Consider the following 120,481-nt stretch of genomic DNA (forward strand, 5'->3'; position numbering starts at 1 on the left):
TCAATATGCAACTCATCTCTAAAACATATTTATACAAAGTGTTTCCACAAAAATATTTTTTTTATAAAAAAAATCAAAAACAAGCCTCAATTATTTCTAAAAAATAATAAAAAATTTGTACAAACACCCTGTATATCTATATCATTGTTTGTGTCAATATGCGTGGGGTAAATAGTAAATACACGACATGTTTTGAATTGCGTGCAGGTTGCGAGGAATATTGGGGGTGGTTTTCGCCGCCGCCGCCGCCGCCGCCGCCGGGGGTGGGAATACGAGATAAATCGTATCGCCGTGAATTGCCATACGCTCGTCGCTCGGGGATTGTGCGGCCGCAAATTGGAATCATAAACGCGCGCGCACAATGGCTGGTCACCGCACCACGAAACCGCCGCCCCCGCCTCCTGCGTGTATATGTATGTGTGGGTGGGTGTGTGCAGGTGACTGCGGCCGAAGCGCTGATTTCCGACGCCATTGATTATTCCGCTGCAGCGGATCGAAATTTATCGCGAATTGTTTGCGTCGCTGAGATTGCGCGTGGATTGTTTGATGTTGAATGGGGAATTATTTCGTTTCGGGGGGTGGTGGAATTATTTGGTTTTGCGGGGATCATAGGGTGGGGATTATAGTTGTATTGTGAGGAAATTGTTTCTGTTTTGGGTAATTAGGTATGGAATTATGTTAATTTTAGTGAGGGGATGAGTTTTTTTCAAAGTGGAAAATTGTTTAAAATCATGAATAATTGGTGTAATAATAATGTTAGAGGGAAAATTTAAAGTGTATTTAAAGAGAATTTAATTATCTATTATAATCTGAATAGATATTTGTTTTATTTTTAATAGTTTTTGTGTAAATTAATAAAAAGTAACAAAATTCATTTTTCAAAATTATTGCCAAATGATTTATTTTTTGCAAAAATTTTTCTTTTTTAAATTATGAGAAAACTAATTAAGATAGAAATGTCTAGTTTTCACTAAACGATACATAATTAAAGATATTTAAAGATTTTATACAGGGTACACCCTAAATTTATACAAGGTGTACATAAAAATCAATTTTTGTTAAAAAAATCGAAAAAAACTAAAACAAACTTTAAAACAAAATAAAAAAATCACCCAAACATCCTATAAACCCAAAATAAACTCTATTCCACCCCCAAACTAATACTCTATCAAACCCCGGAAACAAAACATAATTATCTCTTCTACTTCCCGAGATAATTACAAAATACTGACACTGGTGAATAAATTAAGCAAACACTCAACATGAAAGTTATCCAAACAAGTTTTATATTAAAGCGAGCGTGCTTGCCGGAATATCACATAAATCGCATAAATCCCAAACCGCCGGCGGGCATGCGGCGAAAATTCGACAATTTCGCATTACTCCGCCGAGGAAAACCACGCGAGCGCAGAAAGCGCCGCCGGCTATTGCGCACGACTCCGAAAACGATTGAAACTTTCAAATTGTTGCCCACAAACAAATTCAACGAACGTACCGAACGAACGGAAAGTGTATTGGTATGTGGCATTGCGCAGCAATGTAGAACACGAAATCGTCGCGATGTGCCAAAGTCGCCGAGGGGAGACGAGCAAACGCAAATGTGTTTTGTCTCCAGACAGACGGAAAAAGAAAAAAATGATAAAAATCATTGCAAAATAAAAAAAAAATAGAAAATTTGTGATTTTTATGTTGGAAAATTATATAAATGTTTATTTTTAGTGATTTTTTGATGATTTTATGAAGTTTTTCGGGGTTATTTTTGTATTTTTGTTGACTTCCGGTTTGAAAAATATTTTCTTTTGTGAATTGTGGGAAAACTAATGAACATAAAAATGTCTAGTTTTAACTATTTGATAGATTATTAAATAAACTTTCAAATGATGTATAAAACTTCCTAATTTTATAGTCGGGAGCGGCTAGAAACAGCCTCTCAAAATATTCTTGTAAAAAATACGGAAAATGCTGATAAACTTAAAAAATATGATAATTTTGTGTAAAAATAATCTCAAAATATCATAAATATAAATAAAACATAAGAAAAATGCAAGAAAACTCTGTTTTTCTAAAGAAAAAAATTATTTCCGGTTTCGCGAAGAATTTCTTTTTCAAATTATGTGAAAACTTATGATGATAAAAATGTCTAGTTTTCACTATTCGATAGATTATTAAATTATCTTTCAAATGATATATAAAACTTCCTATTATAACAGTCGGGGGTGGCTAAAAACCGCCTCTCAAAATATTTTTGTAATATATACGAAAAACAAGTTACTTTTGCGTAAAATATGTCTCAAAATTTTAAAAATAAAAGTAAAAAACCTAAAAACTCAATAAATGTTAAAAAAACTTCCTCACAGATAAAAAAATAAAAGTAAAGATAATTAAACGCAGAAAAGTCTTAATAACTCTGCGGTTTAAAAGAAAAAGCGTCCGCTTACATAATTAGTCGACGATCTCGACCATCCGCAAGTTGCCCCCGGGCGGCGCGCGTAATTATACACCTGTAAAACGCCCGCCGCCGCCGTTCGCTCATTTCGCGCCGGCAAAAAGCGCATTCTTAAGCGTTGGCATTAATTTGCGAGCGGCGCCGCGCCACCGAATGTTAATTTTAATAGCGCAGGCCGGTCTTGCGGAGGTTGTGGTGTAGCTGCGGTGCCGGGGGCGGTCGGTGTTGCTTTGATTTGCGCACCGCTTGCCGCCGCCGGCGTAAAAACGCGGATGGAAATTGCGAAATTACGCAAATCGCGCTAATTACCGCCGCGCGGCAATTACTCTAGCGGCGGCTCTGGGGGCGGTGGCGGCGGACAAAGGCCGCTCTAATTAGTAGAACCACCACCGGTGCGTTGGCATAGCGACGGAGTCAATCGGTCAGGTGTAGAAACGAGTTTACAAAAGATCAATTCAAATAAATTTTGTTTTGATCAAAAATGAAATGGTTTGGTTTTTTGAGGATAACTCGAGAAGTATTTGAGATAATTAAATTTTGTTTTTAGAAATGAATAAACAATTAAATTATCTATCCAAAAACAGTTTTGTTGAGATTGTTTTCATATTTAGTTAATAAGTTATTTATGTTTAAAGTGCATATACGTTTTTTTTAAGAAAATTAAGTGCGCCATTTTAGTTTTTATCAATTTATGCAAGAACTAATAACAATAGAACACAAATCTTTTTAGATTATTAGAGATAATTAAATTCTTTATCAAATGAAAGTTAAACCAGATATTTATCACAACTAGTTCAGGTTTTATAAGAGTTTAAAGCTGCATATTATATTTTACAATAAAATTTTCGAAAAACTTTAGATTTTTGTTTATATCTCGAGAATTATTTATGATAAATTAATTTTCTCTTCAGATATAAATAACCAATTAAATTGTCCAGCAAAACTAGTTTAGTTGATATTGTTAACACGTTTAGTTAATATATTATTGATGTCCAAAGACGCGACTACGTTTTTTAACAACAAAATTGCATCTTTTTAGTTTTTACTAATTTACGAATAAACTAATAACAATAAAACAATTATTATTTAATAACATGATAGATAATTAAATTCTTTATCAAAAAAAAGTTAAACATAACTTTTTCCACAATTACTTCCTGTTTAATAAGACTTTAAAGTTGAGTATAACATTTCACCAAACAATGTAAGAACTTTCCAAACTTCACCAACTTCAAAGTCTTATAAATAATAAACCAAAAACTTTAAAACTGCACTCTAAACTCCAAATAACCCACAATTTAATCATCTATCCATATTTTCAAACAAAATTATTCTATCATTAAAACTCCGCGAGTTATATGATAAAAACTGAGATAAAACAAGTAAACACCAATTATCAACAAAAAACATGATTTTCCATGAAAAAGAAACATGTTTAGCAATAATTAACAACTTCCTCTATATATACCAATAGAATATTAAAAAATTATTCAGTTATATCATAAACAGTCAAATGTTGCAAGTAACAGCAACAATATTAACATTAATAATCATAAAATGTGTTTTTTCAACGCATTCCTATAAAACATGTCCAGCAGACTTCATAGACTCCTTCACCAAACACATATTATCAGCCCAAAACGTCCAAGACCTCCTAAAATCATCAGAAAACGCGCAAAACAACATGACAACACTCCTAACAACATGGAATCAAGACGCAAGTGAAGAATTCCAACCAATCTATAAAAACCTCACGAATTTGTACAAAACATTCACAGAAAAGTACACAAATGAGAATAGTTCATCAATGTGTAAATTAATACATCAAAGAAGAAAGGATTACATCAATGAAGTCATGGATAACATACAGAATCTAATGACACAAGATTATTCGATAGAAATTGGTGAAATGTTCAAGAAAATGAACGAAGAAAACATAGACACAATCAAAAAGAGTATAAAAGCATGCAAAGCAAGAGATAACTGCTCGAATGAAGAAGTTATCACACAAGCAAGAGAACCACTGTTGAATACACGAGTTATGTACTGCTCAGAGTTAAGAAACAAACTTTATGAACAATCTAACATCGCAACAGATGCAAATTATATTCAATCAACACTCGAGATAATTATCAGAGAATATAATGAAGGTCTATGTGAAAAGTAACAGAAAATACCTTGTTATCATCATGAATATTGTTGTATTTTGTTTTCTATGTATCTATGCTTGTCTTCTTTTGTCAGAGGTGAGAATTCATTCCATATAACCTAAAAATACATGATTTAAAGTAAAATTCAACAAGAAAATATGATTTTTTTGGATAAATTAATAAAACTTACAAAGAAAGGTTTGTAGCCTAGTATTTTAAGATGGCGTAGCTTCATGTGTGCTAAACCAACCGGATGTGACGACCCACGAACTGTTGCGTTCCATCCAAGGATAACTATAGCGAAATAATCCTTGTTTTCATCCTTTGGTGCAGGTATAAGCTCACCAAACTCATAATTATCAAAACCCTGAGGTTTTATAAATTTTTTACTAAGTTTATCACGAGAAATAACCACATCTTAAACAAATTTTAATTAAAAAATAACCTATAAATTAAAAAAAATCATTTTTAGGTTAATTTTTACCTGCCCTGAGATATTGTGGTAGTAAATGTTCAATAAACATATTCTCCTGTCCTCCTACAATGTTTTCCAGTACTCCATGCACGTCCAGAATCAATTTATCCATCGCTGTCACCCTTTTAGTCTGTTCTTTGACCGGTGTGAACGTCGTCAGCCATTTTGCGCACTTAATTTGTTTGATTTTACTTAATCTAGGTCCATTATATTCAGGAACTTCAAGGTATGTGTTCATATTGAGCACGAATAACTCCCTGGGGAACATTTTTGCTGATTTACCATAAACTTCTTCGATTAATTCAGGATCTAACACTTGTTTCAATAAGTCAATGGAATACATGTTCTTTATGCTGAGGAAACTCAGCGCTGCACCCAGGCATTTCCTGTATCTGATTATTTCTGTATTGCGGCGTTCTTCGTGCAGTTCAGCCATGCATGCCTTGAATATACAGGGTGTTGTTTGTGGGTCGTAGTCGAGCATTGTTAGTGATAATAGAAGGCGTTCGATGTCTTTGAGTCGGACCATTTCAACGTTGGAGATGTTTGAGGCTATTCTTTGTGCTGCAATGCTTAAAGATGGTTTGTGGAGGATTTGGAGGGTTGTGCCTAGGAGGGCGGCGTGCAGGACGCAGAGGGTTGAGAGGTTGGGGAGTTTAGGGGTGATATGTTCCATGAAGTCCAGCATTTGGTCGGCTAAAGATGGATGGGAAGTGTATCTCACTGTCTGAAATTTTAAAATAAAGAATTTTATTATTTTTATGTTTTTGTTAATAATTAATGAATTAAAATAGGTTGAGATGTGAAATAAGTTGTAGATTATACTGTGGTTAATGTAGTTTAATAATTTGTTTGAAATTTGTTGATATCTTGATTGGTTTTAGAGATATTTATGTTTTTCTGAGAGAAAATAATTTGTTTTTTAACCTCAAAGTAGAATAATTTTTACGTGAACTTTAAACTCTTGCAAAAACTAAATTAATGGAGATATTTTAATGAACTAAACGTATTTCGGTCAATAATTAACTAAAGTATGAGATGCAAGCATCATATTGTTCCTTTTAAATGTTTGTCATTCTTAATTTTCGATATTTTTACAAAAATGCACAAAAACGTTACTTTTGAGATTTTCTGCAATAATTACTAAATGGTCAAAGTTAATATGATAAATTATATTGAAAACTCTGCGGAATTAATTATACTTTAATAATCTGCAAAGAAATTGTTAATATTTCTATTAGTTCACGAGATATTTAACTTTTTGTAACATGAAAACATGTGTCATGGCCGATACATAAAAATAAACGTAATGTAAACTTAAAACTCTTGTAAAAACTAAAATAATAGAGATATTTTAATAAACTAATCGTATTTTGATCAATAATTAACTAAACTATACCATACATCAATGATATTTATGACTTTAAACGATTATCAATCTTAAATTGCAAATTATTAACAAAAACGCACAAAAAACGTAATTTTGTACATTTTTCTCAATATCTTTTAAACTATTATACCTAGCATAACAAAATAAAAAGCAGATTATGCGTTAATTAATACTCTTCCATAATCAATTTAAAAATTTCAAATATTTCAAATAATTCGGGAGATATGGCAAATTTTATAAAACTTTCCATAAAACTCAACCAAAACTAACCTTCAAAATCCCACACAAAGTCATCTCGTGTATATCCTCGGCGTTTTTCGCCTTCCGCAGCATCTCAGCTAGAATCTGCGGAATTTTCACCTTAGTCTGAGTCTTAAAATACCCCAGAGCAACAATAGCCAACTCATCAACAGTCATCTCCTCCACTTTCAAATATAAAGCATGTTCATACTCAAAATGCATCAATCTCCTCCTGGAAACATTCATCAGAAAGAACACCTGCACCAGTTGATCTTTAGTCAACCTATGCTCAGGTTTCTTGGACATTTTATCAATGGCATTGAAGGTGAAGTCACCAACTCTGCCCAAACCCAACTTGTACCACTTTTCAGCCACTGTTATTAACATGTCAGGCTTCCAAATTCCTATTCTTCTACCGGATATATCATCCAGACAACTCCAAACATCATGATAATTGTGAGCATTTATAGAATCAACTGTTGGATAGTCATTTAATACATCTAGAAGAGTTAGGAGTTCATTATCTGTAAGTTTCTCAGCATGATCCATTAAACCATCAACTAATGCATCGAATCTTGTATCTGATATAGTTATATTGTGTTGTATGCAGAATGGAAGCACTTTTTTGAATGTTGAGACTATTTCAGAGGCTGTAGACTTTCGAAAGTGATGATTTAATGTGTTATTAAACCATTCAGTGGTCATGTCTTCATTTTGTTCATTTTTTTCAGGAAACACCTAAAGCACCACAAAATTAATAAGAGTATAACTTAAAGTATATGTGTTTTATGTTATTAAATATGTTTTATTGTTGTTAATGATGTATTTTAATAGTTATTTAGGTTTATTCTTACTTTTTGTGTGTCGAATAATGGTGCAATGATTCCATAGCAGTAAGTATTCTCCCTGTCCACGAATAATTTCGCATTTTGTGTTGGGGATGTTAATAGGGTTCTCTGGAGTGTAATCACACATTTTGAATATGTAAAATTGCAGAGTTTGTTGAGTTTTCTTAAATTTAGCGCTCGCAACATTTCTAACCTCTAAGCATGTGATTGTAGAATGGGGAGATACAAAAACTTTAATTAAAGTTTATTAAATTAATGAAAATTGTAGGTGGATATGTTATTTTCATAGAAGTCTTTAATATTTATTGAGATAATTAATATTTTGTGTAGATAGGACATAGAATTATTGTAGAAAACTATAAAAATCGTTGAAAATGGTAATTATGCATCATATTTTAACTTTTAAACAATATGAACTTAAAACGCGTGTAAAATGCAAAATAATTGCAATAAATGAATGTAATAAACTGTATTAGATAGGAAAATCAACAGAGTATAAGATTGTATACGATTAACAGCTACAATTGGCTTAATTTTTGTTTAATCTTAGAAATAAACCAAAAAAACATAATTTTTGTTTGTTTTACTGAATATTTATAAAAAGAATCAAGTTTCATACTTAAAGTAAACACGTTCCTGCACAAATTTTAGTGTACTTTCATTATCTGAAAAGAAAAACTTAATATTCATATTAGTTTAGTAGATATTTACAATTTTAAGTCAGAAAATGTATAATTCACATTAATATAAAATATAACCTAAAAAAAGTTAAAATTTATCAAAATATCGAAATAAAACATAAACAAATGCTAATATTGTATTGAAATTAATTAAAATGAACTAAGAAGTTAATTCTTCACTGAAATCAACAAACAAAATGGCTCTATTATTAATATTTACAACGTTATTTAGTAAAAATTAAAAACAAATAGCTATTGTCGTTTTGTTGGTGTTTTATTGAATATTTACTAAAATAATTAAGCTGGAAACTTAAACTAAACTCTATTCTATACTATAATTAACGTATTTTCATAATCTGGAAAGAAAAATGAAATATTTCAATTAATTTACGAGATATTAACAATTTTATACCAAAAAATGAGTAATTTTCTATCAATACAAGATATAACTTAAAAACAGTTAAAACTAATCAAAAATCTAAATAAAAACTAAACTAATAAAGATAAACTAATCAAATAAATAACTACAAGTAAAATAATCAAATCTCTAACCAAATCTAACCCCAAAATACCCACAACTCAAACCTATACATCGCAATTAAATAAAACCTCAATTTTAGTTAGAAATAAGTTATGTATTTTAAACTTGGAAATATAAATATGTATACTAATACATGAACAAACGCATTACAAGTCAAACCAATAATAATTAAATGTAAAAGGAATCAATTAAGTCTTTAGTAGAAAATTTGGACACTGTCTGTCAATATCACAAGAGAACCCAAGGTTTTAGCCATTTAGCAGTTTGCTGGTGGTCTACAACATTAAACAACCATCATAATCAAACAACCCAATAACTCTCCCTACAAAACCAATCAAAACTCACGTGGTAGTAGTAATATTCTCAAACAAAACATCCTTCTTCCTATTGATACACAGAGTAATCGCCATCGACGCCAGAAACACAACTAAACCAACGACCAGAGTCATGATTTCATGCGCACGGGCTGGTTTCAGGAATAATCTCACATTGAACTCCCTCCAGACACTTTCAGTCCATGAGGAATATTCACCAGAAGTCCAATCATATCCTAAACAATAAAAACATCAAAAATTAAACAAAAATTTAATAAAAACAAATAAATTACCATCGATTAAAAACGCCGGACTCTCCGCATCAGTCAAATTCATCGAAATCCTATAACACTGTGTCTCATTCCTCTGTAAAACACTCTGCGACATGTTGAAATGATAATAAACATGTGAAGACATGTTCGCAGGACAAGCACCTTTTCCAATCGTATCACCCATGAAGAATGCAAATGTCAATGCTAATAAATTCGTCATAATGTTGGAACTGACAGTGACACCAACATATAAACTCAAAGGTACTGGTTGGAAGCTGCCTTTTCGCAGAGCTCTGTGTATACTGCAGTTTGCCGACTCAAGATAACAATGCAACAATTCATTGATGTAATATTTGTTATAACGTTCCGTCCCCTTATATTCTCTCTTAGTGACTGCTTCGTAGAGTGTTTTAGCTATGCCATCAACCACTCCACCGATAAATACCTGTATACTGTCTTTTGGGAGTGTATCTACATCGTCTCCATTGGTTATGTTTTGATAAACAAATTTTATATTGTTTGAGTTGTCGTAGATGCTGTTGTAGTATGCATTTGTGAAGTTGGTTGCATAGTCTGTAAGCACAAGACTCTTGGGTGCGTTTTTTTCTCTTATGAATGATTGGATGGATGTGGGTGGGATGGTGTCTGTGTGTATTTCAATGTTTAGTAGGTTCTTTTTTAATATGTTGAGGAATTCACTTTGTTCGGGTTCGTTTAGAAGGTGTAGGTGGAGTTTTGGTGTGTTGGTGATTTGGGAGATTTCGAAGACGGTGTCGATGTCTTCGAAGCGGATGGGGTTGGAGTGTTCGGTGGTTGATGTGTATTCAGAACGGGGGAATTCGCCTTTCTTCATGTCGTAGACTATGCGTTGGGAGCCTATGTAGTCGAAGCTTTCGCCGTTGAAGAGGATGAAGACAACGTTTCGATCTAAAATTAAGAAAATTTAAGTTTTTATAAAATGGTTGATATGAGGTGGTTGTAATTGAGATAGAATGTTGATATTTGGTGGGTTTGTGTGTGGATTAATGTAATTTTATATTGTGAAAAGAGTTTGGGTTTATGTTGAATATTTTAGGAGATATTTGAGTTTAAGTGATGAGTTGCGCGGTAAAATGACGAAAATTAGAGAAAAAAAGTTTAAAAGTGTTGTAAAATCTAAAATAATTGAGATATTGATATGAAATAAACGTCATTTTATAGATAATTAACCAAAGTATTGAATGAGTATGAGTCCAAGTCTTGTTTTTGCTCGTATTATTGTTAATTTTAAGTTTTTAACAAAAATCAATTTTTTCAAAAATAACTAAATTTTTGATATTTATGTTAATAAATATTAAACTAAATCAATCAACAATATAAAACAAAGTGTTAATAATGTGTTAACTAATGTGCTTTCATATTTCGAAAACAAATTGTCATTATCTTAATTATTTCCTGAGTTATTCAAATTTTTGTAAAGACATGTCATACTTTTACACATAACCAACAAAACCGAACTTTAAACTCTTGTAAAAACTAAACTAATCACTCAAATTCAATAAAATAAAGTGCAAAACATAAATAATTTCATAATCTACCAAAATATCCAAACAAAACAATTCTATCTAATTTTTTCCGTGAATTATCCTCAAAAAACCAACAAAAATCATAAAAACCGCAATAAAACAAATTCTATCAAATATTTTCAACTTACCATAATCTTCATAGGTGGGTAACATCCTCTTGAGCAGTTCAGCAACTCCTAGTAACGTTACCATCCCCGTGACAGCGCTCTGCGCACCAGGTTCCAAATTATAAAACAACGAAGTGGCGTCAATGCGACTAACGACCAAAATCTGCTTGATATTACTCTTCAAAACAACAGCAGGCGATAGAGTTGAATTCCCAATTGGAAACAACGATGCCCACACGTTCTGATCACCCAAAGCATCACAAAACTTCATCGGATTCATGTTTACAACGGATTGCGATCGTCTAAACACAAAAAAAACAAAATTTTACAAAAAAATCAATAAAATTATATTTTTACTCGCCTTAAACATGTAGGTGTGTCATAGGCAGCAAACATGAAGCTCTGAAGTTCAATACTGCATAGAGAACGACTTGTATGCTCATCAAAACTGAAATTATTAAACTTTCCGAAGCAATCGCGGACTTTTTTCACTTCTTTCTCTTTATCCAAGTAAAAAACCGGGAATTTGAAGTCTTCAGCCAGGAGACTGTTACCAAAGAAGTTCCATTTGGTGTCACAAGTGCCTTGGATGTTACTACCTTCATTCGGACACTTTAAATCAGGACTGTAGTGATTTACAGGCAATTTTTGTTCATTTTCAATGTTATACACTAGTAAACCACTGATATGGTCCAGCAGCTGTAGTTTACTATTGAGTTCTCTAGTGAATAACTCAATTGGGATGACTGGGATGTAGTCTAAACCATTTTTGACATCCAAAACAAAGTTTAAATCACTTGGCGAGTCAACAAAGTGGATCACACCAGTTGAACCATCTCGTTTGGCTGAAAAATTCAAATATTTATATTAAATATTGTTTATGGTGATAAATAAATATATTTTCTAGATTTTTGCTGTGGAAATTATCAATTTATGTCTTTTGTTGCTCTGTTATCAGTGATTTAACTTACATGAGCAGCCAATTTGGTGTGTGCCATTCAATCGACGAAAACAAGCGGATATTCCGTCGACTTCATCGTACATCTTGTCTTTGGTACGTTGGGAGTGTACTATCAGTAAAAAATCGTAGATAATATTAGTGAAACATTGTTTTATATCGTTTTTTAGGTGTTTTATCAACTTAACCAACAAATTGTCTAGAAAATTACTCACCAGACGCGCACAAAGCAAAAATCAGGATATATTTAAACATTGGCGACATCGTGAAATGTTTAGGTATTGATTTATGTAGAAACAAAGTTGTTAATTAACGCGGAAACATTGTTTATGGCGAAATTATTTATTATCTGACAACTTCAACAATGCAAGATGAAAGATGACAGATGTGTACGTATGGTTGCCATACATTCACAACTAAAAATTAAAATTAAATTAAAAACAAATTCAAACGTAAAGTAATAAAAATAATTCATAAAAGTGTTTAGAATATTAATTTATATTGTTAGTATTTAGAATTATTTGTTATTTATTATGTAAAACAAAAATAATGTATAAAACAGGTAAATAGTAAATATGCATTCCACTAGAGGGCGCTAGCAGTACTATTTTGATTATTATTTACAAATGTGCCGTACTTTTTCAAAAAATAATTAAACTAAAATATAAACAAATTAAAGCATTAAACAATAAAAATTTAACTTACAAATGTTTAAATTAATAACTAATATTGTTTGTACATTAAATTTCTAATTATTTATTGCAAAAAACAAAAATAAAATTTGAATATTTCATTATTTAAAGCGCATTCCGCTAGGGGGCGCCACAAGTACCACTTTGACATTAATTCGTACCAAGATGATTGACAGTTTTAACAATTCAATTTTTCAACCTTGTTCAACGTTTAATCAACAAAAAACGCAAAATAAGGTAAATATAACCTTATTAACCATAACATAAACAATATATCTAACATATCCAACCAATTTAACCACTTGAAAAGACGTATATACTTCATAATCACGAAATAAACGCAAAAATGCCGGAAAACGAAGGCGTGTGCTCGCATACATCTAAATGGTGTGGGGGGCAAGGTTCGACGCACGGCGCCGGCTCGCGCGCGTCGCGACGTTACGTAATCGCAAAGTAGAAGTCACCGGGGCCGAATGTGTCTCTCGGTCTCAGGCGTCCGTCGAACGCGCAGCGCACACACTTAACCGGTGCATCCACCCGCCGACGCACACGCTACAAGAACATTTCCTCTTCTAAACTCAAAAACAATTGATAACACGCAGTGCGCAGCAAATGAGTTAATCCAGTGAATAAAAAAACATGCGGAAAATGTGCGTGGCTAAAATCAATCGGCGGTGAACACGAATGCTAATTGCTCCGATGTTAAATTTAAATGAATGTGCAAAAGTAATGATTGCGTAATGCGCGCATGAGTAAAATTTGATTTTTGTGGATTTTTTTGGTGGAAATCTGCGGGAGAACTGTAATTTTCGGCCGGTGTGGTGGCAAGTATTGGAAAATCAATTCCGGGCCCTGAAGGCGGGTGGAGGCGGCGCGCCGGCGGTGTGCACGTGTGAGTGGCGAGTGTGTGCGGAAGCTGAGCCGGCGAAAACGCGCAAAACGTCGATAAAATTTAATTTGCGGTGAATTTTTTTGGAGGATTTGGAGTTGATTGTTGTTAGATACATTGATGGTTAAAGGTCGTGTGGTGGTCGTTGCGGGGTGATTTGAGGGTTTTGAGGGTTTTTCCGAAGAGAGGCGTGCGCAGCGGACCGGAAGATGGGCAAGAAGGCCCGCAAGACGAGATGGCGTGCACTGGCTATTGATACCGGTGAGTTTTTTGACGTTTTTATTAATTGTGGAGGATTGGTGAGGTGTAGGATATTTTTTTAAAAGGGAGTTTGAAGATGATGAAATTGTCTATGTTTTGGTGTAAGGATGGTTGGTTTAAGTGTGATGGTTTAGGAGTTATGAAGGATTTTATATGAAGGTTGATAAATTTGTCATTTTTTACTAATTTGTTGATAATTAGTAGGGTAATTAGTTTATGGTGTTGAAATTTTGTGGAAATATTCTTGATTAGTTGGTTTATTGATATCAGTTTAGAAAATTTAATTATTGTTAATAGTTTTTGAGTTATTAATGATTAAAGTTAACATTTAAAAAAAATCGATATAAAAATATAGAAAACTGCAAAAGTGTGACTAAATTTGTTGTAACTTTTAATTGGTTACAGTTTTTAAACTTTTATAAAAACAATTTAATAGTTGCTAATATTATCTATCTTTTCAAGCAAGATTGTTGTTTTATCACTGATAGTTTTTGAGTTATCAGTGATTAAAATTTAAGTTTTAAGAAATTGATATTTTTTACAAATTTGTTGATAAAAACTAAACTAAATTATTTATAACCTCAAAAACTTAAAAATATATTGAGGATTAGTGGTGTTAGAGATATCTGTTTAAAAAATTGAATAATACCTAGTAGTTTTTAAGTTATCAATGTTTAAAGTTGACTTTAAATTAATTTGAATACAAAAAAATAAAAAATGCAAATATTCAATTTTTTTTGCAATAACTTTTGAAACACTCAGTATAATTTAATCAAATTTTCGTAGAACATAACCAAATAGTACTGCTATAATATACCAAAGAAACAATTACAATATATTAATTAGTTTTCTATTTATTTAACCTCAAAATAAATTTTTAAAAACTAAAAATAATTAATTTTTTACAAAAACAATCATAATTAATAAACTTTAAAACATACAATATTTTACTAAATACAATATAAAAGTATAATAAATTCTCTTTCCAATGATGTTTTATTCTATTTTCTACGACTTTCATAACTCAAGTTATACGACTTGATAACAGACACATTTTATCTATTCCCATATTTCTAAAAATATCAAAAATTCATTTGTTTTATACATTTATCCTCTAAACATTGATCCTCTGTTTCGCTGCTCGGCTGTTCGACTGTGGTGCGTTATGTCGTTTACATTACTCGTACGCTTACGTCGTTTACGAATACTGCAATTATGTAATCAAGCAAACCATGCGATCCATGCTCGAACCTCTCGACGAGCGCAAAAAGCACGTGCTTGAACAACTCACGAGTTATTATTAAATATTCTATATAAATTTCGCACTTTACGCTCCGTTCTTCTCACCGTATTATTTTACTAGACTTTTATCTCTAAAGATTTAAAAATAAAAAATTCGTTTGGATAAAAGTAACTTTTTGCATTGAAATGCAATTTTGCATTGAGTTTTATTGTGTTTTATTGTGCAACGAGGATAATTACTTGACGTGTGTCAGGTTAACGAGCGTAGTAAAGGTGGTATTTGTGTGGTTATGCACGTGGTTTGTTGGCTAGCTGAAGTTGAGGTTGTAATTGTAGTTTTAGTGCTTACTACGAGCGAAATAAACTAAAGTGAGGTAAAGTGAAGTGGATTTTGTGACTGTGCATAAATTCGCTAATGTTGGTTTTTAGTATTTTGTTGATAACTTTTGTATAGAAGGAGTTGGGACTTTGAAATTTTGAATATAGGTAGATGGGTATATTGTTTATAGTACTTGAGAATAACAATATTTTATTTTTGTTAGTTTAATAGATATTTGGTATTAAAGATATAAATTTTTGTTTTTTAAAACAGTTTTATTTTTTATATTTTTGTTTATAACTTTTAAATTAACAATAGTTGAATATTAAAAATTAGTACAGGGATAAATAATTAGTTAATAAATAAATTTTGAAAATTGCAATATTTTTGCTTAATTGGTTTAAAAGATATTTGATTTTTAAATTGTTAAAATGAAACAAAAAATAATACATTTTTTGCTATTTTTGTTTATAACTTTGGAAATAAATTATTTAGAATATTAAAATTTAGTACGCAAGTAAACAGATAGTTTATAAACAAATCTCTAAAGTTTCAACTTAATTGTTTAATTAGTTTAAAAGTTATTTGATCTCAAAGTTGTCAAAAAAGTATAAAACCAAAAATATACAATTCTAATCATTTTTGTTAATAACTTTTAAATTAAATATTCTAGAACATTCAAATTTCATACAGTTATAAACAAATAACCTCCCAACATACCCCAAAAATTACAAAACCGAAATCTATTTAGTATAAAAGTTATAGGCTCGTAAAATGACATCGACATGAATAATTACTATCAACACATTTTTATACCTCTATACAATAAAAAAAATGATAAATTTCGATAAAAAAAACTTAAATAACGCAATAAATTTCAATAACATCACATTTGACATTATTTGACGTAATTAATTTCCAAATACTTTTATGCCATCTGACACTCCTGACATGACTCCTGACACTTAACATCATGCACATCGCGTGATTTTAATTTTGTTTCATATTTTGTTTTTTATTATTCGTGTTTTTCATCGATAAAACAAAATAAAACTAATAAAAAATTTACTACTGTACATAAACATTATCATCATGAACACTCGTATAGTACGAGTAACTTTTGACGTTGATAAACTTGGCTTAAGTTAAGACACTTAACATTAAAGTGCTTTAAAAGTGTGACTTCCGTTACGTCTCTACTTTTCGTCTTACGTTATATTTAAATTCATATTCTGACTTCTCTTGACACTTGAAAAATGTTCCGCATCATTTTTTTCTATTCCTGTTTTCCTGTTTGATTTTTTTCTTTCTTATTTCTTGTTTTAAGTCGGGTTAAGTGTAGATGAAGAGTTGTGTAAGCTATGAATAGCAGCGGCTGAGATTTTCAGCAATGCGTGGCTGAAAATAGTCGCGGTGGTAAATTGTTCGTGGATGAGATGTGCTGGCCTGCGGCTCGACGCCTCAACGAGCCGATTATGCCAATTGATTGCGTTTTATGTTTATGCGCGGAGATGAAACGCGGTGATTATGAAACGATGCACAACGCGAGCACCAAACAACTCAATCAGTGCGTACAAGTAGTAAAATATCTTGGAGAAATATTTGGTTTTCATTAGGAAATGGTATAAATTGAAAGATTTATTTCTGGTTTTGGTAAAATTTGAATTATTAGTGATTTTTATAAGAGTTGGAGTAGTGTTAAATGATATAAATTTAGTTTAATATTTTTTGGTCATTTTGATCGTTTATAACTTTTTAATTAAACAAGTTATTGTTTTAAAAATTTAAGGATTTGTTTATAATGTATTTATTTATAAGGGTTCAAAATTTGAAGGTTCTGGAGTGTTTTATTTAAAAGTTATTAACAAAAATCGAACAAATTGCATTTTTTACTTTTTAAATCTATTATTAATTTCAAGACTAATTTCTTTTAAAATAATAGTGGCACAGATTTGTAATTTATAGAAAGTGTTTTTCATGTATTTAGTTATTTTCATTCCAAATTTCAATAATTTAAATGTATTTGTCTAAAAGTTATAAACAAAATTGCTAAACATTTCATTTCCACAACTTTTCAAAAATTTCTCAACTTTAATTGTTTATAACTTTTAATATAAACAAATTATACTATTACAAATTTGCACAAATATTTATAACATATTCATCTATATCTGTACCTATCTGTACCTATCTGTTGAACATTCTAGGTCTATCCATTCAAAAGTTATAAACAAAAAACCACAAACTTCCCAAAAAAACAACTTAAACAGCAATCAATTTCAAAACTCAATAATTTCTAATTTCATCACAAATATACATCCTAAAAACTACCTAGAAACAAACCAGTACAACATAAAAGTGTAAAACTAATAGATAAATAAGCTTAATTCAATTAGCTCGTATTTAACACACGTATAATATAAACCTGTTCTACTCTACTCTATTCTTACTCTACTAAAATACTCGTAAGTTACCTTAACACAACTCAACACAAATAAAATCTAAAATCAGTTCTTGGCATTTCTACTCATACTCTACGCCCGACATAATTCACAATCAAGTGTCAACTCGTCGCCGGTAGTAAACTTGCCTCTACCCACACAGCATATATTTATTTACGTATTTATCACTGTTTAATATTTAATTATCACTCATACACCCTGCAATACCGAATACTGAAAGTTCAGTATAGTTTGACGACTAATAAAACCCAATGATAATTGACACCTTTATACATTTAAATATAACAAACAGGTATAAGTAGTATAAGTAGACTTATTTTACGTGTAAATTTATATTTGAAATTTAAATTTCGAATTTTATTATTTCCGGTTTTGTTTATTTAGTTTTAATTTCTACCTGTCTCGAACCTGTGTGCAGGTAGCTAACTTTTTTTAATGCGTGTAGTAAAGTTGTTTTTCTAGAAATGTTTAGAGGGTTTTTAAAATGCTCGTAACAGGTGTAATTAAATGCGAGTTGAGTGCGCGGAGTAAAAATTTATTTCGCCAGGATTATTGCATAATGTTATAGGACTAGTTTTTTTAGTAGATAGTGCAAGTGGTACAAGTACAAGTACAAGTAGTCGTTATGATGATATACTTGTACCAGTATGTTTATATTTATTGTGAATTTTACAAATGTCTGCAGTAGAAAATGTTGAAGGTCTGAGGAGTGCCAAAAATATGTTATTAGTAAATTGCTTGTAACTTTTGAACAAAACAAGAGGTAGTAATAAATTTCAGTAGTTTTATAAATAATTAAATTGTTTATTAGGTGGTGAAAGATTTATGTTGGTGGAGATGATGGTTTAAAAGTTATTTATGTTTAAAGAGTAAAGTTTAGAATAAAAGTTTTTTTGAGAAAATTTTTTATTTTTTTAAATTTATTGGGTCATTTGATAAGAGAAGTTATTCAAATTTGGTGGGTTTATAGCTAGATAAATTGTTTATAAGTTGAAGAAAGATTGATGTTTGTATCTTTGTTAGTTTAAAAGTTATTAACTTTTGAAAAAGTTAAAATTTTAACTTGTGTTGTAAATGTATTGTGAAGACAATATTTGCAAAAATGTTGATAACAGATAAACTAAAAATGATAACACGTAAAAATATTGAATTATAATAAATGAATAAATAATTCATAAAATACAATTTGTTTCAAGTCCATATCTTTGTTAGTTTGAAAGTTATTAACATTCAAAGCATAAATTTAAAAATTAAAATGTATTTTTGAAAAATATAACTAAATTGTTTATAACTAGTAAAATAGATAAGATATCGCTTGGAAAATTTGTGAACAAATAATATATTAAATTATCTATAGGATGCAGAAAGATTAAAGTATTATTAGTAATAGTTTAAAAGTTATTAACTTTTTAGTTTCAATTTTCATTTCAACTTTTAATTTTCTTAAATTTTCGACTAAAATTCTTAAATTTCCTCTTTAAACCACACTTTATTCCCTTTTCTCTTATTTGAATTCTCATCTAAACTCTAAACTAAACTAAAACATCTTAATGTCTTGAAATTTCCAAAAATATCCCAGCTGCTATCCTCTTCACTTCAATTCTTCACTTCTATTTTAGTCTATATGAAGTTTAATGGACGCGTTCAAACTTTACTTACTTACAGTTTAGTTAGTTAGTTTAGTATTTAGTCGTGAGTTTATTCAATGAAACCTGAATTTGAACCTGACTGTGTAGGTGTTGGTGTTTTATTGCGCGTTTTCATTCATGAAATTCATCTGCGGGAACAATGGAGTTATTTTGGTTTCATTTAGTGGGAGGCGTCTCAGGACCCGCTTGATTTATTATTGTGTGGATTTTTATCGTAGCTTGAGTAAACTTAAATAAGAGTATAGTGTGGTTATTTTTAGGTTAAATGTTGAATTTAAGAATGAAATTGAAATAAGAGTAATCAAGCACGAGTATTTCATTCATTTTTTAAAAATGTTTTTGTTGATAAATTAGCGAATATCGTGTTAATTATTACGAATAAAAGGTTTAAACTTTGTTTTTTTGAGAGTGGATTACATTATCTATGATTTACTGAAAGATAAGTTTTATTTTCTTTGATGGTTTAAAAGTTATGGAAGATTTAAATAAAAAATATTTTTTTTTAAATAAAAAAGAAAAAAAAATTACTTTTTAAAACTTTGATAACTTTTAAACTATTATTAATAATAACTTCAATCTTTTTGCATCTTATAGATAATTTAATATATTATTTGTTCACAAATTTTCAAAATGATATCTTATCAATTTTACTAGTTATAAACAATTTATTAATTCCGTTAAGAAATTTTCTGAAAACTAGTAAAATCGTTGAAAGCTGTGTTTAAATTATGTGACTTAAGTCATTTGTGGCTTATTATTAATGATTTTAGTAGTGATTTTAAATTATTTTATGATTTTAAAGATTTTTAGATAATAAAAGTTGGTTTTCTATGAGTTAATACAAATTAAACTTGATTCTACTTAAAATATGATTGATTTATGCGTTTAAATTATGACATAAGTCATTTCTGGTCTTCTAAATCATAAAACCATAAAATTTAATGATTTTTGTAATTGTGAGAAGCAATAATTTAATTTTCTAACAAATTTTCACTAAAATTATCTAAATTTGTTGAAATTTTACTTAAAATCAGTGTGTAAATTGTGTGACTTAAGTCATTTGTGGCTTATTTGTGACTTACTCGCTCCTATGGTGTGTTTATTTGCGGAGTCAGAAGCACGCTCGAAATGCCCGACAGGACGACAGATGACATCGACAAGACCAGACGATAGACATTAGACGATAGACGAGTTCTGAGCACTCGTAGACGACTCTGAAGCATCTCTCAAGCATCCCGCGAGCATCTCGAAATGATCTCGATTCTCTAATTTAAACTACCGCCGTGTGTAATTAACGATCGCCGAAATAGTCAATACCAGAGAACGCAAACCACACATACCCGCATTCCGAGACACAGCGCATTCACAGCGCGAGACACAATCATTAGGATCATATACATCCCTACTAATATTATAAATGCGAAAGTCCTGATGTTTGTTACACTTTCACGCAAAAACTACTTAACCGATCATCATGAAAATTTGTACACATATTCTCAGTGGTCCCCGAATGGTTATAGGCTACTTTTTATTTAATAAAAAAAATTATTATTTAAATAAAATAATGAAATAGTTTAGCCAATAATACCTCTGCATCTGGCTATTTGACTACCTTGACGCCATCTAGCATTCCAGCAATGAAGCTCAAACCTAAGTACTATAGTACCATCACACTGTATTACCGACAGCTACGTCAACATCAAATCCAATTGACTACACTATGGAGACTGTACACTATACTTCCATAGACTATACTTTCAGCCATTCTACTTCATTGTTACTTCTTCTGTGACTACAGACGCGTACGGAAGCAACTTCATTATTTTAGATATTCGCGAGCGAAGCCAAGGATTAAAGCTAGTTAGTAATAATATCCTATAGTATAATATAACATATGCAACCAAATATACACCAAACATACCTACCAATAGAATATCGGTGTTTATTCAAGTAATTCTAGTGATTTGTTTAATAACTGTTACTAGTAGCTACAACTGAAACTAAGTTAAGTTAAGTGGGTTTACGTTTTAAGGTACTCGTAATAAATAAGTGTCTAGAAATGCTAGGTGCATGTATGCTAATTGATAATGACGAGAAGAGTCAATATTTATGTGGTGGTTAACATCAGCGTGTTTCGTATGCGGAGAATCTAGAAAAGTCGCATGACTTGCAACAACATTACGGGTTTATCTACGTCTAGTTTACTACGAGATACTCATTTTCATAATTCTAATATAAATTAAAATTAATTTTAGTTTAGTTTAATTTTATGAGATTAATTTAATTGAACAAAGAGAGCAAGAGAAGAATAGATGGAGGAAAATTACTTGGGAAATTAAAGTTTAGTTAAGATTACGTTAGTAAGTGTATAATGAAGTTAAAACTAATTTCACACTTGCAAAACTTTGTATTATGCTAAATCAGCACTGAAATTGGATTAAATTGTCATGGAAGAGAGAATTAGTCGCAAAATGTAATATTTTACTTCTTTAGGCATAAATATGTTACTTTACTGCCTAGGATTTAAAGAAAAACATAAATAATATCTATTTGAGTCTTGATATTTCAGTTTTTAAAGATATTTTTGATATTTATGTCTTTTTGTGTTTATTTATGTTTACTTACTCGGTATAAACACTTTACTGCCTTATCATTCAAGAAAAATAATTTAATATCGTAAATATTAAAGATAACTACATTTTCTTTAATTTACTTTTTAAATTTATGTTTGCTTTGCTTGTTTTTGAAGATTTTATGATGATAACTCAACAGCTTCTCCTTGAATTATACATTTTAGTCATTTACGCCAAAGACTCTTGACGATTTTTCTCAATTCACACTCTCCCTTCGTGTGTCAATGTCAAATATCTCTTACTCTCTTCTCTTCCCTTCCTTATATGTTTCTATTTCATTTCTATTCCTATTCCCTCTTTTATGACGATCGTAGATCGTAAGTCGAAAACCTAAAACGCAAACACTCAAATTGTTCCCTCTGGTCCCCTCTTGCTACTATGTAGTAGTATAACACTCGCACCCTCACTCTCACCCTCACCCTCACCATCTACAGTTTACCACTACCAATCTTGACAAGTTTGTAAAGAAGGGGAAGGGATCGCGAGCATCGCGAGCTCAGTCAGCATTCAGTGGATTCACATAAAGATAGAAAGAGATAGATATAAAGATGGAAAGTGGAAAATTCCATTCTAGAATGCCACACTGCCTCAGCTACAGCTATTGCAAGATAAAAGTTTATCTACCCTAGTTGGATCGATTTCCCCAATTCATTCAATGCTCACACTCCGACTCACAATTGTAGGGAATACGTAAAGTGTCACTTTTAGACACTCAAAGAAATGAGAAAAATAACGTTTTACATTTTAAAAATAACTTATTAAGTGTTAAAAAGTATATTATTTGAAAATATAGTGTGTAAAGAAGATATTTTATGCACTTGTACTAAAAACAAACTTTTTGCTTATTTTTAAGCTTTCAAAATGTTTAAAACTTGGATTTTGAGCCCTCAGAACACAAAATTAATATTCTGAAACACAAAAAGTTGATTTTAAACGATAATGTTTGAAATTTTAACTTTCAAGTGTGTAAAATTGTTTTAACACTAGTGCGCAAAAATACCATTTTATGAACCTATTACCAACTAAAACTTTCCTTCTTATAACAATAGCATCAAAATGAACTTGCACTTTACTTCTAAACACTCTAAATGGTCAAAACTCTAATTTTACACACTTAAATACACAATTTCAACTACATTTCTTTCTAATACCTTGCATTTCCTACAAAACATCAATTACTTTGAAACACTTCACACCATTTTAATTTTCCGTGTGTAAAATTACATTTTAAACACTAGTGCACAAAAATACCACTTTATAAACTTATAAACACCAAAAACTTTCCTTTTAATAACAAAAACATCAAAATTATCTTGTACTTTACTTCTAAACACTCTAAATGCTCAAAACATTACTTTTACACACTTAATACACAATTTCCACATTATTTCCTTATTATACCATACATATCCAACAAAACATTAAATACTTTGAAACACTTGACAACATAAACCTTTTAGACAACATTCCTGCTAACTTTACACCCCTTAAGGGTTAAAATACTAAAATACTCCTGAGGGTGAGCATAAGGAGGGTGAAAATTAAGTAATGATTTTATGTCACTATGCAAATGCAAATTATGTAAAGCTTCTGTGACATACTGTATACACGTTACTTACAATATAATATGATAAATATAAAATATAATAATGTAACAGTATCACTATTCTGTTTATATATATATATTAAAGTGTGAAGACTTGAAGAGATAAATATAGAGCGACACTAAACGACGTTATCAGTAGTTATCAGATACATTCGTTTGCTTGCCTAAACTAAACAGTTTTTATTCGTAATCGTAACCGTAAACGGTGAGAAGTTGAAGTTAAGTTGCTAGAGAACTTGATATTGATAGTAATACCTACGCTGTGATTGCTGCCAAGTTGACTTAAGTCTTATCAAGGCAGATAAAATGAAAATAAAATAAAATGAAATGAAATATATCACGTAGATATACTACTTTTGCTTCTCAATTCTCACTTTGTCTTTAGTTTAAGTTATGTTACTTAAGTCACTTTAATATGACTTAAGTAAAATTAAATCACTTTAAATTATTTAAAAATCATTATTTATTATATTTAAAATTATTATTTATTGTTACTTAAGTCATTTTACTTAAGTCACATGACTTAAATTATATTAAAGTGACTTAAGTACAAAAATTAGAATATTTTTAATTTTTACGCACCCAAAATATAAATTAACATTAAGAACCATTAAAATTATATTTTAAACAGTAATATTTCAAAATTTTAACTTTTAAGTGTGTAAAACTATACTTTTAAACACTAATACATAAAATTATTATTTTATAAACTTGTATCCTACTAAAACTTATTTTTTCTTCTAAAAATAACTTAAAATAAACTTTTACTTAAGTAACTTTAATATGACTTAAATCATGATGCAATAGATGAATGTTTCGTTTACGATGAGATTAATACCATACTAATAAGTTAAAAATAGTAAGTAATAAATTTGTTTAGAGCTTTTCAAAAGCTGCGAATGTATGATGCTCAACGTAGCAACGCAAGTGTGGAAACAGACAAATGTGATGAGTTAATTTTAATTCCGTAACATGTGGCGAACAAAGCTCGTCGGCAACAAAAGCTAAAATGACCTAGACACTCACAGTCATAAGGCCATAAGGCATAATCAAGTGCACATTGTCTAAGGTTACACCACATTACACCACATTACACCACAACGACCTACGTGAAGCTATTTCTATTTTTATTGCAAAGTATTTAAATTGTAATTAGAACTAAAAATTAGTGAAATTATTAAAAATAAACACAAAATGACTTAAGTAACATGAGATATATCATTATTTATATTAGGTTTCTTTTTGCTCCATTAAACTGTGATTTATTCATAAAAACATAAAAATGAATCATACATATGTGGACAATGTTGGAAGCCGTATATGTATCGAACATTGCATTTTTATGCACCATTTTTATTTTAAATTGTTCAATATCATAAAACAGTCTTTTGCTTCTTAAAAATGTGATTAAAATTAATTATTTTATTAGAAACAAAGAAAATTGTTACTTAAAGTAAGTCATAAGGTAAACAATGATGGAGTAGGCGTATAAGTACCGTACATTGTTTAAAACCAGCGTTATTATTGTGTTAATTTACTAAATATCATAAAACTCATTTTTGCTTCCTGAAATTCTGTTTAAAATTACTAAACACAATCAAAATTGCAAAACAAACTTAAGTCTTAAATACTTAAGTAGGTACATGGCTAATGTTGGACTTCACGTACTAGCACCGAACATTATTTCAAAATTTACCTCATTTTCTTTTTAAATTTATGATCATTAAAGCAATTAACTCAAAATCAACTCATAAACTTTTTTTCTTCAAAAAGCGAAAAAGATCATTTTACTTTACTAGTATTAAATGATAAATTACAAATGCATAATGACTAATGATTAATGACTAATGAGTAATGACTAAATGACAATATGACAAACGAACGCAGCATGGGTAGATTTATTCTATGCTTTACTCTAAACCTTACTCTGTGAGATTTTAAAAATAAAATAAAATGTGTATGCCACATTTCCGAGCACCATTTGTTACGTTTCACTGCTGACACTGCTGACTGCTAACTTCTTTCGACATTCCAAAGTATACAAAATTCAGGGGATATCCAAGGTTCAAAAACTCAAAAGCTCTATAGTCTAAAGCTCACACGTGATTTTCGAAACGTGATATTTTCAATGTTTCTGCCCCTTTTTTCGTAAATTTCAATTTGCACATTGAAACTTAATATTTTGAAAGTATTTTAATAAATTTTGATAAATGTGATAAATGTATGGGAAAAATTTAGTTTAACCGAATTTCGGAACATGTAAGTTTTTATTTGTATGTTTTACGGGTACTCTGTATTTATGTGTCAAAAATACAAAATTTTTATCAGTTGTTTACTTTTAGATTTGGATTTAATATTTACTGAGATGATTCTAGCTTTTTGGCTTATCACTTAGTTTAACGCCGTTTAACTGTATCAGTATTAGTATATACGTTATGTAGTTTATTGTGTGGTATAGCAATAAATCACAATATTGAACCGTTGAATTGAATTGCGAGATTTTTCAGGAGTTGAAATTGATAAAAATGGTAAAAACGATAAAAATTAGAGTAAATAAACGGTGATTACTTACTTAAATTACATTATTACATAAATTGTTATCAATATGTGTCAAAGTGTCAAAATGTTTCATTATCGGTGAATGTATTTTGGCAATTTGTACTTTGTGTACTTTGAGTTCAAATTTTAATCTTATAATCTTGTTATTTATAGAATAAACTTAATATTTTTCCATTTTTGCTTAATAAAAGTCGATTTACTCAAAAACTATAACAGATACAAAATATATAAAAATACCATTAGAAAGTTTAACTAATTGTCTTTTATGTAGTATTAAAAGATATTTCTTAAATTATTTATATCTACTCTAAAAAAATTATTTAAAAAAATAACGAATAGTTTTTCTTAAAATTTTAACAATGAATTTATTTGATTTTTTGCTTATAAAACAAAAACTATTCACAATACAAAAACAAAAACACCCTCATTAGAAAGCTAATTAAACTCACTTTAATCAAAATTATAATTTACTCAAGGGTTGTTTCCGGTTTCGGCTCAATTTAACCTTGAACACTTAACCACGAATTTTCCTAATTTCACCTAATTATCTACACAAACAAACCACGCTCAATACCTACCCTAAAACGGTCAAAAATGTAAATAAAACATGTGTTTCCTGTACCAAGGGGTGCGTACTGGATGCGTGTGGTATTATTTTACCCTTTCTGTAATTAGGCACGAGTATATCGGTTGGTAACATGCGACGCTTGTTTGTTCCGCCACTTATACTAATATTAAGTACATACGAGTATTACAATTATTAACTGATTATATAATAAAATAATATAAAAATATAAAAAATGTAAATATATCGTGTATAAATCTCTAAACTGTTGTTTTTCCACACTGGGAGTATTAATATTATTGAATTACACATGGAGAAAGTATAAATATGGTATTATTGAGACATTTCAACCGTACAAAGTCCAAAAACAAATAGACCAAGAGCCAGTGACGGCCAGACTTTCGTCATTTTAGGAAAGATGAAATTTTGTCCATGTGTTTCTCCAGCACAGGTAAGAACGATCCCCAATTATGAAACCTGGATCGTGGTTCCTTTGGCAGTTAACAGCCAACAAAGATGTACACATGATGACCTATGTTTCGTTATTTTAGCAAACCCCATTTTTGCATATTTTGTTCGTCACATTATTATAACATGCGCTGCTCATTGCCAGTCACCTGGTATGGTTCCAACCCTAGCCAGACACCCCTAAAGTATATTTTTTTTTAACTTTTTTACTTTCGTTATATTAGGAAAGCTGAATTTGATACACATTATACAGAGAGCTATAAAACTGTGTTTTCCAGCACGTCAGACAGTTTGGTCGGTTCTATCATCCTGCCAGACGCATTGAAAGTGTTAAAAGTTGCAAAAGTTAAATTTATTGTATGAAGTTTATTGTAATAAATTTATGTTTTTGACTGAAATATTACATTTCTATGGAGAATGTAAAGTTTTGTTGGTTTTATAATGAGTGAAGTATGCGTGCGAATGCAATTGGCGTGTGTGGTGATACCTATTACGTCAATTACTTCCGGTGTTTGTGAAATAAACACGAAAATGTACAAATTGTGATAGGAGTACATCATACGTGTTTCACATAGGTTGTCGTATGTTTAGCATGCATGACGATAATTGTTTTGAGACTTTTTTGTTATTTACGGACATACTGTATAGAAAAATGAGGATAATTTGATTAATATTGAAAGATAATATAATAGGCTGTAAAATGAGATCATTAGGGTTTAATTAGGTTGAGTGGTTATTGAATTATTAATTAAAAAGTAAACAAAATTAGTTTTTATGTAAAAATTTTGAAAAATGAAGTAAAATCATTTTTGAAGTTGATTTTAAGACATTTATATACACCCTGTATATAAAAATTTGATGGAACTGGATAGAGAATTTAATAGGCTACAAGACTACTACTACGAGACTACTTTTGTTTAATTTACATCAGTGGTTATTGAGTTATTATTAAAAATATAAACAAATTGAAATTTTTATAAAAATTCTTAAAAATTTAAAAAAATCATTTTTTAGATTAATTTAGGCATTTAGGTACACCCTGTATAATTAAGCTTAAGGAATATTGAAAGACAATTTAATAGGCTACAAAATGACACTATTTTTATTTAATTAACATGAATGGTTGTTGAGTTATTAATAAAAATATAAACAAATTGCAATTTTTTTTGGGAAAATAGTTAAAAATTATTTAAAACCAACTTTGAGGTCAATTTTAAGCCATTTGAATACACCCTGTATACTAAAGCTTTATGGATATTAAAGGATAATTTAATAAACTACAAAATGAGCTTATTTAACTTCAATTAGCCTAAGTGGTTATTGAGTAATTAATAAAAGTATCATAAAAATGAATTTTTTCTACAAAATCGCACAAAAACATTTTCAAACTTAATATTCTCCTAAAATTTTTAATACTATACTACAACTTTATACATTATTTGAAAGACAATTTAATATACTATCCAAAAATTCAAATCTTCCCTAGCTTAATTAGTTTTCACGTAATTAACAAAAAATCAACACAAAAATTCAATAAGTTGTGTAAAACCTCATAAAAATCAAAACAATTCACACTTCTATATTAATTCTATATATATTTATTTCAAAAATATATTTAAACTCTAAAAAAGTTAACGTCTTTTTGGTTTTTGGGGTCAACCTTGGTTCGCCTTGAGCGTTGATTACGCCCGTTCGTCCGCGCCTCAATTACATAAAGTTCGCGCAAATAAAAATAGCGAATCGTTTATTTCAGTGTTCAGTGTCGGCGCCAAAAATTTCACTACACCTTGTACTTTATACGCAAAGTATTTTTATGCCGCACGCACTATTCGCAGTTTGTTTTATTCTCTTCGCGCATTTGACGTCACGCGAAATCTCAAGCAAAATTATGCAAGCGCGCGGCCGCGAAACTCCCAAAAAGCGCGCCCCGCATGATCAATGATCACATGCTAGGCGCACACGAGACGAGACTCATGTGTCTCCCGGAGTGTGGAGAGAATAAATAGAAAATACGTATTGGACGCAAATGACGGCGGCTATTTTTGTGATCAAGTCATGTGCGGAAAATCCACGAGTGAGGGATTGTGAAAAATGGACTTGAAATGTGTTTATTGACGTGATAACGTCTTTAAAATCGTTTTACGGGTGACCGGTTCAGAAACTGTGTCGCGAGGCCTCACGAGGCCGATCGCAGGTATACCCCCCTCTCGTTATAACCTTAGGCTCCCCGCACACTACAAACTTTTTATCGGCCGATATTTTGATCGGGTTGGGCTGTGAGCGCGCACACAACGCCAACTAAACAGTTGGGTTTGTGGTGAGTGCGCACACTAGACAACAGTCGGCCGACTGCACCAATACTCTGAGCGAACTAAATTGATCAAGTCGGCCGACTAAACAATCGGTAGTTGTGCGCGCTTGCGACGAGCTCCATACTGATATCGCAGTCGGCCGATAGTTGTTCTGGTTGGCCGATAGTTTAGTTTGAAAGCAGTTGGGTAGCCCATCAAACTTGTTTATCGGCCGATACAAAATCGTTGTAGAATGCTGACTTGCATACATCTTCATACTGATTATAAGCCCGACCAAACTATCGGCCGATAAAAAGTTTGTAGCGTGCGGGGAGCCTTAGTTTTCGTTGAATGTTTAACAGTAAAACAAAATGTGAAGTGCAAGTGAAGTGTTACAACAATTGCAACAAACAAAACTTATATCACCAATAAGACGTTATCACGTAAACATCTCGATCGTAAACCTACTTTACAAACAACCATTTTTTTTAATTATTGTTATTAATATTATTGTTGTTGTTGAATCAGGGGATGTATTTTCGTGGTATTGAGCTTTGAGTATAAATTTTAGTATTTTTTTTATTGTTATTTATAGAATAAACTTAGTTGAAATAAAATTTGTGCTAATTTGTGCTCGTTATTGTTTAGTAAAAGTCGAATAACTTTTACTATACAACTATAGAAACTATAAAAGATACAAAATATATAAAAATATCATTAGAAAGATGAATTAATTGTCTTTGATGTGAGATTAATAAATATTTAATAAATTATTTATATTTGGTTCAAAAAAAATGTTTAAATAAAAATTGCAAAAAATCCGCAATGAAATTTTTTCCTTGAAATTTTTTTATTTTTAGTTTATAAAACAAAAACTATTCACAATACAAAAATAAAAATACAATCAATAGAAAGCTAATTAAACATACTTTAATTCCTATTATAATTTACTCCAATATTATTTTTAGTTTCGTCTCAATTTAACTTTGAAAACGAATATTAATCATGAATAGTTGAAAATGTACTTTGGCAGACACTTTTCATTTTATTATTATTATTATTACTATTTCATGTGTCCTATTTGATTATTTGGGATTTTCGCAGTATCATGTATGTATGCATTATATTTTATGAAAGTGTCAAGGTTGCGTTTGTTTTATTTTAAGTGTAAACGCGCACCTTGTTGCAATATTTGATTTAAATGTGCACAAGTTACTTCGGACACTATTGCGGGTTTTGCCAAGTTTTACAAATTGTCAGATTAAACACAAAGTAATAATGGTAGAGAAAATATGGAGGTGTTGTTGGATAGACAATTAAATTATCTTTTGATTTACGTATGAAATAATTATCAAATGTTGTTAATTTTCCCGATAATTAGGTTTAAAAATGTTTAAAGAATTTTTTTTAGGGAAAATGATTTTTTTTATACTTTTATTAATTACTCATTAACTACTAATGATAATTAAACAAACATGGTCTTATTTTGTAGCCTATTAAATTATCTTTCAATATTTATCAATATTTATTATATAGGGTGTATATAAATGTCTTAAAATCACCCTAAAAATAGATTTTTAATGATTTTTGAACATTTTTTACAAAAATCTGTTTTTGTTTTCATTTTTGTTAATAACTCAAGAACTACTTAAGCTAATTAAACAAAAATAGGGTCAATTTATTATCATTTTCCATAGATTCCAAATCTTCAATCCGATCTAATCTATCACTTTTATTTCCCGAGATATTCGCTATCAAAGTATATAAAAATAATCAATGCAATGATTTTTATGATTTTTACTTTACTCTCTCATAAAACAAATTTTCCACAAACCCTATCACTACTACTACTACTACTTTTACAACTACTACTAATGTACTCCTACTTGTTGAGTTGTTTATTGCATTCGTATTTTTACGACAACATTGACCGCATTTCACAATTTGTAACTGCAGGCCTGCAACGAATCCTAAGGGTCAAACTTACACCACCACGCGAGCGTTATCACAATCTTATCTGCTCGAAAATAAACTCGAAATACCCGGCTACTTGAATTAATAAAACTCGTGCTCCATCATTACATAAATTGGAAAAAGCGCAGCATGCATGCATTCAGAGATTGTTGTTATTTTAGTTTGGTTTGGTTTAATGAATGATCTTTGGATCTTTGGATCTCTTGTGGCTGAGGTCTAGCCGATTGAACTTTTGTATTATGCACTGTTGAACCCGCTCGCTGGGCTTTGATCTCGTTATCACGTTCCGCGTATTATTAATAAATTGTTTTCAAGTGAAAATGTTGAATGTGCAAAATTATATAATGGATTTTATGCTTTTGTAGGCGAATTTCATGTTATTTTTGGATTCATTATTTGTTTATTAATTATTTATATTGAAATAAACTGGAATTGGGCAAAATTTAAATTTTAAATTAATATAAAATTAATTACTTTTAATTATTGTTTATATAATGTTTTTTTATTATTTTTTTTATTCACAATTAAGAGTTTCAACTTTGAGGTTAATTTTAAGCCATTTATAAACACCCTGTATATTTTTACCTGATGAATATTTGTAAACAATTTAATAGGCTACAAAATGAGACTATTTTTGTTTAATTAGCTTCAGTGGTTATTGAGTTATTAATAAAAATGTAAACAAAAGTAGGTTTTCCAATAAATAGTTTAAAATCAATTTTTAGGTTGTTTTTAAGTTATTTTAATTAATAACTCAATAACTACTTAAGCTAATTAAACAAAAATAACGCCATTTTGTAGCCTATTAAATTATCTATCCGTATTCATAAAGTTTTTATATACAGGGTGTATCTAAATGACTTAAAATTACCTTCAAACTGATTTTAAATGATTTTTTACCATTTTTCCAAAAAATGCACTTTGTTTATATTTTTACTAATAATTCAATAACCACTCACGCGAATTTAACAAAATTAGTCTCATTTTGTAGCCTATTAAATTATCATTCAACCTACATTAAGTTTATCTATACAGGGTGTTTAGAAATGGCTTTAAATTAACTTCAAAATTCAAATTTTGCTTTAAAATACTGAAAACTAATACATTTTCCCATTTATTTTTAGGTAACCAAAGTGATAGTGAAGAATCACACACTGCCACCCCCGGCGGCGGTAAAAACTACCACTACCAGAGTTCCTACGCGTCGACAACCGCGTATAATAATCATAGCCACGGCCACAACCACCACTACAACGGCTATCAACCCGCATCGCACTATGGCGGCGTCTACCGCTCATACCGAGGCGCAAATGGCGCCGGCACAGCTACCACCATCAGTGGCGGCGGACCTAATACAAAATACGCCTACAGTAGTCAAGGTGGCGCACCGCGTGGACGATTCGGACATCATCCGCATCACTACCACCACAACCATCACTCGCAGGCGGCGGAGTGCAGGAAGGACGACGATACGAAAACGACGCCCCAGTCGACCGGAAGTAATGGGATTGGAAGTGCAACTGGGGGCACGAACTCGGATGGGAAAATTACTTTTAACGAAGGTAATTATGATTATATTTAAAAGTATAGTATACGAGTATACTTCTTGGGTTTTATAAATACAATGAGTGTGGTTTGATGTTGATGGTGATGCTGATGTATGTTATTGTTTGAATGGGTGTTGAGTGAGGAGACGGGTCGTTTGACTCATTTGTTTGCTTGTTTAAGTTTCACGCGGTTTTGAACACGGTTATCTAACTTTAGTTATAGTTGTGGGTATTTTTAGGTTTTTCTTGATTGCTTGCGTATGACACGTGGTAGAAATGTGGGGAAAGGTTTTTATTGTAGGGGAATAAATTGTTTATTTTATGGTTTTTAAATAATTAGTGAGTTGGGATTTGTTTAAAAGTTATTGAGTTTTAAAGTTTGGTTTTGGATTAATTTTTGTTTAAAAATGAAATGTGATTTTTTTTACTTTTTTGATTATAACTTTTTAACTAGTAATTATTAATTAATTATTTAAAGTGGAGATTGTTCATAATTAAATTATCTTTAATATAGTTTTTGTTTGGTTGAATTATAAAATGTGGTTTGTTAGTTATTTGGCTTCCAAGTTGAGTTTTCAATTTATTTTAGTCACAAAAGTAAAATTATTATTTTTTTACTTTTTTGAGTGTATCTTTTAAACTAATAATTATAAAAATTTTGTTTAAAAACATTAATATAACTGATTAAATTCTCTATAAGATGCTTTTTATTTCATGTAATTACAAATTGCAGTTTTTGACTTACGAAGCATTAAAATTCCATTTTAATTTTATTATATTTCTACCAACACGATTTACTTGCTAATTTTTGTTATAACTTAATAACTAGCATTGATAACAACAAAATTCAAACTCTACTATATAAACAATTAAATTCCCAACACATCTACTTTTATGTAGCATAAATATAATTATTAGTTTAAAAGTTATTCGTCTATAAAGTTAAATAAAGTTTCATCTTTGATAAAACTTAGATTTTTTTATTTTTATCAATTTCCAGATGAATATACGCGAATTACTACTCCTCGACAAGACGTACTATTCAAGAAGGGTTACCTGAGCAAGCCGAAAGCCTACCAAACGCAAACATCGACCGGCGCCTCCACCATTTCCACAGGCAACTCCACCGGCAACGGCACGCCGGATCACCAGTCAGCAGGTACGCCAATAACAACCATAACATAACCTAACTTATAAGTCTAAGTTACACCCAATTAAATTCTCTACATTTTCATCTTTAAATCATCACTCTAACATTAAAACTAAAAAGTTATCGCATAAAATGTAACGGATTTAATTTTTATTATTTTTAAATTTTCAGATGGAACGGAAGGCACCGACTTGGAATACGAGTCGCAGTTTGTCTTCCCCAATGGCTTCGTCGATCAAAACGGAATCTACTATGTCAACAGTAAGTCATAACCTCAAATATTATTCTCCCAATACTAAATACTGACAATATATTGACAGGTTTTGAACCTTATCCTCTGGTTGTCTACAATCCACCAATGTGTTATCCGGAATACGTGTCATCAACACGATCCAAACGCCTAAGCACAGGATCACTCGTAAGTAACCTTAACATAACCTCAAAAAAACAAAACAAAAAAAATCAAACGAGAGAAGTGAAACCTTCAGAATACTACACTACGAGAGAATAAGACGAAATAGTATCAGGAGTGATATAATCATAGGGTTTATTTATTATAATATTGGAATCAAGTGTAAAATTATTTAATACTAGCTTTAACCCTTGGCTTCGTTCGCGAATATCTAAAATAATGAAGTTGCTTCCGTACGCGTCTGTAGTCACAGAAGAAGTAACAATGAAGTAGAATGGCGGGAAGTTTAAAATGGCTGAAAGTATAGTCTATGGAAGTATAGTGTACAGTCTCCATAGTGTAGTCAATTGGATTTGATGTTGACGTAGCTGTTGGTAATACAGTGTGATAATACAGTGTGATGGTACTATAGTACTTAGGTTTGAGCTTCATTGCTGGAATGCTAGATGGCGTTAAAGTAGTCAAAGAGCCAGATGCAGAGGTATTATTGGCTAAACTATTTCTTTATTTTATTTTAAAAATAATTTTTTTTATTAAATAAAAAGTAGCCTATAACCATTCGGGGACCACTAAGAATATGTGTACAAATTTTCATGATGATCGATTAAGTAGTTTTTGCGTGAAAGTGTAACAAACATCAGGACTCTCGCATTTATAATATTAGTAGGGATTCAGAAAATATTCCGAATCAAGTGGCTTGTGGCAAGCTACGAAGCATCGCACAAAGAGGAAACGAAGAAAATAGGAAACACTCTGTATATTTGTGTTCTCTTATTCTCTCGTAGGCTTAACCATATAAATGTATACGTTTGTCTCTTTTTAGTGTCGTTTTATTCATTTTTTTAAAGAAGTTTTCACTAAAAAATTTCAAAAAATAAAATTTTATGAAAATATTTGCAGACTGAATCAACTTCTCCTCACAATGAGGAAACCAGCCAGGAGCTAAGCCACTCTGGCGGTGAGACTGTCAACTATCCAGAGTTTGGGCCTGGAAACGTGTATAATTTGGTCTTTCCTGGATATTACGGCTATGGCGTCCCACCAGGTATGAGTTATTCAGTTATTGAGTTATGAGGAAGAGTTATATGGGTGTGCAGTGTGTGAGAGTGTTGTTTGCTTTGGCGATACACGGCGTATTTGTTGGCGGTAAATATAGCATGGCGCGCAAAATCAAACGCAAAGAGTAATGACATTTTGCGCGCACCGCTGGCACGCTGACAAGGCGAGCGCGAACTACGGCTTGCGGCAATTAAAAACAGAAATCTTTGATTTCAAGATGTCAGCGGATATTTTTAGATATTTGCCTGTGTCTAGCTATAAGCCAGTGTATTAATGTATCACGTGATTGGGAATTTAATTATGGATTATTTGGTGGTTAAATTAGTGATTTGTTGTTGATAGTTTAAAAGTTATTAATAATTTAAGTTGGGGTTTTGTGAAATTTTTAGGATTTTTATGTTTTTTTGAACGATTTTTTGCGTTTTTTGTTATTTTAGATGGTTTTTAACTAAGTGTTGTTATTTAAGGTGATAGTTGGTTAATTTAGGAACAATTTGGCGTTTGTTTCATTTGTTTATCACTTTTAGATGCTAGTTATTGTTGTTTAAAGTTGGTACAACAAAAGTGCGTAAAATACCAAACCTAACCTTTATTTGAGTTTAGGCGTTGCAGGAAAACTAATTGTAGGATATTATAGTATAAATTGATAGGAAATTTCATTGTGGTTAATTTGATATTATTATCAATAATATAGCATTAATGGTTTAAAAGTTATTAACAATTTAAGTTCAAATTTTATCAAAATTTTATTGGTTTTCTAGTTTTTCTTCACAATTTTTTAGATTTTTAATGATTATTGATAATTTAAAACAAAATGTTATTATTTTGGATGATAGTTGATTAGTTTAGCAACATTTTGGCGCTTGTTTCATTTGTTTATCATTTATAGTTTACGAGTTACGGCAATTTGAAGTTGGCACAAAAAAAGTGTATAAAATACATAACCCTATTTCTGTTTACGATTACCAACATATAAATTATTGTATATTATCAAATATGGTATCAGTTGATAGAGAATTTAATTACGCTTAATTTGATACTAATATCAACAATATACCACCACTACTTCAAAAGTTATAAACAAATTAGTCAAAAAATTCACCCAAAATTTCCAAATTTTAAACTTTTTTCAAACAATTTTCTCATTTTTAATAATAATAGAAGGCTTAAAACAAAACTCCAATATCCACGGTAACACTCACTTAATTTAACAACAATTTGACTTTTGTTCCACTTGTTTATCACTAATACTTTCCAAGTAATTATTAATTTAAGTTCCAAAAACATAAAAACATACCTAACCTATATCTCTATTTCCTGTGTTACAGAAATGGAAATATCTCATGGTGAACCCCGCAAGATCAAGAAGCGCCGCCGCCGAAAACTATCCAAACCAGTCGAGGACAACTGGACCACCTCCTCCTCAGACGATTACGACGAGTCCGAGGAGATGGTCAGCGAGATTGAGAATCGGATTATTCAGGGTACCCACAGGCACAGACCAGTTACAGCTGACTCACCAGCAAGCAACACCACCAACAGTGAAGAAACACATAATACACAAACAACAACAGAATTAGAACCAAAAGAAGAAAAAGAAGCAAAAGAAAAAGAAGAAAAAGAAGAAAGCAAAGGAGAAGTTAAAGAAATTGAGGTTATGTTGGATGTAGAGGCAATTGAGGTTAAGAATAACGGAGGTATACCAGAAGTAGTTGAAGGTACACCTGAAGAACCAGAATCAACCAATGGTACACCTGTTACCAATGTGAATGTTAATGTGAAGAAAGTACTTAAAGCAGACGCCAAAGAATTCATCCCACGGTTCTTCCATCAACCTCATCAACCACACCATCAGGCACACCATCAACATCGCCATCCACAGCCACAGTTTATAACCAATTTGATACCACTGCCGCCTTCATTCCTACCAGCACCTCATATGCATATTCTACCCCCACCACCTCCACAACAACCACCATTATCATCATCAACTACAACCAAAGTGGTACCATCAAGTCAAGATATAGATATACCAGAAGAAACAAACAAAGAAGTAACTACTTCTGTGATACCTTCAACATCACAACCACAAAAACCACAAAAAACCGGAAATGATAATAATAATGCAATTGTGGTACCTTCCCCCACTCCCGAAGTGGTATTACCTTCAACATCACTGGTCAACGAAGTCAAGGTACTTAACAAACCCATTGACATAGCCAAAATTGTTTCCAAGTTAGAAGAAGCAGCCAAGGAGCAAAGACGCAGTGGTACCACCACCAATGGTACCTCCCGAATGGGCACACCTAGATCCCGACGTAATTACCAACGTACCAATACCTCTAAACCCACACAACCCACACAACCCACACAAAGTGAGGTTAAATCAACGAAAGATAATTTTACATCAACTCCTGCATCAAATGTATCTTCTGGTAAGAATTACGCACAGATGTTATCGAAGAAATCAGCTGGTACCAGCCCAATGAAGAAATATGCTTCTCCTGCTAAAGATAACAATAATATAAGCACTGTGGCGACATCTAGTCAGACTCCTTGCATAACTACATCTTCTCACAAACACACCTCTAAAGTGATGGTACCTGCAACAAATCAAAGTCAAAGTCAATGGATTTCAGTTCAATCACGTAAAAAACGGAAGAATAACAAACAATGTGATTGGGACGATGAAGAAGACTTAAATATTAATAATACTAATAATAAAACTGATTTTGAGGTTAAGGGAGTGTCAAATATTGATGGTGATGGTTTTGAAGCTTATGACGTGTCGAAACTGGAAGATGTCGTTGTGGTACGTCCCGAAACGGACAATAATACATCCGTACCTGATGTTGTTGAAGATATTGTTGAAACTATTGCAGTTATTGAAGAAACACCTAAACAAATTGATCAATTAGATCACAAAGCCGCTGAGGAGGAAGAGTTTGATAAACTCATACGTACCTTAGAAGAATTGGAAGCGAAAACTCCACAGAAGAAGAAACCGGTTGTTAATAAGCGTGTGATGATCACAGATGTCGGTGTAGAGGAAGTCTTGCCTTTAACTATCACCGAAATCAAAGATGATGAGGATACAAAGCCTAATATTAAGAAAACAAAGAAATCTAAATCTAAAACAACACAAAAGGTTGACATATCAAAAGAAAATGAAGTTGTAGAAGTTATTTCAGAGGTTAAACATGAAAAAATGCATGAAACGTTGAATGACTGTATGCAACCAGTTATACAGCTGAATGTCACACAGGATGAGTCGCCGGATAAGAATAAAAAGAAGAAAAAGAAGAAAACACCAAAGAAACCAACTCTAACCTTAGATTCAACATTAACACCACCAATTTCAATGCCGAATACACCTTCAACCTCTGCTTCTGTTGTAGATGAATCATCTTATAACTTTTTACTCACCGATTCCCTATTGGAAGAAGAACGAACTAATCTTGAAGTATCTGAAGAGCTGGATAAAATCATCCAACGTGGTATGTTCACATCCCTCGAAGAAAAGATCAAATCATTGAATATCACAGCGATGAATGATGGCTTCTTTAAATCCATGACGTCATTTGTTGATAATACAACCAAAACAGGCAAGGAAGATGATTTGACTACGATTTTGACTAAGACGACGAATATTTTCAAGGCTAAACGACCGGGGAATGGCGCTGAGGTACCCGCAACCACCGGTTCTTTTTTAGACCTTGCCAGCCTCCACGAGGACCCTGGGATTAGCACCCACGGAGGCCGGAAGGACGAGTATCCCATCACCAAGGCGGTGAAGGACTGGATGGTGCGCACCAGGGAGACTACGCCCGAGATTGAACTGCTCAAGAGTCCACGGACCATATTGAAAGAAATAAGTGAGGTTATAACCACTTCCAATGCGAATATAAAAGAATCATGGAGTTTAACGCCGGAATCTAGCTTTGAGGATGAAGATTTGCTTGAGTGCTGGGATGATTTAGAGGTTACAACTGATATAACCTCAAATAATCATATTGAGGTTATGGGGGACGCCACAACAGAGAAACAGAAACAAATTGAGGCATCACTGGAGGTTTACGAGAGTATGTATGGAAAGAATGAAGATTTTAAGCTTATAAAAGCGGAAATTGAGGAGAGGAAGCGTAATGGTACACTACCCAAACATGGCGGACTTCCCTACCGCGCTGTATGTTGCAGTGTGATGTAATGTTGGTTTTTTACGTTGAGAAAAACCAAAAATAACCTACAAAGTTCAAACGTACATATTGTTAGTTGTTGACAACACGACACACTCATATACACTTACATGAATTGTTGGTTATGTTACTTAAGAAGCATATTTTTAGTGTGAAAAGACATGAAAACACGACGAAGATGATGATGGACTGAACTAGCGCATAAGTTGTTGGAGTTGTTGAGGTTATGCACAGGCACAGCTTATTGTTGATGATGATTGACGTTTAAAATAAAGCGAAAACAAGCAAAGTTAGGTTAGGTTAGGTTTTAGTTTTTAGTTGTGTTTATTGTTTTGATAGCGGTTAAGTTTTAGATTCAACGATGCCATCCGTGGAATGATTTGTGAGGTTATGCACGTTGAAGCCTAATTCATTAGATTAATTACACGTAAAGCAATTTTAGATGATGCATCATGACGCAATAATGTTAATTAATTAATTAGGAAATTATTTTGTAGTTGTTCAAAACCGTGATAGTGAATTGAATTGAAAAATTTAAGAAAATGAAATGAAATGACGCGCTTGTGTTGTTGCGTGTTAGGTGGGTAGCCTACGGTTGTTCGTTCCTTTTCGTTGCGTTTGTTTGTTAGATTTGATGATATTACTTAGTGCGCATGCGCAGTTGACGCCGTTTGATTTTTTGTTTTCTGTTTTACACTCAACTCGATTATAATATTATGTAATATGTAGTTGTAGAGTGCTCATTTCGTCATCGAGGACGCCATTACGAAACGCGACGCCATCTTGTCGTCGATGTCATCTTTCACTCACACTGACTCACATTAAACACATCGTTGATAAAACTATAAAAGTAAGAACTTTTTGAAATTAAACCAATGTTGATGTATAAATATCGTTGTGAAATGGCAAGTTTATGATTATTGGTATGATTTGACTGCGTTTTCGGTTGTTTTGATGAGAAACAATGTAATTATGTAATAACAATATCCGCGTTTGTTCATTTTGAGATTTGTGCCTTTGCAATTTGTAAAAAATAAATACATTTCAACAATGTTTTTGTTTTCGGCGTTGCGTGGCGGCCATTTTGTTATGTGAGGGAATTTGAACTGTCAGTCAGTCCGAACTAAATTCTTCGTACATTTCATGTGCATTCATCATTTTTGGAAGCGAAATTTAACAAAATGTCGCCGATTATGTCGTGGATTAACTTGATTTTCTTCTCCAGCGCCATTACGTTGGTGGTTTTAGGTTTTTATCAATTACTAAACTGCAAAATTGGTTTCAGTAGTATTCTGTGTATGATTAAAGCCAAAATAAGAGTAAGTAACCTGTACATAACCTAATTTAACCTATTTTTATCAAAAAAACGTTTTTTATGAGTTTTTATGATAAAATTTTGTGTTTTTAGCAATACAGATTAAGGAAATGCAAGTATGAGATACCCTCCTACCCGGAAAACGATGATTACATTGAAGGAAGCGACGGAAGTGACTGTGAAGCGCCACCTTACGATAAAAACAGAATTGTTAAATATTACGAACATGCTCTCAAGCAATACAATCATCTAAATGATTGTGATAGACTTAGAAGACGATAAACACTCTAATGATGTTAATATTACTAAAATTAATTTACATATTGTCACATTATCAACCAATGTGTATATTGAAGTAATTTTAACCTCAAATAAATTTCTATTCACATGATGATCATTAACGTTTAAAAGTGTTAAAATCATGTTTAAAGCTTTAAAGTAAGTAAAAAAAGCATGATATCTATTAAATTTTATACTTTTAATGTTTATTTTATACTGAAACTATGTTTTACACTAATAACAACTGATTTCGACAGAGTTTTCATTGTGGTCGATAATGTCGAAGTGTTTTATCCATTAAAACATCAACAAAATGATCTATCGGATGGATTATGAGTGGAATCACAGCTAGGCCTATACCTGCAACTATCATGTTACGTGGTGCTTTGTTTATTTTACTCATTGCTTTGTTTTTTTTCATGAACCACATCGAACCAGCACAGATGCGATTGATGGTGTAGCCTGGTATTGCCACAGATGCCAACATTTGCCAGATGAGTGTATCTGCTGCTGTGAATGATGTCTGGATGGTGCGATTAGGTGCGTTGGATTTTTCCTGTAATTTATTTTATATTAATTTATTATTTGTTTGTTTTATTCTGTGGACAGTGTGTATATTTTGAATGTGTGGTGTGTGTTGGGTTGCATATAGTGAATGCATGAGTGAGCATAAAATTGACGCGTGAGGAGCAGAGTAGTAACCTTGGTGTTGGAGTGCGCGTCGTTTGAATTTCATCTTTATTTCAATCCAGTTTGATGGGTGTTATCTGCTTACCTGGTGAGTTTTTATTGTTTTATCTGTTGTATCAGCGCATACGTATAAAACTGCGACGCCGTATGAGGCTAGGACTAATTTACTGCCGATTATCGCACGAAATGCTTCGCCGACTTCGTTCGCATAACCTAAAAATGTGATAATCGTTTGTTTTATTTCATATTTGGTATTAATAGTAACAATAGTAGTGTTACACGTTGTTTGTTTGTTATGTAATCATAACAAGCAAAGGTTATGCGTTTGTTATCGGGTATGTGCTGATTACTCACCGAGATATCGCACTGGCGTATCGCGGTATAAATCTTTGGGCACAATGTCTTTGGAATCCATCGCGTGATGAGAGTTAGTGGAATGAATACGTTAGAAATGTATCACAGCATTTATTTGTAGTGTATTTGGTGTTTTGGCTGAATTTCAAGATGACATTTGGGCTTTTATCATGAACTTGAACACATTGAAAGTGTTAGTTGCGGTGTGGTGTGCTAGAAGTTGCATAACACACGCAACGTAATCAATATTTTAGGTAAATCGTTATATTTTCGTGTTTTAACTGTTTTTTTATGCAGAAAATAGTAGATAATTAAATTTTTATTAATTATAATGTTGATAAAAGTTTAGGGTGAGTGATTAAATAGGAATTATTTAAATTTAAAGTTAAGTTGGAAATAATTGGTCGTGAAAAACACGGTTTACTAAACTCTCTGTAGTTTTTTAAGTAATTATTCGATTTTAATTGTTTTTTCGTTATCTAAAGTACATTAAATTTACTAGAAGTCTCTGGTATTATAATTTTTGTATTTAAAGTGGAAGTGCTTCAAATCTTAGGTTAAACTTTGGGATCAAAAATGAAAAACAAATTTAACAAAACTCTCTGTATCTTTTAACAAATTAAGTTATTACAAATATTCTTCCTGATAATGACAGATTATTAGTTACTTTATCGTGTTATCATTGTTAGATAATAATATTCTTCTTCGAAATGTCTCAAAATTGAGGTTAAACATTAACAAAAATTTACAAATATCAAAAAACAAATTTTTTAAAACGCCCTGTAACTTTTAGACTAATTAAGTTATTTCAAATATTTTTACTGATAATGATAGATTATTAGTTACTTTATCATATTATTTTTGTTTGATAATAATATTCTGCTTAGAAACGCCTCAAAATTGAGGTTAAACTTTACCAAAAATTTAAAAATATCAAAAACATATTTTACAAAACGCTTTGTATCTTTTAAACAAATTAAGTTATTCCAAATATTTTTACTGATAATGATAGACTCTTAGTTACTTTATCGTGTTATCATTGTTAGATAATAATATTCTTCTTAGAAATGCCTCAAAATTAGGGTTAAACTTTACCAAAAATTTAGAAATTTCAAAAACAAGTTTTACTAAACTCTCTGTATCTTTTAAACAAATTTCGTTTTTCCAAATATTTTTACTGATAATGATAGATTATTAGTTACTTTATCATATTATCATTGTTTGCTAATTATATTCTTTTTAGAAATGCCTCAAAATTGAGGTTAAACTTTACCAAAAATTTCAAACTTTAAAAAACAAGTTTTACTAAACTCTCTGTATCTTTTAAACAAATTAAGCAATCATCAATATTCTTTCATCAATTAAAAGATTATTAATTATACTATCTCACAGTTTTTATTTCATAACCCCTACTAACCTGGAAGTCACTTAAAATTAACCTCAAACTCAACCAAAAAATCAAAATTTTTATAATCATATTCATTTATTCATCAATTCATATATGTATAAAATATGCAAGCATAAGTACGTATGATAGTAAAAATAACCACGTCGCCTGGGCTTACGCGCCGTGTGATAATATGTGATGGATATGTGGATGTGTGTTGCGTGTAGACGAATGAATGTGTGTTCAATACATACTTGCTAACTTCTTAAATACAACATTAATAAAATTCTATCCGTACGTCTTACATCGTATTTTGTATAAAGCTCTTGTATAAGATTTACTTAATTATATCACCGTTTTTTTCTTTGTTCGTATTAACATTAAGTACGTTTACATATGTTACTTATTTAGGGGCTATATGTGTTCGTTCGAAGAGGCGGAACAAATGAATTATAGCTTATAGTAAAACACGAGTGTTTAGGTTATAATTAGAACAGAGATTAAACGTAAACAATAATATATAAAATGTGACTGTACAAGTGTCGCCGCCTGTGTGAGAGGGGGCGAGCGTCGAATGGTTGTTGATGTGTGGGCGTGGGCGTGTGATCTGGCGGGGGTGTTTAGTAGCCGCCGCTTGATGGGGCGCCGTATTCGCTGCTTGGGGGCGCTGCTGGCGCGCCGTATTGGCTTTCGGGGACGCCGGATGCTTGGTAACCACCTTCTTGTTTCTGGGGAAGAAAATTGGAAATATTTTAAGGTTAGGTTATGTTTTTTTAGAAATATCCAAAATGGTTGAATAGATAATTTAATTGGGTTTAATTTGAGGGGTTGGTTGGGGTTCTAACCTTAAAATTATAAGAGTTATGGGTGAAAATGTAAAGAAAAACAAAAATAATTGAAAATTGGTGAAAATAGTTAAAATTTTTCTTTGGTAGAAGATTTTGATAGTTTTATAAAATATTTAAAAAAAATGTAGGTTAGGGTTTGATAGATAATTTAATTAGGTTTAATTTGAGGTGTTGGTTAGGGTTCTAACCTTAAAATTATAAGAGTTATAGGTTAAAATGTCAAGAACAACGTGGTTGAATAATTGGGTTGAAAATAGTGCAGATTTTACTTTGATTTAAAATTTCTCTAATTTGTCAAACTATTTCTTAAAATTTTCTTTAGGATATTGATAGATAATTTAATTGGCTGTCAAATGAAGGGTTGTTTATCAGTTTATCTTGAAAATTGCAGAAAATAGAGGTAAAAAAATGATGAATTTCAAATTTTAGCAAAATTTAGGAAAAAAATTAAATTTGACTTTTATGGATGATATTGATTGTTTTTTAAACAATTTTGTTAACTATTTATATGGATACACAGAGGAGTAAAACAAGGATGTGTCATATCCCCATTACTATTTAACATCGCCTTAGACTACATACTAGCAAAGGTAGACCAGAACAGGGATGGGTTGCGCTGGACACTAACCTCGCACCTCAGCGACCTGGATTACGCCGACGACATCTGCCTGATGTCACATACGTTCGAAGGCGTGAGCCGACAGCTAACAACATTAGCAAGGGAGGCAAGTAAAATTGGCCTAAGAATAAATATTGCCAAAACAAAAGAAATGCGTATAAATACAAACAACACCTTAAAACTCCAAATAGATAATACGGAAATAGAAGAGGTCAAGGAATTCCTATATCTAGGAAGTATAATTGACATAAAAGGGGGGACCGACGCAGATATAAACAACAGAATAAAGAAAGCCCAGCAATCCTTCAGAATGCTGAGCACAGTATGGAAGTCAAGCGTCTATACACTAAGAACAAAACTGCGCATATTCCGCACAAATGTAAAATCCACCCTTTATATGGATGCGAAACATGGAGGTCAACGAGCTCAAGCACACACAAACTCCAAACCTTCATAAACAAGTGCTTGAGAATGATCTTGCGCATATTCTGGCCAATGACAATCTCCAACGATGAGTTGCACCGTCGATGTGATGAAACTCCCATTATAAATCAAATACGCAAGAGAAAATGGGGGTGGATTGGGCACATCTTGAGAAGAGACGCCGGAGATATCGCCAGAAATGCGCTAGAATGGAACCCACAGGGGAAGAGAAGGGTTGGTAGACCGGCCAATACCTGGCGAAGATCCACAATAGAGGAGCTCCGAAACCAAAATATGGGCTGGAACGAAGCAAAGGCGGTTGCCCGAAACAGAGTCCGTTGGAGGGCGCTTAGTGAGGCTCTATGCTCCACATAGGAGCCAAGAACATTATATATATATATATATATATTTATATGGATATTGATAGATAATTTAAGTAGTTATCAGAAAATGTGCTTATCAATATTCTACCCCTAAAATTATAACTATTATGTCCCAAAAACTAACAAAAATCATAGTATTTTCTTATCTCTTTTTAAATTTTTTTAAATTTTGACTTTGAATCAATTTTAAGGGATGTTTCAAACAAAAACATAAAATTTTTATTATTTAAGAATTAAGATAATTTAGTTAGCTTTGATTTAAGTCTTTGATCAATTTTCTACCCTTAATAGTTTGGATTTTATTACTAAAAAAGCAAAATATTGTTTCTGTGACTTACCTGAGTCTTGTAACGAATGAAGTAAACTTCCGGTTTGCTCGGCTGCGTTGGCGCTGGTGTAGGAATGTTAATCTCTGGCGCTTCCTCCGGTTTCTTCACCAAAACGTAGACCAAAGTCTTCTCTTCGTTCTGTGGCTGCAGAGGGATGACTGGCGCGGTTGGCGCTGGTGGTGCTGGGGCCTAAATAAACAAATAAATTAAATAATCGTAAATTTTTGTTTTAAAAAGAAAACGGGAATAATTTCGGTGTTTACCTTGATGAAGATAATTTTATAGTGTTTCTGAGGGGCGGCTACTTGAATTGGTTTGCGTGGTGCGTGGTACTCTTGCTCTGGGGGCGGCACGTGAACGTAGACGTGTTTGTGCACGGTGGGTTGTTGTGGTGGCGCGCCGTATTGCGGCTGCGGGCCGCCGTAACTACCGCTGGGTGGGGCGTAACTGTTGCTTGGTGCACTCGGTGCATTGTAGCTGTAACCACTGCCGCCGCCGCCACCGCTGATTGGGGGTTCGGGCCTTCCGCAGGCCACTGCCAATAATGCGGACATAACCTGGGAATAAAAATAGGGTAAAATTTTAGTTTGAGTTTGAATTTTTTGAGGTTATTGATAATATTTTGGTAGTTTTGATAGTAGATGAGATGGACAATTTTAACAGCTATTCAATGGAGTTTTAACAGCTTTTCTATCTGTAAAATTGTAGTCGTTACAGATCAAAAACTAAAGAGAAATTGTGGCAGAATTGGCGAAAAAGTGAAATTTTGACTTTGACCGCGATTTTTTTGGTAATATCTGTTATTTTATGATAATATATTGATATCTAGTGATAGATAATTTAATCAGCTATTCAATAAGTGGTAAAAAACAATATTATTATCTTTAGTAATGTTTTTATTACAATTTTTAGAAGAAATTGTATGCCGAAAAATAAAAAATTTCAAAAAAATGTAAAACTTTAACTTTGAACGAAATTTATTCACTTTTCTCCAATATTTTTTTGGAATATTAACATTGCTACGGATAAACAAGTTAAACAGCTATTAGATAATATGTTGTTCTCATTTCTACCTCTAAAATTACACTTACAAAATCCGAAAAACTGAAAAAAGAATTTTTACAAATTTTTGATTTATTTTCCAAAAATTGCTTTATCAGGGGTAATTTTAGGGGTAGAAATGTTATAAGTATGTTTTCTGATAGCTGTTTAAATTACTTATCAGTACCAATGTTAATATCTCCAAAAAATATTTGATAAAAGTGCATAAATTTTACTTAAAGTTAAAATTATTACGTTTTTTATAAAAAATTTCACTTAGAAAGCAATTTTTATCCGTTAATAAAATGATTTTCGAAAATATTAATAATAATTTTATACATTAACTATCTAATAATATAATAATCCTCTTATAAAACCAAATCTTCCAACTTTTACAGCCTACAACCATAAATAAAAAAAATAATAAAAAAAAAACTTATAAATAATAAATCACAAAGCATTAAAACCATCAGTTGATTATTATTACTATTAAAACGTAAATGAATGATGAATGAGTCATGAAAGTAATTGAAAGCCTCGCGCACCGCGATGAAAACAAAAGGAAGCGCTAACTTAATGCTTCTGTCGCGCGCGCGCACCAACATGGCAACCGGAAGTCACTTTACTTTACTACACTTTACTTCTACACCACTAACAAAGCGCTCGGCGCGCAGAACTAAAATTCATTAATCGAAATACCGCGCACGCGAAGGAGTATTTTATATTCTTCTATTTTCTCTTTTGCGCATAGAAAATCCGCGCGCCATGCGATTGCGTCAAGCACAGCCGACTTCCGCTTCGCCTTTGTTCGCAACCGCGCATATTATGTCAGAAATTGAAGTTAAAAAATAACAGAAGAAAGGAAGATGGCTAGAAGGAAGATAAACGCACGACTGCCCGACATTTAAATTATAAATTCAAAAAAACAAAAATTATTTCTATTATTACGTAAGCATAATGATTAAATGGATATTTTGCATAATTTCCGGCCGGGATCGAGCCGCGAATCAAGTCATCAAAAAGGTATAATTAAGTTATGATTGCAAATGTCAAATTGTGTAAGTCAGATTCGCATGCGAGGAAGTTGAGTAACTTAACTCAACTTAAGACAACTCACATCGATTTATTTGATTGATTACTTTTTTCGTCTCATTTCTAGGTTAAGTAACATGACTTAAGTTGTTTTTGGTGTTTACGCTGGGCCGTGACCTATTAAATTACATTTGGAGTGTAAGAAAAGTGAAATTGCAATAACGAGTCGATTAAATAATCGAAAGCAGGTGGAGAGAAAAAAATATGAGTGGAATTGAGTTTGGGCCCCGAATTTCGTCTGTACTTGTCTGTACAGGCAGTGTGTAATTAGTTGCGTAACTAATTGTAGAACTGTAGCGGAGAGATGCGAGTTTATTTCAGTTTATGACGGTGGGTTGATTTGAGTTGAGTAAGTTGAGATGTGAGATAATAACGATGGAAAGATGGAATCGTTGAAAAAAGTGAAAGACAAATGGAGTAATGAGCGTGTATGTGAATTGTTCCACTTTTCACTTTTCATAGCGTGTTATTTGTCGGGGTTTTTTGATGGGATTTGCTTGGAAATAATGTTTTTTTCGAAAAATTCCTTTTTTTGCGTTTTTTGGGAGATAATTTGTTGTTGTGGTTGTAATTTTGGTGTTAGATTATTTATAAAAGGTGTTTTAGATAGTTGATTAAATTATCTATCGGCTGATGTAGTGATTTTGTTGTTAATTGTTGTTAAAACGGTAGTAATTTGGTTATAATGTTAGAAATTTTAAGTTTTTGAGAAAAAAAAAACTTATTTTTTTTTTGTTAGTAAAACGGCCATTGAGGGTGTAATTTTGAATTATTTGGTAGATAATTATTGTATCTAACAATATCTTTAAGATTATAGCCGAAAAATTTATCGTAACGCGTTTAAAATTGATTTTGAAGAAAAAAAGTAGAATTTTTGCAAATTTTTGAATTATTTTACAAAAATAGCTTTATCAGGGGTAATTTTAGGGGTAGAAATGGTAAAAGTATATATTCCGATAGCTGTTTAACTTATTTATCGGTAGCAATGTTAATATTTACAAAAAATATTTGATAAAAATGCGTAATTTTCATTGAAAGTTAAAATTTTACGTTTCTTGTGCAAAATTTTTATTTTTCTGTAAACAATTTCTTCTAAAAGTTGTAATAAAGTCATTACTAAAGCTAATATTATTGTTATCAACTACTTTTTACATAGCTATTTAAATTATCTATCTTTAGATGTATTATTATTATCAAATAAATATTAAGGACACGTCGAAATTCTCAATTGAAACCAAAAATTAAAAAAAAATTTTTATTAAAATTTGTTTTCTTTCACTTAAATTATTATGACAGCTATACTTTTAGTACTAAAAATATTTTTAATATGTCTATAGATACCTAATCAAATTATTTATCTGTTACCATACAAATATAATAAAAAATTTCTTGATAACAGGATTTATAGTTCTTCCAAAATTACAAAATTTTAAAAAATAACTAAAAAGAATTCAATTTTTCTTTTATTAAATTCATATTGCAATTATTGCAATTATTTCTAAACAATTACACGCATATAAACATTTAACCATTCAAAACTTAATTATTTATTTATCCAATTACGAATTATTAACCATGATTACAGTTTTCATAATAACCACGTTGATGAAACCGAACCGAAACGAAACACACCGAGTGTATATGTTCATCTTGAGTAATCCGAATGCATCTTATTTAATTGCATGTTGTCTACGCGTACAATAATTATATTACTCAACCGGCCGAAGAGAATATTCGCAAAATAGCGAATGAATGTGTGCAATATTGCACATAATGCAATTTTATTCGCAGGAAAACAATTCGAAACGCTTTCGAATGTTTTAACAAACTACATTAATCAAACACCAACACAATAATTATAAATAATTAATATTTATATTTACTCACCACGAAAGCTCTCATTGTGAGAATATCTGTGTCCTTGCGCGTTGGGATGAGTTTTGTCCTGTCGAACACAAAATTTTATTTTATTTAATTAAACACTTTTTATTTTATTTTTTATGATTTAATTTTTTTTTCTTTGGTCTTTGGTTGAAGACGTTGCGCTGAGCTTACTTAAGTTTCACTTGTTCGAGTGTGCGAGCTCGTCGTCGAGTGCGCGTAATTCGGCGCGGCGCGCACTACTTATACCCCCAGTACACCCGAAATCCCAGACTTACTTTTGGTTTCACTACTACTCTTCTTCGGCGTCTTCTTTTACTTCTTTGCGGTGGTTACCGTCACCAAACGCGTCTTCGGGCATCTTCCAAACTCTACATTCCTTTTTGACTTCAATTCAATTCACTAGTTGAGTCAAAATATACTAAGTAGACTTAGGAGTAAGTGTAGTATGAGCAAAGTGTTGAAAAATGTATTTTATATGTTTTTTTTATGTTTATATACGTGGTATTAAGTTTGGTTTATTGGAAATATTTTATTCTACGTGTTTAAAATTAGTATTTTACGCATTTTTAAAATTATTTTGGGAATTTATGCGAAAATTTGGAAAAATAACAATTTTTGAGGTTATTTTAAGCTGTTGTGTTAGTATGTGTTGGGGTATATTTTATACACTAGTGTGTTTAGTAGTATTTTGTATATTAAGGGTATAAAAAGGACACTGGAATATTTTTAGCGATAATTATGTATATTTTGTTCTTTTTTAAACATTTTTGAGAGTTTATTGTACTAAATTTAAGTATTTATGCAGAAATTTGCAAAAATACTACTTTTTGCGATTATTTTCAGTGTTTAAAGTGATTATTCAATATACTAGTACGCAAAATCATTGCTTGAAGGTGTTGGTAACGAGAAGAATTGAATATTAATTATTCTTGGTAATTTTTGTTTGTATTTGCTAAACAAGCTCCGCGTTTAAGCTTAACTAATTACAAAATGTACTTAGAACTAAAATCAACTACTTAAACGTTCTTAAGTCAATAAAAAGTGCCTAAATTTAAATGATTTTTAAAATTTTATGTTTTACACACTAGTGTGAAAGGTAGTATGATGTATAATACGTATAAAGAGTAGAGGATTTAATGTAGAATTAAGTAATGTTGAAATTATAACTTTATCTCTGACAGTTTTCGCATAAACTATGAAAACAATACAAATTTAATTATTAAACGTGTCTTGACGACGTAATTTAAGCATAAATTTGATTAATATATTATAGAAATGTTTATAAGCGACATTTATTATAATTGACAATTATTGAATGTACTTAAAACATCATTGAATTGACTTAAAGTTGATTTAAGTCATTAAAGGACTTTATTTTTTTTTAAATTTTTCTCAATTTTTCATTTTACGCACTAGTGTGCAAAGTAATATAATTTATGATACGTTTAATAAATAGAGGATTCAATGCAGAAGAATTAATGAAAAAAATATATCTTTATCTCTGATAGTTTTTGTATAATTAATGAAAACAATACAAATTCATTTATTTCGCGCATTTTTTACGTAGGTAATACAAACATACCTTAAAATGTAAATATCATGAGCAACAACTACTTAAGTGACGTTTATCTGGTGATTTATGTCTTTTTTATAACTTATTTCTTTCTCACTTGAAAAATTAAAAAAAAAAAAACTCGAAAGTTACTCGTGCAATCCATGATGATCCACGCCAGAGAAAAGTGAAAATCATACAATCAGAGGATGTTAGATGTATCCAAGCAATTAATTTTTTAATCACATCGCCGAAAACATCATATTTACATCTGTTAGTTGTGGATCTTTATGAATACCTATGTGTTGAATGCGTACAAGTAATATTTACGTAAGCAGTAATTAAATACCGAAAATCGTTTGCGTTCGCCTTTGCGGATGAATGTGTAACGCAATCGTTGCAATAATCAGTCATCTATCAATAGTAATTCGTATAGAAAAAAAGTGTAAATGTATATTGGATAATTTATACCTACTTATATAGAAATATTATTTATGACTTAACTTAAGTAATGACACGTGAGGTTCTTTTGGTATTTGGGTATTGAGGTAATTAGTATCTATTTGCTTTTTTTTTTTAATATTTCGATAGAAAAAGTTAAGTTTAAGTGTAAATTAAATGTGACTTAAGATAAGTCACAATTACTTAAGTAGGTATTTTGTTTTAATTATTACTTTTTGGCTTAATACGAGAAAATTAAATTAAATTATCTTTTAAATTTATTGAGATATGACTCAAAAAGGAAGAAAATTGCGAGGTTTTGTCACTTTCTTTACTGTCATAGTTAATTAACAATTACTCATTAAGTTATAAACGTATCATAATGATTTCTTCATAAGAATATTCAAAATTAAATTCTCTGTATATCCTGTAAGAATTATATTGTTATCAATTTGTTATCAATAGTTATTTTTTAATTTAAGTCAAAATTCTACTAAATTATCATCAAAATATGAGAATTTTAATTACTTTGCACAACAATTTGCTTGAAGTATGTTAATGTCCGTTAAATTGTCTTTTTAATGAATATTTACTCAATATTCTGCGGTTAATAATCATTAACATATGATGCAAAAAGAAAAAAAAATGAATATTTGTCACTTTTTTAAATTTCATAGTAAATTAACAATTACTTGGAAGGTAATCAATATATTTTAATTATTTCTTCATAAATATTTTCACAATTAAATTCTGTATCTATTTTGTAAATATTATATTGTTATCACGTAATTATCACTAGTTACAAGTCAATTTAAATCAAGTTTTTATCAAATTTTAACTCTAATTTACAGTTTTTGAAATTTTATTATTGAGATATTTTGTATTTATTTTCTAAATTTCAATAAAAAAAGTTAAGTGTAAATGAAATGTGACTTCAACTACTACTGTTGTAGCTATTAGTTTGTTATTACCATTACGAATGGTAATAGTGAAAAGATTACAACGTATTACAAGACGGATGAATACATGTTTTTCTGGCGAACCAATAAAACTTAAATTATTACGCAAGTAACACGTAGATTCAGTTTACGGGGTTTTTAGATGAAAGTTTAATCATAAACACGTTATCAATTATTTTTTTCATTGAAATTTAAATTATATATTGCATCATATTCAAGAAAAAAAGGTAGCAAACATTAAATGCACAATGTTTTGTTTTATTATTGCTTCGAATTATAGTAGAAATGTAATAAACAATTGTTTAAATTATATATTTTTGGAGATATTAATTTATATTATGAAAAATAATTTGATAACGCTGTTAAAAGCTCAGATAAAGTTAAAATTTAAAAGAAACTTGTTCTTTATTTGAAATATTTTTGGTATACAAGCAAAATAATGCAGAAATTTAGTTTTCGCGGTTTTAGGATGAAAGTTTTGTCATAAACACGTATATATTGATAATATTTTTTATAAAAATCTAAAAGAATTCAAAAGAATCGCAAAAATTACTTTTTAATAGAATTTTTTTTTGAATTTTTGTAATTTTTGAGTAAATTAGTTTCAAAAAATATATTACTAGTATGATAAACAATTCTTTAGATACTTTTCAAAATTATCTATCTTTTATTGTTTTTATAGTATCAAAATTACTTTGATAACACAGCCAAAATTGCAGTTAAAGTTTATGAAAAACCTGATTTCATGGATACAAGTGACAATATTACGTAAATAACCAAAAATTCAGTTTTATGCGGTTTTAAAACGAAAGTTTAATCATAACCACATTGCAACCACTTAAAGGGTATTTAATTACCTCAATAAATTCTCATTTTAATCAAGTTCTTGTCTCGTGTGATTTTCATATTACGAAATATCCAACAAATAAATTTTTTGCAGCAAAAAACTTAAAATTTTACTGGAATAATCCTCATTTTCACATCTTTTTAAATTATGTTATTCTACGTTAAATTCTTTTTTAAATAAGTATTTATTCCATTTTCTGAGATTATTATTACTTGATTTATAATGCAAAAAGTAAAAATATTGCTTGTTTTCATCACTTCTTCGATTTTTATCATTAATTAGCAATTACTCGAAAAGTAATCAATATATTTTAATGATTTCTTTGCAAATGCATTGAGAAATAAATTCTGAATCTATTTTGTATATAAATTAATTATTATCAGTTTCTTAACAGCAGTTATATTAAAATTTATGCTTAAATCTATTTTTCTCAAGAAAAATCTTAAAATCTCACCGGAAAAATCCTCACTTTCCGCATCTTTTGTACTTTATATATTCTATATTCTATATTGGCTCAATAATTACAATTTGGTTGCGATTTTCGTTCCTGTGTGCGTTTATGCTTGTGTTTGTGTGAACGCTTTCGATTTCATCCGATTCGTTCAATCGTTAAAATCGCTAACGACCTGTACGCGAATCGCATTCATATTTCAATCGATGCAGCGATTGTCGATTGCGCAGCATCGTGATTTACATCGCAGCATTTGCAAAACGCCGAACATCGAACGCCGTGCAGACTTTTATTACACACCACATTCTAAACTCGATAATACAATGCAACACAATGAGTTTTTGATATTTTATGTTTTATAATGTGTTTTAATCATAGACAAGGAGATTGACTTAGACATAGGCAAGGCAGACATTTATTGAAAATACGTATTGTGATGATGTGATGATAGATCATAGATTGGTTGGAATAATCAATCATTAAGTTATGATTGATATACGAGTATTCGTATTACTTTTTGAAAGAATTGCTTAAAAGGATTTGAATTGACATATTTTTATGGTTATGGTTTTTTGTTTGTTTAATGATTAATTAGATATATTATTTTGTTGGTGTATGGATCATTTATTTTGTTGCTTTTGGGAGGATTTATTTGTTTATGCAAAAATATTCGCAATAACTTCATTAGATTTTGAGATATTGACGATTTTTGACTTGAGTTGTGTTGGTTTTTCAGTTGAAAATTTTTACTCTTTGTTTTATTACGGAAAAATTATAATGCTCATAAACTACTTCTTGGTTAATTGTTAATCTGCGTTAAATTCTCTTTTAAATAAGTATTTATTTAGTTTTCGGTGATTATTATTAGTTGAGTTATAGTGCAAAAAGTAAAAATATTGTTTATTTTCATCACTTTGTAGATTTTTATAGTTAATTATCAATAACTCGAAAATTAATCAATATTTTTCAATGATTTCTTCGGGAATATATTAAGAATTAAATTCTGTGTATATTCTAGTAATAAATATATTGTTATCAGTCCTGTATCAATAGATATAAGTCAATTTATATCTAAAATTCTACTAAATTATCAAAAACATTGAAATTCTCAAGTACCTTTTGTCTTATTACGTAATAATTATAATTTGTGCAAACTATTCCTTAAAGTATCTTAATCTAGGTTAAATTCTCTTTAAAATGTGTGTTTATTTAGTTTTCTCTGGTTATTAATAGGTGCGTTATAGAGCAAAAAGTAAAAATATTGCTTATTTTTATATTTTTTCGATTTCTATAGTTAATTAGCGATTACTCGAAAACTAATCAATATATTTCAATGATTTTTTCATAAATATGTTCACAATAAAATTCTGAATCTATCCTGTAAATATTATATTGTTATCATTTTGTTATCACTAGTTACAACTCAATTTATATCAAAACTATACTAAAATATCACAAAACCCGAACTTTAATTGCTCATATCTTTTTATTTATTAATTTTACCAATAATATTTATACATAATTAAATCCACAATTTAATTATGAATCTATTTCTGAAAGAAACAATACTCTATCTCAATTCCAACCACCAAAAATTCGCATTTTTCCTACTGCAACACAAATTTTTCTACTTTTTTCTAAAAAATCCACATCTTTTCCGATTGAACTCCGATTGAAGTGCAAGTGCAGCAAGGTTTTCGTCCACAAATGCGTTTCGGACCTCGCAACGCGCGGAAAAAGAAAGTGCCCGAGTACGTTGCACTCTCACAACGCTTCTTCTCCGCTCATAGCTTACGAGTAGTTCATATACCGTACACTCTGGTATTACTTGCGTTGTTACTTGTTACCTGTTACCATTCCTCACGAAGACTCGACTCTTCATCAGGTCACCGGCACGGCCGATGCCGATGGAAACGCAGATAAAAGGAAACCGATAAAAAGCACGTTTTGTTATCGGCCCGCTCAATCGTATCTCACATTCACATTCAATGTTAATGACACCTATTTTCTCGATTCGCTTCATTGCCTAGCAATTCTTTTCGATAAAATAAAATTCAGGGATGAGTAATACTCGATTGAATAAATGATTGTGGAATTTGAAGGACGTTGATGGACGCCGAAGAAAGTAGAGAGAATGTGTGCTCGTAAGCGACGACCTTGAAAAGGTCACATTACTCTCCTAGAAGAGTGTTTTTGGATTTTTGGCAGCCATGTTTAATTTTTCTTCGTGTGGAAATTGTGGACGTGAGCGAGAAGCCCGCGGGCGGTTTTCGTAACACTTTCATAACACTTCTTGCGGCTTGGTTGTGTGTTGCTGGTAGCTTCCCATCGCTTCGATTTACTTGCGTGTGCACACGCTCGCCGTTCACATATTTAAATATTACACACTCATCTCATACATTACTTTACATTACTTTACATTACTTAAATTACGCATTTACATTTGCGCCGCGTGTTTCATTACACTACATTGGAGGATTACTACACTGCGCTTTTTATTATGTGGATTATATGATTTTCAATTAGTTAAAAGTGAAAGATGGAGGATTTTTTATAATAATATTTTTGTTTGGTGTTGAAAAATGGGTTTTTAGCAGTTGGGGTTTAAGGAAAATTAAATTTTTCTCTAAAAATTACATTTTGTGAAAATTTGAACTAATTTCTTTGATCTTTTGGTTTTGTTATTGATTTGCTAGTGCGAAAAGTGTTTTTGCTTCTTTTTAATAGCAAAAGCTTTACATTTTTCAATATTGCGTGAATAAAAATGTGTTTTTAGCACTTGGTGTTTAAGAAAATTTTACTTTTGTGCTAAAAATTTGATTGAGAAGTAATATTTTCTATTTTTTGGGTTTAAGTATTTTTTTATGAGTTATTTAATAGAATTATATTTGTTAAGTATGTAAAATTGTGTTTTTCACACTTGGGTTTCAATATTTTATGAAAATTAAAGTTGATTTGAGTAGAAAATGATGATTAAAGTACGTGATATTAAATAAAACTACGTTTTCTTTTCAAATTTTACTAGAAATTTATTTTTAGAGACATTTACGTAGGTGTAAGCTCCACCCCGTGACTAAAGCTCGTCAGAAAACTACTTTAGTCACAGCCTTGGCCATCCATCTTTATAATACCACTTTTTGTGTCTCTAAACCGTGGAAAAAACATATTTAAATAATAATTTACGATAATTTTTTTATTTTCAACTATTTTTTACCTTTAAATGATTAATTATTAATATATTTCTTTAAATATTCTACAAAACATCGAAAAAAAAAGGTGAAATTAATCACAAAATCTACCAAACTTAATTATTTACTTATTCACATAACATGTTTACCCAATTTATCTCCACTTTAAACCTTAACGATCTTAATTCAATTGTTTTTCCTAATTTGCGATTGCGTGCGGTGTTATGCTATGCTCTTGCTCTCTGCGCGCGCGCACCATTTGTGTTACTAAAACACAAATTTGTTAACAAATCGTTTCCACACCGGGCGTTAATTGTAATGTGTTAACACTATAACGACTATATTTCTCCTCCAACAACAACAACTACAACACTACAATCATTCTTTGCCTATACAAACGAGTACAAAACGTTTGTGTCTCATTCGTTGTTTTTTTTTTTTGACAAATTGCTGCAACTCATTCTCATCACATCGACATAACCTGTAATTAATGAGCGGTTACAATGCGCGGCGACAACCGTTTGTTTCTTTCTTCTTTTTTGCGTTGTTTGTTTGTTTGTTTTTGTTGCGTGAATAATCGTGACTTGATATTAATAAAGATTTTTAATTGCAGATGCAAACCGCAGGCATAACATGCACATCAAAACTGGGTAAGTTCTATGCAAATTTTTATTCTATTTGTTTAAATATAAATACATTAATTGTTTCTGCGCGTACCGGAAATATAATTGTTTATTATCATTTCGAATCTTTAAATCAAGATTGAGATAAATTTTCACTTTTTTTCTTCTTCTTGTTTTCTTTGATTGTATGTTGTGATGTGCATTATAATCAAAACAATTGAATTTTTATTACGATGAAAGTTTATTTATTTTTATTTATTTAAAAAATATAAGAATTTTGTTTTTAATAGTTGCTGCTTGTCATATTGAGCAATATTTACGCGTATTGCGGATTTTACGCTCGGCAGACGTAATAAATATAATGAGTCTCTGCTCCTTTTACTTTTTCATCTTTTTCAACATCATCTTCATACAGATTGTTCGAAAAAAACTAATTATAATAATGTTGTGATAAATTTGAGCGATGAGAGAAATGTCAACCGTGGCAAAATGGCCGTCGGATATAACCTACTTTTGTTTGCCAATGCAAATATATTTTTTAATATTTTATTTGAGTATTGAGCGTGTTGCGCATGCGCAAGAGATGAGATTGCAGATGGTAAATCACTATTGGATTTTATTTCTCTCTGTGTGTGTTTGTGTGTGTGGATTGGCAATTGGCAATTTGTTTGCTGGGCTGGATGCTGATGTGAACAAAGTCGTTGCAAACATTTTGCAATCGCGACGAGCTCGCAAACAGATTTATTAGGCGGACGATGCGCCGAGTAATGCTTAATTATCTTGAGTAACGTGACGCACTTCCACTTCAAAATCTCGAGAATAGATTTCGTGTTTGTTCAGCGATGCATTGAGTGTGTTTAATTAATTCATTAAATAATTATCTTAAGATGGATTTAATTATAAGAAAGTAGAAAATTTAGGTTTAGAAAAATTCTTGAAATTTGGAGTTTTATTGCAATTTTCAGTAAAATTACTGCATTTTTCTTTGTTTTAATGTTTTAGAACTTTGATAATTAATACCTAAATTGAAAAGGAGTATTTTTTGTCTAAATGAATCATTTTACTAGTCTAACTAATGTTATAAATACAAAATTTGTGTTTTTGTATGTTTGTGACGCTTTTATGTAAAATCCATCTAACAAATTTTAATAAATTTTGGTATAGAGATAGTTTAGATACAGGAAAAGAATATAGGCTACTTTTTTTTTGCGAAAATATAACCTAAAAGGTGTAAAATCAGTCATTAAAGTTTTACTTACATAATCGAAATCTAGATGTCGTTAAACCGATTTATTAGCATTTCTCATTTATTTAAAATAAAATCCGAACATTATAGGTCATAGAAACAAGAAAATAATTACTTGAGACTATTATTTATTCAAACAGTATAAAATTACATTACTTACTTGCATTATCCATAGAATAACATAAAAAAGTCATCAACTCGTATTATGCGATGGTCATAAAATCGAAAAGGAAACTAATTTTGCATTCTTGAGTGGTCGTCGTGGTCTCCGCTTGTTTTGAAAATCGCACACGTGCGACAAATGCGAAAGCGTGTTTTCACCGATTGATAAACCAACAATCACTCCACTATCATCAATCCAATACCTATCTGTGTGTGTGTATATATATGTGTTTGGGGAATTTTCTCGTCTTCTTTTTACTTGATTTCTGAACCAACTCGAATCGAATTCAATCGAAGTGCATTATTTAATCAGGCAATGAATGTGAATGCTTTCTCGAAACATTGAATAACAATTAATCGACATTGCGTCGCGATGCGTACCTACGCTCTCCATGAATGTCGAGTTTAATTGCTCCGCAGCGCCAAACTTGTCCGAAGAAAGTTTTGTTAGAAATTTTATTTATTAAACCGCACGCGTTATTTTTTATTAATTTTTTTTCTTCTTTTGAGGGGAATGTTATTTGAACACTCTGTATATTATGGTGAAAGTTTATTTATTTATTTGGTGATTGATTGATGTGTGCTATATTATGACCGGAAGTGGATGGTTAAAAATTACAAATCAAAAATGAAGAAGAATTTTAATTACTTAAATTTATTTAAATAAATTAAATGTACATAGGTTAATTTTAAATTTTTTTGCCGAAATTTGACGTGTCGAAAGCTTGCAATATGGCTGCTTGATCGCTATCCCCTTCGGTTACTCCGAAAATATTGGTTAATTCATGTTTTACTTGACTTTTTACTTGATTTTCTAACTTTTTTGTTTTTTCGGTTTTAATTTGATCTATATTATTACTATTGATTAAATTATTATTATTTAATTCTGAGTCTTTGATAATTTTACGGTCATTCGCTATCATTTCGATGATTTGTTCTGATTTTTGTTTTTGTAAGGCTTGTTCTGCTTTTATCCTTTCTATAATAATATTTCTACGTTTTCTTCTTCTTTATCTTCTTCTGATGATTCCTCTGAAGAATCATCAATTTCTTCAATGGATTCTATGACATCTCCACGTCTTGGTCCTTGTGAATGTTTATCCTCTATCTTCTTAACGTCTATAATCGGGAATGTTGGAGTGTTTACTATTGGTTTGTCTTCTCCTCGAAGAATCCTTTTGGATGTGCTTCCTTTGGGAGTTGTTTGTAGATGTAGTTGACGACGATGTTGTTCTTGGGTTTGAATGCTTTGAATTGTTTGAATTTTTCGGTTACCATTGATGTGGAGGTTACGATTGTTGTTTTTATTGATGTTGTTGGAGGTGATAATGTTGTTGTAGTTGTTGTGGTTGTAGATGTAGTTGGAGATGTTGAATTTGCGTCGTTTGAATCTCCGAATCTGGAAAATATTAACACGTCGTCTTCGTCATCGTTGCTGAATGTATGAATTGGTTGTTGTGGTTTGATTGCTGCGTTGTTTTGTGATATGTGGATTAGTGGTGGGAATTCGGTGACTTTTGCTCGGCGGGTTTGTATTTCGCCATCGAAGGCAAAACGACTTGTTAAGGGAACAATGGTTTCATCTGTTGTTGAATCTGAAGTTGTTTTTGTATTTGTCTGGATGTTTTGACTGTTTTCTGAGTTGATAAGTTTTATGTGTTCTTGTCCTGATATAGAATTAGTTATTCCTCCAACAAGTTGTTTTATAGAATCTTCGAAATTTTGTGCAATCTGCGAATTTGGTACAAGTTCAAATTTTTGTTTTGGAGGTGAGTTTGTTGTTGTCGTTGTTGGTGGTATTATTGGTACTGCTGGTGATGGTGGTCCTGGTGGCATGTATACTGTTGATAAATATAAGCCGTCTTTGTTTTTTGTTGATATCTGAGGTTGTGTTTGCATTTTTGCAGCTTGAGGGTTGTATACAGCTGAGACGAATGGTGTCTTGTCGTAAATGTCTGTTTTTATTACAATTGGTGTTGTTTTCTGTGATTGAACTCTGTTAAGTGGTACTGGATGGAATTCGGTGTTTGCTTTTAATTTCTGGAGTTGATCCTGTAGATTATTTTCTACCACTTTGGTAATTTCTTGGTGGGCTAAGTTTGGGCCGAAATTAGAATTGAATTCTGATTGGATTTTCAAATTCTGAAGTTGATTCTGGAGGTTATCTGCTACGGCATTGGTGATTTCTTGGTAGGTCTTCATTTTCTCAGAATCGAAATTAACCAGTGATGATTTTTGTGACTGTTGTACATTAGAATGGAATTCTGTATTGCATTTTATCTTCTGGAGTTGATCCTGAAGATTATTTTCTACAACCCTAGTTATTTCTTGATGTGCTAAGTTCGGACCAAAATTAGAGTTGAATTCGGATTGGATTTTTAAATTCTGAAGTTGATTCTGCAAGTTATTTGCTACGGCATTGTTGATTTCTTGGTAGGTCTTCATTTTTCCGGAGTCAAAATTAACCAGTGCTGGTATTTGGTATTGTTGGGCATTGGAATGAAATTCTCTGTTGGCTTTTAACTTCTGGAGTTGATCTTGAAGATTATTTTCTACCACTTTAGTAATTTCTTGATGATTTAAATTTGGACCAAAGTTAGAATTGAATTCAGATTGGATATTCAGATTCTGAAGTTGATTTTGAAGATTATTTTCAACTGCATTTGTAATTTCTTGATACGTCTTCATTTTCTGGGCATCAAAATTAACCAATGAAGATTTCTGTGATTGTTGGGCATTGGAATGAAATTCTGTATTAGTTTTCAATTTCTGAAGTTCATTCTGGAAATTATTCTCAACAACTCTAGTAATTTCCTGATGAGATAAATTGGGACCGAAATTTGAATTAAATTCTGATTGGATTTTCAGATTTTGAAGTTGGTTCTGCAGGTTATTCGCCACGGCGTTATTAATTTCTTGATACGTTTTCATTTTTTCTGCATCAAAGTTTACCAGTGAAGATTGTTGAGATTGTTGTTGTGTATTGGAATGAAATTCTGTGTTAGTTTTCAATTTCTGCCACTGATCTTGAAGATTATTCTCAACAACTTTAGTAATTTCCTGATGAGCCACATTAGGACCAAAGTTAGAATTAAACTCGATTGTGTCTTCAAATTCTGCAGTTGATTCTGTAGATTATTCTGAATCACATTTGTAATCTCCTGATACGTCTTCATTTTTCCGAATCAAAATTCACCAATGAATTTGTCTGCGCTGTTGAAAATTTGAACTAAACTCAGAATTACCTTTTAATTTCAGTAGTTGATCCTGTAGATTATTCTCAACCACCCTAGTAATTTCCTGATGAGCCACATTAGGACCAAAGTTGGAATTGAATTCTGAATGTACCTTCAAATTATGCAGATTTTCTGAAGATTATTCTCTACCACCTTAGTAATCTCTTCATGAGCTGCATTTTTCTGAATTTGATTCTGATTCACTGCCAGAGAGTCAAAGGGAACTACTTTTACCATATCAGGAAACACCTCAAATGGTTTATACATGAATGTTGAAGTAAGTGGCGAAAATTCATCATTGCTCTTCAGTTTATCAAGTTGCCCTCGAAGATTGAATTCTACAACGTTTGTAATTTCTTGATGAGACTTCAAATCATTCTGATTTTGAATATTTTTTAATGTTTGACTATTCTCAGTCTTAGAATTTGTGAATCTTCATTTTGACTGCGATCTATTTCATCTCGAATCAAAATTCTCACATCTTCATCTTCCAAATCTTGTACATTATTATTATTAGCTGTTTTAACAGCATGATTATTATTTGATTGTTTTTGGAAGTTGTTAAATTCTGTAGTTGGTAATAAATACGAACTGGAAACAGTTAAACCTTGATCATCATTCTTGTAACTAAAAATTTTAACTTCTTTAAAATTTTGTACAGAATTCTGTGTATTCTCAACTTTTTCGGCATTTTGATGGTTGAAATTTTGTAAATTTTCTTTCACAATAATTTGTTGAAAATTTGTAGGTGATTTAAGTTGCCACAGATTTTGTCCGATTGAATTCTCAACAACTTTTGTTATTTCTGCATGTGCATTATTAGAACTTGCTTTATTCTGAGCTTGTGTCTTAACTTCCGCAAACTGTTCTCTGAAGTCTTGCGATTTTACGAAAAGTGGCAACCATTTAAAATCTCCTTTCTGTAGAGAAGATTCTGTAACTGCTTTCAAATCATTCAAATGTTTATCTTCATGAAAAACAACGTTAAAAGTGTTCTTATTAGAAGTTGGAAGACTGAAAGTATCAGGACCATCACCTTTGAATTTTCTAAGATCAATATTTGCTTCTGGGATTAATTCTGTTGTTGGTTTCTGTGTAGTAGTAGTAGTTGTTGTTGTTGTAGTTGTAGAAGTTGTTATTCTAGGAACAAATTCGGTAATTCCACCAAATTTCGGCAAAGATCCAAAACCACCATTGTAATTATTCTGTGAGTGACCAGAGTATACATTTTTCACATCTTGGAAATTCTGGAACTGTATCCATGGTTGTTCGTTATGATAATCACATGGAGCTTCATTATTCTCAGTCCTGGCAGGATAAGGCGCTGAATATCTACCAGGATACACAGAATATTCAACATTTTGGTCTTGATTTCCATTCGTTTCATGAATCTCTTCTTGATGTGGATATATATTATATTCATGCCAGTCGGAATCAAACGCATTCTGAAAGTGTTGATTATTTGTTATTCTTCTGAAGTTGTCCAAAGAATTTCTAAATCTGTCAGAGAAATGTCTCTTATTACGTTTAGTATTCTTCATTTTGGACATGGAAGATTTGGAGTGTTTTTCTTCTTTGTCTTCTTCATCAGAATCATCTCCAATGAAATAATCTAGAATTTGATCAAAATCATAATCATAGTCATCATCATCTTCTTCTTCTTGGTGTTTATTTTTGTGGTTTTTCTTCGTTTGATGCATCTTCATGTGGAAGATGTGTTTTGGGTGGTAAAATATGTGGCGCCATTTTGTGTGGAGACACATGTACCTTCATATCATGGGTTTGTATTTTCGGCGTTGTGGAATAAGTTGGTTTTGGTGGTAAAACATTTGGAGCCATTTTATGCGGCAACATATGAACTTCCATTTTGTGTGTTTGTGTTTTTCAGTTGTAGAATATCTCCTTCTAGGTGGTAAAACATTCGGGACCTTTTCATGACTTGACACATGAACTTCCATTTGAGTTGTAGTCGTAACTTTCTGTAGTTGAAGTTGTAGTAGTTGTTGGAGTTGTAGACATTTCCGGAATATGATGTGTTGTAGATTCTGTAATTGGCTGAGATTCACTCATTGGAGTTGAGGACATTTCTCTGTAATAATTTGATGTCTCATCTTATTCCTCATCCTCATTCTCATTCTGAATCTATGCATATTCTCAATCATAGTTGATGGTGTGGACATGGCCATCGTAGACATTTTCTCATCATTATTTATCATCATTGTTTTATCTGAAGACTTCTGGACTTGCATTTGTATATCTTCAATCTTTTTCATTTCCATATTAATCATTCTCATCGTGGTTGATTTGGGTCTAAATGGAGAAGTTGTCGTACCCATAGGATCACTTACAAACAACCTTTTCCTTTCAGCTCTTACCCCCTCCTGTTTTTCTTGTTCTTTTAATAATGTTATAGGTAATGGAAGTAAATCATCTTTTTCACTAACACTTTCTAAAGTTTCATCCATTTCATCATTCATTGTTTGTCTGGTTAATCTTCCTTCTTTATTATTATTATCATTGTCATGTTCTGCTTTTACTTCCAGAAACAACCTTTCTATCTCATCCTGTATGTATTCATCGTCTTCTTCGGGTTTCAAATACCTTTGATCATCCATCTTTTTCTTTCTCACTAACACCATTAACTTTTTATCGTGATTTTCTAACCTTTGTTCGATATTATCCATGATTTCGGTTAGATCATTGATGTTTACATCTTTCGCCAGTCTTAGAATTAAGTGATCCAAATGCTTGCCTTCCGCCAGGTGTTTTAAATGACGATGGTGTAGTAAATTCTTAGTCAATTCTTCAATTTCTTCTGGGGAATAACCTTCGGGAAAAACAAGACTTACAGGTATTTCAGATGTTGTTGTTGGAGTAGTAGTAGTAGTAGTAGTAGTCGATTGATTGAAGATCCGATTCAGATTGAGATTCTGAAGTTAATTCTACATTATTATGTACTGGTTCTAATGTAGTTGGATTTTCGGAAGATAAAGTCGTTGAATCATCATTATTTTCAGTTGTGGTTAACAATATTTCTTCTGAAGTTGAAGTTGTAGTTGTAGTTATTTCACTTTCTTTGGAGAGAGTAGTAGTCTCAAATTTTTTTTCATGTTCTTCTTTTTTCTCCTTTAGAAGTTGTGGTGTTACTATTTCAAACACAATTCTCTCTGGTCTTTCTTTATGCATCCTTGGAGTCACTTGAGATGTCATTTCAGATTCAGATTCTGTAGTTGTTGGAACATTTACTTCCATTTTCTGTGCTTCTATCATACCAGACATTATTCCTACCAATTGTTCTAAATTTTGTAACCTTTCCATTAATACTGTAAATTCTACATCTTCATTTTCCTTGTTATTAACGTTATTTATTTCTGTAGTTGTCATATCATCAACTTCAGTTGTATCAGTTGTATGAGTAGTAGACTCTGTAATGAATTTTCTTCAGTTGAAGTTTTAATCTTTGACATTTCATTAATAACCTCTGTTAAAATATGATTATCTACTATGATCTCTTGCGGAGTTTCTCCCGAGTCATTCTGATTATCAACCAGATACAGAAGTTGGTGCGCCGGATCTTCTTCTTTATCTTCATCGCTTTCTTCACGTTCTTGCAGGGGATTGGGTTTGGTTGTGTGAGTTAGAATTATTTCCGCCGGGAAATATTCTTTACCCATTTGTACGAAAACTTTTTCAGGATTTTTTTCTGCGTTTATTGGTTTCTGTGCGAATTCTGTAGTTATTTCTTCAATGGCAATCATATCCTCTGATGTAGATACATCAGGTTCCAAAGTAGTAGTTTCTAAGACTGGTTCTGTGGTAGTTTCAGAAACATCGGAATTTTCTACAGTTTGTCTTCGTTTTCTTAGAAATACATCATCATCGATATAATCACTCTCATGGTAATCCCCAGTATGATGTCTGTGTTGTTTTCTAACATTGGCATTAACTCCCCAGTTTATTCCAAGATGGACGTTTTTCTCAATCTCAATTGGTGCGCTTGTTGTAGTTGTGGTGGTTCTACGATTTTCATAGAATCTACTCTGCCAGTTTACATTCAGGTGAAGACTTCGTTTCCTCCTTTGCAAATTCTGAAGTTTATTTTCGTCACCTTCTTCTATACTTAACAGAATTTCAGATTCCAACAACGCATTTTCTATTACATCCGAAACCAATTTATTTACATCTGTATTTCTTCTTTTTCTGAGAGTATTTGTTTCTTCTGCATTTCCATTACCTTTGACATTTAGATAAATAATATTACTATCTAAACTTTTCTGTGTCACAACATCAGGTCTTCCATTATCATTAAATTCTATATTAGTAATATCAGAATCTAACTCATTGTTGTCATCCCCTGGTTGATTTTTCTGTGTCTGATAGGAAAGCCGATAATCTTTCGAAAACCAGGAATGTTGCTGTGGTGGTTCCTCTGGGAGATAAGTCAGAATAAAATTACACGTCCGCATGATTAAATTCAAAATTTTCCGTTTGAATAATAAGTGACTCTGAGAAAATGCAGAGTTGTAGAGTTTCTGCAACTGGAACATTCCTGAAGTGTTCATTCCGAAGATTCCCATCACGTTTGTCATCTTTGAGATCATGTGGTCCAAAGAAAATGATGTTCCAATGAAACGTTTGTTTCTTACAAGCGACGAATCGGGTTGGAGAATATTAGTTTCCGAATTTTCTTCTTGTTGAACTGGTGGTGCAGTTGCAGCTGCTATTCCAAGAATGAGGAATAGCATTATGCAACGCAGCCATACTTTCCATTTCTAAAATGATTTAAGAATAGTTAGAGTTGTCGTAAATTATTCAGTTAAGTATTTAATTAATTTTATATATGTTAACACACTATCTTACTTACTATAAATAATTATTTTTATTGTTGTTTACGTTATTAAGGAGTTTGTACATAAAAGCAGTGATTTTATGAAGAAAAAGTAAAAAGAGTTGAATCAAAAATAAAAATTAAATATAAAATATTTATCAAATTGTTTATAGAAATATTATGGAATGAATTAAAAGATATTTTAATTGTCTTTAACACTGCGTCATTGTTTTCAAATTATTTAAATAAATACAAGTTTTGTAGCCAATTTTATGAGCAAAATCAAGTGACAGAACACATTTTCTGTAAAATTTTGATTTCAAAATTAAAAATAAAATATTTATAAAATTGTTTAAATAACTATTTGGTATCAATTCATAGATAATTTAATTGTCTTTAATACTATGGTTTTATTTTCAAATTATTTAAATAATTGTGACTGTGGTGATAATTTTTATTAAGAAATCAAGTTTTGTACTGAATTATTGTAAATTTTCAATTTCAAAATGAAAAATAAAATATTTCTAGAAATGTTTAAATAAGTCTTTTGGTATCAGTTTATAGATTTAATTCTCTATAATACTGCATTATTGCTTTTATTTATTTAAATAATTACGAGTGTAGTAAACAATTTTTTAAACAAAATCATATTTAACCGAATATTTTTGGTAAATTTTAACTTTAAAAATAAAAATAAAATACTTTTTAATATTATCTTAGTATAAATTTAATAATAATATATAAACAATTTAATTGTCTATAATTTGACACCACATAAAAACAAAAAACTTACCAATTTCATCTTGATTCACTTATTCTCAAACTTTGCGCACATAGGTCTTGATAATTTAAAGGTTCACGTCAAACTGACGAAATTACCAATTTGCGGAATGTGAGCGGGTGCAGTTAGAAAGTTGCCCTTGCAGGTAATTAAAGGGAAAATTTGGTTCCACCTTCCGTTAATCACCTGCCTAATAGCAGACGATTAGAAATTTCTCGAAATTCAAATGACATCACAAAAGCATTGCATTCAAAGTGTTTAAATGTTTTAAAATTTACTTATACATACAATAAAATCAACAATAATAATTCATACACATGTCGAAGAATAAAACGTTTAAATATGCCAACATTTAAAACTTTACATGTATTGATAAGAAATGTACAATTTCATCATTTATTGTGGCGCGATTTTAATTGAATTGTTTTCAATGTTTAGCATTTATTTATTTATTTATGTACAATTCGTCACACGCAAACATTAAAGGGGAGAGTCGGAGGTGGAGGTGTGGAGAATGGCCAAGGATCATTGCAAATGTCGTCAACAATTATTTGATAAAATTTTGATTTGAAAAAAAAATTAATTTGAAATTAGTGTCGTTGGTTCATTCTCAGGCGTTGGCATTTCCTGCTGCACTTCTCGCTTGTAAAACAATTTGCTTTCCGGATGCCATCGCGGTGGTGCATCCGCTTGATATTCTTCTTTCTCAATTTCTGTCTCTAACAACTGCAAATTTATAAAATATATTACAAAATTAATTTCTAAATATAAAGATTATACTTTCTAGTACTAGTAGTAGTACTAGTGTAGTATAAATGTATTTGTGATTGAATAAAAATAACCGCTCTGGAAATCAAATTACGACGAAGCTTTGAAGATGCGCGTGGTTGCGGTGAAAGTTACGTAACGCGACGAAGTTGTTTTTCTTGTTCGAGGATGGGCGTTGTTTTAACTCGTCGATGCATTAACGAAGCTCTCGTTTTATGTGTGTGAGTGTAATACGATAATGATTATACGATATGAAAAAAAAAATGAACGCGTTTTGAATTCCGGGAGGCCGACCCGTCACACTTTCACTCGTTAAATTAGTTATCCCGAAATGTAGCATTCTTTATTTTTTAATCAATTTATTAGAAGTAAGAAAAAATAATGAATAAAATGACCAGTACCTTAAATACTCTACTCACTTCTTTCAGCAATTCGCGCAGTTTGTCCAGGCGGTCCATTTTGCCACCTCGTGTTGGGAGATATCTTGCTTCCGCTTGAAGATTACACACCAAGAGGACCAACCCTACGACGAGCAGGATTTTGGTAACGCAGGTAACTTTCATTTTAATTATTTTTTAATTTTTTTAAATTTTTCTAATGTGTTTTAAAATAAATTAAGTTATAATAAACTAATCGCGTGTTTTCGCTGTGTTTTGTTTAGTTTGCGGGATGTTTTCTCGTCGGTATGTTGTCGTGGACTGTCGGGGTGGTATTTATATCGTCGAGGGTTTTATAATCCTAGAAATGTGGAAATGGCAGTGAAAAAGATGAGCGCGCAAGATTCGGGGATGGTTTTCCCTCTTCCATGGGGATGAAATCAGCGTGGGCGTGCGGAATGCCGAGTGGGGATGTTTTCTGTTTCTACTTGCATTTGGTAAGTAAATCTTTGCAATATGACTATGAGTGGAATATTAATCTGCGTGAATGCGAGTGGATATGTTGTGTAATTGAGGAACTCGTTATTTAGCGTTTTGTGCGCAATCTGTAATAATTTGTAAATTACACCCGGTAGTACAATTATTCTGATTGCATCGCATCGCATCTTCGCTGTGCGTTGTGATGTGGATTGGATGGCTTCATTGAAATCGATTTGCGGGCTTCTTCTGGTGCAGTTTGATGATGTGGTGGCAATAGTTGTCGTTGGATTAATGCGTTATTAAACAAATTAATGATTGTGCTGACCCACATTCGATGAATTACTAGATTAATTGGATTTTCGAAAGTAACACTTTGTATATTGTTAGGTGTTGAGCGGAATCATGCTGCAATTGAGATTGTTTATGAATGAATAGTATTTTTTGGTTTATTAGATTAGTTTTTAAACTGAAAGTTACTTTTTGGTTCATATAATATTAGATGCAAAACTTTGTGTAACTCGCGGTTTTCTGGGCCGATTTTGTTGTTCTTTTCGATGGTTTATAGAAGATGAGTTGCTTTATTATTTTTTGTCGGGTGTCGTTTTTCAAGTGCCTGAAATGTTTTAAAAACGTCTCTAAATGTTTGATTTCTTGAAATTTTTGTAACATTTTTAAACAAAACGCCCAGGATCTTGTAGTTTTTGCGATCAATTTCTTTTGTTTTTTCGGTATTTTATAAAAGAAGAGTTATTTTGTCATTTGAGGTCTTTTGAATACATAGAAATGCCCTATAGCGCCCTTAAAACTTAATTGTTTCAAATTTTCAAACCCTGTGGGGAATAACACATAGAGGGTGTTATTCCTTGATATTCTCTACTGATGTCACTGTTTCTTTTGTTATTTTAGTATGAAAGAGTTTCTTATGTATTTTTGATTCATTATAGTCTCCAAAGCGTCTGAAAAATGTCCTAAAACCTTCTTCAAAACCCATTACCCTTTTTGTTTTGTTTTTAAATTGATTTAACATGCAGTAGAAAGTACCTGCATCTTATCTGTTTACCTGCTTGACAAGGTGTGCGTGTTTTGGGATCTGTGTTCACAGGTGTCGTCTCAAATAATTCTTTGCATATTTTGATAATTGGGGACTATAAAAGGTTGGTTTGAAGTCAGTTTAAACCAGTGGTTCTCTGCACTGGCAGGGTCAAAACCATATAGTATTATGCAATCCGGTGCTATTTGTGTCGGTTCCCAGCTTGTCCCCGGGGTAGAAGTGTAAGTCTGGGTTTTTTTTGCCGGTAAGCAGTTGGTGGTAAGTTTGGCGCGGCGTCCTTTCCTTCCTGTCCTGATGGGTATGCGTTGCATAGTCGGCGCATGCTTATCATCCTTCAACGGGTCCCTTCCTGGTGCGCATGCGGGGGTGCCTCAGGTGCAGGAGCAGTACTTGTACTGAGGCACTTTCTGGGCGTGGTGTGAGTGTGTGTTTGTGAGGGTCCTGTGTGTGTTTGTGTGGGCTTTGTGGGGCCCTGTGTGTTTGTGTGGGTCCTATGTGTGTGTTTGTGTGGGTCCTGTGTGTGTTTGTGTGGGCTTTGTGGGGCCCTGTGTGTTTGTGTGGGTCCTATGTGTGTGTGTGTTTGTGTGGGTCATGTGTGTGTTTGTGTGGGTCATGTGTGTGTTTGTGTGGGTCCTGTGTGTTTAGCCTTTTGATCGTTTTGGATGTTTGCATTTTAAAGAAAATGTCCCCAACAACAAATTTATTGTACGAGGGTCAAAACAGCTATTTTTTAAAAGTGAAATCCAATTACGTCTCAAAATGACACATACTGGGTATAAATTGTTGCCAAATGTATACCATTCCTCATTTCTTTTTATTCTCAACATTTTATTTGTTATTTCAAGCCATATAAAAACTAAGGTCAAGTGTACTCGTATGTTCCACATAAATCCCAAAACCCACAAAGAAAGACGAGTAGATAAAAGAACGGAAACAGGCAAAATCTACGAAAATTCCCTTAATAAATGCAACAGGAACTCCAGGATTGATCGCGCGCAGGAAGTTGCGTATGATTCTTCAAACTTTCCAAGATTGATTATGATTAAGCGTTGACAAACGAAAAAAACCAAAAATTAAAGTCAAAGAAAAACTTTGTTTTGTAACAAAATATTTATTCGTTGTTGAGTTTTTATCTTTATTCTGCTGGGGCGTTTTAAGTGTTCTGCGTTGGCGTTAGTAATACGATTCTCGACGTTCTTGCGGGGACCTCAAGAACTCTTTGGAGATATACTGGTATCTGATCTACACACATCCGACGACATGTCGACATTAAAAACATTAAGTCGTTAAAAGTCGCGCTGCGCCCGTGCAGAGTCTCTTTGTGTGCCCGCGAAAGGGTTGGGGGGCGGCTGGCGCCGTCGCGGGCAGCCAGACCGACGCCAAACTTTCATCGCGCGCTCTCGCTTCTTCGCCTGCGAAGGGAATCGCGTTTCCGATTGATAAATAGAACATAAAGGCCCACACAGCCAGCCATAACCAAAATAAACGAAGTGCACACATACAGGCCGAGGGTGACGCCATTGATGACGTTATTCCAGTTGTGAATCATCATAACGTAGGGATGCGTTGCTTTGCCAAGAGTTACATATGCTCGGGTACTTTGTGTGGTTGCAAGATGGCGGACCATCGGAAGGATGACGTCAAGCGAGGTGTCCTTGCTTTTTTGTTCGCTGCCATCGCGTCGAGACTAATCGTCCTTACAAATTGTCCTTCAACACTTTTCTTGTGTTGCTTTTTTTTGTTACAGCTTGTCATAAGATGACATTTATTCATTCTTATTAAATAAATTGGGATATTATACGGTTTTGTTTGCTTTTTGTATGTTTTATTGTATTTTTTTAGTTTTTGAACAGTTGAATGTATTTAATATTTGATTTTCTTGTTTATTTGTAGAGCCAAAATGAATGTCAACAAACGTGCCAAGATTTTACGATTGCGATGCCGTTGAGATGAACTCAAACATGATGAGGATTATCGACTGATGGCGATATTATTGCCAATGATTTGCAATAATATACGCGTAGTTATTGGTAAGTTAATTAAATTTATTGGATTAATTTTAAAATACTTATTTTATTGCTTTTCTTTTTAGGTTGCAAATGGCGCTAAACAACGAATACTAGAGAAGACGGGATTAGAAGGGATACTTTTGAATTCATGGAACCCACGGACATTATTATTGTGCAGGTAATTAAATGACTCTTGAGTCTTGTTGCTTTTTAAGTATTTATTATATTTTCTTGTAGGGCACAGTTTGCATAATGGATTACGTTTTGGATCTCTCATTGGAAGGGCTGCGGTATTTCCAAGGAAAGCCTGGGACAAACTTCAACTTCAATCACCGCCAACTTGCGCTTTTTGATCGATTTGGTCTTTAATTTTGGTTATTGTATGAACGAATAGTTGCGGATACTTTGCGGTTTTTATTTGACTTTTCAAGGGGCCAGAAATGTTTTGAAAACTCCCTTAAACTTAATATTTATGTTTTGAGTAATTTTTACTAGGTGGAAATCACCCTGTATTGTGTATTATTATGTTCAGATTTTGTTAATACTTTTAAGCTATGTTGCGGAAGCACTCCATCACAGAATGCATACCCTATCCACTCCCTAAGCCCTTTGGACGTGCCCTAGAAGTCCCTTCAAAGGTTGCTATTCTTTGAAATTTTCTAAAAGTTGTCGTGGAAAACACCCCGTATATCCTGAAAAAATAATGCAATTTGGGGTTTTCATGCGTCAACTTATAGATGAAGAGTGCCTCTACAAAATGAGTACCAAATTCAGCCTCTAAACCCATAGGAAGTGCCCTAAAAATCCCTTCAAAAGTTGTCATTTCTTGAAATGTTCTAAAAGTTGTCGTGGAAAACACCCCGTATCTCCTGTAAAAATAATATAATTTGGGGTTTTCCCGCGTCAACTTATAGAGGAAGAGTGCCTCTACAAAATGAGTTCCAAATTCACCCTCTAAACCCATGGGAAGGGCCCTAAAAATCCCTTCAAATGTTGCCATTTCTTGAAATTTTCTAAAAGTTGTCGTGGAAAACACCCCGTATCTCCTGTAAAAATAATGCAATTTGGGGTTTTCCCGCGTCAACTTATAGATGAAGAGTGCCTCTACAAAATGAGTACCAAATTCACCCTCTAAACCCATGGGAAGTGCCCTAAAAATCCCTTCAAAAGTTGTCATTTTTTGAAAATTTCTAAAAGTTGTGGTGGAAAACACCCCGTATCTCCTGTAAAAATAATGCAATTTGGGGTTTTCCTCCGTCAACTTATAGATGAAGAGTGCCGCTACAAAATGAGTACTCAAACTTCCCTCTAAACCCTTGCGAAGTGCCCTAAAATGACCACGGAAAATGACTGATTTTTTACTATATTTTTCAGATTTTTGTTAAAAGGCTGACTCCATTTTGTATTATAATTATCTTTAGTCGAATTACAAAGCCAAATATGTAATTTTTAATTGTTATAATAATATTTTTGTTAGAAAGCAATAAAAAAATTCTTGGATTTTATTTCGTTTGAAATTATTTTCGCCTGAACAATTTTTCCGATAAAATATTTTCGGCCGAAGAACAGGGTGGAACTTTTTTCGTTAAAATATTTTCGATCGAAGAACAGGATCGAATTTTTCGATTAAAATATTTTCCTGCGAAGTCAAAATAAAACTTTAAATGCCCATAACTCCTGAACTAAAAAGGCTAGAAGGAAAAGGACTTCTGATCCTGAATGCTTAAAAAATTCTCTATTACATAAGCTATTAAAAACATCAAATTCTCAATTTATTATTTCGTGTATGTGTGAATGCATGTGTGTGTGTGTCCAATTTCAAGCCGAAACCAGTGGTAAAATCGAGTTGTGTTATCCGGATCACAGAAAGTTGAGGAGGCTGAAACTTTTCGCGGGATTTTTGACTATATCTTTCTCTCTCTGACTTTGTATCACCCTCTCTCTCTGTAAACTTTCGCGGGATTTTCGACTGAATTTGAAATCTATTTTCTGCCTCTCTCTTTCTCTCTCCGTCTCTCTCTTTCATTTCGTTCAATTTTGCCTCGAAACTAAGGGAAAAATTGATTTAAATATTAGGAACCCAGAAATGCGAGGAGGCTGAAAATTTTTGCGCGATCTTCGCACGAATTTTAAATAATTCCGAATTATTTTTAAAAACTTCGCCGGAAATTTTCAGATTTCATGGAAAAAATGGGCCAAAAATGCCAACTTTTAAGGGTTTTTAAGGCATTTCTAGGCCCTTTAGGGCACCGGAAATGATATCAAACGATGAATCAACTCTTTTTCTACCAAATAAAGCAAAGAACAATCAAATTGAACCAGAAACAGCCGAGATACAGGGCGTTTTCGAGGGCGTGTTTCAAAGAATTGCAAAAAAGGGCGACTTTCAAAGTAGGTTTTAAGGCATTTGTAGGGCCTTTAGGGGGTTGAAAAGTATATCAAACGATGGAGCAACTATTCTTCTACAAAATGACGTAAAGAACGCTCAAATTGAACCAGAAACAGCCGAGATACAGGGCGTTTTCGAGGGTGTGTTTTACAGATTTGCAAAAAAAAGCCGACTTTCAAAGTAGATTTTAGGGCATTTGTAGGGCTTTTAGGGGGTTGAAAAGTATATCACGAGATGGAGCAACTATTCTTCTACAAGATAAAACAAAGAATGCTCAGATTGAACCAGAAACAGCCGAGATACAGGGCGTTTTAGAAGGCGTGTTTTAGAGAATTGTGAAAAAGGCCGACTTTCAAAGTAGATTTTAGGGAATTTGTAGGGCTTTCAGAGGGTTAAAATGCATATCAAACGATGGAGCAACTATTCTTCTATAAAATAAAATAAAGAACGCTCAAATTGATCCAGAAACAGCCGAGATACAGGGTGTTTTCGAGGGCATGTTTTAAAGAATTGCAAAAAGGTCAACTTTCAAAGTAGATTTTAGGGCATTTGTAGGGCTTTTAGGGGGTTGAAAAGTATATCAAAGGATGGAGGAATTATTCTTCTACAAAATAAAACAAAGAACGCTCAAATTAAACCAGAAACAGCCGAGATACAGGGTGTGTTAGAGGGCGTGTTTCAAAGAATGGCAAAAAAGGACTACTTTCAAAGTTGATTTTAGGGCATTTTTAGGGCTTTTAGGGAGTCAAAAGGTATATCAAAAGAAGCAGCAACTCTTCCTCTTTGAAATGACATAAAGGATGAAAAAAATAAGAAATAACCGAGATACATAGTGTTTTTGACTGCGTGTTTCACAAATCTTCAAAATAGACGACATTAGACATAAGAATGACATAAGGACTTGTTTAGGGTTATTCTGGACCCTTCAGGAAGTAGAAAAAGCAGTAGATGATAAAGAAACCCTTCCTCTAAAACATAACATAAGAATCGTCCAAATCGAACAAGAATAAGCCGAGATACAAGGCGTTTTCCAGCGCATATTTTGTAAATTTGTAAATTTGTAAATTATATCATAATAGTTATAAGCAAGTTATAAACAATTCTTCTGCAAGCTGTTAAAATATTTATTTGTTGCTTAGCTTCATCTTGTATAATAATTTATTTCTGGACATAATAAATATAAACTATCCAAATATACACAATTCTTCGTTTTGTAAAGCATCAAAAACCTTGATTATTCAAAAATAAGCATTTCATATGATATAAATAAGTTATCTCCATTAAAACAATCTAATATATACTTATAAATTCAAAAATATATCATATTATATACTATTCTTTTGATATATAACATTGTGGTCATCATGATTGGTCATTACTTCAACTTTAATACATTGTAACTAAACATACCTTACTCTGTTTGATTTTCAGTTAGATTATGCCATAATTCATGCCTGTGGTCAGGATAATGTATCATATCCAGCCAGTGTTTGAGTCGTTGTCCTTTTGATCCTGCTCCACCAATAACCAACCCTCCTAGGTAGTCATTAGGTTTACCAAAATCTTTATCCCACACAGCTATGTGCAACGCCTGCGTTGCCAATTCATTAGGACGACTCTCAAATGCGAATTCTTCGTTGTAAACAGGATTTAAACATTTCCTCTTCGTGGTGGTTTTGTGTTTTCGATGATATGGATCAGGCCGGAGGTGTAGCTTGACAAACGGATCTGAATATCCGTTGTTATCCATCGGTAGTAAATTTGCACAGCGCATTATTGTTACAAGCAGTGCCCTTTTCTTTGTGTTATAACATAAAGAAATTAATATTTGTCCTCGGGATGTACCGTAGTCATCAAACCATTCTGTTAGTTCAAGTCCAGGAACTTTGTTTTCTGGTGTGAGACGTTCCAATGGAAGAGTTAACTAAAAATCAAAAAGTAAAATTAGTATAATTCAAAAAGTATTGGATGGATTTATATAATTTAAAGCTCAGATTAATAAGAAATGCATAAACAATCGCCAGTGATAATTTTGTAATGATTGTTTAAATAATACGTGAGTTATTAACAAAAACTGGACTGGAAACTAAAATTTGTCACTTTTAACACAAAAATCTAACAAAATTTACAATAATTTAATAACTATCTAACCGATTGTAATAATTTAAGCTTTAAATTATAAACAATTAATTTATTTATCAGATCTGAAAGTTTCAATTCTATAGGTTAATTGTAAACATGCAAAAATTCAAATTTACTTAAAATTTTCTTCAAAAATTAAAATTTCTAAAATTATACTTACATAAACAGTGTTTTGAACTTTTAATTTCGCAAGTGGCACCCTTATCTCTCCCATATAATCATCCCCATATTTATCATCATCCACAACAATCACATGCAGCGCTTTCCTCGCCAGATCACTCTCGGTAATCTCATAAAAAGTAAGATACTCATTAAACTCCGGATTCCTCGTCTTGTGGACGGTTTTAGTCTTGAGCCTTGTGGACTTGTTGACGCTGGGAAGCACATTGATCTTGCAGTACGGATCGCTGAGGCCGTTTATGTCCATCGGGATCAGATTCTTGCAGCGATAAATCGTGCAGTGGAGGGTGGACGTGATGGGGTCGTACGTTAGCGCCAATTCCATGATCCCCAGGGACGCGTCCAGCTGCTTACGTTCATCGGCCGGGTTTTTGAAGATGGACGCCAGGCTGGAGGCGCCCGGTGAGATGCGGTCGTCGCTCCAGTAGAGTTCGGAGACCGAGCGGGATAAAAGTGACTCTCGTCGGGACATCGTATCGAAATCGTAGCCTTCGTCTTTGGAGATTTGCGACTCGGAACTGCTTGCTTGACGGGAATACTCCAGAGAGTCTAAAAGTGTAGGTATTAGTGATTAATATATTATAGTTATATTACAATTTAAAAGATTTTTTTGTTAAAAATGTATTTTGAAGCTAAATTACTTTAAAACTAATTGACCAATTTGTATGTTTTAAGTTTTTTTTTATGGATAAAATTATAAACAATTAATTTACAAATTTTGAATGAGTTTGAAGCATTTATTTAAAAGTTATAGCAAAAAAAGTAACATTTTACCTCTTTTTATATTTTTTTGAAATTTAAAATCTAAATAACTTCTAAACTAATTAATATATTTGAAAAATTCAAAACTTGTTTAATAAAGCAATAAAATGTTCATCACCACTCCAAATTTCATCCATGTACATACTTTCATTTTGAAATTATATCAAAAATACTTAAACTAACCAAAAACGCTTTAATATCAACTTTAAACCTTAATAATTACCAAATTAATACTCCAATATTCAAAAACTTGACATAATCTGATAAACAAATATTTCCTCTACCCTGTTCTAAACTTTCAACCTAATCCCTGTAATATTATAAGAATAAAAGACAAAATAATACCTTGAAGTTGAGTACTCTCAGTACTTGAGTTCCTCCTCTCGACTTTCCACATCCGTGGCTTCGGTTCATCGTCGCTGCTATTGTCTTCCTCGTCGATTTTAGATTTCCTTGCCATTGACGAATTGATAGGTGGTGGCAGTACAAATTTTGGGAAAGATTTGAAGAACCAGGCGCCTGATTTCTTCCAAACTTCTCTCGTTTCCGAACAAATCAGACACAAACAACTAAAACACAAAGTTAATCTGAGTTTAAACATGAATTACTCAAAAAGTAATTAATATAATTTAATCATTCAAAGTTTATGTAATTGACAATTTAAATGAGTTTAACATAAATAAATTTAGCTTTTGTAATGTTATAATTGATTGAATTATATTGATTTTTGTAAAAACGTACAAAATATTGAAATTATTAATTTAAAATTTTAATTACTCACAAACTATTCATGCCATTTTAAAAATTAAAAAACTAAGTTATAAAGCAATTAATGTTTAATATATGTTGGTAATTTGAGTAAATTTGAACCATGCACTAAAAAGTTACAACAAATTTTCGAAATGGAAAAGTTTCACAACTAAAATTTGCATTCTTTTACATTTTTTAGGTTAATTCTTACCTAATTGATCCATCAATCGAACATTTATGGCAAACACTCTGTTTGCAGTCGTTGCAAGTTAATTTCTGCGTTCCAAGGAAACCAAAATGCTCTCCACAAAGTAAACACTGCTTCTGTGTCTTCCCAAGTGCATTTCTTCTCAGTTTCTCCAATCGTTCCATCAATTTTCCAACTCGTTCCTGCTCCATGCACTCCAACTGCTCATTCCGTTTAATTACCTCGATAATAGTCTCTTGTTCTTCGATATTTATCGGCTCCAACTGCTGCCTCTGCCCGTACGATGATGTTTTCACGCTCCATCCTGTTTTTAACCTGCAAACAACAACAACAAACCAACATAAAAGATTAAAGTCAAAATATAAGTCATATTGATTGGCACGCATGCGCAGCATGTGTCTAAGTGTTTTTCAAGCTGCTGGTAATAAACAATTACGTGTCAATTTTCATGCTGTGCGGAAAATGAGAAAAAAATCGAGTTACAATTGGAATTAGGGTCAGCGCGCGCCACGTTTATCGGTCGGCAGGAAGTCTGCGCGTCGGTTTTCTTCATCAGCCGCCCCCAACCGCCCCCGCATTCTGCTATCGGCGAACATCGAACCTTTTTAGCGCACGCCGTGTTACTTGCGAGGCGTTAATGTGGTTGCAATTTAATATCGAACATGCTCGAAGACTAAGTAACATTTAATGTTTCTTAGCGTTTTATTGTTCGCGCAATAAAAGCGGAATAACTCGCGAAGTTATGGACCGATTTATATTATTTAAAGTGCTTTTTATTAAGCGGTAAAGTGGCAATGTAACTACGCAATTTCAAATGTGTGTATTTAATAATAAAAGATTTATTGTATAAAATGTGGAAAGAAATATTTTTAAGAAAATTATGAAATTGTTTACTAATTGAATAATAACTCAAAAACCAATAAAAAGAATTTAAAATTATAAACGTTAATTTATGTATAATTAGATTGGTAATGTTTATGCAAAGTTTTATTATTTTTCTTTAGTAATAACAAAAGTTACTACATAAAAACCTAACCAAAGTTTTATTTATTTTATTTTTTATTTGTTTGCGCGATAAAAATTTGAATAACTCAAGAAATTATCAACCGATTTTTATGATTTAAATTGTATTTTTTCAAACATTTAAATGACTATTATTTTGATTAATATGAAACAAATATATTAAATAATACAAAAGATATTGCAAAAATAGTAACAAAAAGCAAATAATTACACTTAATTTGAAATTGATTACCTTTTCATTAATAACTCAAAAACTAATAAAGATAAATTACTAATTTAAACTTTAATATAACCCTAAATAAATTTTAAATATATCCACTGAATTTCATATCTATATTTTAATTTAAACCAAAGTTATAACCAAAAAACTAAAAAGAAATTGATGCAAATTATGACACATTTTTACCCAACGTTAATTTGCCTCAAAGCTTATGATACGCATTTAATGTAATAAGCATACCAGCATGCTGCTGATAAAAAGCTCGTTATCACTTTCGTTTACCATTGTTATCAGTCGCATGCAGGATTGTTTGTCCGGCTGTCATTGACACAGTTAGCGCGCGCGCAATCAATATGGAAATGATGAAAATGTAGTTACAAGTGCAATAAACACGCTTCATCTTCATGCTTTCATGCTAATTGCAAATAGCAATCAGTTTTCGATTAGCTTTGAACGTATTACAACTCGAGACTTCTGGAGATTAGTACGTCTAAAGTGATTATTCGCTTGAGTTATTCTTGAAGACACAGAAATAGTATATTATAAATATAAATTTGATTTGGTTTAGTTTTTTGTTAATAACTTTTTTTGTAGAAGAGATATTAATAATTTTTAAATTGATATTGGAAGATGAGTAAATTATACATAAAATAACGTTTAAAAAATTTAATTTAGTTAATTAATTTAAAAGTTAGAGTAAATTAAAATTTGAATTAATTTGGATAGATTTAGAAAAAAGTTTCTTGGACTTTTGTTTAATAATTTGTTAATAAAATCAATAATAACAAATATATATCCATAAAATTTTGTACAATCATAAACAATTAAATTTTACACTAATGAGTGTCAAAAATATTAAAATCGATTAATTAGTTTTTAAATTATTAAACTTTAAAATTTAAAACTAAAAATTTACGTAATTTTTTTTATTATTTTACAAAAATTGCAATAAATAATTATTGGACCACACAACTTGCATGCAATTAGCAACATATATTAACAATAAATTGTTTTACCAAGTACACTTTGAAATTTAATAATATATTTAATAGTTTTGTTGTTATTCACTAAAAATCTAAAAATAAAATAAAATCTTTGACTTACTTTGCTCTCAGTGATAATTGACGATCGTTCGGACATACGAATCGGTTCTTGTTCTCACCCAAATCAACCATATTGACACATCATTCACACACTTCAAATATAAACAAATCAATTACCAACCACAATTAATACCCAAATTAATCAAAATTACAATAATAACTTACATATTTACAGTTTAATCCAATAATTCAAAACAAATTTCTTTAAAATTTCTTTAAAAATTTCTTTGAAACTTATTCTATCAATAAAATTGTTCAAATAGCAACAATTTATGTTAATAATTATTCGAATTGTTTGTTTATATCGTTGTAGTAACAATTACAACGCAGCTGGGACGCGTGCAACGTGCAGACTGTTTGCAGGATGAGTCCCGCGGTGTGGTTCTGCACGGCGGCGTTGCTGGAGGCGGCGGCGGCGGCGGTCGCGCCAGGCAACTGTTGCTATCGCACCGCGCCGGCCCCCGCACCTCACCCAACTAACACCGACGGAAACTGACGACATCGTTACTGTTTTCTATTCGGAGCTCTCACGCACATCCTTTGTTTTATTATTGGCTTGAGCAGGATCGCCGGCGGACGAGCGTTTTTATTACGCCAGGGGGATATTTTCTAGCGGTGCATTCTTCTCTAAGATAATAAAGTGGAATTTTACGGGTAGTTTTCTGCATTTTTCTGATATTTTTTCAAGCGTACGTGTGTTTTTTCAAAAGGGAATATTTTGATAAAAGTTTAAATTATTATTACGGCTAAACTATTCGCATAATAATTATAATTGTTTATAATATTGATAAAATAATTAATAAACTATAATTGGTGAAATTTTGGTTTATATATTTGTAATAGAAAATTATTTAATGCGGTTTTTGTAAACAAAAGACAAAATTTTCTTAAAAAAATTAATTTGAACTTTGAAGTGGAATAACTATCAAAGTTCTTAATAAATTTTAAAAATTTAGAGCTCAGTTTATGCTCAATTTAATAATTAAACAATGTATTAGATTTACAACTTTTTTAATAAACGAAAAAATGTTTTACGTTAAGTTTTATGGAATTTTTCGTATTTTTTGTAACAAAAAAAACGCTACATTTTTGTTTAAACTTTAAATTATTATTACGGCTTAACTATTTATGCAATTTACAAAATTTAAACTGCTATCAATAAAGTAACTAATATTTTATAATTGTGATTAATTTTGTTAAAATATTTGTTATGGTTAATTATTTATTGCTATTTTATTGAAACATATCAAAATTTTAGTTTTAATTTTAAAATTTTGATTTTGAAGTAAAATAACTCAAAAAGTTATAAAGCGATTTTAAAAATTTTGACAATTGTTTATGTAAAATTTAATTGTTAATCCCTGAACCAAATTATATAACAATATGTTAATTATTTTAGTTTTTATCAGCATTTTTGTAAACAAATCACAAAACACAATTTTTCTTCAAAACTATTTTGTAACTTTAAACATTTATATCATAAATATTAAAAACTAATTTTTAACAAAATTACCTTAACAATACTCGCAATTAAATTCTCCATCTCCGTCATAAATTTCCTTTTCAATATCCACCACAGGCAGGAAAATTATTCAAGTGTAAAAACCGAAAGGATAAAAGAAGCACTCAGAATTGCGAGAATTGCGTTAATCCCGCCGGCGTCGCATTAAATTTCACATTTTCCATATTTCCGCGTCCTTCCAGCCTGCCATCCATCACAAACAGACGTGCAAAACGGAAAAAACCCGCCGGATGCGCGTTACGTGCTGATGTTGCACAATATGTACTTTGCTTTCGCCTTCCGAGTTATCTTAAGCCGAGATAATATGTATTATAACATCAGCTACAATCTATCATATAATCAACATTGTCATAATCCTTAAAGCAATATTTATTTTAAGGAAATCCTGCTGGATTTATTATATATCACGCAGGATATTCATTAAAACGTAGAAAGTGATTTGAAATGTATTCATATTCGATAATTATTTATTCATGGGTTATATTAGATTTATTTAGATTTATATTTATTGGAATTTATTGTTGTTATCCTTTGAGTGTTTTGAGAGTTTGTTTATCTTAGCAACGGTCCATAACAACACGTGTAGGGCGGCCATTACGGTGAAATCAGCTGATTGACGCAACGCATGTCAAACTCACACGTCAAAAAAATGCAAAAACATGCATTTTTAAAACAACGATAACTCGATAAATAATTATCGTACGGATATGAATTAGTTATCAAATTAAAGCCAAAGAGTTGCTTGACTTAACTTTCATTACTTTAAATTCCTAACTATTGTGTGTTTTCTGTTATTTGTTAAAGAAAATTGTATTTTTTTAAGTAAACCTACATATAACGTTTAAATTTATATAACTTTAATTTGTTAATAATTATTGTAATTTAAATCGTACAAATGTCAAATTTATCTCAAATGAAAGCCAATTAAATTCTCTATATTTACTATGTAAATTTATATAATAAATATTTGGTTTTAATACTGCAAAATGTAAAATAAAACCAAATATTTATTTTCACTTAAAATTTCCAAATTCCAAGGTTTTTTCTATTGAAATAGCCCTGTAACGCTTTGACTCTCGCCACGTCCTCGCCGGATGTTAATAACAAATCGATATCTGACTCGTATTTCAATTCCACGTACCCTCCTGCTTGTATTTGGCACATTTACACACACAAAAACACCGAAAACGTTTCCACAAATTGCACGCATGTAAAAAACGTTTATATGTTGTGTTTTGTTTTTACATTTTTCTTGTTCTCGATGTCCTTCATTACCTCAAATTCCTGTTTCTGCACTTTGCGTTCTTCTGTTGATAAAAACACTTGGAGATCAGTACGAAATGGAGCTTCAACTTGTTCAACAGTTGGTGCCTTTACCAGACGAACAAATTCGACAAAAAGTTGTGAATAATTTTAATGCAAGTGATTATGAGAGGAATTATAAGTTGTTAAAGTTGTGGTTTGAAGAGGAAGTACAAGGTGTTTGTGATGACAATTATCGTAAGTAATTTTAATGTATTTTAAGGTATTTAAATAAAAAATATTGATTTTTATTGGTAATTTAGAGAATCAAATTCATGTCATCTTAAGAGGAGCTAAAAATGATTATTCTCGTGCTAAGAAACGTCTGAAGAACTTTTTTTTGAACAAAGAACCTGGAAAATTTCCGGAATGGTATCAATTTTATGATTTGACCGGAAAATTTCAACAATATAAACATTTGTAAGTGTTTTTAACGTAATTTAATACAAAAATAATTATTTTTTTGATTATTGTTTAAGTTATTGTCTTTGTCAACCTGGAATAACCCCTGAAGGTCACAGAATTTCATGTTTGGGTTTCTCCACACCGGAAATCGAACATTTTGATGTTGATATCTTGTTTAAAGCGCTTTTTATGACTGGTAGAGTAAAATTTCAACTTTTTTGTTAAAAATTAAGTTTTATTTGTTTTCTAGATCATTTAGGGGCTTGTTTGGGACATCCTTATTTCATTGGTATAATAACAATAATTGATTGTAAATATGCAACGACAAAACATGCATTGAAGATACTTTCTTGGACATTTAGGAAGTACGCGAAGTTCCAAAGCGAAATTATGCCGTATAGACTGGTTAAATTGTACATGATTAATGTGTCGAAGTATATTGAGAGGTTTGTTACCATTGGAAAGGCTTTTGTTAGTGAAAAACTACGATCCAGGGTGAGTTTTATTGATATTTTTAATTTTTTGGGGAGAAAATGACTTTTTAATTGTTTTTGTTAATTATTGGCTTAATTAGTGTCGTATAAGGTTGAATTTGGTGTCAAATAGTAGATAATTAAATTGTTTATCTAATACAATAATAATACAGTTAGAAAATGTTTGGATATTAACGTAGTCATTGATTAAAAATTGTACATTTTTAATTTGGCCTTCAAAAAATTAAAAAAAATATGATTTATGTTTTTGTTCATAACTCGCTTAATTTTAATCGTACAACTTATATTGTAGTGTCAAATGAAAGCTAATTAAATTCTCTCGCAAACTGATATAAAATATATAATACAAATATTAATATACAAGCATAATCAATGACTAAAAATTAAAAATATAAATGTAGCGCCTCAAACAATGAAATAACATTTAACGCTTAACGTTTTTATAAATAACTCGCTTAATTTTCATCCCACAATGTCAAACTTAGTATCAAATTGAAGTTAATTAAATTCTCTACCAAACCCATATTAAACTTAATAAATAATTAATTCCAAATACATATTTAAACCCAGTGGCGGATTATGCTTCAGTGGGGCCCTAGGCGCAAATCAAGTTTGGGGCCCCTAAATCCGAAAATTTTCAAAAACGGTTATTAGCCCAGTGAAATTAATAGTTTTAGCGTAGGGCGCCGCAAAGTCTACTTCAACATTCGTTTGTGCCAAAAACTCATTTCCACACCACCATGAGGTAGAGTACGCGTTTTTTTTTATCGTGGTATCCCCAGCAGGCCTAATCCACACGCACTATTCCAAAATTTAATGGATTATCTTCCGATTCGCTCTTCGCGATGACCCGGTGTTGTGCGTTAATTGTTTTCAGAACCGATCGAAATATCACAGGTAAAATTTTCTGCCATACTATCCGCGATGGGATTATCGTTTTCAATGCTATCTTGGTTCTCGAGTTCATCGTACGTGTGCTCAAAACGGTAATCGTATTTAAATACAAATTACAAATTTACTTTTCTTGCATTCTCTTGGGCTTGAAATCTTTCAATAATTTTGTCGTACTCTAGTTTTTAAAAATCATTTTCTATGAACATTAATGCGAAGTCATTTAAGTGCTCTTGTGAAAGACTATTGCGCAGATAGTTTTTGACTCGTTTTAAAACTGAAAATGTCCTTTCTCCACTTGCATTAGAAACGGGCAAGGTCAAAAAAATTTGCAGTATTGTGTGTATATTAGGAAAAGTTGATTTTAGACCATTACTTAATGTTGCATACATTTCATGTGGATCTCTAATATTTTCTTCTTGTATGTATTTTAGAAAATGAGTTAACTCATCAGTGAAATATTCTGGCTCAATATCTTTTTCATACTTAGACAATAATCGCTCTACACAATTATTAGTCTCAACACGGCTTAATTTTAAATCAAAGAAAATTTTAAAATCGTTAAGAACATTGATATAGACATCGCCCCTTCGAGTAATTTCTGATGTTAATACATCACATACAATATAAAAAATGTTGACAATAAAAAAATTTCTTGACGAAAATGCTGTATCATTTTTGTTCGTTTCATCATATGGATATTTGCGTTTTCTTTGTCTCATTTAGCCTCCTCTTCAACAGTTTCGAAATTATTTCTGACCTCTGTTATAAATTCGTTTAATGATTTTAATAAACTAACACTATTAAGAATATTTGTCTTTGGTTCCTGAAAAGTTTGTTCCAGAAAATTGTTAACAGTGCCGTCTCAAATTGATCGAACTCTTTTGAACTCTGTTTTTTTTTAATCCAACTACCACCCCAAAAATCTAGATAAAAATTGTAGGAGGATAAACGTTGGTACAACGTGTTCCGCAGATGTGAAAAAATGATAGAAAGACGAAATAATTAATATTCCAAAAAAGAGAGTTACCCGCTATTTTACAACCTCAATGGAATATTCCTCAACTCATCTCCTCCACAGATGTTCGAAATTTTAAACAAATGGCAATATACTACTCGCATTATAGCTACAACTTTCTAATGCAATATTCAAGAAAAGGTCACAAAAATTCGTGGCAGAAAACATCCAAATTTTATTTTAAACGTGACGGTTGCTTTGCGGACACGTGTGAAATGCCGTTTTGGGCGCCAAGCGAAAACCGATACGCTATTCATAAAGGCTGAGGTCAAAACCAACTGATGAAGTATTTGTGGAATTACTATGTCTATATGGGACATATAAGTGCCAGGGGCCCCTCAGGCAGCCGGGGCCCCCCAGGCAGCCGGGGCCCTAGGCGCGCGCCTAGTGCGCCTAGGCCGTAATCCGCCACTGTTTAAACCCAATTAAACATAAATCTTCTCAATTTTTCACATTTCAGTTTTGTATCGAGCAATCCGACAAAGAAATGCGTCAACAAATACCAAAAGAACTCCTCCCGTCCGACTATGGTGGCCTGGGCGAATCCATATCTTCACAATGCGAACGCTGGTTCGAATTATTGCGCGTTTTGCGACCTTGGTACGAGGCCGAACGTTTGGTGCGTCTGCGACCTCAAAACGCAAGTACAACGAGTACAACGAGTGCAACAGGTGCAACTACCTGCAATGCTATAGATAAACCGCTTGTCAAGACCGACTACCATCAAGAGCATGTTCCGCATTACGATCTGCACGATAATCAGCAAGAAAACGGCGAAGAACAACTTTTAATTGAGAAAAACATCAAAAAAACGTTTAAAAATATAAAATCAGGGTTAAAATCAAATAAAACAAGGAAAAATGATTACGAAGTAAATGATGATGATAAGGATGATTGTACAATGTTGAAATTTCGGTTCGGACAGCTCGAAATTGATTGATTTTGTTTAAAATAAATTTAAAAGCATTAGTTTATTAAAATTACAATAGATGGCAGCACGCTGACTGAATCTAAATATTTTGTTTTGTTTATTTTTATAAAATTTGCAATAACTCGCGTAAAACTTGTTCAAATTTAACAAACTATACATCAAATTAAAGACAATTAAATTTTACATCAATATATTATTACTTTATACGTTAATCATTAGATTTTCATTAAATAAATTAAGTTTTAAATAAATAAACATATTTTACTTTGTTTTTCTTAATAAATCTCAATAAAAATCGATTTATTTCTAATTTCAAACCATGTGCAGGCAATAATTTACTTCTTGGTGACTAGAGGACTTCGCAAGGGTGTTGTGTGTGGCCCGCAGTAGACCACCCTCGGCCGTGACAAATTTCTACACCCTCAACATATAAACACTCAAAAAGTGAACAAATGTCTTCCAAAAATGCAAATTTAACTCATCTGTCTCATATTACCACACAAATCAAACATCTCGACTTCTTTTTCTACAAGTTTCCAAAACTTTTCGAGTGATTTATGCGTGTAACTTCATCCGGAGTCGAAGAAAACGTGATTAATGAGTTTTTGATGAGATTACACAGCTTCCAAAACGCCCAAAACACACAAAAACATAAAATATATTCCTGTGATTAAAATTAGTATGCAAATAAATAATTATCCAGTGAATCAACAGTGTAAATCACTTCTTGGCGCACGAACTTTGTTTTCGAAGTCAATTCATAAACTACATCCACACAAAGCGAAAGAAAAGAAGAAAGGAAGCACAAAGTTAATAATGACTCCAATGACAGATAAACTGTGATGAATGTGATGTATATGAGGGAAACACACACGTGCTGAACAAAAATACGCGCTGTGTTTCAATTCGGCGTTGTTTTTTGTCGTTCCTTGTGGCGCATTGCTTTTATTTGCTGCGTGTACACATAGGTAAATGTAGAATAGAAACGTGCACGCCTTTGTGGCCAGTTAAAATAGTTGTTTTCGTGTGTTGAAGTTGGGTTTTTATCGCGTAGATTTATCGCATGTCGTCGATTCGCGCGTTTAACGCCGCGTCAAATCGTAAAACGCATTGTAAAATGGCTTCAAACGCGGTCGCGCTCGCTCAAACGTGCGGACAGGCGGTGGATACACGCAGAAAGTACTATCTGTGGTGATAAAACGCTTTGGTTTGATCTAAAAATACGGTATAGTTGGTTGAAACATGAAAGTGTAAAATTTGCTTAATTTGCAATATTTGACTTTAAAATTGTTATAATTTGGAAGTTAGGTAATATAAGTTGTTTTGAGGTTATGTTGATGGTAGATAATTTAATTAGCTTTCATTTGATGTGTAATTTGTTGATGTACGATGAAAATTAAGCGAATTATCAACAAATTTGTTAAAAAGATTTATACTGGTTTTAAGTCGCGTGTAACTCAACAGAGGTCAGTAGCATTCACTTTTGAGAGTAAAAATATTATATTATAGTTTTTTGTTGATAAATCCCGTAAAACTCAACTAAATTCAACAAGTAATACATCAAATTAAAGTTAATTTAATTAGGAATCAAACAATATGCATATTTATTAATATACAAAGTGTTTTTACCTTTTAAAATAAGTAAATATCAAAATAAACCAAATTTCGATTGTAGTACATGAAAATGTTAATTTTTTGATAATAATTTCCACAAATCTTAACCAAATTTAACAAACAATACATCAAATTAAAGCTAGTGAACTAATTCATCTAACCATGTTAATATTAATTCCCATACAGGGTGTTTAAACTACTTAAAATGTATTTAAACCTAAACTAAAATATTTTCCCTACAAAAAGTTAAAATAACACAGAATTAAGTAATCAATCCACAATAAAAACGCATACTCTAGTATAATAATAATATAATGTATGATTTTCAATACTTTAAGACGTCTTCTAGCCTGTGGCAGTGTTTCCATGCTATCTTGCAGTAAATAAACGCGTCCGTTACGCAAAAACTCTAAAATGTAATCATCCCAATCGAAATCTTTCATTGAGAAGTGAAATAATTGTTGATCCAGTGGTGATAAACCATTCCACAGCTTTTGTACGTTATCATTACAAAATTTCCATTGCCTCGTAGAGAAATATGAAGTTTCATCCAGGAAATTATGCAGTAATTTGTAGAAAAACCTCACGCTAAAAATATAAAAACAAAAAACATAAAAATTAACTTTAAAGATAAATAACTTTTATAATAATAAAGATATTTTAATTATTTAAAGTGTAATTTATAGAGAATTTAATATAGTTTATAATTATATTTTATTTTTTTAGTTTTTATTAAGATTTACCTGAATTTCGAGCCGAAAACATACAGAACCACATCGCAGATGTGCGCAGGCAGATGATGCATATAAAACGCTCGGATTTTATGTATAATTTTATGTCGAGTGAGTTTAACACAAGGGTAACGACAACACCGTATAGGGGCATAATTCATCCCCATCTGGAAGCATTTTTTTGTATAATCACCCCAGGTTATTGGACTTTCAACCGAAGTAACAAAATTGAATATTGGAAGTTCAAATTCTTTCATATTCCTTTAAATAAAACATAAAAACTATAATAATTTATTTATAAAAAATATTTATTTATTAAACATTATACGTGATTTTGGATTTACAATTTTATTTTTGAGTTGACATGTTTCGCCCAGAGGGCATCTTCATAAACTTTTTTATCAACTTCTTTTATGAAGATGCCCTCTGGGCGAAACATGTCAACTCAAAAATAAAATTGTAAATCCAAAATCACGTATAATGTTTAATAAATAAATATTTTTTATAAATATACAACATGGATTACGTATTCACCAAAGAAAGTAATAAATATAATAATTTAATTTTTAAAGGATAATTTTTGATGTTTTTGATGTATTTATGTAGATATTTACCATTCTTTTGCTTTTATTCCACTCGCAATCAAACAATTCGCTGCGTAATCAGTTGGTACAATATCAGCTAATTTATCTGGGTCAGAATTTGCTGAGCGTAACAATCCATAACTTCCGGCTGCTGAGATACTGCCGATTGTGAACCAACTGTCGATCCAGCCAGGTAAAGGTTCTTTGTAAGCCGAAGAAACTAAAATTTTAAAGTTTTTTGTTGATTTTTTGCTTTTTTTGTGCAATAAAAGCGTTTTAAATTGATTTAATGTAATTGTTATTAAATATAACTTACGTATGGATGGTCTTACAATAACAATGGGTAGTTTACACTCTAATTTACCATAATCAAGCAATAATTCTTCAGCTAAAGCCTTTGTAAAGACGTAAGTGTTTGGTAATTTGCCTAAAACACTTTTTAAATAATTTAGTCAACATTAATTGTTAAATTAAATAATGTTACAATAGTTTAAAATAGGATTATAAGTACTTAATCAATAGATAATTTAATTGTATTTAATTTGGTGTATAATTTATTGTTGTGCTGCTTATATTACTCGAGTTATTGATAATTTTCTAAAAATTGAAAATTTCAATAACAGAAAGTGATTTTCTCAGTTTTTTGTTTATAATATTTTTAATAATAATTACACAAAAACAAATTTTGCACGACATAAAGATATTTAAATAAGCTTAAATTTGATGTATAATTTATTGCTGTAATGTAAAAATTAAGAAAGTTATAAACTATTTAAAAAAGAAAATCAATTATTCCGAAAAATTCGATGAAACAAAAATATTTTTTTACTAATTTGTTCATAACTTTTGCAATATATACCCGATGCGCACAAATAATACACCAAATTAAAGATAATTAGTCACCAAATATAATAATATACAAAAAATTAAATATATTGAGTGTTTTTATAGTTTAAATTCAATTTAAAAATCAAACTTATTTTTTCTAATGTTTTACTTACTTTGGAGTAACTTTGTTAACAAAATCCTCATCGAAATCCTCAATGAACGTTAAAAATTTATGCACGGAAATACGATTTTTATAAATCACTTCATGTATTACTTCTTTATCACAGTTTGAGTATGCTGACGAGGTGTAAATCAACGCCTGCAATAATAATAACGCATTTAACTTCAAAACTTCTCAGAAAACACACAAAACAACCAAAAAAATCATCTTACTTTCAATTGTTTCATTTCCTTAGCCATATCCAATAAATATTTAGTTGTTTTTACGTTAATCTGTATAGCAGCCTTCAATTTTCGGTTAAATCTTATCGTTGCAGCGACATGAAAAATAACTTCGATGTTTTCCACCAAAAAATTTCGATCTTTTTCGTTTAAACCTAAATTTTCCATGAGGCAATCACCACTTATCACACACACCTTTTCTTTTAAATTCGAATATTTATTCTTTACATTATCAAACATCTGAAACAAATAAAAACAGATAATAATTAAGTTAAATAAATGTACGTAGTAATAAAACTTACTTTACTTTCAAACATTTGATGAAATCGTTCATCTGCAAGTTGATTCTTCTTATCACGCACAATACAATAAATTTTCTTCACTTCACAAGCACGTAGGAGTTTTTCCAGTAGAATTTTCCCTAGGAAACCAGTACAACCCGTTAGTAAAATGGTTGTGTCTTTATAAAATGTTTGGATTTCACTTAATTCATTAAAATCACTTAAATCGCCCATTTCAATAAATTAATTGAGAAGATGATGAGAAGAAGGCGGGAAATGTTAGTAAATAAGAGAATAACTGATGGAAATGATGAGAATAGTGCAAAACAACTATTTATATACAATTGAATGGATTTATGTGATTGTGATTTGATTTTACGGCTTCGAATGAGAAAAATCAGCGATAGAAACAAAAACAGCAATGATTAATCGTAAATGTTGTGTATTGAACCTGTAGCAGGTATTAAATTATCATTTATCACTTGTTGAACTAATGATTTGCTTGTTTTGTAGTGACTAATAACAAAAAATCGAAAGAAAAAGAAAAATTTTGTGTTTTCAAATATTTTGCATTTTTGGTGTGAAAAACAGTCAAAATAAACAAGTATACATTAAAATTTTTATTTAAATGATTATACGCATTGATAAATAATTTAATTGGCTTTAATTTGGGGTATAATTTATTAAAATCACATAAGATTTGCAAAAGTTATTAACAATTTCACCAAAGCGAAACTTTTTTTCACATTTTTTAAAATATTTCACTTAATTCCTCTAAATATGTATCAAAATCAATAAATTATACATCAAATTAAGCACACTTTTATTGTACATTTATTTTTGTTAATTATTATTACGATTTATACCTCTAAATAGCATTTTTTGCTAAAATATTAAAAAAAACTACAAATAATCAAAATTTTTCAAATTTCTTTATTTTTATCTTGATAAAAACAAGAAAATAAGCAATTATAACTTAAAATTAATAATTTATACAACAATAGATTGATAGATAATTAATCCAGCTTTAATTTGATGTATAATTTATCAAAATCCCATAATATTTGTAAAAGTTATCAACAATTTCACAAACTCGCAACATTCTTCCACATTTTTTACAAAATTTCACTTAATTCCTCTAAATCTTCATCAAAATCAATAAATTATATATCAAATTAAACCTATGTAAATATTACATCACCTTCCAACAAAATTCTTCAATATACAGAGTGTTTAAACACCCTAAACCCAATTAAAACCAAATATTTCACAAATCGGAAGTAAACTAAAAATAAAAAACACCACCTAAGAAAAAACAAAACAAAAATTAATTTTACTCGACATACAAGTCGGCTTCAAGTCTTTAGCTTATAATACACCACCACCACAACCAAATACTTAATTTAATACTTACTAATGAGTGAGGCGGCACGCACCGTCGCTTGCAATCCGAGCGTGCGGCCGCACACTTCTTCTTCTTCAACTTAACATCAACTCAACTTTACCTACACTGCAAGAAAAACTTTCCCTTTCGCATCATCTGGATTCACTATGACTTTGACTTATGTTCGCTAAACTACACTACATTACACTGGTTTATGTTTACGATTTACAAATGTATCGAATATTTGACGTGCCACACGCAAGCCGCAGAAGAATTTCAAACATTCAGACGCACAGACATAAATTTTCGACACGCGACATGCGACACTGAGCGTGATGCAAATTTTTATCGCTACATTAATCACGCTAATGAATTAGACTTTAGAGGATAGGAAAGGTGTTAAACTTTCAAAATACATCAACTACATAGATTAATTTAATCGAAAGTAAAACATTTTATTTGATTTTTTAAGTTTTGAAAGTTTGAAGGTCAATCATCATGTGTGAGAGCTTTCAAAAAGTGAGGTTAGAGTAACAGACAGTTTTCAAGATATTTTGCATGTTTTTAAGTGAAATTTAGTGTTTTAAAGAGTGTTTCATCTGCAGATAACATCTATAAGTATATTTATAACCTTTTATATTGAATAAGTATTAAAATATTGTTTTATTTTAGCTTTTTTTGATGAAAACTTGTAAAAATCAATCTGGCTGCGATAAAAATGCAAGTGAATTGATTTTCAAAGAAAAAATCTGATTAAGTCTACAAAAATAAGTATCAAACAACACAAAGTTAATGTTTGGTTGATAATACATCTTTATTACAAAGAATATTACTAATATTAATTGTTTTAAGGTTTTAAACAACAGATTTATGATGGAATATGATTTGATTGTGCAATCATTTGGTTATAATCAATATTATTTGATTTTTTATTGTTTAATCAAGTTTAATCAATGTTTAGGTGATAAATTAATGTTTTTAGTATAAGATTAATTAGTAATTCAATCTGGTTTAGTCCATTTTACGTTTTTTCAGAGTTAATTCTGTTAAATTTTAAGTTTTGTTCATGTGTCACATGGTGAATAAGATTGAACGATTCTTAATTGCTTCCTAAACATTGCACGGCCTAATTTTGAACACTGAAACCTTCAGACTCTTCAAAAAACAAGGAAATGTCTCACAAGTAAATAACTGAAACAGTTTAAGTTGATGTAAACTCTAAAAAACAACGAAAATGTTGATTTGAATCAAAATAACCTCAAAATGTGTTTGAAAGTTAAATATTTTTTGATTATGAATTGATGTGATCGTTGTGATGGTACCACAATGTGTTTCATGTTTGATTTACTGAGAATTCGATTTTAGAATGACGTTTATTTTGATTTCGGTGCGAGCTATTGTTGTTTCACAAACGTTCGTGCGGTATCACATCATCATCGCGGCCGAATAATCGGGACATAAATTTTGTGCGTTTGTTGAAAAACGGGCGATCATAACAAGCTTAAGTTATTTCCAAACAGGAATAAATCAGCGGGGAATTGGAGCTATTGTAGAGTATTTTTAACTCTTGAGAAAGGGTTTAACTAGATTAAAATAATATGAAATGTTTTTTTGGGAGATTTTATGTGATAACTTGAAAAGTTTTAAAAATATTTTTGTTTTGTAAAATGTATGTCAAAGAAGATAAAAGTGTCTTTTAATTGATATTTGGGTGAGTGATATTAGAAAACCAGAAGTTTACTTAAATTAACTTTAAAGTTACAAAATATTTTTTTAAGGAAAAAAAGTAATATTTTAGTAATTAATTAATTACGCGTAGAATTTTTAAAATATTTGAGTTTTGTAAAAAGTAAATGAAAGTTTATAAAATTATCTATAAAATGATATATAGGTGTCCATAATGGCACAACCGGAAGTGAGTTAAATTTGACTTTAAACTTTGTTTTCTTTTTTATTGAAGTTTAATTACATTTTTTTTTCATAAATTATGCAATAATTTAAAAACTTCTTAAAATATTTTAATTTTCTAAAATGTGCGTTAAAGAGGATAAAATTATCTTTTAATTGATATACTGATGACTAAAATCTGAAAACCGGAAGTTTACTTAAAATAACTTTAAACAAAACATTTTTTAAACCCAATAATTCAATATTTTACTAATTAATTAATTACGCCCACAATTTTAAAAATATCTACATTCACCAAAAATATTCTAAAACTCTATAAATTTACCTACAAAATGATATATAGATGACCAATTTCCCTAAACCGGAAGTACCTCAAAATTAGCTTCAAACTATATTTTCCTTCCTTTTCCCTATTTGTTTTTTTTGCTACAAAAATATTAATATGCCACGTGTTTGCATAGATAAGAACACCCGCTGTTAATGTCACCTATCGCTTACGAACGTTGCGAACGTTACAACTTGTTTATGACTGACTTAACTTCAAGTCACATGTGTGTTCCGTCGACTTGGGAGTCGAGCTGAGTCAGATCGTCAGATGCGTCGCGACTTTGAGAAGTGAGATGTGCAAGCGAGAGTGATACGCCAAAGTGATTTATTGCCGGGCAGAGGCCCTAGAAAGTACAAAGTACTACCAGTCTAAAATTGACTTAGTGGCTTAGGTATAAGTCGTTTATAGTTTAGATTTTGACTGAGCAAAAAGTCACGTCATAGAGGAACGTGAAGAAACAAAAAACATTTTAAAAATGCTTCAGATTATTTTGTGGAGGGGTGTAGGGGGTTGTAAAGTGTCTAGAGGGGTGGTCCATATTTTAACTCATCATATATCACGATAGAATCATGATAGAATATTATTTTTAGGTGATTTTTGGTCATTAATATCAAAATTATGTGAAAAAAGATAAAATTTTTGATTTTTTTTTAGTTTTTTGTTAATTATGGATAAAGTAATTAAGATAATTAAAAAATTTAAAGAGTTTTTTTGGAGATAATTAAATTATCTATCTAAAAATATTTATTTGGTATTTTTGCGATAATTATAAATGTAATTAATATTGATTTAAAGTTGTAGTTTTGATAATGACTGAAATGTGTTCTTTCTAAATTGATTTTCTTTAGTTTTTAATTAATTACGTCTAAAATATCAAAGATACCTAAATTCAGTAAAAAGTACGTGATAGTTAATTAAATTATCTATCTAACAAAATTACTTTCAACTTGTAATCACAATCGGAAGTACAATTAATTTACTTTTAAAATTTAAAAAAGAAAATTTTAATTTTAAAATGATTTCTATTAGTTTTTAATTAATAACAACGAAACTATTAAACCTAACCAAATTTTGTAAAAAGATTATTATTCCCAATTAAATTATCTATCAAATAATCTTTAAACGAATCTTCTGTGATAACGACAAATATACTTAAATTAATCCTAAACTTTACCCTATTATTATCATCACAAAAACGACCAAAATTACCACAAAAAATGTGTTGAAAATATATTTATTACATTAAATATTTATTATAAATAATTTTTAATTGTTTAAAAATACAATTTATATATATCATCTTTTTTTCGAAAAAAATCTATATTTCATGCATAATAATTAAAAATTAACATTAATCTCGCTTCACATTTTACATTTTTGGTCTTCTTTGGTCTTAATTAAATTTACTTAATTATATTTCAATTAAATAAAAAATAATCTTATCTTGGTGTGAATTCATACCCATTCTGCCGCAGTTGATTCGGATAGAAATGTTCGTAGTTGCCGTACACTCTCGAGAAGTTACCCCGCAGCTGCTTCTCGTTGCTGTAGACGCTGTTGTAATTGTGCAGCAGATTGTGCGGATGATACATCGGGCGATAGTTGCAGAGTTCGGATCCGTATGGCTGCGCGATCGCGTTCAGCGGCGATAATAAATTCCCTGCTGTGGTTGAATTCAGGTTGAGATTCATTGTGTTCTGGTGCGGTGATTGGTGGTGATGCATCGACGTGGGGTGCGATTGCACGGCGTGGGGGGAGATAGATGTGGAATTGTGAAGAATTTCATCATCTAGATGTGAGAAAATGTAAAGTAAAAGAGTTGTATTAGCGTGTGTTTTGTTGAGTATGAGTCATTGTTATCGGGGTTGCTATGGTTACACAGGAGGGGGACGAATGTGAAAGTTGCAAAGATTTTGTTTTAACGACAGTATTGGTAATGTTATGCGTATTGTATTGTATCGATGATCTACGAATGAATTATTCGGGTGTTTTCGATAGTGAAGGTGAAGGGGTCGTAGGTGAAGTTAGAGTTATAATAGTTTAATACTCCCAGCGAGGTGAACGTGTGTTGGGTTGCGTTACTATTACTAGTAAGTTGTTAGATGATATTGTAAGTAATTTGATTTTTGATTATTACGTCTAAAGTTATTAAGATATGTTAATTATTTAAATTGTTATTTGGAGAGTGATAAATTGTCCATGTTTTAGTATTTGTTTGAATGTTATAGCATGATTAAAAATGTGGTAAAATTAGGATTAAAATTGAATTTTATATATTTTTATACATAAATTTGAGAATTTTGCATATTTTGAGTTTTTAACGTATAATTTAAAAACTAGTTAATATTTTAAAATTATGTAAATGATTTATTAAAGATAAGTAAATTATCTTTAATTTGATATATAAGTGATTAATTTTACTTAAGTCTAAATGACTTTAATTTAGTTTTAAACTTAAAAAATACTTGAGTTTTTTAATGTAAAATAATCAATGTTTTACTTTTTAATGAATTACTCTCAAACTACTAATAATTTTGAAATTATTTAAAAACTATATTAAAGAATATTAAATTCCCTTTCATAAAATAATTATTTAAATAAATTTGAAAAATTATAAATAACTTTAAAATGACCTTAAACTTGATAAACATAATTTTTTCCAATTTTCCATGTTTTACACTAAAAACTTCCACTTTAACAGCTTAAAAAACACTGGAAAACTAAACAAAAGCCTCTCATTGACGTCCACGTCATAAATTATCCAAAGTACTCTCTGACATTTACGCTGATGGCCCACAAACAGCAGCAGTCTGTTAAGATTTGTCTAAATTATGCCTCGAGCTTCAGAAAACGAAACAAAAAAGTTTTCGAGAAAAAACCAACGACCAGTACTCTAGCAATTAATTACTTTTCGCTTGTATGCCTGTATTCAAGTGCTCGATGCTTTCAGGCCTGCTCAGTCAGCTCAGATTTACGATTTGTTTATAATCTCTGGATGAAGTAGCTCACGAGTGGCATCCGACGCAGTGTAAACAATCGGCAACGAGCTTCAGCCAGCTTGATAGAATACTGCCGAGGCGAGAATTTCCGCGGCCGTAAATCAAAACACAAACTAACAAACAGGCAAAGCGCACCAGATGGCTGTTTAATTACTTATCGGGTGCGCAAGCGCATTGATTCAATTTAGAAGCAAAAATTGGAGGTTTTTGTTTGTTTGACTTTGACATTAATTTTAAAGCAGTTTTAAAGTGAGTAGAGGTTTGGAAAAATATGTTTTAGATAGATAATTTTATGTAGTTTAAGAAGGTTTTTAGAAATTTTAATTAAATTTATTAGTTTATGAGTAATTAATTAAAATGTGAAGTATTTACATTGTGGTTAAGTGAGGGAAATGTAAAAAATTGATTGGTCATGTTTCAAGGCATTTTAAGGTTAGTTTGTGTTAAGTGAAGTTAATAATTTTTAGGTTATTGATGGAAAAATTAATTATCTACATGATAGTTTTCACAGAATTTAAAAAAGTTAATTAGTTTTTGAGTTATTAATTAAAATATAAAAAAATTACAATTTTAAAGACAATTTTGTTATTTTTAACAAAAATTAAAATAACTCTTAAACCAATTAACATTTTTTAATTAAATAAAAACAACAATAAACTACATTAAATTATCAAACCATATATGACTTATTAATTTATATTAATTACCAATACGATTAATTTATTGTTAAACTTTACAATTTTTTTCAAAAAACAAATTTTTTTCTCTCAACTGAATCAAATCCTATTAATCATAATAAAAATCTCTACATAACCTCAAAAATACATAAAAAAACCATCTAAAAAACCACACCACACAAATTTCTGTATATTTTCTTTTCATCTGCGTTTACTCCGCGCGCATTTTTCATCTAAAACTAAACTCTTCACGAGCCAATAAATAACGAATTTAATTGGTCGTAAATTCCCCCCGCGCGGTACTCGTATAGCGAAAATCTGTTAGTGATAAAAAGTGACTTAAGCGTCGTAATCGGCTCACCTTTGTTCGAATTAGCGCTGCCGGGATTGTTGACGGCGTTGGAGTTGCGCTGCGTCGGCGTCTTCGGCTTAGGGCTGACCTGCGGCTGCACGCTTGGCGCCTCACTACACAACACAACACACAAACACACAAATTATTTTTAAACTGAATACTGAATATCAAAATGTCTTTCAGATGGCGCGTGTTTCTTCTAATTGTGTTTATGGCCAGCGGTGGAGTAAGAAATTACGCTGTGCGACATTTATGTGTTTTGCGGTGGTACGGCGACACCGGATGGTGAATTCGGTAGGTGTAATTTAAGGTTATGTTATGTATGTGTATGTATGTGTGTTGCTTACCCGTCGTCTGGATCACAGTCGCGGAAACCTTTGGCGAATGGATTCGAGGCGATTTTCAATTGGGTTATCTATAAATAAGAAAAGGTAATGATTTTTGTTAGTTTTTTTTGTGTTTTTGGGGAAAGTAATTGATATTTTTTAATTGTTTAAAAACTATTCATAGAGGGTTAAATTAAGGTTATATTTTGAGACTTTCAAGTATTTTGCATTGTTGGTTTGTTTATAATCAATTGAAAACGAAATATTTGTGTGTTTAAATTGTTACGTTTTGATTTTTTTTCTTTTCATATTTTTTGTTGCAACTTTAAAAGTTTTTGGAATATGACAATTATTTAAACATTATTTTACAGCCAATTAAATTTTGTGTATATTTTGAGATTTTTAGCTATTTTGCCATAACGATTTGTTTATAATTAATTAAAAACTAAAAAAATTAGTTAAAATTGTTTAGAGAAGTTGCGTCTTGATTTTTTCGATATTTTTTGTTATAACTTTTAAACTATTTAAAATATTGCAATTATTTATTTTACTTTATTTCATAGTCAATTAAATTCTCTATAAAACAACCTTTTAACCAATTTCCTATTCTTAACCAATTATTCATAAACAAACAACAAACAAAATATTTAATTTTACCATCCCAAAAAATTTCTTTTTACTAATTTTAACCTCACACTTTAACCCTTTAACATTTTAAACATTTTTCTTCACAAAATAACACTAAATTAAATTGTCTTCAAAACCCACCATTAAAAATCCTCCTCCCTTAACCCTTTCTACCCTTAATCCATCCCCAAACTTACCCTATGATTTTGATATGCTGTAACGGCAGTAAAACACGTCTCGCTGAAGACAAACGTCCGGAAATTATTCGAACAGTCCATATCATGTGCCTTGCAAGACTTGGGTGGTAGATAAACGACATGAAACCGTGGTTGATATCGATGCATCGAATTCAGAATGATGTGGCCGTTATCGTCCATCTGGTTGTTGGTTAGTTTCAATTTGTCGAAGGATATCACTTGCTTCATCCATTGTGAGCCACTTGCCGGACTATCGGGGTGGACGTGTATCCTGGGAGGGCTGACAGGGTCGGCTTTACCTGCTACCACCCAACTTGAGCTGGTTTTTGGAGAAAAAAAGAGTAAAAACAGTGAAAAAATGTTTATTATTAGGGAATTTAGTTTGGGGGTTGTAAAAATAGGGGTAGAATGGTTAGTTTTATAGGGGAGAAAGGTGGATAAATTTTTTATAGCTTAGTGAAAAGTAGGAGTATTTATCATTGTTAGTTTTTGTGTTATCGTGAGTTAAAATTGTAATTTTATTGTTTTTAAATTTTAAGAGATGCGAAGTATTTTTTAAATATTTTGATTAATTACGACAAAACTAATTAAAATGTTACGTTGGTTTATAGATAATTTAAAAGTCTATTAAATTCTTCATCTTTTACAATAAATTTCACCTTTTTACCATTTTTGTTTACTTGTAATCATTGTTTAAATTAAAAAAAAACAAGTTTTCTCTTTTAACTCATGAAAAAAAATCACTTCCCCACAAATTAATTAATTACAACTAAACTAATCATAATACCACTTTACTATAAACAAAATCTGAAAGTCTAATAAAATCTACATCTTCTCCCTTAATCGCCACCCTTCTACTCCTAATACTTCCCCTGTAATCCTTCTTTAAACTTTCCCAAAAATCCAAAATTTAAAACTTATTATTTTCTCACCTGTGAAATGCATATCGATATCTCTTGTCATCCACAGGCACAAAATCCATCATCAGCATGTATTCCGCATTGGGTTCCAGCCCGCAGAGACGCACCTGGAACGTGGGGAACATCCTTCTGCCAGCTTTCGTCACTATCATCTCGGTGCCAAGTGTGTGGAACTCATCCCAAAGTGGTTTCATTTCCAACAGAGCATTCGTCGAGTTTAAAGCTGCGCAATTTGTCACATTCGCTGATTTCTGTTTAGGCGCGCGGTTGTTGTTATCTAGTTCTTCGATCACCATCGAGTCGGCGTGTGATAAGGGTGAGTATGCTCTTCTGTCTTTGCCAGCAATTTGTAGACATGCTAAATGGAAAGAAAGAAAATGTGAGTATTGATAGTTTTTAGTTTTAGAAATTTTGTGGATGAATTAATTGTTTGAAATTATTTTTATTTAGAGAATGGACAGGTAATTAAATTGCCTATCAAAGGACGTAGGGGAAAGTAGCCATATTTGGACCATTTTTATATTTTTTGATTTATAGAGCCACATATAAACTGTCAATAAAAAGTAAGTAGCGGAAAAGTAACTCACAAGGCTTACCAACAAAATGATATTTTTGGTTTAAGTAAAAATTATATTTATACCCCTCAAATTTCAATTTAAAAAAATTGTGTTTTTGGTCCAAATTAAGAAACCGGTTTCCTAAATTGGACCATGCTTTTTTAACGGCAATTGACACAATAGTAAATTTTAGTTTTAGCAGTAACACAAGCACATTTTGTATAAACCAAAGTGCGGCATTTCATACAGTGGATCATTTCGAAGATTTGTGCTCGTCCACAAGCTTTTCTAGGAGGTCGAAAAAATGATATACGTTTTCCCTGTTAAAACCCCGGTGCCTGTCTACGGTCCAACTTCGGCAACTTGAAGAATTTATATTTAATGATCAACGACAATCTTAATATAACATAACCTGTCAAAATTAATACTATAAATTATAGATAAATAAAGAAGCTTTCTGATGATAAAATAATAATCGGTAAAACTAACGTTTTAACGGCTTGACAGCTCTTGCACTTACGTCGTTATAATAGATTTGATAATCAATGATACACGAAGTTGTTGTCACGACGAAAGCACGCGGCAAGTTTTAACCCAAATAGTTGCATTAATTGTTTATAAATACGAGTAAAACAAGGGGCCAGTCAATTTATGCATAAACTTCAACAGTCCGCGGATATCGTGGTGGTCCAACTTAGGCGCTGTTCCAAATTATGCTACCTTCCCCTATAATTTGTTTAATTAGTGTAAATAATTTAAAAGTTATTAAGCTTTTAATTTGTGTTGTTTTCCAAGAAAAATTTTGTTAAATATTACACTTTTTTACATAAACTAAAATAACCTTCAAACTAATTATTATTAACAATTGATATTTCGTAAACGTATAGCTAATTAAATTACACTCCTAATGACGTATAATTTATTATTTTTTGATTGTTTGTTTAAAAGTTATTGACGCGCAAAGTTTAATTATTTTTTTACCAAAAAAGTAATTCTTTATAATTTAGTTTAAGTAAAGCTAAATAACTTTAAAACTAAAATTTATAACCAAATATGAGTTTAACACATATATAAAAAATTAAATTATGTTTCTAATGACGTTTAATTAATTAATTTTCATCTTTTACTAAAAAAGTTATCGCGTCTCAAAATTTTGTCTCAAACATTTTTCCAAATTTCCCAAATCTGTATTCTTATTCTTATTTTGGTTTAATTCTTTTGTTTTGAAGTTGTAACTTACTTAAGTCATTCCACAGTCTAGATTTAAGCCACACGGAGTGATTTAGTAGTCATCCGACGGCCGAGATGTACTACTTTGTACACTTCAGGAGCGAAACGCTGAAATGTCTGAAATTCCGCCGTGCGACGCGTAGTTTCGTGGCGCACGGCTAATTAAGTCGCATTTTTGGATGGTTTCGGCGTTTTTTAGCCGTTTTTCTGCTGCGCGAGCAATTTGTGCGCGCTAACGAGTGCGCCACGTTGATTTAGATGCAATTAAAGCGTCGTTTAGACGCGCGCACGCCTCAGGAAGATTTACGCCGACGGCTGTGATTAATATTCATCAATTTCCAGAGGCAAATTTGGGGAAAAGTCATTCGTGGTGATGAGATAATGTGTAATAGTTTATAAAAATTGAGTTTAAACAAAAAGTATTGAAGATAGAGGGAAATTGTTTTAAGAGGATTGTAGGGGGTTAAATTATCTATCAAGTGAGATTATTTTAGGGAGTATATGTTACAGGGTGAAAAAGTTACAGGGTGTTAAAGTTGACATAACGTTTTTTAAAGAAATTTTTGTTTTAAGTTGATTATTTTGCAATTAATTAAAAACTATTTAAGGTATCAATTAAATCTTCACTATTTTATAAAAGTTTATATCTTTAAAATGAGATATAAATCAACTTTGTATCCCTTATAGTTAAAAAGATACAGCCTGTTAAAAATTAAACATTTTTAGAGCAAAAAAAATTTAACTTTAATGTAAAAATTTTTACTCAAACTTAATTTACTAAAAAACTATTTTAGCAAAAATCAAAATTTAAAAACACACTAAAAGACAATTAAATTCTCCTTAAAACAAACCATCACACAACTTTCTAGCCTCAATAGTTAATTAATAAATCATAATTAAAATCCAAAATTTAAAAATTTACCTTCAATTTGTTTCATAGGCGTAATCCCGTTGTACTGCCACGCATCCGAAGGATAACAACAATCCGTCGAAGGAGTCATCTGTCCGTTACCCCCCATATCAGCCCCCACTTGATGAAAGTTCGTATGATGCATATTCTATAAGCACTTTGCGCACATTATTTTCACACTGTTTAGATCCGAATTTAATTCGTCGCGAGGTCAAGAACCTTGAATACGCCTGCTGTGGTTTGGTTGCTGCGATCTCGTCCTGTTTACAACAAAAAGCATTAAGTATGCAGGCGCGTCTGGATGCAATCGGGAATAAAATATTTGAGAGCGAAAAGTAAAAGTCAGGCGCTGCGTGCTGGTGCAGGGAGTTAATGAAAAGTTGATGGCGCGCCGCCGCCGACGACGGCCGCCGTCGACACCTATGGCGTTTAAGTGGCCCCAAGAGGTGAGAATAACATCCATGAACGCGTACAGCCAGCTTTTAATATCGAAATATGCAGGGAAATAAATATTTTGAGCTAAATTTATTGAGAAATGAATTATGGAAGTTTTTATTTTGTTATTAACCGCGATTAATAATAAAATAAAAATGGTTGGAATTTGATATTTTGTGGGTTGATAAATAATTAAATTATCTTTCATTTGGTGTATAATTTGTTAAATTTTGATAATTTGTTTAGAAGTTATTAAGGGTTAAAGTTGCAAAATCAAAAAATTCAAGTTTTTTTGCTTTTTTTGATTTAAAAATTAATAACAAATTCTAATCAACAGGTATAAATCATTTAATCATATCAATGTATAGTCAGATAAATTATCTATTAATTTATGTTTAAATAATTAACTTTTGTTGAATTGTTTAGGAATTACAAGCTTTTTAAAATTACAAAAAAATGTTTTATTAATATTTTGACGGAAAAAAATATTTTTTTTGAAAAATCAAAATTTTTCCATAAGTTAATAAATAAAACTTATATAGATTGGTAATTTTAGAAAGGTAATTCAATTATCTGTCTATTTATCTTTAAATAATTTGTTTTAAACAAATAGTTTAGGAGTTACACGAGTTTAAAATTTTACCGAAATTTTTGAGAAAAAAAAGTCATTTTTTTGAAAAAATCAAATTATCACAAAAGTTTTTAAACAAAAACAATATTTCTTTATATCATTTGAAAGGTAATTAAATTATCTATCCAGTACAGTTTAATTAATGTTTCTATCAATTTCCGTTTATTAATTACAGCGGTTTAAAGTTGCAACTTTTTTTGGCAAAAAATTAAGTCACTTATACATTTTCGTTTTACCTGTTTTATTCAATTCCCCCAAAATTCCACTACATGAATGAACACGCGAATACATAGTCCAATTGTGTTTGTTCACACTCGCGAAAGAATTTCCCGGCGCGAGTTTTCATCGCGAACTTATGCTCGAATTAAAAGTGAACTAACATCGATCCGTTTCGTCGCGTCGATTTGTCCGATCGCACCTTGTTGAGAGAATTTTTGCGCGCACACTAAGCTTCAGCACGACTTAACTTAAGCACCACACTCACCGCAGCAGTAGCTGTAGTAGCTGAAAAGTTTTTCGCTTTTCAGCGGCTCGCGGGCATCTGTCTGTCGCTCGCCGGCGAGGGCGCGGACGAGGCGCTTCCCGAATATTTTTAAACTTGACTTGACTTAAGTCGGAGTGAGTGCGAGCGCGCGTGCTGAGTGAGAAATGAAGCGGCGCTGAAAGACACCGCATAGGCTAATGCGATTTGCGTCTGGATGAGCGTCTGGAGCAGTGGGATAGAGACGGAGATGTGACTTAAGTCATTTCGGTGTGCACGCCCAGTTTAAGCGCGACCAAACACGCGTGTGATGTGATGTGCTAAAGCTCGCCGAGGGGAATGTGGGTGGAGTTTGGGTTCAGTTTGTGAGTTAAGACGGCTTAAATCATATGTGGAACTTGTGAAAACAAAGAGACTGTGTGAAAATAAACACGGATTTTTAAAGTTTATGTAACTTTTATAATAACTTGTGAAATTTAGTGAAAACTTTGGAGGTTATAGTTATTTAGTTGTTCTTTCATATGGGGGAAAATATTTTGTTTATATTTATTAGTTTTTGAGTTATAAGAAAACAAAGTGCACATTAATTATTTTTTGTTAAAATGAAATTATTTTAGTGTTTTTTTAATTTAAATTTATGATAACTTTTGAATGACCCTGTATAAATTAATGAAATTCGTGTTAGAGATTAACAATTAGTTTAGCTTTAATATAGTGAAAAGATAATTTATTTATAATAATTACTTTTCAAGTTATTCGCTGTCAAAATAACATTAACAAATTTTAAATTGATTTTTGCATTTTTTTCTTAAAACGTCAATAATTTTTGCAACTTTTGAGATATTTTTATAAAAATCTACACATTGACGCATATTTAACTATATTTTAATATGCCAAAAGAATTATTTGTTTATAAATAATTCTTTTGAAATAATCTTAAATCAAAGTTAAGATTTGAATTTTCTTGTAATAAAATTTTTCGTAGAATTTAAAATCTCATCATAAACGGCAAATCATTAACAATTGACGCTAATAAATGTCAAAAATAGGTGTCGCCTTGAAGGACTTCTGACGCCTGTATGCTTGAACGCTTCGACGCAAACTCGACGCCTGAAGTTTACGACTTTTCGGCGCTTTTCGTCGTTACTAAAAAGATAAAATCTAAAAAAGTAGGAAAAAACATTAAAAGCATTTGATTTTTTATATTTTTTATACTTCAAATGCATCTATCAACTACCTATTGATATTTAAATAATAATATATAATACGTTTATAAATATTTTCATTTAAATAATAATTTTTAGTTGATGTTTTTGTTTAAATGCGTTCATGGTGAACACTTAACACAAAACTTTTGGCGAGGAGACAATAGAAATTCACGAGGTGTTAATTTCGGCGCTGGGTGAAGCTTGATAAGCCAAGAAACAAACATTAGCTTGCCAAGAGGCTTAAAATTAGGTTAGTGGCTAATTTAAGTAGTTTACACTGCTAGTAAACTTGTAGGTGAAGATAAAACTGTTGTGAAACAACTGTTACTTCAAAACGCTGTAACTTTTACAACACTTTGTATATAATTATCAAATTAATTTCACTTATAAAAAATTAGCTGCACCATCATTTATTGAAAAGATTTTGCATTTATCTTTAATTGTTTTTAAGTTATTTGATATTAAAATTGAGGTTTCTTTAAAAAAATATTAGGGGACAAAAATTTGGAATAATTTTTAAAAACATGCATAGTTATTGTAACACTCAGTATTATTTGATAAAATTTTGTCAGTATACTAAGGAATAGTTGCACTTTTAAGTCCTGAAATCAGTTTTTATTTAAATTAATTATTTATGAAGATATTCTTGTTTAAAGTTGAAATTTGTTTTTAGGAAAATAAGATGCCGCAAAATACGAAAATATTTTTAAAATCATCGTAATTATTGCAGCACCCTATATATTTTAACAAAAATTATGTTAAAACTAAGTAATAGCTATATTTTCATTTGTTATAAACACTTTTGGTTTAAACAAATTATTTTCCAAGTTATTCATGTTTAAAGTTGAAGTAAGTTCCTTAAAATTTTTCAAAATGCTCTCCACTCAAACCTCTAAACATAAACCAAGAAAATTTATATAATTTCCTCTCAGAATTTTATTTCTGCTCTGGAATTCCACGGAGCTAGCCGCAGATTTGTTTAGAGTTGGAAACTTTGACGTTATTTCAGTGTACAAGTAGCTGGTTGCCCTGAAAAAGCGATATTTATGTTTGTTGCACATTCTGCGCTTCTCCCGGGTTTATAAAAGTCCATCGCTGGAAGTCGACGCACCCTGGAAATGAAGCCGACGACGGCCCGAATCACCGCCGCCGCTGACGGACGAATGGCTCCAGGAAGGAAAGCTGGTAACACGCATCGCCTGATGTGTTCGCACCATGCGACCGTAATCAATGTGTGTTCTTCTAAATTTATCAGGAGATGCGGCGCGGCGCGAAAAAAAATCGGCTCGCATGGCTTTCATCGACTTCCAGCGACAGAGGATGCTGGATATATTAACGTGCGGCGCGAAAAAATAAATAAATACAGCCGGAAAAGTGGAGAGTAATAATAAATAGAGATGGATATTTATGACAAACAAGTGTCGCCAGTTTCACAGTTTTTAGTTGAGTGGAGGATTTTCATTTTGGAATTACTCAGCAACCGGTAAATATTTTCAGCTAAAATTTGGTGAGTTGATAGATTATTAGTTATGTTTTAATATGGTAAAAAGAGTGTGTAATTATTTATTATAGTTTTTAAGTTATTAACAATTAAAGTAAGAACTTGTTTTTTTGCAGGCAAAAATATATATTTTTAAAATTTTGTAATTAATGAAACACTAAGTATATTTTATTATTGCCAAATGTAATTTATAGTTAATTAGTGTATATTTAATATGCTAAAAAGAAAATTAATTTATCTCTTGTAGTTTCCGAGTAATTTGACTTTAAAGTTCATGTAATTATTGCAAATGAGTGTTACTAGATTTTTTGTTTTTAGTTAAACACAAAATTTATACTTTTAAATATCTTTCAAACCGTTAAATATTTTTGGTTGAAATTTGGTAAATTGGTAGATAATTAGCTATATTTTGTGATGGTAAATATTAAAATTTATTGTAGTTTTTTAGATATTAACAATTAAAGTTACTATAAAAATTTTTTGGAAGAAAAATTGTTTTCTTCTTTTAAAATGTTTATAATTCTTGAAATACTCAGTATATTTTATTGATAATAACTGTTATTTATACTCTATTAGTTTATCTTCCATCCGTAAAAAACAAAATTTCTCTATCTCTTATACTTTCCGAGTTATTTCACTTTAAACTTTACCTAAACTTAAGTCACTTTTTAAGTCACTCTGTATAGACCCAAATAACTCTTCCCCCAAGGTGACTCTTCGCCGACTAGCAATTCCAACAGCCAGTCTTCCGTGTAACGGGTTACCAACAGCATACTTCGACTTCGACTTGACTTAACTTAAGTCAAGTTGTGTAGCTGCTGGCTTGACCAACAGCTGAAGAATGAATGTGCTCGTATGAGCTTTGTGTATGTCGAGTGCACGGCAGTAATTGTTTCTTTCCAAACTTCCTCCACTTCTTCGGCTTAAGTAACATTACTCAGTAAAGTAAAGTGAGCCAGTCTGCCAGCACGCTGTCGCGGCTTTCGAGTGTGTCGGATAGTGGAAGAAGCGGCGGGCTGCATGACCGCAAGACTAAAATTACTTAAGTCACTTCGCTACTCAGTCGCCGAAGACATCGGCGCACGAAATGTAGGCTAACGTAACGCCATCACATTTGCATTTCGTGTATTTGTTTCTCTTTTTTTATATATTTAATGTGTGTGGTTTAAAAAACAATAGATTTTACTTAAATTTTGGTGACTTAAGTCACACACAGTGTAGGAGTGTTTATTAACTTGACTTACCATATAAAAAAGTCCAGTGACTTAAGTTGCGGTGAGTTGAATTGAACTAATTCAAGGTGTTCAATATAAGTTCAAAACCTTCAAGATCAACGACTTAAAACTTGACTTAAGTAAAGTTTTAAGCAATGTGTTTTTAAGTTACTTGATTTAACTTGTTCCGAGGACGGAAATCTACAAAATGTCAAGTGAGTATTAAAATTACTTTAAATTACTTTAGTTTAAGTTAATTTAATTTGCGTTAAAGTTACTTAAGTAGGTTTTCGGCAAATTTGCGCGAAATATGATTGAGAGTCTAAATATTTAGGTGTGTACGTCAGAAGTGCAGGAAGTGCTTATCATGGTGACTCATTTACTGCCGAAAAATATTCGTAGCTAAACTGGTTCTTGGATTATTATAATATAGTATGAATATTAAACATACTTAAGTTAAGTCGATTTCTATGAAAAAGTGCAATTTTTACGGTTTTTGTTGTATTTTCTGTACCACTCAGTAGAAATTTACCAAATTTGGTTCACATGTAAACCAATACATGTTCTTTGAGTAAGTTCAAAAATAATTAAGATATAATTAATATTTTTTATTTTATTAAGTGTCAAAGTTCAACAATATTCAACATAAGGTAATTTTTGAACAATTATTGTATTTTTTACGATAGTTCTTTGCCCACTTTATATAATACCGTGAAATTTACACTACTGATTAAAAAATTAATGTTCTTTCATATTGTGAAAAAATTTTACAAAAATTTTATACAATTTAAAAGTTATTGTTTATCAAAGTTTGAAAAACAAACAAAACTGTATTTTTTGTTGAATTTTTGTATTTTTGCGATAATTCTCACAACACTTTGTATACACACATAAAATTAACACTATTTATACAAAAATTAATGATCTTCGACTCATTAAAAGAATTTTGTAAATAACTTAAAAACTTTGAAAGTTATCGCTCGTCAAAGTATGCAAAACAATTTTCAAAACACTTTCTCATCAATTGATGCTTTTCGAATCGATTCATGTCACAAATCCGCATAGTTTTCACCAGAAAATCATTTCTGCCATTGCCTTCATGTCACTGTCACTTAAAATGCAAAAAACATTTGCAATAAAATGAATTTGCATCGCATTCACTTCGTTCGTTGCAAATGAAATTAATTTGATTGCAAAACATTTCGAAACCGTTTCACAATCTCAAATTAACGAAGAATATCATAAATGTCAACATTGCGAGTTAATAATGAAAGAAATCATCTCAACATCTTCAATTTAACTTCTTGTTAGTCTTGTTGATGTGGATGTTGAAGTCTTGCACTATTGACACATTCACAACAATGTTGTGCACTCATTTTGCAAGCAACGCAAGCAAAATTACACAAAACAAGAGAAAAGTTAACAATGCATACACACAAAAGTCAACAACTGTAACAATTCTAACCTTACTTTTCTTATTTAAGTCTAATCTATTTAATTAATTATTTTTAGGTTTTTAGTAAAAAATAAAGATGAAAACAAAATTTTTATTTTTCAATTAAAATTAATTTCTGAATTAATTTTGTAACATTTACATATTAGCAAATATTGTAATTTGTTCCAGATATGAGGAGAAATTAAAATAAAATGTAAATGCATTTTTTGTAAACGAAAGCTTCGGTTGGAATTGAATGCAAATGCGAATGTAAATGAAGAAAGCAAGGAAGGAAGTGTTTTTACACAATTTACTAAATTTACACACTTTGATGAACATGTGAATTGTTCGGACGCATAAATATATGTCTTATACTTTTTATGGAGTTGTGAATAAAATTTTACGGTTTATAAGCATTTTAAACAAATTATTTCGACAGTTTAGAGCAGTTTTATGTTCCAATTGTATGAAAAATGTTGAGTAATGAATGATTGCGAAATAAAATGAAAATGAAAACAAATTAACACGTTTAAAACTAAAAATTCCAATTTTTTACAATTTTTGTTTTTATTTTTACGATAATTCTTAGAACACTTTGTATATACACATGAAATTTACATTATTTGTATAAAAATTAATACTCGTTTGAATGCTGAAGAAATTTTTAAAATATTTTAATTAATTTAACAGTTATTGTTTATCAAAGTATGAAAAACAAAAAATATTGTATTTGAGCACAATTTTTACACTTTTAATGATAATTCGTAGACCACTCTGTATACAAACATGAAATTTACAGTACTTATACAAAAAATAATGTTCTATAACTTAGTAAAAGAATTCTGTTAATAACTTAAATATTTTAAAAGATATTGTTTATCAAAGATGCAAAACACTTTTTCGACAGTTTAGAGCAGTTTTATGTTCTAATTGTATGAAAAATGTTGAGTAATGAATGATTGCGAAATAAAATGAAAATGAAAACAAGTTAACACGTTTAAAAGCACTAAGATAATTTGTTTTTAATTGCTTGATAGGGACAGTTGTGGGACATTAAAGTTTATCATTAAATTTTCTCTTGTTTAGCGATTAAATTAAAAGTTATTTTGTTTTGGTTGCGTTTGAATGTAAACTTGACTTGGAATGGTTTCCCACGTACTCGAAAACTATCAAGCATAAAGTTAAGTAAAAATCTTTATTTAGTAATAATAAATTGCCATCTAGCTAGATAGTTGGTACTTATTTCCACATCATATTAAATTTCTTGTTTATTTGGCTCATTTGAGTATGAAACACAAGTTTTGTGAAAGCAACACAAATTGATTTTAACAATCTAAATATGTCATTTGAAACAAAACATATTTTATGTTTAGTTATTAATTTTAAGTAAGTTTTGAGGTTAAATTGAGTTTCTGTTCAATATTTCGTTTTTTTCATTAATTTTTTACACTTTTAACATTCAATTAGCGCTAATTAAGTTTTTCGTGCAATAAAACAGGTTAAATCAACTCTTGAAGAACTTAACCTGAACTTAACTTAACTAGAGTCGATGTGTGTTGACTTAACACACAATTTCGTAACGGTTAAAACGAAATCACATGTATCGGAAACAAGTTTAAACCGTTTCGTAAAATATTCCGCGATAAAATGGCAAAGAAGTCACCAAAACCTCAATAAACTCAATAAACTCAATATGATTATTTGAAGATACAACAGTAACTAATAAGTATCTATTATTATTAAGTTTCCAATTAATCATTAGTATGCATAAACATACTTAATACTAGTTACTGCTACTACTTATTGTGTTTTGTTCTTTATTCCTCATTCTTTGCCTATTTTTGTAGTTAAAACTTTCAAACGTGCAGTATTTGTAATTTCGTACGTGCTGTTATTAAATGTTACGTATCTCATAGTGAATGAGTTGAAAATTTTGAATTTGTAATATTTACGCAATCATTCAACCAATTATATTAATTTGGTATCAAATATCAAGCAGAATTCAGTTTTATTTCAACCTGTTTTGGTTTTGTTTTATTTTTGTTAATATCTTCTAAACTAAAACTGATAACGACTAACGGATTAAAGATTATGAAACTTCAGAAAATTCTTTATAAGATAAAAAAAGAAACTGATCAAAATTTATTTGGTAACAGTTCTGAAATCGTGTTTAAAAGTGCGCATTTTCATTTTATACGAGTTTTTTTTTGATTGCGAATATCTCGTAAACTAGAAGAGATAAAAATGAACGAATTGGAGATTCTGAATCCTTGGAAAATTCTCTATATGATAAACTATTTCAATCAAGAAAATTCAAAGAGTTGATAATGCAAATTCCACAAATTCTGTCAATTTGTACGAAATATCAATCAGAATTCAATTTAATCCGAACTTATTTTGGTTTTTATTTTATTTTAGCTAATATCTAACGAGTTTTTTGCGTTTCTAAGTAGTTTTTAATGATAAACGGAAGAAACTTGGTTTCATCAAGTAATGCATCCTGCATTATTCATTATTGTTACACTGTCAACCACCAGAAATGATTAATAATGCGCATTACGTTCAATGGCACAAAATCTAAATAAAACAATTTGTTTTTCTTTTCTTTTCTTTTCTTCTTGTTCATGTTTTGATCTTGAACCAGCTTACGACTTAAACTTAAACAACCTTAAAATGCGAATCTAAAAGTGAACGTAACTTTTGTGTGATGAAGTTATGAAGTTTCTTGTGATTTGTATTGTTTTTTGTGTTTGCAACACAATGGACTTGGAAGAACGCCGGTTCGTGACTGGAGTGAATGCTGGATGCACGATGAGAGAAATAAAATACTGTAAAACAATTTGAGAGCGAAAACGGTGATAGAAAACAAGCGAACGCGACCTGCGCTCGTAGAAAATCGAAAACGACGCTGAAAAGCGACAAGAAACGCGATAATTTGCACGGAATCGTGAATAAACACGTTAAATTTGTTTGAGACTATGGAAAACTTTCACTGACATTATATTTAATATAAGTTAACAAGATATTTTGCCTACAAACAGAAATATCTAAAGAAATTGACTGAAAAAATAGTTCTTTAATGAAAGTGACACGAAATTTGTTGTAACTTTTGCAAACCTCAACAAAATTTAATAAAATTTGCAGGTACTAAAGATAATAAACTGTAGGATAACATACTTCAAGAAATTTTAAAATATCATTAATACTTTTGTGTTAATCCTTGATTGAAATTGATCCTTTTTTTGTAAGTTTGTAAAAATTTTAAATCTGCAATATTTTGATTGCGGATATCTCGGAAACTAAAAGCGACAGAAAGGAACGGATTGAAGATTCCGATTCTACGGAAAATTCTTTATTAGAATAGTTGATCAAATCATGCCTTTTGTGCTTAATTTTCCAGTAATTAACAAAAATTTAAAATTATCACAATTTTTTAATTTAAATATTTCCAAACACTTTGTAAATATGTGTAAATATTTATTTGTTCTCAATTTATAGAAACGTTGATGTGCATCGTGGTCTCGTGCCAATTAATCGTTCTCGCCGCCGGCCACGGCCGACTAATCGAGCCGCCCAGCCGCGCTTCCGCCTGGCGTTACGGTTTCGACACGCCGCACAACTACAACGACCACGAGCTCTACTGCGGCGGTTTCAGCCGCCAGTGGCAGAAGAACGGCGGCAAGTGTGGCGTCTGCGGAGATGCATGGGATGCTAAGTAAATCACACATTAATTACTTCTTTTAATTCACTATTGAATTCATTTTTTTATTTGAATTTTAGAACACCTAGGGCTCATGAATACGGCGGTACCTACGGTCAAGGCGTGATCGTTCGTAAATATCGTGTGAAGCAAGTGATCAACATCCGGGTGGAGTTGACCGCCAGCCATTTTGGGTATTTTGAGTTCGCTGTGTGCCCCAACTACAAAACAGGGAATCAGGAGTGTTTAGATAAGAATATTTTGAAGATTGTTAAACCACAAGATGGCATGGAGCATCATAATAGTCGGTATTATCCGAAAGACGGAAATAAAGTTTATGAGATGAAGTATCGACTTCCGGATATATCTTGCGCGCATTGTATGCTTCAATGGAGATATATAGCAGGTAATAATATATTTTTTCTGCTTGCATCTTTAAAGTAACACTTTTATCGTTTATTATACGCTCTTGCTTCTTAAATGTAATTTTTCAAAACATGTTGTGGAAAACGCCCGGTATCTCGGGAGTTTTTGGATTAATTTTATAATTCTTTTTATTATTTAAGAGAAGAAGGGTCCTTGTATCGTTTGGTAATTTTTCTGCTTCCTAAAGGACTTCGAAGTGCCTTTAAATTTACTTTGAAAAACTGCTTTTTTTGAAATTTATAGATCATGCCGTGGAAAACGCCCTGTATCTCGGGTGTTTCTGCAATAATTTTACCGTTCTTTTTATCATTTAAGAGAGAAAGAGTTCTTGCATCGTTCTCAATACTTTTCTGCTTCCTAAAGGGCTTAGAAGTGCCCTTAAAACAATTTTATATAACTACTTTATTTGAATATTTTCTAAACATGCCGTGGAAAACACCCTATATCTTGGGTGTTTTTGGATTAATTTCATCGTTCTTTTTATTTATTAAGAGAAGAAGAGTCTTTCTATCGTTTGATGTACATTTTTGCTTCCTTAAGGCTCTAGAAGTGCTCTTAAATCGACTTTGAAAAACTGCTCTTTTATGAAAATTTTCAAAACATGCCGTGGAAAACGCCCTGTATCTCGGGTGTTTTTGGTTTAACTTCACTGTTCTTTTGATTATTTAATAGAAGAAGAGTTTTTCTATCGTTTGCTGTGCTTTTTTGCTTTTTAGAGGACATAGAAACGTCTTAAAAATGCCTTTGAAAATGTGCATTTTTAACACATTTTTACATTCAAATCTAAAAATTTCCGGCGAAGTTCTTAAAATCGATTCGAAATTATTTTGAATTCGTGCGAAGATCGCGCAAAAATTTTCAACCTCCTCGACATTCTGGGATCCGGATAACACAAACTAATTTTACCATTGGTTTTCGATCCCGAAATTGTCATGCATATCGAGAGAGAGAGAGAGAGGTAGTGAAGAGAGGAGAGAGAAGAAATTGAATTTCAAATTCAGTCGAAAATCCTGCGAAAGTTTTCTACCTCCTCGCATTTCTGGGATCCGAATAACACAAATCAATTTTATTGGTTTTCAGTCTTAAATTAAATTAATTTTTGGGTCGAAAATCAATGACAAAATTGGTTGTGTTATTCGGATCTCAGAAATGCGAGGAGGTAGAAAATTTTTGCGCGATCTTCGCTCGAATTCAAAATAATTTCGAATCAATTTTACGAACTTCGCCGGAAATTTTCAGATTTGAAAGTAAAAATGTGTAAAAATGCAAATTTTTAAGACGTTTTTTCATGTCTTTTAAATAGCAGAAAAATACAGTAAACGATAGAAAACTCTTCTTGTATTAAATAATAAGAAGAACGGTAAAATTAAACCAGAAATACCCAAAACACAGGGCGTTTTTAGGATATTAAAAGTTTAAAACTAATGTTTAATGTTTTTCTTCATCATTTTAAGGTAATAATTGGGGAAATTGTCCGAATGGCACCGGCGCTGTTGGTTGTGGTCCACAAGAAGAGTTCCGTGCATGTGCTGATATTAAAATAGGATCCAAGGATGCATCGGATGATGATTACAACGAGATAACAGACACAGATGATGCTGATCTTCTCAATGCGGATGGCACCGAAAAACCAACGTATTCCCCTACTTCTTCCATCTTTATTTCATTGCTATCTTTTTTAGCAATTTCCTTAATTTTGTTCCTGATCTATTTTCATTTCTATCGAGTTGGTACTAGATTTAAGGAATGGGTGCTTGCGCATCCTATTCGGTTCTATCGCAGGGAGAAACAGCCGCCTATGCCGCCTCCAAGAGGTGTTAAGAAGAACTTTTCTGTGAAAAGTGAATCAGGGCAGGATGGCATGTACGAGATTAATCTGAATGGAATGCAAACGAAGCCAACGAACGTTCCTGATGTGTAGATTTAAGTTTAGTCTGAATGAAGTGAAGATGTTGATGAAGAGATGATGATGAGGATGCTATTTGAAGGCTGTTAACAGTTTACGGCCGCTAGTAAAGCTACATACTCATTTTTTATAAGTTATCAAACTTGTTCATTGTTTTAGTAAGCATAAAAAGACAGTTTTAGATTACAGCATTATAAACGCTTAGACTTCAAAGTATTATTTTGTATTCTTTTTACATCTTAAGTCTGTAATATGTGTCTGATAATAAACTTAACTATTTTTTGTAAACATTTGCTTTTTTTTAATTTCTAAGAGTTGCAGTAGAAAACACCCAGTAACTGCTGCAAAAATAGCACAATTTATGGGTTCTTTTTATCATTTTATAGTTAAAGAGACCCTTTATAGAATGTACATCCTTCTGACTCCGTAAATCTATTAGTAGTGCCTTAAAATACATTTAAAAGTTTATAAACATTAAATTATTGGTTGAATTTGAACGAAAAATTAGTGAAATGGTACCTACTAGTGCCATCTGTCGATTAAAAACCCTTATCACTAAACTTTTTCAAGGCTGTGTGTAGAGCGCTATATAAGCTTTCAAACTTTAGTATCTCGCCGATAGATGTCAGTCTAGACCAAAACTTTACAAGTAGAAAAACTTGTCGTGGAAAACGCCCTGTATCCTGCGTGTTTCTGGATTAATTTTACCTTTCTCCTTATTATTTTTGAGAGGAAGAGTTCTTGTATTGTTTGCTATATCGGTCTGCTATCTAAAGGGTGTAGAAGTACCCTTAAATCGACTTTAAAAACAGCTTTTTATAAAAAATTTCAAAACATGCCGTGGAAAACGCCCTGTATCTTTGGTGTTTCTGGTTTAATTTTATTGTTCTTTTTATTATTTATTAGAAGAAGAGTTCTTCTATCATTTGCTATACCTTTCTAGTTTCTAAAGGGCCTAGAAGTGCCCTAAAATCAACTTTGAAAAACTGCTTTTACTGAAAATATTCAAAACACGCCATGGAAAACGCCCTGTATCTCAGGTGTTTCTGGATTAATCTTACTGTTCTTTTCATTATTTAATAGAAGAAGAGTTCTTCTATCATTTGCTATACCTTTCTAGTTTCTAAAGGGCCTAGAAGTGCCCTAAAATCAACTTTGAAAAACTGCTTTTACTGAAAATGTTCAAAACACGCCGTGGAAAACGCCCTGTATCTCAGGTGTTTCTGGATTAATCTTATTGTTCTTTTCATTACTGAATAGAAGGGGAGTTCTTCTATCATTTGCTATACCTTTCTAGTTTCTAAAGGGCCTAGAAGTACCTTAAAAACGACTTTAAAAATCTGCTTCTTTTGAAAATTTTCAAAACATGCTGTGGAAAACGCCCTGTATCTCGGCCGTTTCTGGTTTAATTTTACCGTTCTTCTTATCATTTAGTAGAAGAAGATCGTTTGCTATACTTTTCTGCCTTCTAAAGGGCTCAGAAATGCTTTAAAATGATCATAAAATTTGCATTTTTGGCACTTTCTTTCATGAAATCTGGAAATTCCCGGCGAAGTTCTTAAAAATAATTCGGAATTATTTCGAATTCGTGCGAAGATCCCGCAAAAATTTTTAACCTCCTCAACATTCTGGGATCCGGATAACATCAACCGATTTTACCATTGGTTTTCAGCTAAATTAGACAAATTTCGGGCCGAAATCAATAGGAAAATTGGTTGATGTTATCCGGATCTCAGAATGTTGAGG

At 31.3% G+C, this 120,481-nt stretch overlaps 10 protein-coding genes and 3 long non-coding RNA genes across 15 annotated transcripts; 6 read left to right on the plus strand and 7 right to left on the minus strand.

The window, feature by feature from the left end:
* Nucleotides 1–4,515: 4,515 nt before the first annotated feature.
* LOC135801660 (FAST kinase domain-containing protein 5, mitochondrial-like) lies at nucleotides 4,516–7,763 on the minus strand. Its single transcript, XM_065315157.1, has 5 exons — nucleotides 7,556–7,763; nucleotides 6,732–7,439; nucleotides 5,081–5,798; nucleotides 4,787–5,013; nucleotides 4,516–4,714 (listed from the first exon to the last, which is right to left on the minus strand). The coding sequence occupies exons 1-5, from the start codon at nucleotides 7,733–7,735 to the stop codon at nucleotides 4,634–4,636; spliced, it is 1,914 nt and encodes a 637-aa protein (XP_065171229.1). The 5' UTR covers nucleotides 7,736–7,763; the 3' UTR covers nucleotides 4,516–4,633.
* Nucleotides 7,764–8,484: 721 nt separating this feature from the next.
* On the minus strand, nucleotides 8,485–12,373 carry LOC135801984 (nicastrin-like). 2 transcript variants are annotated; one of them, XM_065315537.1, is made up of 7 exons: nucleotides 12,202–12,373; nucleotides 12,000–12,098; nucleotides 11,390–11,873; nucleotides 11,050–11,330; nucleotides 9,378–10,283; nucleotides 9,116–9,320; nucleotides 8,485–8,585 (listed from the first exon to the last, which is right to left on the minus strand). In XM_065315537.1, exons 1-7 carry the CDS (start codon nucleotides 12,248–12,250, stop codon nucleotides 8,579–8,581), a joined length of 2,031 nt encoding a protein of 676 aa, XP_065171609.1. In that variant the 5' UTR covers nucleotides 12,251–12,373; the 3' UTR covers nucleotides 8,485–8,578. The 2 variants fall into 2 exon arrangements, with proteins under 2 accessions (XP_065171609.1, XP_065171601.1); XM_065315529.1 differs by lacking the exon at nucleotides 8,485–8,585 and adding an exon at nucleotides 8,844–9,045.
* A 753-nt stretch (nucleotides 12,374–13,126) lies between these two features.
* LOC135803481 (uncharacterized) lies at nucleotides 13,127–41,666 on the plus strand. The gene is made up of 8 exons (XM_065317107.1): nucleotides 13,127–13,828; nucleotides 32,721–33,158; nucleotides 34,144–34,302; nucleotides 34,465–34,554; nucleotides 34,614–34,711; nucleotides 35,606–35,750; nucleotides 37,093–41,279; nucleotides 41,369–41,666. The coding sequence occupies exons 1-7, from the start codon at nucleotides 13,777–13,779 to the stop codon at nucleotides 39,969–39,971; spliced, it is 3,861 nt and encodes a 1,286-aa protein (XP_065173179.1). The 5' UTR covers nucleotides 13,127–13,776; the 3' UTR covers nucleotides 39,972–41,279; nucleotides 41,369–41,666.
* Nucleotides 41,667–41,734: 68 nt separating this feature from the next.
* LOC135803482 (mitochondrial fission process protein 1-like) lies at nucleotides 41,735–42,820 on the minus strand. The gene is made up of 3 exons (XM_065317108.1): nucleotides 42,599–42,820; nucleotides 42,330–42,457; nucleotides 41,735–42,110 (listed from the first exon to the last, which is right to left on the minus strand). The coding sequence occupies exons 1-3, from the start codon at nucleotides 42,657–42,659 to the stop codon at nucleotides 41,817–41,819; spliced, it is 483 nt and encodes a 160-aa protein (XP_065173180.1). The 5' UTR covers nucleotides 42,660–42,820; the 3' UTR covers nucleotides 41,735–41,816.
* Nucleotides 42,151–75,108, plus strand: LOC135803483 (uncharacterized). The gene is made up of 7 exons (XR_010550821.1): nucleotides 42,151–42,332; nucleotides 58,656–58,692; nucleotides 70,115–70,238; nucleotides 70,348–70,560; nucleotides 73,488–73,624; nucleotides 73,687–73,781; nucleotides 73,841–75,108. It is a non-coding gene; the product is annotated as an uncharacterized lncRNA (long non-coding RNA).
* LOC135803321 (uncharacterized) lies at nucleotides 44,063–50,809 on the minus strand. The gene is made up of 5 exons (XM_065316911.1): nucleotides 50,776–50,809; nucleotides 50,608–50,665; nucleotides 46,851–47,144; nucleotides 46,597–46,776; nucleotides 44,063–44,713 (listed from the first exon to the last, which is right to left on the minus strand). The coding sequence occupies exons 2-5, from the start codon at nucleotides 50,620–50,622 to the stop codon at nucleotides 44,606–44,608; spliced, it is 597 nt and encodes a 198-aa protein (XP_065172983.1). The 5' UTR covers nucleotides 50,623–50,665; nucleotides 50,776–50,809; the 3' UTR covers nucleotides 44,063–44,605.
* A 1,993-nt stretch (nucleotides 75,109–77,101) lies between the features above and the next one.
* Rph (Rabphilin) lies at nucleotides 77,102–82,708 on the minus strand. The gene is made up of 6 exons (XM_065316838.1): nucleotides 82,546–82,708; nucleotides 82,382–82,472; nucleotides 80,038–80,349; nucleotides 79,422–79,645; nucleotides 78,295–78,863; nucleotides 77,102–77,916 (listed from the first exon to the last, which is right to left on the minus strand). The coding sequence occupies exons 2-6, from the start codon at nucleotides 82,450–82,452 to the stop codon at nucleotides 77,404–77,406; spliced, it is 1,689 nt and encodes a 562-aa protein (XP_065172910.1). The 5' UTR covers nucleotides 82,453–82,472; nucleotides 82,546–82,708; the 3' UTR covers nucleotides 77,102–77,403.
* Nucleotides 82,709–85,038: 2,330 nt separating this feature from the next.
* On the plus strand, nucleotides 85,039–89,242 carry LOC135803361 (uncharacterized). 2 transcript variants are annotated; one of them, XM_065316956.1, is made up of 6 exons: nucleotides 85,091–85,112; nucleotides 85,237–85,402; nucleotides 85,468–85,624; nucleotides 85,684–85,805; nucleotides 85,860–86,104; nucleotides 88,473–89,242. In XM_065316956.1, exons 2-6 carry the CDS (start codon nucleotides 85,243–85,245, stop codon nucleotides 88,950–88,952), a joined length of 1,164 nt encoding a protein of 387 aa, XP_065173028.1. In that variant the 5' UTR covers nucleotides 85,091–85,112; nucleotides 85,237–85,242; the 3' UTR covers nucleotides 88,953–89,242. The 2 variants fall into 2 exon arrangements, with proteins under 2 accessions (XP_065173027.1, XP_065173028.1); XM_065316955.1 differs by having other exon boundaries at nucleotides 85,039–85,402.
* Nucleotides 86,282–87,659, plus strand: LOC135803362 (uncharacterized). Its single transcript, XR_010550786.1, has 2 exons — nucleotides 86,282–86,816; nucleotides 87,353–87,659. It is a non-coding gene; the product is annotated as an uncharacterized lncRNA (long non-coding RNA).
* A 1,547-nt stretch (nucleotides 89,243–90,789) lies between the features above and the next one.
* LOC135801235 (fatty acyl-CoA reductase wat-like) lies at nucleotides 90,790–93,919 on the minus strand. The gene is made up of 7 exons (XM_065314643.1): nucleotides 93,405–93,919; nucleotides 93,094–93,342; nucleotides 92,874–93,019; nucleotides 92,189–92,307; nucleotides 91,903–92,092; nucleotides 91,301–91,549; nucleotides 90,790–91,145 (listed from the first exon to the last, which is right to left on the minus strand). Exons 1-7 carry the CDS (start codon nucleotides 93,615–93,617, stop codon nucleotides 90,794–90,796), a joined length of 1,518 nt encoding a protein of 505 aa, XP_065170715.1. The 5' UTR covers nucleotides 93,618–93,919; the 3' UTR covers nucleotides 90,790–90,793.
* A 4,302-nt stretch (nucleotides 93,920–98,221) lies between these two features.
* org-1 (T-box transcription factor 1) lies at nucleotides 98,222–107,390 on the minus strand. Its single transcript, XM_065316834.1, has 7 exons — nucleotides 107,101–107,390; nucleotides 105,811–106,058; nucleotides 103,114–103,459; nucleotides 102,182–102,500; nucleotides 101,379–101,446; nucleotides 101,041–101,144; nucleotides 98,222–98,792 (listed from the first exon to the last, which is right to left on the minus strand). The coding sequence occupies exons 2-7, from the start codon at nucleotides 105,941–105,943 to the stop codon at nucleotides 98,443–98,445; spliced, it is 1,320 nt and encodes a 439-aa protein (XP_065172906.1). The 5' UTR covers nucleotides 105,944–106,058; nucleotides 107,101–107,390; the 3' UTR covers nucleotides 98,222–98,442.
* LOC135803241 (uncharacterized) lies at nucleotides 101,249–106,363 on the plus strand. The gene is made up of 4 exons (XR_010550773.1): nucleotides 101,249–101,325; nucleotides 103,151–103,417; nucleotides 105,829–105,928; nucleotides 105,986–106,363. It is a non-coding gene; the product is annotated as an uncharacterized lncRNA (long non-coding RNA).
* Nucleotides 107,391–110,992: 3,602 nt separating the features above from the next.
* Nucleotides 110,993–119,023, plus strand: LOC135802514 (uncharacterized). The gene is made up of 4 exons (XM_065316113.1): nucleotides 110,993–111,483; nucleotides 116,202–116,418; nucleotides 116,484–116,809; nucleotides 118,284–119,023. The coding sequence occupies exons 1-4, from the start codon at nucleotides 111,477–111,479 to the stop codon at nucleotides 118,748–118,750; spliced, it is 1,017 nt and encodes a 338-aa protein (XP_065172185.1). The 5' UTR covers nucleotides 110,993–111,476; the 3' UTR covers nucleotides 118,751–119,023.
* The last annotated feature ends 1,458 nt before the right edge of the window (nucleotides 119,024–120,481 follow it).

Source organism: Atheta coriaria, unplaced genomic scaffold, assembly GCF_025399875.1.
Source record: "Atheta coriaria isolate IRGN ID8LTWV9N9 unplaced genomic scaffold, Caltech_Dcor_3.1 hic_scaffold_2_pilon, whole genome shotgun sequence".
NCBI lineage: Eukaryota > Metazoa > Arthropoda > Insecta > Coleoptera > Staphylinidae > Dalotia > Dalotia coriaria.

Coding starts and splice junctions, on each gene's coding strand:
- LOC135801660 (XM_065315157.1), bottom strand. CDS start 7,735: ATGTTGCGAGCGCTAAATTTAAGAAAACTCAACAAACTCTGCAATTTT. Junction 5,799..6,731: donor CTTTGTGTGGGATTTTGAAG/GTTAGTTTTGGT, acceptor TTAAAATTTCAG/ACAGTGAGATACACTTCCCA. Junction 4,715..4,786: donor TAGGCTACAAACCTTTCTTT/GTAAGTTTTATT, acceptor ATGTATTTTTAG/GTTATATGGAATGAATTCTC.
- LOC135801984 (XM_065315529.1), bottom strand. CDS start 12,250: ATGTCGCCAATGTTTAAATATATCCTGATTTTTGCTTTGTGCGCGTCT. Junction 11,331..11,389: donor GACACACCTACATGTTTAAG/GCGAGTAAAAAT, acceptor TTTTGTGTTTAG/ACGATCGCAATCCGTTGTAA. Junction 10,284..11,049: donor ACCCACCTATGAAGATTATG/GTAAGTTGAAAA, acceptor TCTTAATTTTAG/ATCGAAACGTTGTCTTCATC.
- LOC135803481 (XM_065317107.1), top strand. CDS start 13,777: ATGGGCAAGAAGGCCCGCAAGACGAGATGGCGTGCACTGGCTATTGAT. Junction 33,159..34,143: donor GAAAATTACTTTTAACGAAG/GTAATTATGATT, acceptor ATCAATTTCCAG/ATGAATATACGCGAATTACT. Junction 35,751..37,092: donor CGGCTATGGCGTCCCACCAG/GTATGAGTTATT, acceptor CCTGTGTTACAG/AAATGGAAATATCTCATGGT.
- LOC135803482 (XM_065317108.1), bottom strand. CDS start 42,659: ATGGATTCCAAAGACATTGTGCCCAAAGATTTATACCGCGATACGCCA. Junction 42,458..42,598: donor TACGCCAGTGCGATATCTCG/GTGAGTAATCAG, acceptor TCACATTTTTAG/GTTATGCGAACGAAGTCGGC. Junction 42,111..42,329: donor AAACAATAAAAACTCACCAG/GTAAGCAGATAA, acceptor AATAAATTACAG/GAAAAATCCAACGCACCTAA.
- LOC135803321 (XM_065316911.1), bottom strand. Junction 46,777..46,850: donor ATAAAATTATCTTCATCAAG/GTAAACACCGAA, acceptor TTGTTTATTTAG/GCCCCAGCACCACCAGCGCC. Junction 44,714..46,596: donor TCATTCGTTACAAGACTCAG/GTAAGTCACAGA, acceptor TTTCTTCCCCAG/AAACAAGAAGGTGGTTACCA.
- Rph (XM_065316838.1), bottom strand. CDS start 82,452: ATGGTTGATTTGGGTGAGAACAAGAACCGATTCGTATGTCCGAACGAT. Junction 79,646..80,037: donor TCGATTGATGGATCAATTAG/GTAAGAATTAAC, acceptor TTTGTGTTTTAG/TTGTTTGTGTCTGATTTGTT. Junction 78,864..79,421: donor TGAGAGTACTCAACTTCAAG/GTATTATTTTGT, acceptor CTACACTTTTAG/ACTCTCTGGAGTATTCCCGT.
- LOC135803361 (XM_065316955.1), top strand. CDS start 85,243: ATGGAGCTTCAACTTGTTCAACAGTTGGTGCCTTTACCAGACGAACAA. Junction 85,625..85,683: donor TTTCAACAATATAAACATTT/GTAAGTGTTTTT, acceptor TTATTGTTTAAG/TTATTGTCTTTGTCAACCTG. Junction 86,105..88,472: donor GTGAAAAACTACGATCCAGG/GTGAGTTTTATT, acceptor TTCACATTTCAG/TTTTGTATCGAGCAATCCGA.
- LOC135801235 (XM_065314643.1), bottom strand. CDS start 93,617: ATGGGCGATTTAAGTGATTTTAATGAATTAAGTGAAATCCAAACATTT. Junction 93,343..93,404: donor ATCAAATGTTTGAAAGTAAA/GTAAGTTTTATT, acceptor TATTTGTTTCAG/ATGTTTGATAATGTAAAGAA. Junction 93,020..93,093: donor AGGAAATGAAACAATTGAAA/GTAAGATGATTT, acceptor TTATTATTGCAG/GCGTTGATTTACACCTCGTC.
- org-1 (XM_065316834.1), bottom strand. CDS start 105,943: ATGCATCATACGAACTTTCATCAAGTGGGGGCTGATATGGGGGGTAAC. Junction 101,447..102,181: donor CAGCATATCAAAATCATAGG/GTAAGTTTGGGG, acceptor TCTTATTTATAG/ATAACCCAATTGAAAATCGC. Junction 101,145..101,378: donor GACTGTGATCCAGACGACGG/GTAAGCAACACA, acceptor TGTGTTGTGTAG/TGAGGCGCCAAGCGTGCAGC.
- LOC135802514 (XM_065316113.1), top strand. Junction 116,419..116,483: donor GGAGATGCATGGGATGCTAA/GTAAATCACACA, acceptor TTTGAATTTTAG/AACACCTAGGGCTCATGAAT. Junction 116,810..118,283: donor TCAATGGAGATATATAGCAG/GTAATAATATAT, acceptor CATCATTTTAAG/GTAATAATTGGGGAAATTGT.